Genomic DNA, 144,179 nt, shown 5'->3' on the forward strand with positions numbered 1-144,179 from the left:
CATATTACCTTGTTCCAATGTTTCTTGGAACCAGTTGGTTTTTATTTCTATTTCTATATTAATTTAGATGAAAACATTCATTAAGCTTTCTTTTAAAGTAAGTAAATGTGATCCTTTAAAAAATTTAATGAGTGGTTAGTTCCCAAAAAGAATTCTTGGTAAATTCCTGTGATATATACTTTTTCTTTAATAGAGGGAAATTTAAACAAATTTAGAACAAAGTCGTAGGAGAGCTAATAGCAATGACAGTTTCTGACATTTTGTGCTCTTTGTAGTCTCAAAATAGACTTTTTTGAGGCCTGCGTGGTGGCATAGTGGTTAAGTTCACGCACTCCGCTTCGGCGACCCAGGGTTCGTGGGTTTGGATCCCCAGTGCAGACCTATGCACAGCTTATCAAGCCATGCTGTGGCAGGCGTCCCACATATAAAGTAGAGGAAGATGGGCATGGATGTTAGCCCAGGGCCAATCTTCCTCAGCAAAAAGAGGAGGATTGGCAACAGATGTTAGCTCAGGGCTCATCTTCCTCATACACACAAAAAATAGACTTTTTCTCCTTGTTGGAACTTTGCGGTGTGTGACTACCCTTAATATGATGAGAGACTGTATGTAGAAAAATAACATTACCTGGTACAAAATATAGTTACAGAGCATGTCATGACTGGGGAGCCAATATTTTGTAAGGATGCTTTATAGACACTTTCAGGCAATGTTTATAAACAGCCTAAGAAACTTGACCATGAGTTGGCAAAATTGGTCAATGAGTGTTTGAATTAGGCAGCCAGCCCAGCCGCTGCACTGGGGCTCTGACCCAGCAGCCAGGCTGCAGGGGCAACACTGACTGGTTTTGCCACACTGTTATTTATTTGGTTTGTACATAGAAGATACGGTCTTCATGTCTTTATAGATGAGCCAGACTTCTTTTATGTAAAATATCTTAGCCAATAATATGTAAATAAATTTCCTGATTAAAATGGATGTTTACATAGGGACTGCACACATTATTATTTCAGAGTTATTGAGAATATGGGGTGGTAGCCAATATTCTTAACAACCAGTAAGGCAAGATTGCCAACCAATCAGAACACAAAAAGAGGCAACCACCATAGTTTGGACAAGAACTCGAATTTTCCCTTGCTGTTCCCAAACGTACTGCAACTTCCTGGATCATCTACTTCTTCCTTTTATGAGCCCCATATCAACCCAGAAGCATGATCACCATCACAACCTCCCAGCTCTAAACTGGAAAGGAAGTAGAGCAGATATTTTAAAATGTTGTCCTAGGATGCTATGGGCCCACCTACAGGTCACAATGTATTTAGCTTCTAGAACAAAAGACCAAAAGGAAAAAAAGGAGGGAGGCAACGGACTAATGGTGCGATCCCTTCCTCACACTTCTACTCCACTCTCCTCACTGAAACTTTCTCTGTAACATCAGGAAGAGGGAAGGAAGTTGCCGAAAACATTATGGGCTTGTACAAATGTTTCTCAGCTTCTAGATTTTTAAAGAAGGTTTCCATCAATTTGGATGGATGCCATCAGCAAACCCTAAATCTGTAACTGCTCTGGAGTCTGCGACAGCTCTCCATCCCTATGACTAGCTGACTTGGCAGGAGCTCTGGTGGAGCTGGCCAGGATGCCATGCCAGAGGCACAGTGGGGGTCAGGCCTGAGTTTGGCGGCATCCTGAGTCCCAGGCTTTTGTTTTCAGTTCTGTCTGATCACACAACCCCAAAAACACAAATGAAGCCCGTGTCATTTCATCATAAACACTTCAGATTTATTGTGCCATTTACTGAATACATTTTCTCTTCTGTTGAGAAAACTTGTCTGAAAGACTTTAAGAAGTCTTTTAGTGAATTCAAATGGGAAAAAGGGCATAGAGCCACTGGTGTTGAGCAGGGCTCTGGGAAATAAACAACTCTGTTTTGCTTAGAAAAATCCATTAGATCCAGAGAAAGATAGGTTTTCAAGATCCTACATGGTGTATTGTACTATATGTTTTACTCTGGGGGAAGAAAAAAAGCATTTACAGCCCACTATTTTAAACTAAAAATAACTGCTTTTTCTTATTCTATAGCTTGCTTTTTTGTAAAGTACAGTGCCCAAGCACAGACAATAAAGACCAAAATGCTGACTTCAAATGAGATTTTTGTTTGCAATTTTTAATTAAGCAATCCGTGCAAACATTTTTTTCTCTTCAACATTAGGAGGAAAGAAAATGACCACACTTGGGTGCCTGGTGGAAAAACAGAAAATGCTTTCTCATTGCAACCAGATTTCAAAGCAGTGGAGCGCAGAGAGGCTGTGCCCAGGCCCTTAGTATTCCTCAGGATTGCTTGAGTGCACGTCTCGCAAATATGAATCAATTATGTTAGGAGGCACGCCTTGCAAGAGGAGCCTGCAGAAGGAAAGGCCACCTAGAGAGGACACAAAGGAAAAGGCAAAGTCAAGAACATCTACGTGAAAAATCGTTGAAATAATATTTCCTGACTAGCTGCCTGGAAATGTGACTAATTGTGTTCCGGTTAGTTACAAAGATTCATTCAGTCCCTACTTGGAAATCTCTTGAGTTTAGTACATTTAGAATTTAAAGCACTTGGCATCCAGAAGGAAAAGCAAGTTCCCCGCAGACCCATAGCAGTTTTTTGTTCCCTATGATTATTCAATCTTAGTTTAAATTCCTAACTGGTTGGAAAGTATTTATTGCTCTTTGAGCAATACTTTGAGGTTTTGGGATTCCTCTATAGAAGATTCAAGTGTTCTGAGTGAATGGCAGAATAAATGCATACCATGTTATGAATCAGCGGGAAGAACTGTTTCCAGTTCATTAACGTTCTTTTTAATTAAGCACAAAGCGTTCCAATTCAAGCACATTGGAGAAGAAAAAAGGACTACTCCTTTAACTTTGGCTATTTATACACTGTCAAAAAGTGCAAAAATTGGAAATATTTTGTTAAAAATAGTAAAACCTGTCCAATACCTTCTAAAGGTGAGAGAAACACCTACAATTATTTCATACTTACCTTCTGTGTTTCTGAATTACATTTAAAAAGTACAAGTACCCTTCACAAGAGAACCCATGAAACTATAAAAATTCATGGTCCTTTAGAGAAGTGTTTCACTACTTGCTAATAAATTCACGTCCAGACAAAAACAGCATGCCATTTGAACATTCTTAAAACTTCTTTAATGCAAATTTGGGAAAGTCATTCTCCTTTTTTTAAAAAAAAAATTCAAGTCACATATTGGTAGAAATGATGCCATTTATGTACATGTCCATTCCTTGATGCAAAGAGTTCAGAATGCTTGAGTATCACTCATTTTCATCTACATTAAATGCTTAATTCATGCTCTACTGCATTCAACAACTTGCTTCATGTCAACAGGAGATTGTGATGAATAAGTACTAGCTGTTAATTTCAAGATACTGAAATACAAATTAAAACTACAAAGTTAGAGATTTTAAATAGTCTATTTTCATTGGATTACATAATGAAAATCATGCCATACACCACAGGCTTTGTATGGCTTATGACAGTCATAAGCTTCATATGCCAAAACCATATGAAAGCTTACCTTAGATGATAATATACATTCAAAAATCCTTACTGTGCTACGACTAAGGAAAAGAGAGAGAAAGAGAGAGAGAAGTTGTAAGCATTAATAAAGTGCTAAAACCAAAGTTGAGTATTTGTTGGATGAAATTATGGTCACGATTATAATGAGGTGATTTCATTAATCCTTAGTCATGTGAAAGACGTAGGAAAATAGAAGCACATGGAATGAAGGGCAGGGATCCAGTCACTGCAAAAGGATCATTAATATGTAAAACATTTATTAATACGCACAACCACTTTGCCTGAATAGGTGGCAAAGCAAATTTGATGGTACAGTGAATATTTATGGTAAGAGCTTCCAAACCATTAGCTTAAGAAAAAAAAAAACCCTACAACATATATATATAGTGTTTTTCAACAAAAGAAAAACATAGGCAATAGACAAAGCATTAGTGTACATATATATATGTTGAAATTCTAAAAGGCAAAATTATCAAGTAGATATAAACATTAGACTAGTGTATTCTATAATATTGTATTCTTAACTGATTACATATGACTGATCTAAATAAACGCAAGGCTTAAACAAACTTAGGCTAGAAACTGTAATTTACAAAACTTTAAAGAAAGAGCCCTAATTCTTTCCTTTTTTGAAAGCGGACATTATCTCTGGGAATTCAGAGAGCAAATATTGTAAACTCAGGCATAAATCTACGTCATTAAAGTTTACAACTAGTCGCTAACCCAGCCCCAAAGAATTTGTTAATTCACTCTTCCAAATGGGGGTGAATCATATGTATACAATAGGACTCATTTATCACTTAGTCTGTTTAGTAATGGGGCCTAGAATTTTCTTTCCTTTTAAATTCATGAATATATGAAATAATTTTGGTCCCATGAAAATATTTAAAATGTCCAGCAGATAGATGGATTATAGATAGTCTACTGGAGAATTTTTCACTGAAAATATGAAATATAAAAATTTGCAAATATTGGATCTATTTTTATTTATGTCCTCTCCCCACCAAAATGCCTAGAACACTTTTGCTACAACTTAGCAATTAAAAATGTTCAGTTTTCTGAATTTCAACATGAATCTAAGGAACCTACACTGGAAACTATCTTCAAGGAAGAACAACATATCTCTCTACATTTGAAAATGAAAATATTAAAGAAATATCACTGATTCCCAACTTTTGATAATCTTATGTCAAAAATGAGGTTATCTTCAAATGTAAGCTTTCTGGCTTTCTTCATGGGGACCTGCGGTACGGTACTTAGTTTTCTGAGAAAACTTAGTTCCTACATTACTTAATATCCTTGAATAATTTGGCCTTCCTTGTTCATGGCATAAACATTGTATGCCATGAGCTGCTAAGAAATACATTTAAAAGCAAATGAGAAAGTCAAGCTTTACATGCAAAGTGCTATTTCATGTAAGAGGAATGGAACGGAAAGAAGAAATATCGTGGGATATCAACTTTAAAAAACCTGTTGCTGCCCCTCCAGGAAGACTGGTTGTCCAGGGGTATTTACTCCTTGATAAATCACTGCAGAATTAGAATATTTGTACCAGTATTTATTTATTCTCGGTTGACATTCTTACCTTTATTTTTTTTCACAGCTTAACTTGATTCAAGTCACCTATTATCAGATAACAATCTGATGATAAACAATCTTGGCTTTACTTTTAGGACCAAAAGCTTTTACCAATATATCACAATTGACACCTTATTAGGAACTTATGTACTAGAAAACACAATTTATATTACTTAACTCAATTACTATACAATTTACTATACAATTACTATAAAGAACATATCATCTATATGCAAAACATTATTTCTTTGTATGGAGGATCGCAAATGCTGAACCATCTATGAAATCATCATTAGCAACATCTAATTATTTTCAAAGCACGCAGAAGTGGTACTGGGTTTTTTTGTTTGTTTTCTGGATGTTGAAACATAAGTACCAACAATATCTTGGAACTAATAAGGCTAGGAGTTTAGAAACCACATATGTTTGGAATTGTGACCTTAATCTGCATTTGAAGCTAAGAAACAGCTAAAATAATAATATTTAAATTACAAGCATTATCTCAATAGTAAGGTTTGAACTTTTCTAAGAATATTATATGCTTTACATTTGAGAGGAAAAAATTTTAAAAAGTTTTTCCTGCCATTCATGAATCTGCTTTGCTGTATTACCTGAGGAGGAACAGAAGTCATAAGAGAAAGAATGCTGGTTTTTAAAAGTGATAAAAGGAAAAATTTTTTTTTCAAGAAGTGTCTCTACTATATTTATTCTAAATTTAGGACTAAAAAACTCTTTTTTTTTTTACATAAATACCCTAAGCACTTACTATGTTTTTTATAAAACAGATATTCATAAAGTTATCCTTTTCACTTTTAGATCATAATTTCCTCATTATAGAGAGGTAGGAAAAATAAAGACTTCAGTTATCACAGAATGGCAACACAACACAATAAGATAACAAGAGAAAAGATGTTAGGATCATGTCACTTATTATTTCATAATGATGACTGACAGCTTAGGAGTTTTAATGGTGTCCCAAAGTAGGTTTTGATTGTCAAGAAAAAACTTCAGTATAAAAATTATACCCAATTAATATTAAAATTGATTAAGATGACAGGTTATGCTGAGACTTTTCTACCACATAAATCCTTATATGTTTTCTTGGTTTACATTAGTTGCAACACTTCTAAAAACTAGTATAAATAACATGCATACTTATAAATGGAAATTCTCTAGTGAGATTTTAAACGCAACTGGTTATAATATGTGTATACTATAGTCTATATGTGTAATATTAAACACTAAATTAGCAAACTTACCCACATATATATTGGAAGTTTCACAAAATAGTAAACTCATTAAAAATAGTGTAAATTTCTTAATTGCAGTTTCATTAGATGAGTTTTTGCACTAGGCTTCTATTTATAGATGCACTATAGCACCAAAGCAATAACCCCTTGACTTTATTCATTCTTGCCATGCTGTGCACAAACTAGCATTCCACTGAAATTAAATATTCCTTTAGTTAAGAAGAATTGCAAGAGATAAAAATGTCCACTTAAATAATAAAGTAGCCGTCAACGAATCAGAGTGAACGCAGAATGTAAAAATGTCCTCTCTCCCAGAATTTTCTCCCCACTTCCTTCCCCACCCCAGAATATTTTGGCAAGCAGTTTGGATTTTGCATTAAGGACAATAACTAAATGATTTTCTTTCATTTTAGTCTATACACAAGATCTTGGATGTCATACCTTTCACCTCCAGTTTGCATTCGATCTCCACTGTCCCAAGGTCATTGACTGCTTTGCAGCTGTAAGTGCCTCCGTCATAGGGGCTGGGCTTTCTAATCTCCAGAGTACAGACCCCTTGGTTGCTGAACATCCTGTATCTTGGGTCATCCACAATAACAACTTTGTTTTTCATCCAGGTTATTTTGGGCTGAAGTTAAGGTTGAAGTAAATTAGGTCAAAACATATCTGGTACTTAGCATAGTAATTGACCATCAAAGCCAGTGACAGAATTTTAAAGCATGGCTTAGAAAGAAAGTACATCTAAGAAGAATTCACACCTACTGAAGCACTGTTTCTTTCAAATTAAAATTCTACTTAATGCTTAGCAAGAAAGCCAATGAGCAGTTCTGAAGAAGCAAGCCAGATTTGCTCAGAGGACAGCTCTGGGGTAATCTTCCCAAACAGATTCAGTTACATTTAAATTTGATCTACAGGTCCATTAGCTTAACTCATCCTAGACAGTGTGTATTGCTGGGCATTTTTCAGAGAATCCCCATAAGGTGTCATAACCATCTGATTTTCTCTACTTCCTTTTCCTGATATTCTTTTCTAACCCATGATGGGCTGCTTATGTCACCTCACCATTTAATCTCTCTTCTGACATCTGTATGTGTTATCAGGTGCCAATGGATCTACTCCAACCACATAATTCAAGAACAGTAGTGACCCTATTGCCCAGGAAGGTGACTCCATTCTGCTTGACCTCTGAACTACATTTGACATTGTCGACCCTCCACTCTTTTCTCATATTGTCTTCTCATTCCTTAGGTAAAAACACACCCTCCACATTCTCACTTCCACCTCTTATATGACTTTGCGTTGCTCAGACCCTGTCTCTTTCATACTGTCATCTTCTTCCTTCTGCCTTTCAAATGAGAGCATTCACTGAGGCTCATACTTTGGTCCTTGGCTTTTCGCACACTACTCTCCTTCCTCGATGATATTCCTTCCTAGAGCTTCGGCTGTAAGGGGTGGAATGTAGCCCCCCCGTGCCTGGGGACTCCTAAACTGAGAGTCCCAGCCCTGGCCTTTCTCCTAAGCTCCAGTGAACCTCTCCTCTGCCCACTGGTCATTCCCATCTGGATGTACCAGCATCACTTCTAACTAAACAGGAATTCAGCATCTTCCTCCCATCCTCAGTTTGGCTTCTCTCTTTTCTTCCTTATTTCTGTTCATAGTATATGTAGGAAAAATACTACTGTTTGCAATTTTTCCAAATTCTAGGGCACTTTCCCTCAGTGCCACCCAGAAATAGATATCTCAATGGGCAACATTCATTAATTTGTTGTTCTTTTCAAAAGCTTGTATTTTAAAAAAACCTTTCTAAATCTCTTCAATCAAATGTGATTTTTCCCTTCCTGGTACTCTGCACCCTTATCACAGCGCATTTTGAATTTTTCCTTGCATTATATCATCATTATTTGCTTTAATCTAGTTCAGAAAACTTGATGAATCAATATTATCACCTAATTTTTCAGGTGAAACAATATTATTTCCATCTCCTTACCTCTTAGTTTTTGTAAAAATGGGTGGTTTGGTTTTACCTTAGAAACTATCTCTTAGTAAAGAAATATAAGCATTTTTTATTACTACATTTAGATAGTGTACTTAATTATCCATCAGCACCACACTGAACCCCTTTCTATCCCAGAAAAAGACACAAATAGCAGCTAGAAGATTAGTTTATATTATTACTTATAATTACAACATGGCAAATATAAAAGACGGAGTGTGAGATTAACTCAAATTTAATGTGATAAAAAAAAACCATGGTACCTTAGGATTTCCTCTCACACTGCAGTTCAGGGTGGCATTGTAACCCGCTACAGCATAAGTGTTAACCAAAGGCTGGGTAAACATGGGCGCCTCTGTGAAATCGAAGTCTTCATACACTGGATTTTTGTAGATTTTACCTTAAAAACAAGCATTAGAAATATACAAATTGGCCTGAAAATATATTTTCCTTGGCATCATTTACTCATGATTAAAACTCCCCTGCAACATGTGAAAACGTGAGTGAAAGCCACACGGCATTCATTCCGAAGGGTACAAACCTACAGCCAATCACACAGGGGGCAGAAAGCCAGAGTGGTCATCTGAAACTGAACAAATCTTGAGAAGAGTTCGGTGTCTGAGTATTTTGATCAGCAATGTGCTCTAATGTGAAAACAATGAGGAAGAGCTTTAAGGACAGCGGTTAATGAGGACATGAAATGATAGGGGCGGGATTCAGCTTTCCCTTTCCTTGCAGAGTGGGGCTCATGTGTAGCTCCATGGAAGATGTCCGAGAATAAGTAACCCAGGCTCAAGAAGCAAATGTCTACTTTTTCCTATTCCTGTCATTTTAGCCATTTACAGACCCACTGCCCAGAATTAAAGTTTGTATTTTTAAAAATGCAATAATAATATAATTTTTCTTAAAAATTTTACTTGTAAAATTAAAATTTCACTTGGACATTTTTACCATAATTTAAAAATGTGAATTTATCATTTTCTTTTTCCCTTTCATTACATTTCTTCTTCTCTTAGTCTTCTCTGTCTAGTCATTGAAAACCAAGGTTTCCAAATGTCCAGTCTGCTTCCTACTCACCGTCCTTGGCAATCACGGCGCTCTCTTTAGTCATCGTTGCATCCTCACTGAGGCCGCACATGTTTTCAGCAAAGACCCGGAAGTAATATTCGTTTCCGATGACCAGTTCAGAAATGGTGGCACTGGTTCGGTGATAATGCTCAATGACAGTGAACCATTCCTGAAAGAAAAAAATAATAATTTGAGGAAAATCATCTAAAACTACACAACTGTTCCACTGGTTTAGAATAAATAATATGGATGTTTCATTAACTAAAAGAAAAATAGCACTAATTTTTGTACTGAGAGTAATAACAATGTACATTTAATTTGTTTAGTACTTTATAATTGATTTTCACTTGATTATGTAATTTAATCTTCATTTACACATTAGATTCATATACCCTAGACGTCAATTACTACCTTTATATGTCTTCATAACTGTACAGTGTCTATCATCTGTCTACCTACCTGTCTATCTTTTGTACAACAAAGTATAATTATAAAATTGTAGTGCCAACTTATCTATTCTGAGGAAGAGATGAAACTAAATCACTAGAGAAAAATTAATCTTGTCCAATAAGTTTGCCTAATATTATTAACTTAGGTTTTTTTCAGGTCTTTGCTCAGGTAGCACCTCCTTCCTAACTGTCCACCCTCCAACGACTCCATCCCCACCACGTTGGTCACCTTACCCTGGTTAACTTTTCTTCACAGCATTTGCTACCTTAAATTATATATTTACTATTTTCTATGTTTACTCTCTACCTCCCGCACTGGAAAGGACACACCATGATGGTAAAAATGGACTTTTTACCTCACTCTTGTATCCCCTGTGCTTATTGCTGCACCTGGCACAGGGTAGGTACTGCACACAAAATAACTGTTTATTGAACACTTGAATAAATGAATGAATGAGAAGCTAAAGCTATATTAACTTTTTTCAATTTTTTCCTCACCATACCAAGAAATACATGGTTTCAAAGTTTATCTTGCAACCAGTAGAAAACCACACGTATGACATATTTTATACCACTAATTGAGAAAATACATTTGCTGGCAATAAGTTTATAAAGGAAAAGGATTTTCCTTGCAAGTTTTAGGGGTCATCATAATCTCTATATTTTGGATATTGTTAAGACACCAGACAAAGGTAGTTATGCCCTCCTTTATTCCCAAAGCACCTTATGCAAACCTTTATTCCAACAATTATTATATTGTTTTATCATTTGGTTTTACATCTTTCTTCTACAGCACTAGGCTGTAGTGGTCCAAGAGCAGGAGCCGTCTTGTTTTTTTTTTTTTTTTTTTTAATCCAGCAGCTAGAACAGTGCTCAACACATAGTAAATGAATGAATAAACGAACATGTTGGCACATGTAATGAAAACAATGTTTATGGAAGATATGAATGGGTATAGGAATTCAAGTGAAGAAAAGCATCTGTAGCTACAATGAGACAATGGCCTGGTGATCTCTTGGGAAGTGCACTGGGCAGAGTGAGTACCTTCTGTTCTATTGGTCTGCCCCTGCTGAAATGCAACAGAAATACAGGGGTGCAGGGATTGGGGATTATTCCCCCGTCAGGCAGACCTCAGTCACATGAAGCAGCAGGAAAGTCCTGGGTCACCTGGACTTGACTGGATATCTAAGAAGACAAATGTTGGGCAAGTATGCTGGGGGTGGAAGAATGGGGTTGCCGCCTGAGGGGCTCTCTATAGGAACCATGGTACCCTGGATTCATTGCCAGTATCTGGGCCAAGCTCCAAAGAAGAGCTCTCATTGCTAAGGAAATCCAAGATGTTCAGATACTTTTCTTGCAAAGTCATGCATTGATCTACCTCTTGAGCTGTCCAGGTTTAGCTGAAAAATGTTGCTTTAAATGCCAAATCTTATTTTGTCATATAACACCCATCCAGGGAAAAAAAAAAAAACACATGCTAGAAACAGTTTATGGAAAGGAGAGGTTTGAAATCCATTCCTATTAGTTAGACTGCCCTTTCCAACACTCTCCCCTTCTTCTATTAATCCGACGTAACTTCATAACCTAAGTTCTTACTGAGATCTACTAGGGTAAATGCCTAGAGACTTTCTATCAATATCATTCAGTATGATGTTTCACTCTTCCTATGAGAATGAAAAATGACTCCATGCCATTGTGTGTCCAAAGACTCCTTTATTCATTCATTCACTTCCAGTTAGGGCAGCAGTAGGGTATAGTGGATGGATTCTAACTCAGAAAGACCTAGACTTTTAGATTTAAAATCTGGTTATCTCCAGCAAGTCATTTATCGTTTCTGAGCCTCAGTTTCTTCATCTATACAATACAGGTAATAATAATTCATACTCTAACCGGGTTGCTTCTTGAACACCGTGAGCTCTTTCCCTCCAGGACCCTTGCACATGCTGTTCCCTTTAGAATCTTTCTTTTATAATTGGCTCTTTTTGTCCACGCTATCCAACATTCATTTTACAAAGATAAAGAGTTGCATGGGTGTAAATCTGAGTCAGAATTCAGAGTGAGTAAATATTTGTTGAAGAAGTGAATTTTTTGAATTCCATTGAGCATTGCACCAGCTGCTTTATATAGTTTTAGCTTCACGATAAGCAAAGTAAGTATTTGTCTCCCTATATTAAAGATAAGGAAAATGGAGATCAAAGAGGTTAAGTGACTGCGCATGTACATGTGGTCTTAAGTGGCAATGCTGGGATTCCAGTTCAACTCTCTGTGGCTCCAAAGGCCTTACCCTTTTCGCTACACCCCATCACGTCTCCACAGCCCCCCATGGGGGCCTCACCAGAGAGGACCTCATGCCTTCCCCTTTACCTCTGAATAAATGTGATTTTGCTGCTGCTGGACTGAGAAAGCCACACCTTACCATGCTCTTCTTGTCAGCCTTCTGGATCGTGTACCCTGTAATGGCAGCATTTCCATCATCCTTTGGTGGTGCCCATGATAAAGCAACATTCTCTCCCCAGACGTCTTCAATCTTCACCACTTGGGGCGGACCCGGACGGTCTGTAGGATGAATTCATGGCATCACTGTGAGGTCACTTTCCCTCCCACCCTATACCTTGGTACAGGAGGATATTTAAAAATGCTCTTCCCTCCCTGCATTTCTACCCACATTTCTTTTACCATTCTTAAAATTCAGAGAATTGGAATGCAGTCCAGCTAAGCTTATCTGGAATCTCTTGACTTTCACCTTTGTGGAAAGAAAAGGATTTTGAAAAGAAAATTTAAACAAAACTTCAAACCTCATTAACCCTGCCTCCAGGGACAGTCTATGGCAATGATTCACCAGGCTACCCTGCCTAATGGGAATTGTAAGCTGACACTGGACTTGAAATCTTAGAGCCCACCTGGGCTGAGAGCTCCTGCTTTTGGTGAGAGGCACTGAGGCCCACAGCTGGTGAGTGGGTTCCTCTGTTGTACCCAAAAGGCACCTTTAATGGGAGTGAGGAAAACTGTTTTTTACCACTCTGCCAACTCTCCCTCCAAGATTTATTTGTGTTTATCAAGTGTTTCCACTTTATGTAAGTAAAATACATTAATGAGGAAATAAAGTCTTTCCTCACTTTACTTTCTGCACCACATGAATTTTTGTGAACTCTGACCTTCCAGTAAATTGCAGTAACGTTCAGGAAGGCCAAAGAGTCAAGAAAACTAAGTCTTGATCGGGAGCCCCCCCCAAAAAATCATGCAGAGAGGTGCAAGGAAGGACAAAATCATATTATATATTTGCACAGTATTTCTTAATTTTTTCAGAGAAATTTCACATCTACTATACTTCTCACTGTAATCATCCCTCTTTCTGCCCTGAAATATTTTTCAGGTGTTAAAATGCAATTATAATTATTTCTATAGGAAATGTCAGACTGAAAAAAGCAAACTCCAGTGTGCTTTCTGGTAATGTTGTTCTCTCTTTCAAAGGAGATTTAACCAGCAGTCTTCATGGACTCAGTGGGGGAAACCACTGTGATAATCCTCCCTTTCTTTCCACAATTACCAACAGTGAGTGTCTATAAGCACAGTTTTCTAGCTCCTGTTTTCACCACTGCCTGTCTTTCCTCAGTTCAACTTCCCAGGTGCACCCCAAATCCACTTTGTCTTCAAAGTTCATGTTGACTTTTCAAACACTTGCTCCCTAACAGTAAATGGCATTGCTAGATTTTTACAGTCATGGCAGATACATAAACTTGGGACTAATAAAATAACAAAATAATAATTGTCACTATTTATTGAGCACTCTGGGTGTGCAAGTGATGCGCTAGGCACTTATAACTACCTGATAAAGTAATTACATGGCAAAGTAGGAAAAAAAAAATGTCCCTCCCTGTGTTACGGGAGTCAGTGCTTTTCCAGACCTTACCACCGGGGGTTCCATTGAATGGAGCCAGCCAGATCCAAGCGCACAGAGTGGCCTTGACACTCCCCTCAATTTAACAAAAATCAAGAAGATTTAGCCAATTCGAAAAGAGTGCTTAAAGGACATGAACTTTCACCCAAGTGAAGGCTTGCCACAGGAAGTCGCTCCTTCCGTTAGAGAACCTCTAGTTTTAGCAAATTTGCTGAAATATAGTAATAAAAATGATTGGAGACAAGACTTCTAGCTCTGCTCTTAAATTTATTTCTTGACATTGCGAAAGTTATAGAACAGCTCAAGTGAATGAAGTCCATCTGTAAGAGAGCCTCCCTCTATTCCACTAACTCCAGACAGAAGTAAGAACTAACCTTATTTGAGCAGGCAAGTATCTAACTAGCCCTGCAGGATCAACCAATTCAGTGTTTAATTGTTTAGCTTTGTGTAGGTACATCTTCCTTATATATAATAAAAATTTTTCTTTCTCCACTAAAACTTTATTATTAGAAAATTTTAGGTGTAGTAAGAAATATCTTAAATTATATTGAGACTCTATAATATTTTTTATGCAAGAATTCAATATAGGAATAGTTTTATCATCAAAGAGTTGAGAAACAGAGTAAGAGAGAACTGGATTGTAAAGCAGTACAGATGGTTTTCACTAAAAAGTACACACATTAATTTTTTTTAATATATATGCCCTAAGTCTTCCATGATGACTTCTTTTAGTCAGTGAAAAATTATTTTGAAATGCTAACAAATCTTACTAATTTATCTATTTAAAAAAAAATTCTAAAAAAAAGAATTTTGTGTAGAGCCTGCCTAACAAAAATTCTTACTCTTGCCTTAGTGACAAGGACAATTAGTCCAAATACTGCTTTGAAAGAACATTCTAGTTCCTTCTTCCAAACCTACCAATGATCTGGATATCGATTGATGCGGTTTCCATGAATTTTTCCACTTTGACTTGCAGATCGTATTTTCCAGAGTGGCTTCTCTCCGCTTTTCTGATAAATATGATGGTATCAGTCTCAGAGTTGCGAATGTTTATTTGATTCTTATCAATTTCTGCACCATCCTTCTTCCAAGTTAATTCTGGTTTTGGTTTTCCCTAAAAAAGACAGACAGAAAAAGCAGAGGGGGAGGGAAATCAGATTGTGTGAAGATTTTTTTTCAGCATTACAAAAAATGACAGTGGTTTACCCCATTCTAGGCAAGGCTGGAAACAGTCTGTGGTGGGTGACCACATTTCTCATTTCAAATGAGAGAATGTCTATGAGAACTCTAGAAGTTACACAAATATACCAACACGACACTCTAGTCTCATCACCACTTCCTGGCGGCTGAGCAGCCCCTGGGATGCCACATCTATGAGGTCCCTGTTCTCACGCTCTTTCCTCTCCAGACTCAGTGACAGAAGCTGAATACACAGAGCCCCAAGATCGGGGCACTGGGACTAGCCCTGGTGGTAGACATGAGGCGGAAACTGCAGGGCTGATTCAGTAGCCCCAGTCCAGGGCTGAGGCTGGGTCCTGAGTGCCTGCCTTGTCCCAACTCCTGGTTTTATTTGAGACTGTGAGAGGAGAGAAGTTGGAGGAACTTTAGCAAGCCATTTCCTTCCTCCTCTGCTGTGTTCACATTGGCGTCCTCCTTGGATTTCATTCTGATTTCACACACTGTATATGCAGAAGATAACTGCTTCTTCTAAGGCTTGGGCCCAGAGTGCAATGAGGATGGCCTGAATTGGTTGTCTCTTTAGCTTGGATTTCATGGGACCCTGGGTTTGAATGCACTATATGTGTGTGTGTGTGTGTGTGTGTGTGTTCAAATGTGTGCAGGGACCTAAATTCTAATTCTAAGGCCATGCTGTATAGTATAACAGCCACAAGCTACATGTGGCTATTTAAACTAAAATTAATTAAAATTAAGGAAAATTAAAATCTCATTTCCTCAGTCACACTAGTTCCTAGTTGCACATTTCAAGTACTCAGTAGCCACAGTTGGCTCATGGCTACCACATTGGACAGCGCATATATAGAACATTTCCATCATTGCAGACAGTTCAATTGAACAGCGCTGTCTAGAGGCATAAGAGAAGTCAGATGAGTGAGTGGTGGTGCAGTGTGTGTGTGTGTGTGTGTGTGTGTGTGTGTGTATGAGAGCAAAACTAATTAACGTAGGTGAAACCTGGTTAATCTTGGGAATAATACATTCCTTTTACTAGAGCAATGATTTAACCATGTTCACATATTTCAGTTAGTGGCATCAAGATTACAAATTTCAGCTATCCCTCTTATTGGAATTTAGTTTGGTTTGGGTAATTGTGGGAAGCACATGTTATTTTCCTGAATGTTACACGGAGAACTTCAGTTAAAATGAAGATCAGTTTTACAGATTTATAAGACGAGAAAGAATCTTAAAGCATTTCTTGTTTTGGTATCTCCTCGATGTTTCCTCTCTGCCCCACCATAATCCCTGAGCTTCAAACAAGACTAGATCTCATTTGCTTCATGCAGAAGAAAAATCTGTTACACTTTCATAGATTTCTCTACTTCTATAGCAGCAGATTGTTTAATCAGTCCCCAGATCTATTCCATTATTTACCTATTCTCCCTCGGAGGAAATCCTGAATCATGATGAACTTAAATACTAGCGTACCTCCCTCTACTTCTCAAACACCCCAGTGCCGGAAAGAGAAAATGAGCAACCCCTGAATGATTACCTGGAAAGGTATAACCAGATTGACAGCTTCTCCAACTCTGCGGATATAGGTTTGCTTCAGGTGCCTTGGGATGCGAATCTTTGGAGGCTCTGAGTGAGAGTAGAACAGCATAATTTGCAATCAGTATGGCACACTGGAAACAGCCTTACATAAGCACCTTGGTATGATGCTCAATGGGGTATCCTTGTGCTCATGTCTCTGCAGTAAAATCTTAGATGTGCCTCTAACAGATTATATACAGTAACTTTGGTTCCAAATGTTTTCAAGTAGAGATGTTTTAATGGTCTACCTCAAAATTTATCCTTGATCTTCTTGATTTTACTGTAACTTCTTATTTTTATTGTCATTATAAACCTAAAGCAACTTTCTAGAAAAACACACCAAATTTTCTCTTAGGACCTAATACATATTTTTCATAGTTTCTAACAGAGAGTATATTCTCCAATGAACATTCCATAAAAGATCTACAGGCATCACATTAGCTGTAGGACTGCTCATTCTTTCTTAAGCAAAAAATTTTGAGCACCTAGCACTTGCTATTTATGTAATTCTGTTGGAATTCGATAGTAACTTTCTCCCTGTGTGGCTATGGTAAAGTACGTAACAGGCAGTTCTAGCCCACTGTATATTAATGTTCATTAATCAAACACCACAAAGATACTAGAACGTGTTGTTGCAAACTCATCAGGAACAGAGAGTCAAAGTCTCATGGCTCACAGGGATGAAGCAGATCTCATCATCTGAGTGTGTAGCATGTGACAGACACTGGGCTAAAATGCTTTTCATGAAGGGATTAATTTAAACCTCACAGCCACCTTATAGGATAGGTACTCTTTTTATTTTATGATAAAGAAACTGAAGCATAGGAGGTTAAGTAACTTGCCCAAGGTGGCACAACCAGAATTAGAACCTGGACTCAGCCTCGGTGCCTATGCTCTGCTTAGAAGCATGGACTTCAGAGTCAGAGAGATCTAGGTTTTAGTCCTAGATCAGACAGTTGATCTGGTCTCAGTCTCCTATAAAATCAGGATGATAAGAGCATCTAATTTACAGGATTGTTGTGAAGACTAAATACAGTCATCCATGTAAAGCATTTAGCATAATGGCTGAAAATAGCTAAGTGCTCAAGAAACTTTAGGAGGTGGTGATGATGATGATGATGATGATGACCGAAAGGTGGGGTTGGAAGAGAATTTGGAGATCCTCTAACTCCCTAACTTTACGTATGAGGAAAAGAAGACTTAGCAAGTTTCCAACAAACTAAACCATCATCATAATAAAAGCTAATGTATATTGAGGGTTTATTATGTGGCAAGCACTCTATAAAGCAAGCAACATGGATTAATTTAATCAATTCTCACCGATGTGGTAAGTACTATTATTATCTTGATTTTGCAGATAAAGAGATTAAAGGCTTAGAAAGATCAAGTCTCTTGCCTGAGGCCACATAGCTAATAAATGATGGAAACAGAATTCAACTTACATAGCCTGTCTTCAGAACCTACTAAGAAAATGTGCATGCTTCGTGCTTTCTTACATCTATCCATCCCCTAACTCACTCCCAAAAGGTTTCAGGCAGCCACACCATGAGTCTGTGGCAGAAAGTGGTCCAGAACCCAGATATCCAGCTTCCCAGTCCAATGTTCTTTCCCCCGGAGCAGCGATTATCAAACTTTTTGGTCTCAGTATACCATTACACTCTTACAAATTATCAAAGGCCCCCAAAAGCGTTTGTTTATATGGGCTGTATCTATCAATATTTACCATGTTAGAAATTAAAACTGAGGATTTTTGAAATATTTATTTGCTTATTTATTGGAAAAATAAAAACATAACATATTAGTGAAAACAACCATATTTTACATTAACAAAATATTAGCGATATGAATGGCATTTTATATTTCGGCAAATCCCTTTAATGTCTGACTTCATAGAGGATAGCTGGAATCTCATATTTGTTTCTCCCTTTAATCTGTTGCAATATGTTATATTGGTTGAAGTATGTGAAGAAAATCTGGCTTCACAGAGACAGGAGGAATATTTTAATAAACTGTTCAGACAATTGTGGTTATTCCTCTTTGATTCTACATTGAAACATGATAAACTGTAGTTTCTGAAAGATTAGCTGCAATGTGGAATCTGAAACCATTTCAATGAACTTTTTAATCTCTGTTCCGTTAACATCCTTTGGTCTATCTTGCATTTTGAATGTACAATTTACCCAGGCATGACTTTTTAACATGCATTGGTCGTTTAGAAAATATTGCTTCACTGAATTATGCAGATCTTCCAAATGTTGACACATTCCATTATCCTATATCAAAAAATTACATTCGTTAAAACACCAACTATTTCATCAGAAAAGTTTCTAAGTGTTGAGAGCTGTCAAGTCCATGGTGGTGGATACAAGTTTTCCAGAATTCTTAATTTTGTTTGAAAGCTCAATTTTTTTCATTGACAAATTGATAACTAATATCGTAAGCTGTTTTCCCTGAAGTGACAGGCTCACTCCATTCATTTCCTAAAAAATATCCGCCAAATATCAAGCCGCTTTTTCAAGTAAAAATGGAACTTCATGAAAAAAAGTCACTAGTTCAGCCTCTGAGTCAGGTGGACAAGTACTATTCCTAGAGACAAGCATTGTACTACAGCCTGCAGCATGAGAGCTTTATATACGCTCTGCATTTCACTGTCACACAGAGTAGAGGAAAAACATCTACTTGGGGACCAAGGTTTAATAAAATTAATAATTGTTATGCTTCATCAAGAACATTCCAAGGCAAAACTGGCCCTGTTATTTTTTTTTTTTTTTGGTGAGGAAGTTTGGCCCTGAGCTAACATCTGTTGCCAACCCTCCTCTTTTTGCTGAGGAAGATTGGCCCCGGGCTAACATCCACGCCTATCTTCCTCTACTTTCTATGTGGGATGCATAGGCTTAATAAACGGGTGCATGTGTCTGCACCTGGGATCCGAACCTGCAAACCCCGGGCCGTGGAAGTGGAGCGCGCAAACTCACCCACTACACCACCAGGCCTGCCCCTGGCCCTGTTATTTTAACTTCGAGGGCATGGTGGTGAGGAAGAGAAGAAATAGCATAGTTTGGTGGTACTGACTTGATCTGTGCTAAGGCACCAGCCGTTTTACTCACCATCACTTTTCCATCATCAGTGCAGATGTCAGACGTTGGGAAGGGCAAATAACGTGTTCATCTTGTCGTGAAAGACAACAGACCCCTTTGAGCCGGGCTGCTGCTATAGGGATTGTTTGCACTACTGCCTCCACACACCCGCTCTCTCTCCAAAGTGAATAGCAGCCCAGCCAGAGCTGACTCACGGAACCTGGTGAGGTTAATTAACTGGTCCTCATACCAAGCTATAAACCCTGAGCTGACCTCTCACACTGCCCGAAAAGAACTATTTTGTTCACTTCTAACTCCCAAGAGGAATTAATAAAATATCAAAAGAGCATCAGTGAAATAGGAGGTTTTGAGGGAAAAAAGGAGTTAAAAAAATAAAAGCAAATAATGTGAAATTGAGACAAAATTTTGGAAGCCTTGCCACCTACCTATGATTTGCTTCACGAGAATGGGCTGAGAATAGTACTTGGGCTCGCTGGCACCGGCTTTGTTCATGGCCTTCACACGCACAAAGATCCTCGCATCTGTTGGCAGATCTGTGATGGTGAACTTGGTCTTGTCGATCAGCTCTTTGTTTGCTTTTATCCAGTTGTCACCTAAAATCCATGAAAGAAAAAAAAAAGGAGGAGGAATGGTGTTTAGTGAAAGAAATCATCCTAACTGGTACAGTCGACCCCAAATTAGTATTTTACTTATAATTAAATTATTTGAGAGAATATGTCTTTGATCTGAATTCAGACTATATGGGTGGGCATTTTTCATATTTAAATGAAAAATGGCCGAGAATGGCTAACATAAAGAACAGGAAGAAGGATAATCGGATTCTGCTATTTCTAAAAAACCTCAGGATACTGGAGTATCTTGAATAATAATAACTGTCTCCAAAAATTTTGCAACAGTTTTATTCCAATTCAGTTTTATGGATGATGGATGTAATGAAGATATTCAGCCGTCTATGTACATTAAAGTTCAAAAAAACGGGAAAATGTTATTCTTATGAATGAGAGATATAATCTCTTTGTTTTATTTTGGCTGGCTTATTATTATGAGACACTAATATGAGCATAGGGAATCTCATCACGCTCTGATTTATGAAGAAAAGAAACTTACATCCATGGCAAAGAGGAGAGACAGCTCAGGAGCCAAGACCTTGTAAGGAAGTGGCACAATTCTTTCACCTCAATAAAAATTTCTGATTTTTTTAAGGTTTTTTTTTTGGCAGCTTTGTCTACAACATCAAGGTAATTTAAACCCAGCATCCAGGGCTTACAAATATTTCAGCTTCTAAAAGTTTGTATGCATTATGCCCATAGGAAAAAAATGAACGCTTGGCTCGCACATTCGTAACTCACGGTCCACCTTCCCTTTCCATCCCAAAGGGCTTTTTTGTGAGTGGGTAGTGGGTGTACTTCATGCTTGGTCATGGAACATCCCCAGAAACTTTATCATAGTGTAAGAAAGTTCGAGATCTTTCATAGAATACTTTACCTGGCAGATCATATGCAGCCTCCCCATTTTCATCAGACTGTTTTGCTGATGTACCTTTGAGAATCCGTCATTAAAATTAATTAAAGACACCCACTTTCACACCAGAAGAATATCATATCAGTAGTCAGCATTCTCTGTTAGTAAAGTATGCAAAGTATGCAAAGATATTTGTCTTCAGAACAGTGACGGAAGAGACGAAACATGTTAGGGGGGTGGGGGAGTGGTTCCTCAGGAGAGGCACAGCCTGCTCTGTTCGGACTGTGGCTTTTGTCCTGAGGCACCTGCCACAGAGAAGAGGAGGAGAAGGGAGGCTGCGGCACCTCCAGCTGTGGGAACAAGAGGTAGAGAAGAACAAAGCAAGACCCCGAAGAGCAAGGAGGAGCAGGTCCTGGACTTCACAGGGGAGCAGCACACAGTGGAACAGTCTACCCTTCCTCCTGTGTCTCCCCAGCCTGGGAGGGTCCTCTAGGGTCTAGGGAGCACAGTGCTCCCACTATGGGGCTCACGAGTCTGAGTCTGGGAGCAAGGGCACTCGTGATAAAGCCAGCCCTGGCTCACCAGGGCTCAAGTTCTCAATGGAAATGGAAACTGATCCAGCACCTCTGGAGGCAGCCCCTGGTTGCCATGACAATGAGCTCTGGGTCAAGAAAACTAATTGAGCCTGCCTGGGTTCCTGCATTCCACATGGGTGGAGGGAACATGGCTGGCTCACAGGGTGGTCGTGGGCATACCCCACTGGTTTGGGATGATGACTTTATAGGTATCAGGAGAGGAGCAGGGCAGTGAGGACTGGATTGGCCTCCTCTCGGAAACTTCTCTCATTCCAACCCTTCTAGCAGTATCAGGGAGAAGGAGCAGAATATCCTGGTGGCTGGGAGGGCATGTGGATGATAAAAATTACTGAGGACTTTGAAAAGAGATACATCTTTAAGCCAATGGTTGGTTTGGGAGCTACTGAGTCGGTATTTTCATAGTCAAGAGACAACTGATGAGAAAGTGAAAATAGGAGACTGGGAAATTTGCATGAAAGAGTGAAGACTAGTAAAGGAGAAAATTTCAAGAGAAAACAGGACGAAACAAGATGAGAGGGGAACAAAAATCATCCCTTCACATTTGAACCACTTTGAGGGAAACAGAAAGAAAGAGAACAGTGACTGGGGGATGGGGAAGGAATATGAAAGTTATTTAATACATGAGGAGAATGTTTAAGAAAGAAAAGAAGGAACTAGAGTGAAGAAAGAAAACAAAGAGTAAAATGCTGCAGGCAATAAAAAAAAAAAACCCAAAACAAGAGAAAGGCAAAGTCAAAACCAACACACGATCTTATAAAAGAAAGAATTCTCTTACAGAATAAAACCTGACATATCTAAAAGCATTAACACTACAGAAAATTAGTCTGAAGGACAACAGCCATTAAAAGAGAATGAAGACTAGGGCAGACACATAAAGAATGGAAGAAAAGACTGCAAGAAGAAAGATATACACGTTATGAAAGAACTTCCATAGAAAGCTATTTCCAAAACGTTATGTGGCAAAATATATACATAATAATGACTGTGTACATATACATATGTATATATAAATATACATATGTATCTACACAGACCACACACAAAATCATGTAAAATACACTTCGTTGTATTTTATCTAAGGTGGGTAACATCAAAATGACAGCCATCTATCATTTTGCTGTATCTTCTTACTTTTTAAACCTATCAGAAAGAAAAAGAGTAAAGAATTTGCTCCGTTTCATACATACACAAAAGGTTCGTGGTCAGAGCCACATCACATCTAAGATTGGGAAAATCTGGGCAATATGAAAAACAAAGCAGAGTGCTCATAATTTTTTGAAATGGGAGGGAGGGGAAAGGAATGGGAATAAACCATATTCTGAAGCACTCAAGAATTTACCTGTTGCATTAGTAACACTGTCCCCCTCCCATGCTGGGATAACTCTGGGAACTTTCTTATATTGTTCCCATTGGTTTGGTTAGTGGCTTACTAAGCCCTGGAAAAATTAAGCATAGTGCTCTGCGAGTGGAGCGCATGTAAATGGAACTGAGTGTTACCAGGATGCTTCACTCCCCCCTCCTCTTCTTCCCTCCCAACCAAAGATGGTCATTTCCAGGGGTGCCCCAATCCAGGGGCCTGGGATTTCTTTTTCAGCAGTTTTCTCTTCATAAGAAGTTTCTTCTCCATCGAGGTTTTCCTCCTGGAAAGGTGCATTTGTGTTCACATTCTCGATTTTCCAAATGTGCTCTGCAGTCTCCCTTTCCTTCATGTAAGATCCATGTCAACGTTTGGGGTCCAAAGAGTTTTCTTAGAAGCTAAGTCTTGCCCTATTATGTGTGGACGAACAAGCTTTCCTGGTGGATTGTTTACCACCATTATCTAGAATGGAGCCTGAGTCCAGAGCTGGGGCGGTTTTATTCACGCATTTTCAAATCACAACCAGTAGGAAATCAAAAACACAAGAGGCTCTCAGTGTATTTCACATCTTTTTTGTTTTTACGTACACTCTAGCCCATACTTTCTTGTGTCATTTTCTCTTTTTCTATTATTTCTATCGGTGATTTTTTTCCCCTGTATCTCTTTCCCTCCTAAATTTAAGCGATTAAATTTTTATATACCCGAGCCCTGAGACAAGTTACTGCCACACGTTGAACCTATTTATTATACCACATGGGTGTTAATGCTGCTTCCTTTAAACACTGAAAGTTATCCTTAATTCTTCTTTTTTTCACTTTAAGAAGGCAGGAGATGATCACCGGATAACCAAATACAGGTCATGTGTCGCTTAATGAAAGAGATATGTTCTGAGAATGCATCGTTAGGCGATTCATCGTTGTGCAAACATCATAGTGTGTACTTACACAAAGCTAGATGGTATAGCCTACTACACTCCCAGGCTGTATGGTACTCATCTTACGGAACCACCGTCATATATGCAGTCTGTCATTGACTGAAATGTCATTATGTGGCGCATGACTGTAAGCAGTCTCTCATTCTTACCCAGAAACAGGCAGCTCTTTTGATAGCTGACCTCTGCTCAGTATAGAGTATAGAATTTCCAACTCGCTTCATCCTAACTAGACTTTTATTTTGCCTTGGTACAATTTAATTCCACCAATTCAAGAAGTGAAAGTCCCTGAAGGCACAGCCCCTTCCTCCTATGTCTTAAATCAATCATGTTGCCCGATCTGGCAGCCTAGCCAGGATATTTTTGAGATCTCAATTTATAGCATCAAGTACCAAAGAAGGGCTAAATTTTTATACATTTTAGAAGGATGACCTTTGGCTTGTTGTGATTTTCAGTAGGCTGGAGATGGGTACCCAAGAAAGAGAAACAAAAGAAAGGGGAGCATGTCTCACCTATTGATGATGGTATTCATTTTAACTATGAGTTGTACTTACTTCCTTCATAGCAATACTCTAGCACATAGCCATCTAAACCTGCAGCACCAATCTGGTCAGGGGGCCGCCACTTCATTGTGACAGTGGTGTCAGTTACGGAGTCAACAGCCAGGAGAGTTGGAGGGCTGGTTACAGCTTCAAAGATAAAAGAGACAGAAAAAGAAGAAATTAGTAACTACAGAGTTATGGCACAGGAGCTGTGATAAAAGGAACCGTGATACAAATAAAAACATACACAAAAGCTCCATGTCTTAATAAAATTCAGTGAAGACTCCTTGAGCCTATGCTGTGTGTAAGGCAAAGATCTGCTAGACATAGAAAATTTTAGAAATGCTGCCACCCTTTCTCTCCAATTTGGAAGATTGGTGTGGGAGGCTGGCAGGCCCAAAGCAGTTGAAAAAAGTCAAAATTTGGGATTTAATGATCTAAGTAAATTTCTCATAACTCTAATTTTAAAGGACAAACTCTTGTACTAAATCTTCTTTTTACTGAAAAAAAAAACTTCACTGCTATAAAATAGTGGAGATATCTTATCTTCTGCTTCTTTGCCTTTATTGAAATGGCTTTTTGGTTCAGGAGATAACATTTAAGGCGTGATTGTAAAGCAAAGAGACTAGTTTTCAACTGTGCTTTGTTGAAGGATCTCAATTTGTTTTAGTTACGGTGTTGACACCAAGGTCCTGAGTGATACCTTCCGGACAAATGGAGAGTGGTCATTTGTCAATGGGCTCAGCTACATGTTTTCAGGGGGAGCAGCACCCAGAGCCACCCACAGCTGTCACTGGAATTCTGGTAATGAATTCCGGGGCCTACATTATGAAGACATTCAACTCTACCAAAGTTGTTTTTTAATTTCTTAGACAGAAAATTGCCCCTAACCAACTCCAACCTCCTGTTCACCCACCACTCTAAGCCTCCAGGTCTGCTCCAGTTAGAAGTCAGAAGGAAGCAGTCACAGCCTGGGGCAATGATTCCCATGACAAAGACATAGCTCTCTTGACTCACCCAAAGGAACAAAAGGCCTGGAGGGCATACTGGGCTTGGAGATGCCAATGGCATTGACCGCAAAGATGCGGACCTCATAGGCCACGCCTTCAATCATCTTTTTGGGCTCGAAAGTCGTTTCTTTGCAGAGATCAAAATTCAGCCTCATCCACCTGGAGCTTTGTTTCTTTTTCCTTTCAATAAAGTATCCTGCAGGTGACACAAAATGGAAACTGAGGTTTTCCCTTGGTCTCCAAAATTAAACTTTGTCAGATATTAGAAGATCTTAAAATTTCCCATATTCTCAGGCCTCTAAGTGAACAAGTCATGTATGTATGTATTTTTAACCCACCTTATTCCATCAGTTGTTTGAGAGACATTATAGAGAATACAAATATTAACATCATAGTATATAGATAAAAATAACAGGACTAGAAAAAATTAAAATTGTACTAGGAAGAAAAGAGAGAAAAACAGATGACAGATATGTAGGCCATAGCAACACAGTTGCTATAGTTGAGCAACAGATTTGGCTCTGAGTCCCAGCAGTGTAGGTAAGAAGGGGGAGATGACCGGTTTTGTGAGTTTCATTATTAGTCAGTAGAAAAAATTCTTGTTCCATAGGGGAAGTAAATTCTTCTAAGTATTTAACTCTAAAAGAAATTTCTTCATAGACATAATTCTATGGAACTAGACATTTACTAACTAGAACAGTTTGAAGTTAGACTTACAGTTGTCAAAATTAGATATTAAATATAAATATCAAACAAAAAAGAGAACAGGCAGTCAGATGAGATTCATCAGAGCTATTTAAATCTCAAGTACTTACAGAGCATCCCCAAATATATTTCAATTTGAATGGATATTTAAAGTCACGTATAGGGCCGGCCCCGTGGCTTAGTGGTTAAGTGCGTGCGCTCTGCTGCTGGCAGCCCGGGTTCAGATCCTGGGCGCGCACTGACACACCGCTTCTCCGGCCACGCTGAGGCCGCGTCCCACATACAGCAACTAGAAGAATGTGCAGCTATGACATACAACTATCTACTGGGGATTTGGGGGGGAAAAATAAATAAAATCTTTAAAAAAAAAAAAAGTCACGTATAAAAGGTTTTCTTTTAAATGCAATATTTTTAAAATGTACTGTGTACTAATGTGCATAAAGAGGACACCAATTCCACTGGCAGTTCCACAGACTGACCAACATGCAGTTACCTAAAATTGGGGACCCTCCATCGTAGGCAGGAGGGTCCCAGTTCATGATGCACCAATCATCTCCCACATCTGTCACAGACGGTGCCACTGGAGGATCAGGGATGTCTGTAGCAAACAAAAAATAGAATGAAGTAAAATAAAATAAGACAGAGAGAGAATGCAAAGAAAAATGTTAATTGGAACATATATTTTTTGGTGATAATCACAGAAATGGTCTTGTTTCTGAGTACTTTTGCATGTTTACTGAAATGCACTTAGTAACTAATTTGGGCAAAAAGTTATGCTCCATATGAGATAAGGGAAGGTGAGCCTAATAAAAATAAAAATCAAATTCCTTTAAACTAGTGTCATAACATTAGAGAACAGGCCCCACATGGAACCTAAGACTCTTGTTCTTTAGCTTGAAAATGGTAACTGAGAAATTATTGCCTGAATGTCGGATATGATTTTTTTTTTAACTACAAAGTGAACTTTCAGCGGAACTGAATCAAGGACTGATTATTGTAAATTTTGCATCAGTTGGAAGATTCAAGATGTTGACTGGTAGAAATCCAAGTCAAAAATGGCAAGTTACCACATCTTGTAAATACAGTTCAGTGCCTGATAAAGTGACCTTAGTTTTTGGTCAATTTGAAACATGATTCTTAAGGGAAAACTAAAGTGAGATGAAGAGACCGTGAGACCTTGGACCACCAATAATCTGCTAGATTCATTTCCCTTAGTTTCAGGCTTAGGCAAAATGCACTTGGATGGTCATCTACGGACCAAAGTGGATCTTACTTTTCTACAATGATTGCGATGTGGGAAATTATTTAGCAATTGTGTGTCAGTGACTTTAGAGGGCACTGAAAGGGCGTATGAATGTGAAGAGCTAATGACCAGAAACCCAAAATGGCTCACCTTTGCCACTCATTCTTGAAATAAGTCCTCTAGGCAAGAAAAAAGAAGAGAAAGAAAATGGAAGGGAAGAAACGAGAAGGAAAGGAAAGAAAAGAAGTGGCAAAGGTAGAAAAGGAGAGACGTGATTCATAAAATCCAGCTACTCTGTGTTTCTCTTTGCTGCTACCCAGAATAGCTGAGAGAACCAAGAGCTGGCAAAGTCTGGATCTAGACATGTCAACTTGATTCTAGAAGTTTGTTGACCCAGGAGACTTACCCACAACTTTAATCTTGATGGCTGCGTGTGCTTCTCCAGCCTCATTCTTCAGATTTATGTGGTAAACACCAGAGTCGTCTTTTTCTGCTACGTCAATAACCAGAGTGCTGCTGTCAGGATAAGATTCTGCCCTTATCCGGCCACCCTCCATAATAGCCTAAGGAGGAAAGAAACAAAACGTGGCATGACCTATACAGCAACAAGGACAATTCCAAACCGCCTTATAATTTAAGCTGGACGTGGTGCTAACGCCTAAAATAAATGTTCTTAGTTTAATCCTCCATTAACTCTAAAGACAAAGGTAACGTAGTCTCCCCTTATCTGCGGGGGATATGTTCCAAGACCCCCAGTGGATGCCTGAAACCGCAGATAGTACCAAGCCCTGTGTATACTATGTTTTTTCCTATACATACATATTTGAGGTGTGACAGCAAAATCAGCATGAATTTCTTTTTCCTTCTTCACAATTTCATGGATAGAATATCTGTTCTTACCAAGGATCTGAGCAACCTCTGCATACAATTGCTTTTCTTTTCCTTATTAAGTCTAGACTTTCACCTTTTCACTTAAAGGAAGCACTTTATGTCTTCTCTTTGGCGTATCCGAATTGCCGGCATCACTACCCTTGCACCTTGGGGCCAATATTAAGTAATATAAGGGTTACTTGAACACCAGCACTGCGATACTGCAATGGTCGATCTGATAACCAAGGCAGCTAAGTGACCACCTGGCAGGTAGCATATACAGCATGGATCCGCTGGACAAAGGGATGATTCACATCCCAGGCAGGACAGAGTAGGACAGTGCGAGATTTCATCACGCTACTCAGAATGGCACACAATTTAAAATTTGTGAATTGTTTATTTCTGGAATTTTCCATTTAATATTTTCAGACCACAGTTGACCACGGCTAACTGAAACCATGGAAAGTGAAGCCGTGGATAAGGGGGGACTACTATATCATCACGCCTCTTACATATGAGAAAACTGTGGCCCAAGGCCACATGGCTAAGAAGTGGTAGAATTGAGATTTGACTCCAAAGCCCACTAACCATTAATTCACCAAAGAAAAAGTTGGAGGACTAAAAACATGAGTGCAGACACATCATTCTAGGAGAGGAGTCTCTTTGTATATGAAATCAGAAATACTTAAACTCGTATCAGACACTAAATCATGAATTGTTCATTTCTTTAGAAGTCTTGAAAACTTAAAAATATTGAAAAGGTTTGAGGAAGGCTGTGATGCCAATTTTCCATACAGGTTGTTGAGTATTGATTTTTCCCTTCCAATAGGACGTGGAAGAATGAACATCTAATTCCCAAAGCAAAGACAGAATGAGGTAATGAGGTTGAGCCTTCTATTATATTTTCCTTCTTTTATTTTCTCAGCCTCCTCCTTCCCCTTTCCTCTTCCTCCTCTTCCATCATCATCTTCTTTTCCTTTACTTCTTTCTTAAACCAGAAATTTCAAGCAGCATTACATTTTTCTGATTCCCAAGTCATATCTTCTATAGGATTAGGACACATATGTCTTCAATAACATAAGATTGTGACAATGGTAATAATATCTGAAATAGTTTTCATAATTCCTCTATTTTATAACAGAATAAAATTTCCTCATATTTGCCAACTTTTAGTCTTAAGATTATAAAAGATGTTCTGCTTTTTTTTCACTGTGAAAAGAAAAATATTTACTTAGGGTGGTGCTACACTATCTTCTTTAGTTTCCTATATTTTATTTTGTTTGTTGTGCTATAATTTACACAGAGTAAAATTCACACTTTTTAGATATACAGTTCTGTGAATTTTGACAAATTTATATGATTGTGTACCCCCCACCACAATTAAGATACAGACCATTTCCATTACCTCCAATGGTGTCCAGATGTTCCTTGACAGTAAACTCACTCACCCCACACCCTGATCCCTGGTAACCACTGGTCTCTTATCTGTTCCTATAGTTTTCCCTTTTACAGAATGTCATATAAATGGAGTCTAACAGTATGTAACCTTTTGAATTTTTCTTTTAGTTAACATGATGCTTTTTGGATTCATCCATGTTGTTATGTGTATTACTAGTACATTCCTTTTTATTGCTGAGTAGTATTCCATGGTATAGTCCATGTGCAGACGGTTTACGTATGTACAAACTGCACGTATGTACAATTGGACTTGTGTGTTATTTCCAAGTTTCGACAATTATAAATAAAGCTGCTATAAACATTCAGGTTTTTGTGTCATCATTTCTTTTGGGTGAATACCTAGGATTAGCATTGTAGAGTTGTATGGTAAGTGCATGGTTAATTTTATAAAAAACTACCAAACTGTTTTTCAAAGTGGATATACCATTTTGCATTGCCACCAGTGCTGTATGAGACTTTAATTGTTCCATATCGTTGCCAGCATTTGGTATTGTCAGGTTTTCTTTTTAATGGATTTAAAAAAATACTCTTTTTTTTTGTTCTTTCACTCATCATAATTATTTTGAGATTCATCCGAGTTGTTGCATATATTAGTAATTCATTCCTTTTTATTGCTGAGTAGTATTCCATTGTGTGAATATCCTACAATCTATTTATCCATTCACCTGTTGGTGGGCCTTTGTGTTGTTTTCAGCTTTTGGTTATTACAAATAACGCTACTGTGACCATTTGTTCTAGTAGATTTTTTTGTAGATTACAATGGATTTTCTACATTGATGATTATGTCATCTGCAAATAAAGACAATTCTACTTCTTCCTTTCCAATATGGATGTCTTTAATTTCTTTTTCTTGTCTGATTGTCTGGGCTAGAACCTTCAGTATAATGTTAAATAAAAACGGTGAGAGTGGACATTTTCTCTCTTTTGTTCCCGATCTTAGGGGGAAAACGTTTAGTCTTTCACTTCCTAGTTTGCTGAGAGATTTTTTATTAGCAATGGATGTTGAATTTCGTCAAACATTTTTCTGTGTCTATTGAGATGATGGTATTTTTTCCCCTAGTTTTTTAATATGGTGAATTATATTAATTGATTTTCAAATGTTAACCAGGCTTTGCATTCCTGGGATAAAACCCATTTGCTCATAATGTATTATTTCCTTTATAAATTGTTGGATTTGATTTGCTAAATTTTGTTTACAACTTTTTCATCTATGTTCATGAGTAACATTGGTTTGTAGTTTTCTCTTCTTGTAATGTCTTTTTATAGTTTTGAATACTGGCCTTCAAAAATGAGTTGGAAAATACACCTATTCTCTTTTCTTTGATTTTATGGATGAGTTTGTGTAGGACTGGCATTATTTTTTTCTTAAATGTTTGGTAGAACTCTCCAATAAAGCCATCTAGACCTGGAATTTTCTTTAGGAAAGGTTTCTTTTTTTTGTGAGGAAGATCAGCCCTGAGCTAACATCCATGCCAATCCTCCTCTTTTTGCTGAGGAAGACTGGCCCTGGGCTAACATCTGTGCCCATCTTCCTCCACTTTATATGGGACGCTGCCACAGCATGGACTGACAAGTGGTGCCTCAGTGCGCACCTGGGATCTGAACCCGGGCCACCAGCAGCTGAGCGCGCACACTTAACCGCTATGCCATGGGGCCAGCCCCCTGTGAAAGGTTTTTAACTACAAATTCCATTTCTTTAATAGATATATGACCATTTAGTACTGATTTAGTGGCATTTTGTAAATTCTGATATGTGATGTGTTCATAAATATTTCCTAATTTCTCTGTGATTACTTCTTTGATCCATGAGTTATTTAGAAAAATGTTACTTGGAAATTTTCCAGATATCGTTCTGTTATTGATTTCTAATTAATTCCCTTGTGATCAGAGAACATACTTTGCATGACTTGAATCTTTTTATATTTATTGAGACTTATTAATGGTCTATCTTGGTAAGTTTCCCGTGGGCATTTTAAAACAATGCCCATTCTGCTTTATTCAAAGGAATGTTCTACAAATGTCAACTAGATCAAGATGGTTGACAGTATTGTTCAAATCTTCTATATCCTTACTGCTTGTCTGTCTTCTTGTTCTATAAACTATTGAGAGAAGAGCACTGAAATCTATAATTTATCTATTTCTCTTTGCAATTCTATCATCTTGCTATTTGTTTTCTACTTGTCCCATCTTTTCTTTGTGCCTCTTTTTCTGCCTTCTTTTGGATAAATTAAATATCTTTTGTGATTCCATTTTATGTCCTTTGTTGGCTTATTAGCTACAACTCTGTTTTATTATTTTAATAGTTCCTTTGGAGTATATAGTATACATCCTTAACTTTTTACAGTCTATCTTCATGTGATCTTATAATAATTCATGTATAGCAAAAGAAACTTACAATAGCATACTTTCATTTCACCCCTCCCAGTCCTTACTTCCATTTCTTTCCTCTTGACCTTATGTTTTTATTGTCAAAAATTTTACTTACATTTATGTTATAAACCCCACAGTGCATTGTTATTCTTTTTGTTTAAACAATTATCTTTTTAAGAGATTTAAATAATAAGAAAAAACTCTTATATGTTTATCCATGTAGTTACCATTTCTGATGCTCTTTCTTCTTTTGTTAAAATGTTTCCATCTGGCATCATTTTTCTTCTAACTTAAGGACTTCTCTTAGCATTTCTTTCTTTCTTTTTTTTTTTTTGTGAAAGATTGGCCCTAAGCTAACATCTATTGCCCATCTTGCTCCTTTTTTCCTTTTTTCTCCCCAAAGCCCCAGTAGATAGTTGTATGTCATAGTTGTACATCCTTTTACTTGCTCTATGTGGGACGCTGCCTCAACATGGCTTGATGAGAGGTGAGAAGGTCTGCACCCAGGATCCAAACTGGCGAACCCCGGGCTGCCAAAGCGGAGTGCACAAACTTAACTGCTATGCCACAGGGCTGGCCCCTCTCTTAGCATTTCTTATAATGCAGGTCTGCTGGTGATGATTTCTTTCAGCTTTGTATATTTGAAAATAATTTTATTTTGCCTTCATTTCTGAAAATTATTTCTACTGAATATAGAATTCTAGGTTGACAGGTTTTTTCTTTTTCTTTTTTTTTTCTTTCTTTTTATTATTGCGGTAAAATCCATGTAACAAAATTTACCATCTTCACCATTTTTAAGTGTGCAGGTCTGTGGTATTAAATACATTCACATTGTTCTTCAGTCATCACCAGTATCTATCTCCATAACTCATATTACCTTGTAAAACTTAAATAAAACTATTAAACTCTAACTCCCCATCCTCCCCTCCCCCAGCCCCTGGCAACCACCATTACACTTTCTGTCTCTATGATTTTGACTAAGTACCTCATACAAGTGGAATCATACAGTATTTGTCTTTTTGTGATGGGATTATTTCACTTAGCCTCATGTCCTCAAGGTTAATCCACATTGTAGCATATGGCAGAATTTCTTTCCTTTTTAAGGCTGAATAATATTCCATTGTTTGGATCTACCATCTTCCGCTTAACCGTTCATCCACCAATGGACACTTGGGTTGCTTTTATGTTTTAGCTGTTGTGAGTAATGCTGCTATGAACATGGGTTTACAAACATCTCTTTGAGTTTCTGCTTTCAAATCTTTTTGGTATATATACCCAGAAGTGGAATTACTGGATCATATTGTATTTCTATGTTTAATTTTTTGAGGAATCATTATACGGTTTTCCAAAGGAGCTGTACCATTTTACATTCCCACCAACAGGACATAAGTGTTCCAATTTCTCCACATTCCTGCCAACACTTCTTATTTTCTGTTTTGTTGAAAGTAGCCATCCTATTGGGTGTGAGGTGGCATCTCACTGTAGTTTTTTTTTTTTTTATAATTTTATTTATTTATTATTTTTCCCCCAAAGCCCCAGTAGATAGTTGTCTGTCAAAGCTGCACATCCTTCTAGTTGCTGTATGTGGGACACGGCCTCAGCATGGCCAGAGAAGCGGTATGTTGGTGCGCGCCCGGGATCTGAACCCGGGCCGCCAGCAGCGGAGCGCGAGCACTTAACCGCTAAGCCATGGGGCCGGCCCTCACTGTAGTTTTGACTTGCATTTCCCTAAGAGACATGATTTCTCACCACAGTTTCTGAACTTCACACATAGCCCTGTGCCGTGTCCTCATCTGGACACACCTGCCCTGGGCGTGTTGAACTGACCTTCCCTCTCCCTGGGAGTCTTTGCAGTTTGTGTCTTGCTAACGCCCAGCATCACCATCTGTCAGTGGTCTGAGTGACCAGCCTTGCAGGGGTGCCCTTGCAGATACACATGGGTGGGGGTGCAGGGTGGTGATGGATCTGAAGTCACAGAGGAAGGAGCCCCTGCAGGGGTCAAGAGGAATGTGAGGGGCAAAGGGTGTGAGAAGAACCACCACCCAGTGGGGTCACCTCTCCTGAGCTGACCTGGAAATATGCGGCCTGCACTGCTCTGGCTCTGTAGCCTCCTCATTCAAAACAAAGCATGTAAACACCAACTTCTATAGCAACAATAAGAAGCCCTGTCACTGCAGACAAAAACAGAGGGAACCGGTCCTGAAGGTCCTTTTGCTTTCTTGGAGCCACTGTCAGATAGTCCTTGACAGGTTTTTTCTTTAAAGATGTTGCTCCACTGTCTTCTCATTTTCCTTGCTTCCAGAGAAATCTGCTGTCATCCTTTCCTTTGTTCTCGTCTATTTAATGTGATCTTTTCCTCTGTCTACTTTTAAGATTTTTTTTAATCACTGGTTTTGAGCAATTTGATTATGATGGGTCTTGGTGTAGTTTTCTTTTTTTTTTTATAAATATTTATTTATTTATGTTTTGTGAGGAAGATCAGCCCTGAGCTAACATCCATGCTAATCCTCCTCTTTCTGCTGAGGAAGACCAGCTCTGAGCTAACATCTATTGCTAATCCTCCTCCTTTTTTTTTCCCCCCAAAGCCCCAGTAGATAGTTGTATGTCATAGTTGCACATCCTTCTAGTTGCTGTATGTGGGATGCGGCCTCAGCATGGCCGGAGAAGCAGTGCGTTGGTGCGCGCCCAGGATCCGAACCCGGGCCGCCAGTAGCGAAGCGCGAGCACTTAACCGCTAAGCCACAGGGCCGGCCCTGGTGTAGTTTTCTTAATGCTCCTTGTGCTTGGGTTTTATCGAGCTTCTTGTGTCTGCAATTTGATAGTTTTTATCAAATTTGAAAGATTTTTGGCCATTCTTTCTTTTTTTTTTTTTTAATTTTTATTTATTTATTTTTTTCCCCCAAAGCCCCAGTAGATAGTTGTTATGTCATAGTTGCACAGCCTTCTAGTTGCTGTATGTGGGACGTGGCCTCAGCATGGCCAGAGAAGCGGTGCGTCGGTGCGCGTCCGGGACCCGAACCCGGGCCGCCAGCAGCGGGGTGCGCGCACTTAACCGATAAGCCATGGGGCCGGCCCTGGCCATTATTTCTTTAAATATTTTTCTATTCCCCTCTTTGGAGACTCCAATTACACATATATTTGACCGCTTAAAGTCTTCCCGTAGCTCAATGATGCTCTTTTTTTTTTCACTCCAGAAAATAGAAAAGGAGGAAACACTCTCCAATTATTTTTTTATTAATAAATTATTTTTTAGAGCAGACCTAGGTTCATTGCAGAATTTAATTGAAAGTACAGAGAGTTCTCCTATAATCTCTATCCCCACACATGCACAACCTTCCCCACTACTGACATCCTCATCAGAGCAGTACTTTTGTTACAATTGAGGAACCTACATTGACACATCATTATCACCCAAAGTCCATAGCTTGCGTTAGAGTTCCCTCTTGGTGTTGTACATTCTATGAGTTTTGACAAATCTATAATGACATGTATCTATAATTATAACATGGAATAGTTTTACTGCCCATTAAACAGTTTATATAGGAAGCCACAGAGTCACACTTGAGCTGGCACTACTCTACCACTCCAACCTTATTTATTATTCTCCTCCTCACTCACTCTGCGCCAGCCACACTGGCTTTGTTTCTATTCCTCCAACACATCAAGCTCATTCTCTCCCCCTTGTTCTTTGCACTTGCATTGCCTTTACCCGGAAATCTCTTTCCTTTGGTCTTAACATGATGAGTTCCTCGTTGTCATTTATAGAGGCTGTTTTCATTCACCACACTGTCACTTGCTAATCATATTACCCTGGTTTGTTTTTTTTAATCTTCATAGCACTTATTACTATCCACAGTGATTTTGTTTATTTACTTATTTAATAATTCATTGTCTGTTCCTCTCTTACCCCATTCTCTGACACCCATTAGAATGAAAGATGAGATCTTGTTCACTGCACATAAAAACATGCCTGCTCCCATAGTAGTCAGAAATATGGAAAGTTAATGAACGATTATTAGATTTGCCTGAAAATCAGTTATCTTTCTTTCTCAAAGGAATTATATCTGTACGTCCCCCTGTAAACTTATTTGCCTTCTTCTTTCATCTGACTAGTGGAAGGCAGGGAACGGGATGAGCAGTGTGTGCACGTGTGTGTGTGTGTGTGTGTGTGTGTGTGTGTGTGTAGAACAAACCTTATCTGCTCGGCTCCAAAGGGCTTTAGGAGGTGGTTCTCCAGAGATAGGAATCTCAAGACGAAGCTTGTTTCCTGCTATTACTGTCACTGTATTGTCAGCATCAAGACCATCCAGGTTGATCTTAGGAGGATCTGGAATATTAAACATGGCCTTTGTTATCAGACAGTCATTTCTGTGTCAATATCTGGGCTAGTACTTGGCTAGTGCTAAACACTGGTGGTAACCAATATGTTATCTGGCCAAAAAGAAAATAAGAGGGGTCAAAGTAATCAGTGCCTGGCACCTTGCAAAACTACTTCATTTTAAAACTTCTTAAGGATAAACTATTATGATTAGTGGTTAGTACCAATTCATGTATTTTTTCTTTAAATATCACATAGTTTTGAATATGGTATATTTCCAAGGTAAGCAAAACAAACAAGAACACAACTCTGCAATGATTTCTTTTATCTACTCACCGATAACATGAACTTTGGCAGGCAGAGTGATAGAGTAGGCATCTGGTGCAAACACATAATCACCTTCATCTTCAACGAGAGAATTGGCTATCACTAACTTGTGGATTCTAAGGAAACAAGAAAAACATGTTTCTGAGAGTTTGCAAAGATTTAGATTTTACACAATCAAGCTGAAGAGACACCTGGCCTTTATCTGATTAACTTATTTCGTGCAGGCTGGAGAGAGAGAGAGAGAGAGAATATGAATGTGAAGACTTAATTATCCTATTTATTGATCCACATTAAATATTCATTTTGGAGTATATGAAATTATCTCTGCAAATACAGCCTGCTTATTATATATGCGAGAGTCTATTATTCCTTTTTTCATCTCATAGGTTAAAAAAGGCTAAGACATAACATCTCACTAATACCATACTTTAAGATTCAAGAAATTATCAAGAATAATCTTGACTTTGGCTTTATACGTCAAACCAAGAGCAATAGTTCTTAACTTTATTGGGGTTATGAACCAGGGAATATCTGATGGGGGCTATGGATCCTTTCTCTGGAGAAAAGCATGTATTTTTGTACACACAGAATTTGCTTACAATTTCAGGGGACTTATGGAGCCCCTTGAAGTTCATTCATGATCTCCTAAGGATCCATGATTCAAGCTTAAGATCCCTTGCCTTAGATGCTTGCTAGATTGTAGGACATTATGCCCTCCCCCAAAATTGTGGAAAGGTCATGTGACACTTATTGGTTAGGGACAGTTAGTCCATTTCAACCAGTTCCTCAACTAGAATTCAGTATCATTCCTCTAACTTCAAGTTTAGATGGAAAGAATCAGTCAATGGGTTTTGAACAGACAGAGCACCAGCTGTGAGGAGCAGATTCAGGATCACAGGTAGGACACGATGTTCAACAGAGAAATCACATGTTCTTGCTATTTGGAAGCAAAGAACCAGAAATAGATCCTCTCCCTATGACTACTCTCCAAATATCTTCACCAAATATGTAATTCAGGAAGTGGGAAAAGTGGAGATGAGGACCAGTCCTCGCTTATGGGTTGCCTCGCTTGTTTACCTTCCTTTGTGAACAATCTTTAGACGGTCACTCTCCTGAACGGGTAGGCCATTTTTAGTCCATTTTCCTGGTATGTTTTCAGAGATTTCACACTTCAAGCAGATTTCATTTCCAAGTTTTACAGTCTGATCGGTCAAGGGTGTCAATACCTTCAGGGGTTTCACTACAGAAATTATAGACAGTTGTAAATGCCAAATCCAAACTCCAGACAGGCCAAGATGGTGTCATTTAACAATGATACAGTCAGTTTTGCTACACCACTTGTTTTAAAAGTGAGAATTTTTTCCAATTGATATGTTAGGGAACAACTGAAACATAACACAAATTTCATGTTTGATTATGCACGATTGCATTTATGAGAGAACTAGGTGAATCCAGAAAACCACACCCTGCTGAGGTGACCCAGGTAGGACTGCACAAAACACATACACACCTCAAACATCTACCAGCTACCAGTTCATCCATGTGATATGAGCCACACCCACGCACATCTGAGATTACCACCATCCGTCCAATTTCAAATAACCTCCTTCCACCACTTCACAATAGCTCACAAGCTGCAACACTTCTGACACCACTTCCACAAGCAAATTTCAGGTCTTTTTTCAAGGTAAAATATCATATTTATTGTAGCATTTATTAACCATTTAACATGTGCAACTGTGCTATTGCTTTTCATTAGGTTCTTATAATTTTTTTTTACTGTTTTGCTGATAAAATTTTTGAGTATTGTGCACATAACTCCACTTTCCCTATTAGCCCTTTGGTTTTTATTGCATGACTTTGGATAGCATAGTGATTTTTAGAAACACATATGTTGCATCATAGCAGAACTGACTGTAATTGCTTTAAATGGATACAAATATCAGATAAGGATCTGCCTATGGTTGAAAAACTTTTTTTGATATTAAACTAAAATGGCCACTATTCCATGAAAAATAGGGAATATATTGGGTTACTTCTGAATAATTCAATGACCATATGAATCGCAACCAGACTAACAAAGAGGTAAGGAAGCGGGATTTCTGCTCTGCATGTATTACCAATCTTCCTGAGGGATTTGCTATTTAAATTTCATGGCTAACTGGAAGGGACAGATTCTGCCATTGAGAACTGACTACTATCAGGAGGCATTTGGGGAAGTACATGAATTCTCTCATGCCTCTGAATCCTGTTAGCAAATGAGTTCTTACAATATTCTGATTGAGCCCCATTAGTTTGAGTAACTTGTCACCCCAAATGTAGTTTCAGAATGTTGAATGTTTATTTAATGAATCTATGGATTAAATAAACTATCAGGATTTGATATCATATCTAAGTATTTATCATCCATTTATATAGCTTTGGGATTCAAATATTTCTTAACCATTTGGGTAAATTCTCTGGCAGGTGATTTTTATACTTTCTTCCTAATATTGATGCTCTATTATCAAACTGGGTAATTGGTTCCTTTCTCAGAGTCTCTAATTGATATGACATAGACATTCAGCTAGAATGGATTCCAACTTTACATATTTAAAATTGCCACAAGTAGAAATCAAATAGATTGACTTTCTTAAAACTGAATTAACAAATGTAACACCATCAGTAAGCCAACGTGGAAGACATCCAAGGAAGTCTGACTTACAGCCAACGCTAAGTTTAGCAGATGATTGTCCTCCTGTGGTCATTACAGAATATTCTGCAGCATCGGCCTTTGTTGCTCCTTCTATGATCAAAATGTGTTTTTTGCCCTCAACTTTAATTCGGTATCTTGATTTTGGACCAGGGACGATCTCCTCACCATTCTTAAACCTGAGTTAAAATAGATTATACAAAAGTTTCATAAAAGACCCTTCAGGAGACAGACTTTGTTGGTCTTGTTTTTTGCTTTATCCCACTGTAGATACCAGACACTCAAGAGTTGGCTTAAAGTATGTAGGAATCAATCTAACAATGGATTAATATTGTAACAAGTATTGTCTGAAAATTACATTAAAAGAATATAAACCCCCTCTTTTCATTCAAGATCAATCAGACGAAGATGCTAAGAATGGATATTACCCATGTTTGGGCTCTTGATACAAACTAGTAAGAATAATGTTTTAATACATTTTAAAGATAGCTATAATTCCTGATTAGAATGAACAATTAACTGTACCAATTACTACACATTCCTGCTATGTAATTTAGTATACTTCTCAACAAAGCATTTCATTTTAAGGTTTTGAATCTTCTAAGCTTTAATTTTGAGGTTTCTCACAGAGAACTTGAGGAAACACTTCCCAACTGACAAAAAAAAAACGTTTTATTTTACAAAGTAATTGATGATTCTCAGTTCCAAATATTTTTCTGAGCTACTATAACAATAAAGTGACTAGGAATAAAATGAAAACAAAAGGTATATTTTTCATGTAAGTTGCCAGTATGGCATAGTGAGAGTAAGCATGGTGTAGAGGTTAACAGCATCTAGGGACTTTGGAGTCAAACAGACCTGGGTAATCCTGAGCCATCCATTTATTAGTAAGTACCTACTTCCCTACGTCCTCACCAATATAGATTTCTGAGTCGTTTTTCAATTTCATAGGTGAAAAAATCTCTGGTATCTTAGTATAGTTTTAGTTACAATTTCTACTAACACGAACGAGGTTGAGATTCTTTTCATATGTGTAAAAGCCATTTTCTGTTCTCCAAACTATGAAGGCACGTTTTTTTTTTTTTGTCTACTAAAAATGCACAGACCTCAGAAAAGCTATTTACCATTTTACATTGGCATCATCTTCAGACACCTCACATTCTAATTCCACTCTCTCCCCACAGTAAGCATTCAGATCTTCCAGCTGTTTGGTCACCAAAACTGGAGGCTCTAGAGTGAAAAAAGGGAGAATCAGAATCATTAAATGTCCAAAACCTGCCTTATGACCCTTGTTCACAGGTGAAAAACCAACTGTAAGAAAGTATCATCCATCATAGAGCTACAGTTAGATGTTGGTAGATAGTAGGTGAGGTTTTTATGATTTTTCTTGGCAAAATAAATAGCTGGCAACCCTGGGTGAGTTTTCTCAATTTTCTCAGAACTCTTCAAATTAAATAAATCATTGTTCTAAAGAGTAGACAAAATGTATCAAATATCCCTCTTTTGGCAAATAGGATATTTTGGCAAACAGACATTTCTGATGAAGGAGAACCTAGAACACTAACATTCTTTGATTCTGGTTCTAGATGGATGATAGAAATTGCCGAGTTGTTTTAATCAGAGGGCCTTGTAAAGAAAATAAGTGATTCATGGCTTCATTGGCACCCTCCAGCTCTTTTCACAATGTCTTAGTAAATGATGGTCTTCAGCATTCTCAGTGCCAACCACTGATGCCCTTTTACTAATAAAGCTGGTTTCAAGAGAAATCTATTTGTGATCAGCTGAATGTGTGAAATGAGGGTTACCCAATAGACTTTGTTGGGTTGCAGAAGCTGTCACTAGATAACTATATTGCAAAATATTGCTTGCTTCAGTCAAAACCACAAGGCATTTTTACTCAGTAATTTTTTTCTCCCCTTGGCTTTTCTAGTCTTCAACAAACCTGAAGATTAATTACGATACACAATAATTGCAAGTGTAGAGAAGCTTCAAGGCAGAGCCAATCTAACATCCAAGCTAAACCATTTCTGGAGGTACTCCTAGCTGCGTTCTGGAGCTCAAGAGGTCACCTCATCACTTTCATTTTGATTATTACCCCCAAGAGAAGGAGAGCCATTGGCTCTTGATGAAAACAGTAAGAGATTTCACTTTACCTCTCACAAAGAGCTCAGTGGAACATTTCTCATCACCAGCTGTCACATAATACTCCGAATCATCTGTTAGCAAACAGTTATTGATAAACATGATTCTTTCGCATCCTTTATGCTCAAAGATGTATCTGTTTTAAACAGGAGAAAGATAAACAGACTCCATGAACTTGATTTTATTCTTTTCTTTATTGCCAGCAAATTTGGCTTGTAATTTGGTAATATTTGAAAGTCAGGGATATCATTTTGATCTGCCATTATGTAGCATATATTACATAGTTTAATAAACATTAAACATGAAATCAATTTTTATCTTTATAGTACATAATGTAATACATATGCATATTTACACATAATATTCAATTTTTGTTATTATTTTCTTTTATGTCAGGTTTTTTATTTCAAATATAAATCAGTACTCACATTGCTATTTAAATTTTTTTAACCCATTGTTGGAAAATAGGGCTGAGGTTGTCAGAGAGATTTTTAATTTCGTACATTTTTAAAAATTCATTTACCTTACCAATTACTTTATAGAGGGGCAGAGACTTGATCTTATTCATTGATTCATTGATTCTACTACTTGCCTAGCCCAGTGACACAGATTTTGTTGGGTGAATAAATGATTATACAATTTAAGCAATAGTATGAACACAATCACTAACAATATACTAATGTAGTAATGTAGTAATACAATGTGATATTCTCTTAAATGAGCTTAAGAACTAGTCTTATCATATCACAATTAGTATCTACCAAGAAAGAACTTGAGTATTTGAAAACAAAAATAGCAAAGAAGATGGTCAAATTTAATCATCTGTGACCTGGATTATAGATGGGTATATTAGGGCATTATAACAGACTAAAGAAAAAGTTCTCATTTGGAAAATTCTCAAATTGAACACTTCAAGAACAAAATACTAAACAACATTGTCTGGATAAAGATAATCAAGTAAAACTATGTTTTTGGTAAATTCAGGCCGCCTTTTTTACCAGATATAAACATTATCATCACAGTCACTCTGTAGGCATGACCACATCAAGAATTTGGAAACCACCTAATTGTACTACAGAAGTGACAGATTTTCAGGATTAAAGTCTTTTATAAATATGCACATGGCTCCTGTTAACTTAAAAAAATATATTGGAGTTGAAAATCTCTCAGGCTAAGAAGACTCTCCGTAAAGCAGTTTCATAATAGACTAGCGATACCATCAGACATCAGGGATTAGTCTGTCTCCTTCATTTGGGAGAGGGCCAAGAAATAATAAAACACAGTCTTTAGATGCTATTCTGGAAAAACAAAAGTTATATAATTATAAAGTGTGATTCCCAGCTGGTATATCAAATACATATTTCAAAATTTTTCAGAATTTTATTTTAAAAATTGGGAGAAGCTTGGCAATGCTCTGAAATAATCACATATAACCTATAGCAACACAAAACCATAACTGGGAATCATCTGAAATAGTTTGTATAAAGTTAAAACATAAAACAAGGTTTAGGGGGCCAGCCTGGTGGTGTAGCGGTTAAGTTCACGAGTTCTGCTTTGGTGGCCCGGGGTTCACTGGCTCGGATCCTGGGTGCGGACCTACTCACCACTCATGAAGCCATGCTGAGGCAGTGTCCCACACAGAAGAACTAGAAGGCCCTACAGCTAGGATATACAACTACATACTGGGGGCTTTGGGAAGCAAAAAGAAGAAAAGAGGAAGATTGGCAACAGATGTTAGCTCAGGGCCAATCTTCCTCAAAAAAAAATTGATTAGGGTTGCCAGATAAAATACAGAATGACTAGTTATAGAAGAAAAAACAAAAAACCCCCAAGGTTTAATTTATATAACACTATAATTTTAATGGTTCCAAAATACATGAAAAGTTTTTACTCTCTCTCCATATGATTTTGCATTATAAACTAAAAACTGCTTTCATTCACAGAAAATTAAGTCAAACTACTGTTTGATTTATATAGTTATCACTGATTATTTGCAAAGCCCACTTACTTTGTACTGGGTCGAATTTCTTGACCATTTTTATACCATTTCACTTCCAACTTTGGATCTGCCAGTTCCACAACAAACCTTACTCTGCCTCCTTTATCAACCTGATATGCAGGATCAAGAATTCTTGCAAAAGCTGATAGAGAGAAGAAGCAAAAATTATGTTAATGTGTGTATGTATATATATATATATATATATATATATATATATATATATATATATATATATATATATGCTATGAATTTAAATAGTCAATATATGTGTGCAAACCTAAAACTAAATGAAAAATTGAGACTCGGAGAAGAAAAAAATTAGGAACCATCCAAACTATCCTTTATATTTTAGAATTCTGTGTCAATTTATATACAATAAAATAGTTTAAAAATTTAAAGAGAAGCCACATGTTTTGGAAGAAACGTAAGAAAAGAATTATTGAGGAAGCTTTAAAAATGATTGTCCTAATTCTTCAGGGGATGTATAATATAAATCATCCAAATGAAATCCAACTTGAAGAACATGCTTATTCTCCTAGCATGATTACTATCAGGATCCTTGGTATTATCTTCGTACTTCTTCTATGCTGCAGATAGTTTTTTATCATAAAATTTATGAGATAAATTCAATGACTCATAAGATTAAACTGAATGCCTTTGACTAATTGAAATAGTAGGCTTATCAAAATTTTTGTACTATGGAAACTTGTGCAAATAGTGGCATGTTTAAAACACGCCTTACATATATAGTTAGGAACTCAGGATTTCAAAATATTTTAAATAACATAAAACACAGTAGTTTTTAAAAATGTTGTCGTTGGAAGGTCCTAAAGAGAGATAGTTAACTTCTTTTTTTTAAATTTCATAATTTTTTTCTGATTTTAAAGATCATAATTGTCATTTAGACAGTTTGGAAAATACATATAAGTGTGGAATAGCTAGTGAAGTAGTCATGCTTGTATTTCCATCAGTCCAACTTGATTATACTATTGCTTAAACAAGCTCACTTCCTCATATTTTAACAAGATAAAATAAACACTAGCTTTAAAACAAGTTATCTGTATACCTGAAGACATCAATTCAGAGCCAAGTGACAAAAATAAGAAAGAGCAGTGTAGGGGAAAAGAGGTCAGGGGGCTCTACTCCTTAGCATCCACATGTGTGACTATACAGTCTCAGACACCTCTCAGAAATAAAACTCCAGGAGTTCTGAGATGGTGAGAAAGGCTGAGTTATGTCAACAAAGCAAAATTAACATTTTTATTATTTCTCTGAAGCCATCTCTCAACCACTTTACAGAGAGGTTAGAAATAAGGGCAGATTTTTAAAAAGATGTGGTAAGATTCTTTAAATTCTACTTGGACATTAACAATAAACAATAGGATTGATATAGTAACCTGATGTGTCATAAAACCGATAACTGACAATGACCAAGTATAGGAAATTTGAAGAGCTAATGGTCCATTTAAAATGTATTTCTCTTTTTTAAATTTTATTTTAAATTTCAACATCTCAAAGTATTTTTTTTAAAAAAAGATATTTAAAACCACAACAAACTGCATCCATTTCAGATCCCCAGGGAGCAGCACAGCTGTTTTACAAAACACTGTGAGAATCTTGTTGGGCGCGAGAAGTGAATTTCCCACAGCCCATCAAATGGTTGGAAGAATATGATGGTAAAACAAAGAGACATGGAATCTACTCTGCCTAAATAAGAATCAAGAATTTGAGAGGGAGGGAAATGCGGAGGCTGGAGAAACGGGCCACTGGGAAATTCCCAGTGACAGCGGGAATATTCAATACTCCATTTTACGTTGTATGTGGTACCCTAACGTAATTCTTCTGTTGCCTTAAACCTTCAGTAGCTGTCTGTCCGCTACCCGCATAGCCAGCGATGTGCGGGGCAGTGGGCTGCTTCACCTGAAGGCAAAGGTAACCAAGAGAAACGTAACCCCTGCAAATCTTACCCCACCTACTCCCACCCCAAACCCAGCGGGAGATAAGAGGGATGACGGGATGCGGTTCACGGTCACGTCTTTCGCGTGCACAGGAAACAGTCCCCGCCGCCAGGCCACCAACCCACCTGCGCTCTTCTTCTCCACTCTGCGCATGCGCTTGAGCCGCTTGAGCATGCCGCGCAGGTCGGTGATGCCGTACTGGAAGGCGATCTTCTCGTACTCGCTGGGTTTTGCATTTTTCAGCAGCTCCCACACGTCTACCTCGGGTACTTCCTCCTGCTGCTTCACCTCCCTAACCGGGGAGAACCAGTGTGTAGTTTAGTAGCTGCCCACTGGCCCTTACAGACGAGGAAAGTCGCAGTGTGGTACCGATTTTTCGGTTCGGTGTTAAAAGCTTTGTTTAAAGCCTGATTAATTAAAGCCGAGAAGAAAGTCTACTTGCTGTGCTTGAAGGCTCAGGGAAATTTGCAGATTAGTTAAGATCAGAAAAAGTGCGCTTATGTTGACACTCTCGTTTTCCTAGTTAAAAACACAATATTAGGAGGAGAGGAGGATATGAGGAAATATCCTGAAGATATTTTTCACTTATTTTCAACTGAAAAGTCTAAATAGAAGGTGAGATTTTGAGGGACTTATCATCAGTTTTCATCTAGGACATGGGTATTGAAATAATTTTGAAAAGCAGATTAAGAACTAGAAGATTTAAATATTGGTCTGTGAAAGAAAAATGCTCTCTTTCTACCTTCATTGCTATACTCACTTCAGCTATATATGGCGACAGTAGAAATATAGTATTCCAAATCTTAGGATTTTGCAAATGACATTTTTCGACCATATTAGTAAACGTGTACACTAACCATTTTTTGCTGTTTTTTATACAAAAAATATTTGAAACTGCCAGGAAGAGTTTTTTGTTTGTTTTTCATATGATTTTTGTGGATACAGATGCTTTTTAAAAGAATTTTTTTTCCCCTAAATTGTCAAGGGAAAGGGTGAATGAGGCCAAAAATTCTCTCATATTTCATCTTAAAGTACTGTCTTCAACTTTTTTGGAAGCAGGTTGGGTATGAATCTTAAAAATATAATAAATGTTAAACTGTAAAGCAAATGGTTAAGGGTTCCATAAACAAGGGGAAAATAAATACTTAGGGTAATTATCAAAATTATGACCCCAAATTTTGATCACTGACTAAAGAACACAGAGAACATATGAAGAACATATATAACTAAAAAAACATAAGATATAAAGTATACTTGTCTGCCTTTATTTTAAAACCTAAAAATGAAACCAAAACTCAGGAATAAACACTCTTTAGGGAAAGAGCCTTAGTGTAAATGCAAAATATAACTTAAATTGATTTCCTTCACTGGCTAAATAGTCCTGATTTTGTTAAAGCTTAGTTGACTGTTTTTATCAAGTTAATTTGCAAATGTTATAGTGACTACTTACTGTGAATAATGTTGGTTTGGATATGATTTTCCAGGAAAACCGTCAACACATCTTAAACATCAGTGTGAAAAGAGATTCATGCTATCATGTTAGCAAATGATGGGTTACATATATTTGCATTGTCACATTAATTACACCTGTTTTAGAGTTTCTTGAGGAAATACTGGATTGTAATCATGGTGAAGGGGAGGAGACTATAAATATTAACATAGAGTTTAGGGTGGCATTAGGCAAGGATGACTTCTGAATATCTAACTTCCATTGTAATGTAAGTCTTTTTGCCCAGTGGAGGAGGATGCTGAGGCAAATCTGAAAAATGGAAGGAAGTGAGAGGTCATTGGTCCATCAGTAACCTTTGTGGGAAGGACTAGACCACACTAATAGGAAAATGTGCCTCTTAAAAACTCAAGACACAAGTATTATCTTCATCTCGCTGAAATGATAACTATACCCTCTATTAACAGAGGGAACTTGAAAAGCTTAAGAAAGTTGTCCTGGAGTTGCAATATTGGTAATAATTTGCCAGATCTAACAAATCTACTGCCGGAAAGCAGTCTAAATTTCAAATATATCTTTTAAATATTTTGTAGTAAGTCTTGGAGAATTGCAATTAAAATGTGTATGTATGTACATATGTATATATTCTCTGTGGATGTTTCCTCAATCTACTTTATTAATGCTCTATTTTTGTCACATTCCAACCTACATATAGTCTTCAAAATACCATATGCCATACTACATTGTGTTAAATTTGTATTTTGGCCAAGAAGAATGACACACCTACACATTTCAAGTATCCTCCTGACACTGGTGAAGGGATTTAAAGATACCAAACTAGATTAAAATAGCTAAAAAGAGGCACAAATCAAAAACTGAGACATACCTAGATCCACGAGGTGAATATTTATATGACGGAAGCCAGTAATAAAGATCATAATTTTCAGTGTGATTTCCTAAGTTTTGTTGGTAGATTCGTAAAACTGATCATCTCACCATTGTTTTCATTAGAACACCAAAATACACCCCACGCTACCACACTCTTGTCAAATTTTGTATATAAACACCAATAACCTCTTGCCTACTCCTTTCTTTTCTCCCCATAACTTAATTGAATTCCAAATTGCAAGATGAGACTATTATCATTTTGTGCTGGAATGTGAGGTCAAGGCTCCCACCTGTAGCATTTCCTTAACTCATCCAGAATGTGTCTTTATTTACCCTGGTGGCTGCCCATGGTACTATCTACATGGCTATTTTAACTACAGTAGGGAGAAAAGTCCAAATTTCTTTAGGCACCTTTGATTCATTTCCAAGTGTTGGGATAGACCTATATAACATTCACAGTACTTTCATCTACATCAAAATTTCAATAACTTGACGATCCTAGTGAAGAACAAAGCAGTTATAGAAATTTTATGTAGAATAAAACTTTCAAGTATTTATATAGGTCAAATCCCATAACAAGATGCTGCCCAAAAGATTTACTCTGATTTTGCTAATGCCTATTTGAAATACACTGGCTCTGTCCAGGGAAGGGAGATCTTTTGCTGTATAGAGATGTTGGTTGTAACGGTATTTGTTCTGATAGGGGTTTTGCCACACACTCTTGGAGGAGTAGAAATGGTAACCACATGTCATTACCACAATGAAAACACATGCAATTCACAATTAGTAGGAAAACACAACCATTTCTAAAGTTATACTGGTGGATTAGAACGGTATGTTAAATCAATAGAGTCTTATGTTAACAAGAATCTAATTATGAGTCAAAATCATAATTAGGGGATGTAAAGAAAATGAGAACCAGAGACATGTTTGCTGCCCATTTTCTCTAGTAATTTTTTTCTTTAGTCATTATGACCATTAATTAGATCATTTCTTTTACTCTGCAAACTGCTGGTACGACTAGTCTGTTCTTTTTTTCTTTCTTTTTCCTTTTTAATCAGAGCATAGTGTTTAATAATCTACTGTAACACATTTGTATTGACTGATGTGTGTCTGTGTGTGTGTGAGTGTGTGTATTTTGTCTCTTTACAAATATATGCTCTTCAAGAGAAAATGTCACATTTTTGGTGGAAGTGAATATTTATTTGACACCTACTATCAGCCAGCTCTTTACATTTATTTAATTCTCACAATAATTCTATTAAGTAGTTTTTATTCTCTACATTTACAGATGTGGAAACCAAATCTCAGAAAGGATATATAATTTGACCAAAGTCATGTAATTAGTAAACGGGAGAGTTGAGACTCAAATCCATGTTTTCACCACTACCTTTTCCCTCCCACAAATATGTATTCATCCCATTCTGGATAGCAGGCACTGGAGGGCACTGGATTTCTTTTCCTCCCATCACCTGGCATTATATTCTACACAAAGAAAGCATTTAGTGTTTTCCTGGCTAAGTCAATGATTGTAGGGAAAAAAAGCTCTCTTGTCTTCCTAAAGCGTCAATTTCTGTTACAAACTGTAGCACTGACTTTCGAGGCATATTCAGAATGATATTTCATATATGGAGTCACAGGACGTGAACTGACTCAGAAAGGGGAAATTTGGATTTAAGTCCCTGCCCTGCCTCTAATTAGCTGTGTGACTTGGGATAAGTCTCTCAACGTCTCTGGTCCTTGGTTTCTCATTTGTAGAATAAGGAAGAGTGAAGCTCACTTAAGGTCACTTCATATTCTATTGCTTTAAATAAATTTGGGGAATTAATAAATATTATTGAGAATAATGATTATTTGAAGTATCCAAAGGAGGAAAGGTGTATTTGATACTGCCAAAGTCTGTTGATTGGCTAACATCCATCAGCAATCAATAAATTTCACCTGTTAATATTTCTATTCTCAACCTAAATGTTTAGAGTAGAGGTGAATTTTTCATTCATAGGGACTTGAATAAAGCCATCCAACTAAACTGAGAATAAACACAAACTCAGTTTATTACTATTTGTAATTTGTTGTGAAGTATGTTTATACTTATGTTGCTTTAATAATTATAGAAAGTACTGAAAGTAATAAAAAGTGAATCTGAAAACCTAAATGAAAACTGGTATCAACATTATATATAGTCATGTGTCACTTAACGACAGGAATACATTCTGAGAAATGTGTCGTTAGGTGATTTCGTTGTGCGAACATCATAGAGTGTACTTACACAAACCTAGATGGTATAGCCTACTATACACCTGGGCTATATGGTACTCATCTTATGGGACCACCGTCGTATATGCGGTGCATCATAGACTGAAATGTCATTATGCGGCTCATGGCTGTATTGTTAATTTAGAATTGTAGCTTTACTCCATTCACAAATTTGCTAGATAAACACAATCCCAGAAAAATCAATTTCTCTTTGTTGCTTCTGCACTATAGTAAATAGATAGGTATAACTTTATATAAAACATAATTTAGTATATGATTATATATATGCATATATATGGACAGAAATCCTATAAAATGTTTATGTACTAAATATCTATAGTGAAATTCTATAAATTTTATTGTGAGAGAACAATGTTAAGGGAGTGTGAGTCATAATACTAAACATTTATTTCCATTTTGTTACCATATTTTATCACTTCTAAAATGTACTTTCTTTGGGCATTTTAAACATCTTTGAAATAATGATGTGTCTTATAATCAATAGTGTGTCATAATCCACTATTTGGAGCAATTTTTTCATTGCTTAGTGATTTGTAAAATACAGGTATATCTTAAAATGAATGGTGTCTTAGATTTGATGAAATGCAGTAAATCATAAATATTATATTAAAGTAGGTCTGCCTTTTTAAAAATATACACACTTGCAGAGACTTCTACCAAAATTGTGAAATTGATTTTTTGGTCAAATATCAAAGGCAGGAGAATGGAGGCTTTATTTATTCAATCATGACAGGGAATCATGTTTGAAATAAGAGAAATCAGAGGTTTGTAGGTATTTAAGTCCTCTGTCTCAGTTTCAAATCTCCTCATCCCCAACTAAGAAAATATGTGAAGACTCATGAAACATTTAAAAGGAAAGTTTAAAAGCATTAGCTAAAATCTTTATCAGATTAGTATGCAGTTGTTTCTTCCTCTTTCTTAGTCAACTTTGTTATATTCTATAAGCAAAACACATTTTAAGAAATGAGAAATTCTTTGAAAAACATCCACTTTAAACTTGACTTCTCTGAGTGGGTATCTAAAAGATTTCCAGGCCACAGCGCCTCACTCCATCACTTGGTTCTCACCTACGTTTCAGGAGACCACTAAAGTCAAGTTCTCCTGCATCGTCTTGACCTTCTCCACTGTCATTAACAAAAGAAAAGCAAATCTGGGTTTAATGCTGAGAAACATACACAACAGTTTCCCCCAAACACTCTACATATGACGTATATGCAATTTTGCACCAGCACACAAGTCATGGGACTAAATCAACACAAAAGATTTCTTTTCACACAAGTAACATTTTACATTTTTGGAATATGTACTTGTGGAAAAGCAGACTTGAGGAGCTTGTGTTACTCTACGATTTCAGAAGACACATTTTGGTAGATTGCATATATAAAACTGCTTGGATTTGTGTTAAAACGGAGTAACACAAATGCTCTTAAGCCAAGCAACACAAAGTACTTTGTTTTTGCAAGTTGGGGGGCTTTAGAAATGTACTTGTGTAAAAAGCAAAGAACTTTTGCTGATCTCTGTTGTTCATGAAAGACAGAGATTGGCTCAGAAGACGAAGTGTACCAATGTCAAATACATAAGTACAAAGCTTATATTCCAAGGTGACCTCTTTGTGTCCGAGATGAACCAGATAACGTGATACCAACATAACATAAAAATGGAGCTAGTGCAGAGCTTTTCAAAAGATGCATTCCTTTCTGTTTTAAAGGGAAATAGGTATACGCTTTTCATGTTCTTGGTAATATTTATACCTTTTAAAATGTATTTTTCAAAAATTTGTCTTTGAATTGTTGAGGACCCTTTTACTAGGAGCTTTTAAAAGTGCTTTCCTGTAGAGAAATGCATCCTAAATTACGCATGCAGCCACCTCTGTGATTTCATATAAACTCTAAATAGAAGCTATGGAGCTGACATTTAAATGGCTACGTATTTACTTACACGTTTAATTTTTTAGTGAAGATTTTGTTTCCTGCTCTTTACAAATGTTAGTTATGGTTTCTAAGAAAAAGAGTCTGTGGGCTTAAAAACAGTGTATATAACATGTAAGTCATAAGAACTGAACTCAAATAATGTGTTTTCAAAACTTCTTTAATAGCAGGTATTTCTAGAAGACTTTTTGAGGTAAACACATGTCTATTCTTTTAAAGCACAAGATTTGGTAGATTTTATCTCCCTCTCCTAAAATATACTTGTACCTAGGATGAACATAGTTTTAGAGCTCTGCATTTGCTGAACCTAGGGTGAAGGGAAGGTGGAGGGAAAGTAATAGGATTTAAAAGTTATGACAAAAAAAAATACCAATTGACTGACCAGGTAATATTAAATATCTTTTTAAAGTAATTAAAATTTTTATTTATTTATAATTTAGGAGGGAAATAAGCCTTTTATTAATGGACTGAATCATTGCTTTATACTAGTTTAGGATACTTTCCTTATTCAACAAAACTGTATGTGGATTCAGTCATAGCAAGAACAAAATATTTGCTCTCGTCAATAAATTTATATTATGGAAGAATTAAGACGGAGAGTAAAATAATGGTGGGATGGGGCTAGTTACATTTCTCATAGACTAGAAAAATTTTTTCACTTTTCTTCCTTGACCCCCTGACTTTTCAGCCTCAGCAGCTGCAAAATAAATCAAATAGATTGTCCACATTTTGCCTTCCTACAGTGTTCTTTATTCTAGCAGACTCAGTAGTCTTTCATTTAGGAGAATCCAATATTTAAATAGTGCAAACTTCAATAGGTAGCTACTGAGTTGTGGTTTTCTGGGCACCTGGTTTAACAGCTCCATAAGTGATTTCTAGATGAAAAGCAATATAGGTTTTCTGACATTACTTAACTAATGCTATATAAGATGTGTATCCTTATATATCTATCTTTTTTTGGACATTTGGTGGGAAATAATGCCATTAAGGAAGAAGCCACATATGAATAGGTTGAAAGTGTGTCTTTATAAGGCAACTGTGAAATCTTTAAAAATGGACACTTCACTATAACAAGAATATTCTTAAGAATGATCAGTATATACTTGATTGGGCTTTAAACCATGGCTTTTATAGAACACTAACTTTTGAATATACGGTACGTTTGACTACAGTGAAAAGAATTGTTCTCACTTGTAATATAGAGTGTGGAGGAAGAGGGAAAGCATGTTTTGAAAATCCTCCACTTTCATGTTACACAAAAGCTACCTAGATTCCCCTGTTGAAGTTACCTTCTCTTGAAAGCAGATCTGATGTCAATGTTGGGAGTAGTTCCAGTAGATTCTTTGAAAGGAAAGAAAACAACAAAATAAATACCCATTAAGAAGGCAGTTTGTGTTCAGTCCCTTTCCAGGCTGGGGGGATTCCTCAGATGAAAGGAATGCCGGGTGAAGGGGCTTGGCTCTCCTCCTGGATGGCTGAGCTGCCGAGACATCATACCTCATGCTCCCTCACACAAAATCAATGAAAGGACTTCAGGAGTTCCCTTATCCAGTTGTCATTCCACCTGCCTGCCCATTAGAATCACCTGAGGAACTTAAAAAATATCAGCTTCTTGATCTCCCTGCTGGAGATTTTGATTCACCAGATCAAGGATGGGCACCCAGAGATCAACAATCTTAAAAAGCCATCCAGGTTATTCTCAGAGATGCCTGGCCAGATTGAAGAAGCACTGCTAAGGACCAGAGTCCCAACTAATACAGAAATCTCGACAGCACCTCCACCCATGATCATCTAGCTTCTGCTTGACATCTCTCGGAATGGGAATCTCACAACCTTCTGTTGTGTCCACATAACTTTAATGAAAGAGGTCATGCTAATGTTAAGACAAAATTCACCTCCTCATAATTTCCACCTTTTGATTCTAATCTGCCTAAACGCTTCTTGAGTACATGGAAAATGGTCTTTTCCTTCTTCTGTCTGGCAGCCCTTCCCCTATTTACATTGAGTCATATATGTCTGACCTCCTTCCCTCACACATTCAAACTGAATAGGGCATAGTTTCTGGATTCTTCCTCCCGCTAGTTACTCTACTCCAGAAGGGATCCCAGTAGAGGTATGGTGCCCATGGCCAAACACCTTACTCCAAATGTGGAACAAGTAGCATGTTGCAGAGAGTAGTATTATTTCCTAAACCTAGATCCTGTACCACTTAGAATGGCCCAGTTTTAAATTACACCAGCTTTGTCTTTTGTAGCTATATCTCACTTTGGATTTGTCTTAAGTTTATGATCTTTGCTGCTAAGTCACCTTTCCCTTTGTATACTTATAGAAGTGGGTTTCTTTTTTCCCCAATCAATAGGTACACCTTTACATTTATCCTTATTAAATTCACTCTGGGAAGTACACAGAATATACGGATGGAGAACTTCCATATCTGACATTAGTCCTTATAAGAGAAATCCTCCCTTCCACCTGGGTATCCTGACATCCTCATACCATATTAACTTATCTCCAAACTTGAGTGGAAATAGTGGACCCAATGAAACAGGTATATTCAGTAGCAGCAAAAAATGGCATCGGCCCTTATCTGGGAGAATGAAGGAATATAGATAGCATGGGCAAGTGATACTTAGCAATAAAATCCCCCAATTTCTATTTTTAAATTGTCTCATAGTTTAATTCAGCAGGCTTGCTGAGACTACCACAATCAGAAACACACACAGTTTTAAAGGAAACTTTATTTTTAAAATCTCATAGTATTGAATGACCTTCTTCTCCTCTATCCCCTCATACCCCATAAAGAAAAAAATCACATTTATCTGGACAAGAAAGCTCTCTTACCAAGTACTTCAAGATCAAATGAAGAGCTGTCAAACTTATCCTTATAGGTGACCTCACATCTGTAGTTTCCTGCAAAGTTCTCTTTGGCTTTGATGATCTGCATCTCAAACGTGTACACCTGCAATAAAATGTATCAGGACATATTTCAGACCTACCTTGCCAACAGAAAAAGGCCATCACATTTCACTTATTTTCCAAATTTCTCAGCATTGGCTTAAAGATGTGTCTGCATCTGGGGAATCCAGTACAATGCTCTCAATACAGGAGGGATCAATGTGCTCCTTAGCCCCTGGGTACAGCAGGGCAACCATGCTAGAGTATAGACACTAGGAATGGTAACTCCAGAGAATTTTCTGGGACTGAAATATCTCAAAGCTAAACCCGAAAATGACCTATTACTGACACGGAAGGAATGAGCTAGCTGAGCCTCTGTGCCAGGAGTTCAGGGCCATACCCGACTATGCCTTTCGAAGGTTTCCTTCAGCTGGAGGTGCTTCCCAGCTTTGCTGGCCAGGTCCATCCATTTCCCTTTGAACCATTTGATAGTGGGTTTTCTAAGAAGATCTTCAGCCTGGACTTTGGCTATAAAGGTGATATTTTCACCTAGAAAAAGGACAAGTGATTCAGACTATGGTTTAAAAATTGTCATTTGTTTTGCCCTCAACTGGAAGGAATTACACAAGACTGCACTGCATATACTCTGATGTGACTGGTGCCCATGGCATTGTGCAATGAAATGGAGCCAATTTTTTTGTGAGTACCCTAGAAGTTCTTAGGATACTCCAACTTGTTCTGCTCTTGAGGTTTATGGAGCAGAAAAGGAGCAATGGGTTAATCAGTGGAAATAATTTTTGTTTAGTTTTATATTATATATGTGAAATAAAAATGGAAAAATGGACAACCTAGAAGAAATGGATAAATTCCTAGAAACATATAACCTACCAGGACTGAATCATGATGAAATAAAAAAATCCAAACAGAACAATTACTAGTAAGGAGATTGAATCAGTAATCAAAAACCTCCCAACTAACAAAAATCCAGGACCAGATGGCTTCACTGGTGAATTCTACCAAAAATTCAAAGAACAATTAATACCAATCCTTCTCAAACTCTTCCAAAAAATAGAAGAGAAAGGAACTCTTCCAAACTCGTTTTATGAGGCCAGCATTACTCTGATACCAGAACAGGATAAGAATATCACAAGAAAAGAAAATTACAAGCCAGTATCCCTATAAACATAGATGCAAAAATCCTCAACAAGGTATTAACAAACCAAATTCAATCATATATTAAAAGGATCATACACCATGACCAAGTGGGATTTATTCTAGGGATGCAAGGATGGTTCAATATCCGTAAATCAGTCCATGTGATACACCACATTAAGAAAATGAATGATAAAAATCGTATGATCATCTAATAGGTGCAGAAAAAGCATTTGACAAAATTCAACATCAATTTATGATAAAAACTCTCATATAGAGGTTTTTAGAGGCAAAACCTCTAGGTATAGAGGTTATAGAGGGTATAGAGGCAACATACTTCAACATGAAAAAGGCCATATATGACAAGCCCACAGCTAACATCACGCTCAACAATGAAAAACTAAAAGCCTTTCCTCTAAGATCAGGAACAAGACAAGAATACCCACTCTCACCACTTTTATTCAACATAGTGTTGGAAGTTATAGCCAGAGCAATTAGGCAAGAAAAAGAAATAAAAGACAACCAAATTGGAAAAGAAAAAGTAAAACTGTCACTATTTTGCAGATGATATGATATTATAGATAGAAGATTCTAAAGACTCCATCAAAAAACTGTTAGAACTAATAAAGGAATTCAGTAAAGTTGTAGGATACAAAATCAATACACAAAAGTCTGTTGTGTTTCTATACACTAATAACAAGCTATCAGAAAGAGAAATACAGAAAACAATCCCATTTACAACTGCATCAAAAAGAATAAAATACCTAGGAATAAATTTGACCACGGAAGTGAAAGACTTGTATATTGAAAACTATGAGACATGAATGAAAAAAATTGAAGAAGACACAAATAAATGAAAAGATATTCCACGCTCATGTTTTGGAAGAATCAATATTGTTAAAATGTCCATACTACCCAAAGCAATCTACAGATTCAATGCAATCCCTATCAAAATCCCAATGGCATTTTTCAAAGAAATAGAACAAGTAATCCTAAAATTTGTATGAAACTGCAAAAAAACCCCAAATAGCCAAAGCAATCTTGAGAAAGAAAAGCAAAGATGGAGGCATCACGATCCCTGATTTCAAACTACAGTAGTCCCCCTTTAACCACAGTTTAAGTTACCTGTGGTCAATTGAGGTCTGAAAATATTAAATGGAAAATTCCAGAAATAAACAACTCATAAGTTTTAAACTGTGTGCCATTCTAAGTAGTGTGATGAAATCTCTCAAGGTCCTGCTCGGTCCCGCCCAGGACATGAATCATCCCTTTGTTCAGAGTGTCCACACTGTATATGCTACCCAGTCTTTAGTCACTTACTAGCCATCTCGGTTATCAAATTGACTGTTGTGGTATCACAGTGCTTGTGTCCAAGAATCTCTTAATAATGGCTCCAAAGCCAACTTTATTATCAGTTATTGTTGTTAATCTCTTACTGTGCCTAATTCATAAATTAAACTTTATCATAGGAATATATATATAGGAAAAAACATAGTATATATAGGGCTTGGTACTATCTGTCATTTCAGGCATCCACTGGGGTTCTTGGAACATATCTCCCATGGATAAGGGGGAACTACTGTATATTACAAAGCTGTAGCAATTAAAACAGTATGATGTTGGCATAAAAACAGACAAATAGATCAGTGCAACAGAATAGAAAGCCCAGAAATATGCCCATGTGTATATGGTCAATTAATTTATGACAAAAGAGCCAAGAATATACAATGAGGAAAGGATAGTTTCTTCAATGAATGGTGTTGGGAAAACTGGACAGCCACATATAAAAGAATGAAACTAGACCACTATCTTATACTATTTACAAAAATTAACTCAAAATGGATTAAAAACTTGAACATAAGACCTGAAACCATAAAACTCTTTGAAGAATACATAGTTGGTAAGCTTCTTGACATAGGTCTTGGTGATGATTTTTGAATCTGACACCAAAAGCAAAAGCAACAAAAGCAAAAATAAGTAAATGGGACTACATCATACTAAAAAACTTCTGCACAGCAAAGGAAACCGTCAGCAAAATGAAAAGCCAACCCACTGAATGGGAGAAAATATTTGTAAATCATATATCTGATAAGGGGCTAATATCCAAAATATAGAAATAACTCATACAACTCAATAGCAAAAACCAAACAATGTCATCAAAAAATGGGCAGAAGATCTGAATAGACATTTTTCCGAAGAAGATATACAGATGGCCAATAGGTATATGAAAAGATGCCCAAAATCATTAATCATCAGGGAAATGCAAATCAAAACCACGATGAGATATCACTTCATACCTGTTAGAATGGCTATTATCAAAAAGACAAGAAATCACAAGTGTTAGTGAGGATATGGAGATAAGGAAACACTTGTGCCCTGTTGGTGGGGATGCAAATTGGTGCAGCCGCTGTGGAAAACAGTTTGGAAGTTCCTCAAAAAGTTAAAAATAGAACTACCATATGATCCAGAAATTCCACATCTGGATGTTCTTCTGAAGAAAATGAAAACACTAATTTGAAAAGATAAAAGATTTACAACGGCATTATCTACAATAGCCAAGATACGGAAACAAGCTAAGTGTCTGCTGATGGATGAATGGATAAAGAAATTGTGGTGCATATACACAATGGACTATTTATTATTCAGCCATAAAAAAGAATGATATCTTGACATTTGTGACAACATGAATGGACCTCGAGGCATTGTGCTAAGTAAAATAAGTCGTACAGAGAAAGACAAATACTGTATGATCTCTATTATATGTGGAATATAAAAAAACAAAACAAAACAAACTCATAGATAGAGAACATTGGTGGTTGCCAGAGGCGGGGGGGGTGGTGGTGGTGGTGAGAGAAATAGGTGAAGGGGATCAAAAGGTAAAGAAAAAAAAAAAAGAAAAAAAAATGAAGTTGCCTTCCTGATAAAAAATAAATAAAATTAAAATAAAATCACTTTACAAATTTACTGTGTTGGCAAGTAGTGATGTTTAAAAGGTACCTCATTTGTAGTTTTCTGAGCACTTTCCAATGTATTAATTATTAGAGCAAAAAAAGAGGAAAAAACCTCAAATATATGGATTTTTTCCATCCTTTTTATTAGGCAACACAATGGGAAGTCTGGAATTATAGGAACATGACTAAATGAAACTGATCTTTTTGAATTAAACCTGCCTATCTGTTTGTATTGACCGATTAGACCCTGAGGACAGCCAAACCCTAGACCAGCAGCCAGCTCAGCATTTTGGTGTCTTCCAGAAACATGAGGGGAGCCAACATTTCCATTCTCATGCAGTGTGCTGCTACATTCTAGACCTAAAAGAAGTAATTTTAAAATATAGTCAGCCACGTGCTCATTTGCATAATATGTGGTAAGTGTCAAAGGCTAGTTCTGATCACAATATATTCCTTATAAAATTTTATTTAGTTAAAATTCCTGGATCTGCAAGTCCTTCTCTAACTTACCACCCTGTTTGTTTCTTTCATGGCACTTGGCTTTTGTGATTATCTGTTTATTTGTTTAATTTCTTGTTGTGTGCTCCTCCCATAAAGACTGTCAGTTTTTTTTTTTTCTTGTGAGGAAGATCAACCCTGAGCCAACATCCGTGCCAATCCTGCTCTCTTTGCTGAGGAAGACTGGCCCTGGGCCAACATCCGTGCCCATCTTCCTCCACTTCATATGGGACACCGCCTCAGCATGGCCTGACAAGCAGTGCGTCAGTGCACGCCCGGGATGCGAACCCGGGCTGCCAGCAGCGGAGCGCGCGCACTTAACCACTACGCCACGGGGCCGGCCCAGACTGTCAGTTCTGAGTGCTCACGTGTTACACTCAGTGTTCAGCACAGTGCCTAAAACAAGAGGTATAATCAATATTTTTTGAATGACTATCTCCAAAATTGAACCATCTGTCTAACTAGCTTCCTCTGAGATGCTACACATTATGATCTAGCAGGTGTGCAGATTTGTAATCATCTTATGGAATGGGGCACACCATAAGGACAGCAAACACGGGCTCAGAACTTTAAGATATGCCAGGCACTGTTCAAAGTACTTCACAGGTAGTATTACCCCTATTTTACAGATGAGGAAACTGATTTGAACCCAACCTGGCTCCAGGGTCCAGGCACTCAACTACTACATGCTAAAAGTTACTCAAATGATAGCTGTTTCTCACCTTTTCAGGTTGTAAAAAGCAGGATTTAGTATATACATCCAATGGAGTATTATTCAGCCATAAAAAGGAAAGGAAGTATTGATTCATGCTACAACTTGGATGAACCTCGAAAACACGCTAAGTGAAAGAAGCCAGACACAAAAGGTCATGTATTGTGAGGTGTCACTTATATGAAATATCTAAAATAGGGAAATCCATAGAGACAAAGCAGATTCGTGGTTGCCAGGTGCTGCGGGGAGGGAGAATGGAGGGTGACTGCTTAATGGAGTACATGGTTTCTGTTTAGGTGATGACAATGTTTTGGAACTAGATAGAGGTGGTGGTTGCACGACATTGAGTGTACTAATAGCCACTGACTGTTCACTTTAAAATGGTTAATTTTATGTTATGTGCATTTCATTTCCATTTTTTAAAAAATGCAGGATTTAATACTCACCAACTTTCACTGTTCCTGATTGAGGCTTTTCCACCAACAGGGTGGAGAGCTGAGAATTGGCAGTCTGTTTATCTTGATCTTCTGTGGCAGGTGATTCGCCAAGAGACCATTCTAATGAGCAGAAAGGAGGAAAAGCATCATTTCAGGGCCAGGTCCTTCTTAGGCAGACTTACCTGGGTTTGTTGGTCTCATCAACATGAAGCTTTTCTTTGTCTAATAAACCTGGATAAATATAACATCATCCTTTCCATCTATCTCTCCCAGCCATCAGTAGAGGGTGACAGCCCATTCTTACAGGGATATCTCTTCCATGATGGAATAAAGGAACATTTGCTAATTCCTAGAAATAGTAAAACTTTTCAGGTTAAGTTGTTACTCTGTCCTTGTTGGCAGCGTGGTTCCTTTGGTTCCTCAACCTGCCTGTCCTCTAACAGACAAATAATGGTGGGAAATATATTAAAGCAGTACTCTTAGTATTTTTCCAGGTGACTGACTATAAGGCCATATCTATACAACAACAGAATTGGATGGGTCAGTTTGTAGGTCAACTGGGAAGAGTCAGACAGCCAAGCTTGGCCTGGTATTTCTAGATTCCTACTGTTGTGTCATTAGACAATTCTATTAGGGTTGTATAGATCTGGCCATGGTTTGACAATTAAGTAACAGACCATGACCTACAGGTTAAAATTTCAAGGATACTAGGAGTGTCCTGAAAAAAGAAAAAAACCGAAAAAACAGAAAGTAAAATATACTCTTTGAGGCTTTCCCATGAAGAGAGACATGCTGGAAGTGAAGTTTGTTTTGCATTTTCTAGTTTGTACTCCAGGTGCTTATCTGGTATTAATCAGCAGTCAACTCCAATGAGAAGGGTAGGGGAGAGAACTATAGATGTTCCCTCTGTCTCCAAGAGCTGAAGGCAGAGAAGTTCAGTTTCAGCCACTTAATAACTGGAAAAAAAAATGCATGGGTTGCCAACTCTCTACCTGTTAATGTTTCTTGAAAAAAAGGAAATGTATATTTAGTTATTTTAGTTTTCATGTATCAATCACGCTTAGTATTTGTATCCATAGGAGACCATCATTTTCACAACGAAGTTATGTAATGTAGTCACATGGTTACACAATCTTTTTTAATACCCAAGTTGATGTTAAAATTTTATGTTGTGTGTGTCTGTGATCTTAATAGCAATAATGAATAGTGGCCATTCACATTTGCAACATGATGGCAGGAATTTTTATTGTTTTGTTCATTTCTATATCTGCAAGTGCCTGCAAAAGTGTCTGGCCCAGAAGAGGCCCATAGGAGGATCATAGTTGGCCCTCAATACAAATTTGTTGAATGAATGAATGACGTCATAGAATTGTAGCACAGCTGACAGGATGCGTTTGTAGGTGTTGTATCAATTTTATGTAAAGTTCTATAAAAATGTGAATTATTATTTAATTCAGCACATCCCAATAACGGAGATTTTAAAAGTTTTTTAATCTCTTTGTATTTGCAAATGTTAAAAATGGTAGTTATAATAAAACCAACAAACCTGTGGTATACGTGGCTAGATTCCTGAATTTGTGTGTGTGTGTGTGTATCATGCAAAATTAATTATTTCTCAATACATTAGTTTTCTTGTGAGAGAGAATGTAACGAAAGATTGCTTAAAAAGCTACAAACGGAATAAAACAAAGATTAGAATCAATACAGCTTCAAGAAATGAGGTCAGTAGTGATTATATTAGGATGGGGCCGAGACCCTTGCTCCAGGCGTGTGCTCACCTGAATCTTTTCTTTCCAGGGCCCGACTACCCAAACCTGAAAGGAAAGCGTGATTTGGGTGATACAAGGGGAAGGGGGTGGAAATGGAGGGCTGACTTCAACCTTCTTGGATTCCCCCAAACCCTGTCTCTTGTGATGATGGGGAGAGAAAGCTAGAAGTTGGCTTGGATGGAAAAATCACGAGAGCTTCAACTATGAAAGCATCTATAACAAGTATGTGTCTTGTTTAAAAAATGTTGATAAAATAAAAAAATCCAAATATCTAAAGAACGTGGAAAAAGAGTATATAGCTGGACATAGAAGACAAACATTTTTGCCCCTAAAATTTATACCCAAGATTTACTAGTCATTTATTTCACAAAGAAAGCCTCTTTTAAAAAATTTTCTCATGGAAAGCAAAAATTGCTGCTAAAGCCAACGTTTTCCCTCTTGGTACTGGTGCTGGCAAAACCTGGTGGTCCTGCTCTGCGCATGTTCTCACCAAGGGGCTCTGCCTTTTCTTTTCTTTTACTGTCAATTAATAATAAACTACAAAGTGGGAGGAAGGGTTGGAATCATCCTAACCTGGAGGTAGGGCACTAGGCAGGAAGACTTCCTCTTCATCTGAAACAAGAAATAGGAATAAAACGTCAAGGAGAAAAGGACTTCGTCTCGAGTATCCTGAGAAAAGAGAAATCTGAAAAAGAAGAGGAGAAACTACACAAAACACTTTCAACTGATGAGTAAGCCTTAGAAGACTTGGTACCTGAAAGATTAAACTTGAGTACTTCGGGCCAAAGAGAAAAATAAATAAAAAGATGAGAGAGTAGGTTAATCCAATGGAAGTGTAGACTGAAATATGGAACTCTATGTAAGTGTTTTACGTGATCGTAGGTTAGGGAAAAAATTAATGCTAAAAATCTAACCTCGATGAAATCAACAATGGAAGTGGTTGTCGAGTTCTTGTTTTATAACTAAAGTCAATTACAGACATAATTCGTATGCCACGATCATTTGGACACAGACATAAAAGCAAACATGTGTCGTTTGAGAACTCTTTATCCACCACCCTGAAAACCTTGTGATTAATTCCCCTTCTGTATTTAGGAAACAAAAGTCAACAGTAACTAATATAAATCAGTTGGTGATACTTACCGAGTTCACCAATAATTATTTTAGGAACTTTATAAGCATTTTCCCAAGATTATATTGGTGTTGGCCAATGTATAATTTTTAAAATATTTACCCATGCACATCTGTGAAATTTAAAATATGCCTTGTAGTGTTTATGCACAGAGGCACTGAATACTCCTCTTTTCTAAAACGTCTGAATTTCAAAGTGTCTTTACATTTTAGACGCTTAAATAGGCATTTGGTGTTATCTGAACCTCTGCCCCTCCCCTCCCAGAGCATGACGACTAGTGTTAGCGTCAATAATAATAATCTTTGTAGTTAAAATACTGGAATAATTTTGGATTTCAAAATACAAACTTATATGATTATATAAAATAGAATACAGAAAACACATGCATGTGATGGAAAAAATTCCTGGAAAGAAGAGGTAAAATAGCACATTTTGGTATGACATGATAGAATATTGACAACAAATATTATTTACTAGTCTGAAATTTCTTTTCTAAAAGTCAACTGGAGATACATTTTATTACTTTTTAACAAAATAACCAATGTAATATATAGAGAACATAAATGTTAAATCTTCAGAACCCAAGAGGAGATTCACTGGATACTGTGAGATTCGGAATTCTTCAGAGGAAGCTTTCTGTGGTCGAAGAAGCTTGGAAAACGCTAGGCTAAATAAAGTTAAATGCTTGTATTTTATTGTATTGTGTGTGCACGTTTGCTGAGGGATATCTCAAAGCCTTCAGCTTTGTGCTGATATGTGCTGGCTCTGGGGGTGGAGACAAGAAATGATATAGCAGGGCCGGCCCCGTGGCTTGGTGGTTAAGTGCGCGCGCTCAGATGCTGGTGGCCTGGGTTCGGATCCCGGGTGCGCACCGAGGCACCGCTTCTCCGTCCATCCTGAGGCCGAGTCCCGCATACAGCAACTAGAAGGATGTGCAGCTATGACATACAACTATCTACTGGAGCTTTAGGGGCAAAAAATAAATAAATAAAATCTTTAAAAAAAAAAAAAGAAAGAAATGATATAGCAGTTAGCAGTTTAGCAAACTTAGTTCACTTTTGAATCCTTTTCTCTGGGAATATCCATTAACATGCCTCAAAACCGTGCATTTGAGGAAGTGTACATATTTCTGAGCTGTCAGGGGAATTCTGTATTTCAGAAGACTGTTAGATAATTAAAATTTCACATAACCAAAAATAAAATACCTTGCAATTGTTCTATATTATTTGCCATTAATTTAATTCGATGTTAGTATTTTATTCTTGTAACCTATTTGAAGACTTCTATTTACTGAAATATGTAAAGAATGTTGATATAAAGTCCTGTAAAAATTCTTGAAAATGAAGTTTTAAATCTCAACCAAATCTTAGAAAGGAGCTTCGTTTATTATATATAAACTAGAAACTAGAACAATTTTGAGTCAAATCGACACTTCATTTTATACAGGTTTTGTGGCTGTTTTTTTGTTTGTTTGCTTTGTGTACAGTGTGTAATGAATCCTTGAGTTAATTGTTTAGAATGCTAAATGATTGAAAAAAGAGTATTCACATACTTTCATAAAACTAAAATGAAAAGATAATCCATTTTTTAGCAAAAATTTGATGGGTGAGTAGTTTCAATGTCCACTAAATGTTAAGACTATTTGCGGGGATGTGCACAATTATTTTAGACTTTTAAGGCACCACATATTAAAGCAGTAGTTCAAAGTATCGTGAAATGATACTTTAGATGATCCAATGTTACTTCCAAACAGCAATTACTTCTCAATTGGCACTATTTGATTCATTGTACGTAAATTTTCAAATTTACTGAAGTGCTAGAAAATATAATTGACAAGGGCAAAATTTACTCTTTCTCTTTTTTTTAAAAGTAGCTTTGGTCCTGGCATCCCTTTAGATTGAGAAATGTAGTTAAGATGTTGGGATCCTGACCTGAAATTCTTGAAAAGTCACCTGGTTGAATTTGGTTGAATTGGATGAGAATGAAAGGTTTAATTGTTCTTATTTACCATGGAAAAGCAAGTTCTATTGCTAGAAGGGAAATTGAATATCCAAGTCTTTTGCATTGTGCCTAATTCAACAACACATATACGAAAGGCATGGCATCATACAAAGAACATTTTCAAACAAAACAAAACAAAAAACACAATATGTAAGTCATAGTTTTTTTTTTTTCTATTTAGAAGTGACTACAATGACGATGAAAATGTACACATCTGGTTTTGGCTTTTTAAAAAACAGTGTACATGAAGACCACAGACCGCAGAGCAGCAGAGCTGTCTCCCCCAGCTACACAGAAGGGAGATTTACCAAAGCAGAATTTTATTTGTCTTTAAATCGTGGGAAAATAGCATTTGTAAAACTGTAAAAATGATTCTTTAAATGACTGAAGTTCCCAGATAAGAATGCCTGGAAAGTCGAGAAAGAACTCAGTCTCATATTACAAGCCTGGGATTTTGGGGGGTACACGTGAAATCTGGAATGCGAGGGAGGGAACTCCAGCAGTGGTAGAATGTGTACATTCTTGAAATTCTCCACACTCTCTTGGGCATAAAATAACTTCTACTTATGGTTGATTTAAATTGCCTTTTTAAATTAATTTTTTAAGTAAAACAAACTTGGGACAATTGTTGAGATTTTAGAGTAAAGACCAAAGAGCATATAAAATTAAAATATAAGTGACTGTAAATAAGCCTCATTAAATACCTTGTTTGATTTAGACAATTTATGAGTTCCTCAAGCAGGGTAATCAGCTGCGGTAATTATTGGCGTATGTGACCAAAATTAACAATGGCAACAAGAACAACCAGAGATGGAAGACAATAACATCGACAGGTAACATTAATTCATCATGTTTTGAGGCATTTGATTAATTTATCATATTTTCTTAATGAGAAGACATATGCCTTCACACTTTGATGCTTTTGAGATCAGGATTCATCTTACAATATATAAGTTTAGTTAATGAGTTTTTCCCCCAAAATCTATTAAACCAATGTTGCATTTTATGATGGTTCTGTCTTAGAATTGAAAAGTATGGTGATGTAAATTTTTAACCAAATTCATTACAAAGAAATAATGTAATTAGAATATATAGATAAAGTACAAAGACTTTTTAGTAGATGGTTGATTGTCTGATACCTAAAGGCAAAATTGTACAAAAATATTTTAGCATGCAGTAAGAAGCACCAGGATAATGTTATTGCAGATGTAAAGGACCTAAGTGAAAAAATGATAATCATTCTTTTAATTTAAAAAATCATAATTTAGGAGAAATTTACTGGAACTTCTGCTGATTTCCTTCCTCATCTGCCAACCACATTTACACCAAAAGAAAGACTCTTCATCTCAAGTTATGTGAGATATTTAAAACACAGGGTTCATTCACAGTAGTTTATGTGGTAATGTTAATGTTAATGCCTGGAAAAAGAAAGTAAGTTTTTACTTCCTTTGCAGCAATTACCAAAGGCAATTATTTTTCTGAAAGAAAAATAAAAGAGACAGTAACTATTCCAATTGGGCTTACCAAAAAATATACAGACTAGAAACGAATAAATGCAAAAATAAATATTAAAAAAAAATCAGAACTTAGTCATTGCAATGAAGACCACTGATCTTCAAAGTGGTCCCCGATTCTAATGCTGCTGGCACATTTGGAACCACCCACAGGACCAGTTTGGAAACTTCCCACAGGGCCAATTGTTAAGGCACCGAAGAGACTCAGTCTCATTACCCTATGTTCACACTTACAATGTTGGTTGACCAAGATAAAGTAGGATCCCATTTGAGAACCCACATTATTTTCTACAGATGGCCCTCCATGACAATTGTCTGCTTCCAAACTTGAAATCCACTGTCTTCTGCTGGTGGTTGTTCTCCCCTGTAAGCTCCCTAAAGTCGGCTCCTGGAGGGCAGGACCCAGTGTCCAGACCTGCACCTAGCACATAGCTAACACTCAGTAAATACCTGCTGAATACGTGAACATTAGAACAAAAGGCAGATCTTTGGCCCTACTGAGGATATAGAAAAGAATCTATATTTTGCATTCCATTGATTTGCCACCTGTCATTTTTCTGGAAGAATTCTAAGCCACGGCAGCATTATTTTTATAAGGATATTGCCTCCCAGTATGGACACTCTGCAAGGGATTTGTACATCTAAATTCTGGTCTTGCTGTTTGGTTAAACACATTTCTTTACTCTCATCCCTATTGTTTCAATTCTAGGACAAAGTGGGCAGTGTTAGGGAGCAGGATAGCTGGATGGACAAGTCCAGAAGCAAACAAGCAAATAATAAAACCCCTTCCTGGAAAATCAGCTGTTTCCCGGGCAGAAACTCTTAATAAATGTGAGAAAGTTGACAAATCTAACTACAAACACTACTTATAAGATTGATATCAGAACCAAACAACATTCTGTGGCTAGAAAAATTTTTTTAGGACATTTCCAAGCCTTTGCAGAATGATTCAGGCAATCTAGGAAAGATAATAAGGCTGCATTACTATGAATAATGTTCTTAATAGTGACAGTCTTAGAGCTATCACTTGAATATACTTCAACTAATTAGATAGAGGACTAATCAAAGTGCTGAAAATGTGCTAACATCCAGGTATGACCATTTTCAATAGCTTTGAGTTGGTTTTACATCATACATCTCTTCTGAGGATGAGCATTCTTAATGCACAGTGCTGGTATCTCATTCTGACCTCACTAACTAAAAGTATGCATGGGATGCTCAACCTCTTGCCCAGCCAACATGTTAAATGGAATACAAATCTATCCAGATTACTATCATCTGCATGATCTGCAGGTAAGGCAGCATAGAAATTCAATTGTTCATTCATTCGACAAGTATTTATTAGGAGATTGCCACATGCAGCTCTCTGCCAGACACTGGAAGAAATAAGATGAAAGGCCCAAAGCGGTGTTAAGACATGGTGCCTGACTGTCAAAAAGTTTACAACCTGTTAGGAAAAGGAGTGAACCATTAATATGTGATTAAGTGGAGAAAAGAGTGATTTAACGACAGAGGCAATAGGTCCAAGAGAAATCAGGAGGAGAAAGTGGAAACGAGAGAGAGCTAGGATGGTCAAGGAAAAGCTGACAAAGGAGTGAAACCTGAGTTGAATGGTTGAAAAACAATTAGAGGCACTGAGGGTGGGGGTAGGGTGAAGGACAGGGAAGGACATTCTAGCCAATGCTGGAGAAAAGGTCTGTTGCACCTGTCAATCTTGTTTATGCTCATGCAAGGCTGCTATCTCAACCAGGGGTATACACAGCACTGATTATTGTGTCTACTTTTTGCTTAAGTATTTTCTTTGAAATTTCTCTGTCCTTGATGAAAGTGAGTAATAGTTGAAGAGGACTGTATATTTAGAAATAACTTTCCACTTACCTTCTTTATTTAGGGATGTCACTTTCTATCCTAAATTGATTTGCTTCCTAGCCACGTGAAGCAAATACACACATGGCAGTTTTATGCATCTGAGCCAGGGCCTTGCTTAACTTCTGCAAATGTCAGAAGAAAATGCTACTAGTTCAGCTGCCCTAGTCATCTGGCCTTGCTCTTTCATTGTATTGTGTTCTGCATAAAGAAAAAAATTTTTGTTGGTTGGTTGACTAGTTGGTTGGTTGGTTGATTTTAATTTACAGAAAGGCATTTTCTCATTTAAGCATACAAATATAATTTGATGACTTTTCAGATGAATGGTCAGGCACAAGCTTTGTTTAAACTTTGACAGCTTGCCCTCTGGGATTACATCATCTGCTCTATTGGTTGAGCCTTACAGCCTGGTTCAAGCACCTTTCCAAATTTGGAAACAGAGGTGTATGCCATCGGCTTTATAGAGAATAATGTTACAGTAACTTCAGCCAGGATGTCCCAACATCCTTGAACCCATCTCATGGAAGGAGCTCCAGGAGTCTGCACTGTCTGCATTCCATAAGCAAGTAACCTTCAGACTGTGGCCCACGTGGCCAGGATTAGTACTCAGGTTGCTATCCATGGAAGCCACTGAAGGTCAAGTACATAAGTGTACTAACATTATGTGTTCATTTATGAGAGCATAAGTTCAAGTTAGCTGAAGAAAAGTGGTTCAACGTACTGAAAGAAAGCAAAAAAGTGTTTTACTAATGTATAGGAGAAAATAATGTCATAGCAATTAGGTAATGAAATATGACACAGTGAGAACAAAGAGATACTTAAGATGCTCTTGAGTGGTGTCCAGAAAAAAGAGAAAGGTCTTATCGTAGTCAGGAAATAAGTGGTTATTCCAAAATTTAGACTATGTTATTCATTACACAAGTAAAAGATGAACTTTTAAAAATGATGATACAAACATGTAAAGCAGAATTGTTAAATCTACCTCTGTGAAAACTTTCTTCTATAGAAGACTAATGCCCCTTAGCTTAAGGCAGATGGTCAGTACTGACAATAACTTCCTCCATGAGGAGACAAAAGAATTAGTATTTCATGGATCCACAGCAGGACCTGATAAAGATTATTCATTTTCTAAAGCTGGACTATCTCCATATAAAGTAAAAATAGAATAATATTACAGAAATAAATGAGTTTCCAATTTAAAAAGGAGCAACGTGATGTTTGCTTAAGGTTGTATTGTCCATCTATATAAATCCTTACATAAATCTACATGAATACATAGTCAGTGTTACAAAATGAGATACTCGTCTTCAAAATTACTAGTGAAACCTAGAATAGTTCACACAGTAACATGAAAAAATTCCAATAAAAAACAATCTAGGTAATCCAGATAATTTGCCATATTGGTATAATCCCAAGAAGACCAGACAACTCTCTTCCTTCACATGCATGTCAGGACTCGGAAACTACCAGTAAATTTGCTGGCATCTCAACAAGTGCTTGTGATATTTTTATCAGTGTTGTTTTTTCTTTTAGAAAAGTCTATAATGAAAACTGATCAAAGCATCATTCATCATTAGGCTGATGGGTCATGCAGACAGGAGGCAAACAAAGAACTCTAAACCACACCGATGCAAGACAATGCAGAGAAATTCTATGGGGCCACCATGGCAATCATCACTGACCTCTTTCTGCTTCTAATTTTGTGAATTCAGCCTCACTCTCCCTCCCACCAACTCACCTTTTGCTGGTGTAGTTCCGGCTTCCTTCTCTTTTTTTGGTTCTGTGTGGAAAGTACAAGCACAATTTTAAAAGTATCTTAAAGAAAGCATTTTATTGTGTGATGATCAATGGGGTAGAGGAGAGGAGAGAAGAAATTAATGACAATAGAATGGATAAATGATGCTATCTACTTATTTATTATCCTATACTATGTGAATTATGAATTTGGGAATTATACTATAGAATCGCATTAAACTTTTACTAAAAGCAGTTAGTAAATCTGATGACTTTTGAAAAAGTATATATAGAAACATGCAATACAGATTTTGTTAGAACATACTTAACTATGATGGGACCGTGTTATAACATGCTGGCATGGAAGTGAGTATAAAATGTGGGTCACTTCATTTTAGACCCCAACAAGGGACTGACTTTTTAAGGAAGTTTGATCCATGTAATGGTTCCAATAGTTTGGACTTCTAGATGATACCATAGTAAGGAGCTAGGGTGTAAAATCGGTAACTGTAACTCTTTGAATAGTTTCAAAGAGAATATTTTGGTACACATGTTAATCTGGGTTGAGTTGAGTGGCAATAAATGCAATACAAGAGCAGTAACATCAGATTTTATCAGTTGAGACCATCTAGTTTGCACTTCTCTCTGTCAAGAATCATATTAGTTTAGATACTTGGAAATAGTGTCTGACCTGTATATGTAAGAAAAGAATTGTTTCAAGCATGAATTCTCTCTTTTTTTTGACTAATGACTAATGAAAGCTGATCAAAGCACCGTTCATCATTAGGCTGATGGGTCGTGCAGACAGGAGGCAAACAAAGAACTCTAAACCACACCGATGCAAGACAATGCAGAGAAATTCTGTGGGGCCACCATGGCAATCATCACTGACCTCTTTCTGCTTCTAATTTTGTGAATTCAGCCTCATTCTCCCTCCCTCCAACTCACCTTTTGCTGGTGTAGTTCCAGCTTCCTTCTCTTTTTTTGGTTCTGTGTGGAAAGTACAAGCACAATTTTAAAAGTATCTTAAAGAAAGCATTTTATTGTGTGATGATCAATGGGGTGGAGGAGAGGAGAGAAGAAATTAATGACAACAGGACAGATCATAAATGATGCTATCTACTTATTTATTATCCTATACTACGTGAATTATGAATTTGGGAATTAGACTGTAGAGTCATATTAAACTTTTAATAAAAGCAATTAGTAAATCTGGTCACTTTTGAAAAAAGTATAGATAGAAACATGCAATACAGATTTTGTTAGAATATACTTAACTATGCCAGGACCATGTTAAAACATGCTGGCGTGGAATTGAGTATAAAATGCAGGTCACTTCATTTTATTTTTATCTTTATTTTTTTTAACATATCCTATTTATTTATTTATCTATTTATCTATTTATTTATTTATATATTGTGAGAAAGATTGGCCCTGGGCTAACATCTGTGCCCATCTTCCTCTACTTTATATATGAGACACCTGCCACAGTGTGGCTTGATGGGCGGTGCATAGGTTTGCATCTGGGATCCGAACCTGTGAACCCCAGGCCGCCAAAGCAGAGCGCTGGAACTTAACCACTATGCCATCGTGCCGGCCCTTTTTAGACCCCAACAAGGGACTGACTTTTTAAGGAAGTTTGATCCATGTAATGGGTCCAAGAGTTTGGACTTCTAGATGATATCATAGTAAGTAGCCAGGGTATAAAATCGGTAATTGTACAACGGTTTCAAAGATAATGTTTTGGTACACATGTTAATCTGGGTTGAGTTGAGTGGCAATAAATGCAATATAAGAGCAGTAACATCAGATTTTATCAGTTGAGACCATCTAGTTTACACTTCTCTCTGTCAAGAATCGTATTAGTTTAAATACTTGCAAATAGTGTCTGACCTGTATATGTAAGAAAAGAATTGTTTCAAGCATGAATTCTTTCTTTTTTTTTGACTGAAGACTAATGAAAACTGATCAAAGCATCATTCATCATTAGGCTGATGGGTCGTGCAGACAGGAGGCAAACAAAGAACTCTAAACCACACCGATGCAAGACAATGCAGAGAAATTCTGTGGGGCCACCATGGCAATCATCACTGACCTCTTTCTGCTTCTAATTTCGTGAATTTAGCCTCATTCTTTCTCCCTCCAACTCACCTTTTACTGGTGTAGTTCCGGCTTCCTTCTCTTTATTTGGTTCTGTGTGGAAAGTACAAGAACAATTTTAAAAGTATCTTAAAGAAAGTATTGTATTGTGTGATGAGCAATGGGGTGGAGGAGAAGAGAGAAGAAATTAATGACAATAGAACAGATAAATGATGCTATCTACTCATTTATTATCCTATACTACGTGAATTATGAATTTGGGAATTAGACTGTAGAGTCATAGTAAACTTTTAAAAGCAGTTAGTAAATCTGGTCACTTTCGAAAAAAGTATACGTGGAAACATGCAATACAGATTTTGTTAGAATATACTTAACTATGCCAGGACCATGTTAAAACATGCTGGCGTGGAAGTGAGTATAAAATGTAGGTCACTTCATTTTATTTTAATCTTTATTTTTTTTTAACATATCCTATTTATTTATTTGTTTATTTTTGTGAAGAAGATTGTCCCTGAGCTAACATCCATTGTCAGTCCTCCTCTTTTTGCTGAGAAAGACTGGCCCTGGGCTAACATCTGTGCCCATCTTCCTCTACTTTATATGTGGGACACCTGCCAAAGTGTGGCTTGATAAGTGGTGCATAGGTCCACTCCTGGGATCCGAACCTGTGAACCCCGGGCCGCTGAAGGGGAACACGAACTTAACCACTATGCCACTGGGCCAGCCCATTTTAGACCCAACGAGGGACTGACTTTTTAAGGAAGTTTGATCCGTGTTATGGTTCCAATAGTTTGGACTTCTAGATAATAGTATAGAAAGGAGCCAGGGCATAAAATCGGTAATTACACAATAGTTTCAAAGAATATATTTTGGCACACATGTTAATCTTCTGGGTTAAGTGGCAATAAATGCAATACAAGAGCAGTAACATCAGATTTTATCGGTTGAGACCATCTAGTTTACACTTCTCTCCGTCAAGAATCATATTAGTTTTGATACTTGGAAATAGTGCCTGACCTGTACATGTAAGAAAAGAATTGTTTCAAGCATGAATTCTCTCTTTTTTTTGACTGATGACTAATGAAAACTGATCAAAGCACCATTCATCATTAGGCTGATGGGTCGTGCAGACAGGAGGCAAACAAAGAACTCTAAACCACACCGATGCAAGACAATGCAGAGAAATTCTGTGGGGCCACCATGGCAATCATCACTGACCTCTTTCTGCTTCTAATTTTGTGAATTCAGCCTCATTCTCCCTCCCTCCAACTCACCTTTTGCTGGTGTAGTTCCGGCTTCCTTCTCTTTTTTTGGTTCTGTGTGGAAAGTACAAGCACAATTTTAAAAGTATCTTAAAGAAAGCATTTTATCGTGTGATGATCAATGGGGTGGAGGAGAGGAGAGAAGAAATTAATGACAACAGGACAGATCATAAATGATGCTATCTACTCATTTATTATCCTATACTATGTGAATTATGAATTGGGAATTATAATGTAGAGTCACATTAAACCTTTAATAAAAGCAATTAGGAGATCTCGTCATTTCCGAAAAAAGTATACATAGAAACATGCAATACAGATTTTGTTAGAATATACTTAACTATGCTGGGACCATGTTATAACATGCTGGCGTGGAAGTGAGTAAAAAATATGGATCACTTCATTTTAGACCCCAAGTGAGTGGCTTTTTCAGGAATTTTGATCCATGTTATGGTTCCAATAGTTTGAACTTCTAGATAATATCATAGTAAGTAGCCAGGGTATAAAATCGGTAACTGTACAATATTTCAAAGTGTACATGTTAATCTTCTGGGTTAAGTGGCAATAAATGCAATGCAAGAGCAGTAACATCAGATTTTATCAGTTGAGACCATCTAGTTTGCACTTCTCTCTGTCAAGAATCATATTAGTTTAGATACTGGCAAATAGTGTCTGACCTGTATATGTAAGAAAAGAATTGTTTCAAGCATGAATTCTGTCCCTCTTTTTTTTTGACTGATGAATAGAGATCTGAGTCTTATTTAACTAACAAAGACAATTTTAGCAAAGTTGGGAGGAGGCTTGTTTTAGCAACAAGAGGTCAATATTGTGCAATGACTATGAAATATGGCGTAATAAAAGGGACTCTGTAGAGGCCCCGTGACAGCCACTGATCTGAAGAGGAGAAGGGAAAGGGTATGTCTGTAAAGGCCTGTAGGTCCTCAGTGTACTCAGTGTTGGCAAAAACAAATCTGTATGTACAAGGAGAAAACCTACGAAGGAAGAAGATTCTAAGAAGAATGTCACACGTCTACTCTGCGTAAAAGATAACTAACCTGAGCTGGCTCCTCTGTGAGTTCATATGGCACTGAGCCCGTTGCATTCATTTCAACACATAGCTATTTCCATACTATTTAAGGGTTTTAAGTGTGTGCATCTAGTATTCTTAGCGGAACAAAGGGGCTTCTGTGAACAGATTTCTCAGACTGCCCCACTGGAAAATGATCTGCAGGGTTGAAGAGCGTCATCATCTCCTTGTAGATTACTATGCAAAAAGATCATCAGAAACTGAGGCCTTATTCAACTCCTGCTTTCGTCTAGGCTGGACTGGTCTCCAGTGATCTCCTAGCCCCTGGCTTCACACCACGTTGTCAATTCAAGTAACCTGCATGAAATCACGTACCACCTTGTGAGGTTCTTATGGTATTGCCTGACTTTCAACGTAGTGGTTACATTTTATTTAACGTACAGTTCTCCCCACTGTATTTTATTTTCTACTTGGCTGTAAACAAACTGAATATAGGAAAATGTGTTCTATTTAGAGCTCCCCATCTGGTACAGCATGTCTGCACCTAGTCATTCATGAGTATTTGGTCAATAGCACATGGTAAATACCCTGTGAATAATTCTTAAATGAATGCCAGTATCTCATCTTATTGAGGAGGAAAAGTGATTAGAGAGGGCACTTTGGTATCTTCATGGGAAAATGCACATAATTTTGGTTGCCTCCATCTTGGGTGCCATTTGCCTGGGCAGACAAATGATTTTGAAGATCCATGTTGGGAGTTTAACATCACACTTGGGCTTGTCATTCTTCCAATCCTGTTCTCTTCCTTAGGTCTATGTGGATGTAAAAGCAGGCTTTACCTATGGTGCATCGCTGGGCACTGCCTCTACCTGCTAAGGAGTTCACTGGAACTCTTCATTCCTTGTTTTCTTTTGTTGCCACCTGGTGGACAACAGGGTGCTAAGAACTAGAGAAGCTGTTCCTGATGTTGAGCCTCAGAGGCCACCAAACTTTCCTGGAAACTTCCCAAGGAGTTTCTGGAGGTGCTTGATGGTGACATAGTTCATGTCAGGAAGGGGCTGCTGATCTTCCAGTACTGAGGATCCACTCCCCACTCTCACAAGAAAGATGTAGGCTTCGTGTGCCCTCCCCTCTTTGTGAAACAGCCCTGCAAATCCTTCAGCTCCCTGGAGGCTCAGCCTCCACAACGCTAAGACATGGGCATGACAACAACTTTGGTATAACTCGAAGGGTTCTATAAGTATATGACGTGCCAACCAAATCAGTTAACGTGAGAGGGTTATATAAACACAATGTATTACTGTTATTATAAACCTATCACAGGTGGGGTCATCCAGCTTCTCCATAGGAGTTAAGTTAAAGCTCACAGCTTCAACAGAGGCCAAATCATGCTGGGATGGACGTTCTGGATTTGCAGTCCAAACATGTGAGGCAGTGTTTTTACTCACCTTCTGGGGGTGGGGCTGGGGCTGGGGCTGGGGCCGGCACTTCATTTTCTGGAAATGAAAAGAGTAATGGAAGTGTTAGGCTCACTTATGACAGAGAAAAGCTACCAGGCTTTGTTCAACTCTGGGCAGCCATCTCACCTGAGGGATGGAGCAAGAAAAGCATCAACCTATGGTATTGGGGAGGCCCAAGACACACTGCCTTTTAATGTATGGTGTGAGGTGAGGATCTAAGTGGTATTATATAGATTTCCAGGAGTGATGGACAGAGCACAGGTAAAATGTGTCCTTGTCACTTAGGTATTCCCTCAAGCAGCAGGCAGGGCAGTAACGGTGCTGAGCCTGTTTCCCTTATTGGAAAAATGGACATAACGACATTTGTCTTATATGCAGTGCTGCCGGGAGGATGAAATGAGACACAGTGAGTGGCAAGCACATCCTTTAGAGCTGAAAGCGCTCACATCCTGTAGAGCCTAAGCTAAGGTTGGTGCTCAGTAATTGAGACCCCACTTTCCCCACAGAGCAAGGGCACCGCAGCACCTCTGACATCATCCTGCCCTCATGAGATACACTTTCTGAATAATGATGGGACCAAAGTCCTCTGGCTTTGCAGCGTTTCATTTTATTACAAGACAAACCACTGTTCACTGGGAAACATAATCAACTCCTCTCGCAGTTGCTTCTGGAAGTGCATACGCCTGGAGTAGATTACCACCTACGCTCACCCAAAATTTTCAAAGCTGTGGTTTGAGGTTTTAGACCTGGCTGTGGATATTCAGAATTACAGAGCAGTCTGGCGGTGAAGCCTGTTAAAGAATATACCACGTCCAAGTAGCTAAAGGCTTACCCCTTGATGAAAGGGCATAGAATTTTCCCTGCTGAATCCCTATGCATGCCCAGAACTGGGAATTAATCACATATGTGAACCAGCTGCTCCTACTCCAGGGCACAAAGAGGCAATTAATGAAGGTGATCTCTCTTAGAATTATTTTCTGCTTGATAAGTAAATATTAAAGAAAAGTTTTTGTATTATAGGCACATTGTGGGATCCCAGGAGCCTTATCTTTGTCAGGCTCTAGGATTTTCCACAAGTGGCTTTTTCCAAACAAAGAGGACAAGATCTCACAACAAGCAGTTTGGCCCAAGGATCATCACCATGTGCAGGTCAAGTGCCCTCTTTGATCTAGGCAGGTGGAATGAGCACAGAAGAAGGAATGGACTGCACCGTAGCAGAAATCAAGAGAGGAGCTATGCATGGCTGCCAGGATGCAGCAATGTCTTCTCCCATGACTAATTTTTTGTGCCAAGTAGAAACTCCAATTGATCATTTATAAAGAAACAACTACTCTCATTCAGATGACCGTAAGTAAGTATATTACTATTTACTAATGAGGGAGAAAAAAATATAACCAAAGGAGAAAAAGCATATAACCTTACAGATTGGCGGAAGATGTGATGTTGTTGGAAGATACAGTGAAAGCACAAGTGTCCCGTAGATCAACAGAAATGCTTCGGTTTCTTCACCATGTCATGGAAAGGATCATTAGTGCCAACGTCAAGCAGAAGATGAAACCCTTGGTCAAAGCATTTTATTTTCAGAGAACCGAGTACAGAAATGGAAATCTAATATTGACCTCTTGTCTTTGGATGAGTTATTGCAGCACACCGGTGTCAGAATACTGAGAGCGAGAAGCGAATTTCTCAGATACACTATCTTTTGGACTGAGCCGTTGTTGCCCAAAGCCCAAGGAGCTCCTGCTGGCTCTCTCTCCAGACAAGTTTCTCTGCCCTCCAGTCTTTTCCCACAGCTGCAGGGGTTACTTATGCCACAACTATGTTTCCTCCTGTTCTTCTACCCGAGAGGGTCCCTGTTACCTATTCGGTTAGGTCTATACTCTTCAGGTTAGCATTCAAGACCGTTGTCAGCAGATACTTCCTCCCTCTCCTTCCTCTTGTTGCCTCAATTGCCTCCTCCTGTGGTACCTCAGTAGCCCCTCTGTTCTAAAGCTGTTTTCTCTTTTCACCTTCTGACCCTTCTGCCACTGAGAAGAGTGATGATCTTCTCCCCAAGAGACATTTTGTTTTTTCTCTACATGTGGTTGTGTCAGATAGACCCAGGTTTGAATCCTGACTCTACACCCTATTAGTTGTGTCATCTGAGGCAATTCCTTAGTCTCTATCAGCTTTGGTGAAATAAGAATAATAAATGATGTCTTAGTATGCTAATCTTATGTAAAATGCACAGTACAGTTTCTGGCATGTAGATAGAGCTCTGCAAGGTGCAGCAATAACTATTACCATTATTATTATCCTTTGGCAATCTTGGTCTGTCTTCTTGACATTTCTTGTAAGACTCTCAGAGCTAATTATTTCATTCTGTTTCCCTCCCTTATTCTCTTGGCATTCTGGACCACATCATAATACACTCTTTATTCACTAATTATTTTCCAGTTGTCTCAGTATATTTATGTTTCTTTTCCCTCCCAACTAAGCAAGGACAGAGATCTTTCATTCCTTTCCTTTCTCCCTGGTACCTCATTTTATTGCTGAAAACACATTACATGCATAGTGAATCGATAAAAAAGAATTAAGAAAGAGTTCTTTGGTGATTGTGTATGAACGATCAAATTGGCCGAGATTTCTCAGCATCTGTGTAAACAAAGGCCCATTTTGTAAGGGAGGCCATGGTTGCTTAAAATTCTGTTTTGGAAGTAAGGCCAAGGGTGAATGCTAATCAAATAAATAAAAGAGAATCGTCTTGGACACTGAAACACTAAATGTGTCCTGAATGCGAATTCTCCATTTCCATTGTGTCTGTAGCCCCAATGTTCTGTGTAACAGCCCTAAAATCAAACAAAAATGAGAATTTAAAGGGCTTAGTTCAGCTGCCAACAAATCCACAGAATATCAGTCCTTAACAGCCAACTGTTTCAGTTAGTCAGAACTACAGAAACATTATAGAATATTAATGCTGGTGCATGTTTAGGCTGGTTGCAGGACGTGGAAGTAGGAAAATGCATGCCTTCCTGGTAAGTAGGCAGAGCCAGAGCCTTTTCTTCTTAAAATCACAGAAACCCCATTACTTTACAGCCAGTGAAGGAATAAATAAGTAACAACCACTTATTGGTACCCACTGCATGCAGGACTGAGTATATAGTAATTCTTACAATCCTTACAACTCTGTGAAGTCAGTACTATAATTACCCCCATTTTGCAGATGGGAACTGAGGCCCTCCAAGGTCTCACAGCCCATGAAGGGTAGAGCCAGGCTCTGGCCCAGGTCTGCCTGACTCAGAACCTGGGCTCTGCAGCATGGGGCTGTGCTTCCTTCTCAGCTGCTTACACTTGTGGAGGCAAAAGTGGGCTCATGGACTTTCCAGAGATATTACTGCATTTTCCCCACTGAATTGTTTGGTCTTGTCGTCATGGCCACATGGCCTCATATGGATGTTGCCCTATCCACAGGACTAGAATGTGCCTCGATTTCCTCATTTATGCAATGGAAATAATAGCAAAACCTAACTCAAGTGTTCTTCGCAGGAATGAATGAGTTCCTGCAGGGGCAGGGAACATGGTAAGCCCCGTATATGCTTTATCTCTCTTTTCATGGTTATCGTCATTATTACCACAATTTTACTCTGACATGCCTGCGAGAATAACACTCATGTCTTTCCACACATGCCGTCTGCTAGGGATTTGCCTCGTTTCTAGGTCTGTGGGCTATATCATGTTAGAACATGTTTGGAATTGGGGTGGGGGCTGAGGAAATATCTGGGAACTGAACAGAGGAGGTAGGCGCCTCACTCTCCTACTGTAAAACGGTAATAATAATTGATTTTTATGAAATTTACATGCATTATAGAGTTTGCACAGTGTAGATAAATTGGTCAATCAAACAATCAATCCTAGTAGAACAGAAAGGATAAGAAGATGGACTCTCAATAGTTTTCAAAGCATTTGAAACAAAGAATTCCAGCTGTCCTAAACCTGGAGAGATGAGGAACCAGGAGTGGTGAAGGCCAAGCAGCACATGACTTAGACTGAAAATGAACCACTGCAGGTAAGTCTGAGAGCCCCAAGGTATTCCTGTTGCCTTAAAGGAACTACTCACGCCTATCTCTTACTCTAACTCATACAGGTTCTATCATGCCCAGCTTTGCCTAAGCCTCCAAAAATCATTTGTGGGGCCAGCCTGGTGGCGTAGTGGTTAAGTTCGCACTCTCTACTCTGGTGGCCTGGGGTTCACAGGTTCGGATCTCAGGCGGAGACCCACACACCACTCATCAAGCCATGCGGTGGCGGCGTTCCACATACAAAATAGAGGAAGATTGGCACAGATGTTAGCTCAGGGCCAATCTTCCTCACCAAAAAAATAAATAAATAAATACACACATACATAAAAATCATTTGTATGTTCCCCAAATTCATTAGCTGCCTCTATAACAATAATTCGTTCATAACAATTTCCACAGTACCCCCTGAATAGGGACCGTAGGAAGAAGCACCCATGCAGTCGGGATTCACTGAGCTTCCATCACAGATTTAACAAGAGCAGGGGTTTACAAAAGTAGGTAAGATGAGATCCTTTGCTTAACCTCACAGGTAAATCAACTGCCCTTTTCTATCAATTTAGAACCAGGCGGCTTTGCTGTTTCAAAACACTTGAGGCTCACCACCTCCACAGCCCCTCTAGTGCTTCTGAAACTGCTGTGTGCATACGAATAATCCAGGGATTTGGTCAAGTGCAGAGTCTGACCGGGGGTCTGTGGCAGGGTTCAAGACTTGGCATTTCTAACAGGTTCCTAGGTGAGGCTGATGCTGCCAGTCCATGACCCACACTTTGAGTGAGAAGGCTCAGACTACGCCCTAAGTATCACTGAATCCTCTCATTTCAAATGTGATTGTGAATGCTACAGGGCTTACAGTACCTGGGGACTTTTCTTCTCTCTTTGATCACAAGCTTCTTGAGGACAAGGCCTGTCTCCTCCTTTTCAAATTCCGCACAGCAGGTGCTCCATAAATATAGTTAACTGGCAGGGTGTTCGTACCCGCACAAAAGCCCCTTTTCCTCTCTGCCAAGAAATCAAGAACCGTCCCCTGGCACTCCAAGGGCAGCTTTCTTCATCTGCGTTACCCACAGGGAACACTATGTCTCCCATTGGTGACCCTCCTGCTGGCTGAATGCTCCGAGGCATTCGCCCAACCCCATCATTTAGATTTCTTCTTACTGTCAACACACGTCTTCCATTTCTTAACAAGGGCAGGGGAGCAATTAGGGCTACAGTTTTGGCTCTCAGTGCCAATACACCCTTGCCTTTCTAAGGAATCCTCCCTTTCAAAATCTGGACTGCGTTTCTTAGCAAATAACCCTCAGTCAACCACGCCACCTGCGTTGTCAGCTTCCCCGGGTTGTAACTGTCAGGAGGCACCTGGCCTTGGGAAGCTCTCTAAATCTTTAGATTTAGAGCAAAAGGGGGTTTATTGAGGTGAGATCCTGCTATATTTCTGCTTATTCAAGAACCAAAGGGCAAATCCCATGGAACTTTTCTGCCAAGTGTATAAAGTTGGCTTTTTGTCCCCCTCATCCATCCTTCCCCATCGTCTCAATTAGAAAACGTACCAACAGGATGGACTCAAGAAGCAAGGATATAGAAGTTACTGTTAATTTTTTTTGGATAAAAGAAAGAAACCAAGATACTGTGAAAAATTAAGGCCAAGGAAATATTTTCGTGAACAACATAAAAATTAGCTGGATTCTGAACCAGCAACTAAAGCTAGCTCCTTCCTCCTTTGGCAAGGGTGGCCGTTCTTTGATCCTTTCTAATTCACAGATATAGACTTTCTCTCCCTCTGCAACATTGAAATGCTTTCAAAGGGCTTGATCTATTTATGGTGGATTTTTCCTATGACCACCTACTGTAAAAAGCACAGGTATGCCACCAATGGCAGGCCTGCACGGTGAGTGCCAGGGCATTCTAACTGACGGACACTGGTGGCAGCTATTAAATAGACAGCCCATATGTGGCCTTTGTGCTCTGCCAAAAGACTAGGAACCCAGTAACTCCATAAAAGGTTTGACTCTCTCCAACACAGTCCATGTCTATTTTCGATGATCGAGAGTTCCGTGGTCAGTAAATTAAAGGGGAAAAAAATCCTAACTCTTAAAAGGTATTAACCTGCCTTTCTATATGTATGTGTCTCTACACAAAATGATATAAACAACCCAGTTGTCTCCTTCCCGTGGGCTCACTGGCTCAAATAATACATTGTTTGACCTACTTAAAAATATTTTATGGGCCCTCATGTGCAATGTAATTTAGTTTTTTAATAGCATGGAGAGCATAATTACATCATATGAATATGTTATATAGGCATAGAAAAGACAGGAGGAACACATAATAACAGTTGTTATCATTGACTGACAGGATTATAGGTCTTTTTGTGTGTGTGTGGCTTTCTTTTTCTTACTTTTTTTTAGGTAAAATAAATGTGCTAAAACCATCCTTTGAAATTTGGAGTGCAGGAGAAAATTGTATATTATTCCTGATTATTTCTTATTCTCAAAGTCAAATTCTCAGTTTGAAATAAAATATGTGAACGTTTTATGTATTGTAAACATTATGGTGAATAAGGCTCTATCTGGCCAACTCCTGTTTTGTCTTTTTTGGTAGCAGAGCAAATTATCTTCCTTTTTAGATGAAATATGCAATACATGCTGTCAGGTGTATCTCCTATTGAGGGTGAGCTCTGGCACTGCGTACATGTTGCATCCTGGATGTCATATGCCTAGACAATGGCATAATGGAAACTACTTTAATATAAAATGTTCTTTGCATGAGGACATTCGTAACTCTTAGAGAAGTTTTGATTGTATGAATCATAAGTGTCACCAAAAAAATCAGCAAACACAAATGACAGTGCATTTGTACTGGCCATATTGCTTAGGCATCAGAGATATAGATTTTGGATATGAATTAATCTTTAATTCATATGAACGTTAATGTTTTCAGAGTTATATGCTATTTTGTTCCCTGTTCTATTCATTATAGGCTATAGGTCTGGATATTTTGTACCTTGGGGTTTAAGGGAATTAAACATTTCTTAGAGGCAATTCTATATTGATTTATAACAGTGATTCTCAAAGTATAGTCTGGGATCCCCAAGAGCCCCTGAGACCCCTCTGGGGAGTCTACAAGGTCAAAGCTGTTTTCATTATAATGCTAAGACATTATTTGCCTTTTTCGCTCACATTGTCTCACAAACATGCACTGGAGTTTTCCAGGGGATGTATAATGTGTGATGACGTCAGTGCTCTGACAGCTAATGGAACGTGTGCTGTGCATTCTTCTGTTTGAAAATTTATCAATTGTAATTATTAATACAGTAAGTATTGATAGATATAATGCACATAAACAAACGCTTTTTAGTTTTCTCAATAATTATTGAGTGCCAAAAGATCTGAGACCAAAAAGTTTGAGAACCATTTAGAATTTATGGTAAATCTTAAAAAATTATTTTGTGCATGTGCACTTTTTTTTTGATAACCTCATGTCATATGCCTTATTTAGGAAACATCTGTAGCCTTGATTGATAAAACAAATGAGGCAGTCAAAATAAAAGCCATAAATTGATTCTGGGGGCAATAACTTATTGTCCTATGTGCATAATGATAGAGACCAAGGGGCATTATTGTCTAGTACCACCTCCACTATTCAGAATTCAGCTATCTAGCAACCTCACTTATCCAGATAACAGCTGCTGACCAGCAAATGATAAGGGCCTCCGAAGAGAACAATGAATTGTCTCAAACTCCTCCAGCTCAGCGCACTCAGAGCCCCAGTGCTTTACCCACAACCCGCCCCCAGGCCCTCAGTCAGCTCCAGAACCGGGACAGAGCGAGGCAGGCCAGGTGCCTGCGGAGCAACGTTTAAGGAGGCACTTGCTAGCAGGTGCAGACCCCGCACATGCACAACCCTGAGAGTGAGTGTCTCCTTAAATGTGGTGCCATAGGCACCCTGCTGGCCACTCCACCTTGTAGCCCTACTCAGCCAGATTATTGACCTGATTCTGGCGGGGGGTTCTTTGCAAACAGCAAAGGGAAGAGAGGGGGCAGCTTCACACATTGCCTGACGAGAGTAATAAAAGAAGACAGCAACCTTCAAGCAAGAGATTGTTAACACAAACAGAAACCAGGCTTGAAAACTCCCTGAGCAGACAAAACCAGTTAATCATACAAGCAAAGCTTAATTTAGCTTATTTTGCAAGACAAGGGAGGTTAACTTGACCTGGGTCACTTCTTGCTTATGCCTTTAAAAATCATAAGCAAAACTTAAAAGTTTCCCCCAAATTGGTATGAGGTAACCATTAACCAATTCCGTTTCATTTAAGGAAAATTCTAATATTGTAACCAATCCCTGTGAAGAATGAATACTCACTGCCTTTACACTGTATAAGAGCTTTATAACAATATACCTCTGACCCTCATTCCGTGTTTTGGTTTGAGTGCTTCCAGTTTGCAAACTGTCTTTTCGGTGTGTGCACAATAAATTTTACTGATTACTACCTAAGTGATTCATTGGTTTTACATCTGTTTTTTATGAAACAGGAAAGCTATGAAATATCAGACACAAATTCAAAATACAAATCAATATGAGCGCATTTAACAAAAAGGCAAATAATTTGGGCTCTTAGGATATCACGTGATACAATAAATCATACTGATAATTTATGACAAAGTTAAATTATATCCACTGTACTTTGTTTTTAAAAGCAAGGAGTAATATATTATATTTTAGGCATGTTTATATCCAAATTGGTTGAAATAATAAGGTTCAAGAACAAAATCAACTCTTTGCTATCCAGAGAATCCAGCCATTCAGAATTTGATTCAATCAATTTATCCTATACTTATTTACTGTGGCCCAATATCAGCAAAGATTGTATTCTAAGCTTCCGAATAGATGAAGTCTAATTGTGCAGCAAGTATGTAAATTTTCAGTGACTCATTATTTAGCTCGATGGAATTTCCCTGAATCCACAGGGTTTTTTCCCTTTCCTAGTCAATTTGTTCTTACGTCCTCGTAATCACACGTGTTTTCAACTTAAGATGTCATTCCTCACAGGAAGAGGATTAAAATCTGGTTATTGTTACATAGCAACAAATAGCTTCTCCCAGTTAACATGGGACTGGATGATAACAAGATCTTTTGCTAAGATCTGATAACTTGTCTCTTTATCATTATTCTTACCATGTTTTAGAGTAAGAATCAAATGGGATTAGAGTGGCATCGATGGGGGTGGTGGTACAGGAAAAGCTTTACTCAAATTGAAGAAGTTTAAAAATGTAGCACAGGTCAAAAGGAAATTATTGCAAATGTGATTTGAATTGTTAACAATTTCTGCCTTTAGTCCCTTATTATGCCTTTCCTGGGGGTCTGCTCCTGGGCAGACCAACACTGCAATGATATTACTCTTATGCAGTTATAGGGGTATCAAATAAATCCCTTACAGGCCTTGCCCCAAGCCATTGCTGGGCCTCACATTGGATGACTTTTTAAAAATAGAGGAAGGACAGGCCTGATGCCAGGTGGGGTCATAAAAATAAAATTCCACAGCAGTAAACATAGCCACTCAATCAATCACCCACCACATCCATATGTGGTCATAGAGAGTTCTTTACATGGTTCTCTCAGAAATAGTCAGACCCAAGGAAGACCCCACCTGCCAAGAGCACCCCTGGTGGGAAGAGAAATCTTAATGTCCCACAAACCAAAGCCTTATAACCCTTGGTGATGGATATAGTTACATGTTCAACTGTGCAGAGTGACTCTTTCATCTAAGTGGGAAAGGCCATGCCCCTACAACGGAACAGTGAAGAAACAACTGGTTATCATCGTCTGGCTAACAACTGGAGACTCTCAGCTGGACATAACACATTTTAGTGGGAACACAACAGAGGCCGTGGCCTCTTATTTGATCTGAGCTTCCATGAGTGAAAGCTAAGATGTTTCACTACAAGTGAAAAAAGGAAATACTCATGGTGGTGGCAATGATGGTTATGATGATAACAGCAGCTGTTTTAGAATGTATTATAAATATTAACACAAGATAAAGAGGTGAGCAGTGGTTGCTATGTATCTTACAGTGGTTGTTATGTGTTGGCAGAAATGCCCTCAAAGTTTATATTAAATGTGAGGCATTTAATACTTTATGCTGGTCAAGATTTCTGAGTTTCCTGCTTTAGAGGGAAAATACTTGAGTTCTTATTATGTGCTACGTCCTGTTCTGAGCTTTTTACCTGATTTATCTCATTTAATTCTTACAAAGACCCAATGAGTTAGGTACTATTATTATTCACATTTTACAGATGAGGAAACTGAGGCATATGAAGAGTAAGTGACTCAGGACATGGTGCAGCTGGAATTTGAACTGTCTAGAATGTTCTACGAATAGTAGACTTTGTGTATGTCACTATGTTTAATAATGAATATTACTTAATATGCATAAGAAAAAAGCCAAAATACATTCTATGTACAGAACAATTCTGAAGACATCTAACTGAAAAAATGAAAAATTAAATTGTAGAATTACACAAATAGGAGAATTCTTAGTTATAAGCAGAGCATTCTGTTCCAAGACATATAAAATTTTTATAGAAGGCAAAAACTATTACCTGATACAAGCAAAGAATTCCTGAGGAATTTAAAAAGAGTTTTGTGGAGGGAGGGTTAAAGGGGCAAAGGGGCATATGTATATGGTGACGGATGGCAACTAGACTTTTGGTGGTGAACACTATGAAGTCTATATGGAAGTTGAAATATAATGATGTACACCTGAACTTTATATAATGTTGTAAACCAACGTGACCTCAATAATAAATAAATAAGTAAAAAGAGATTTGATGCTATTTAGAGGAAGAATTGGACGATTTTGGAGAAAAAGAAAAATTTTTAGCCCCAGCTTCTTGTAAACATCTAAAGTACAAGTCAAAAAATGAATAAAACAGGGGATGGCCCAGTGGCATAGTGGTTAAGTTCATGCACTCTGCTTCTGCGGCCTGGGGTTGACAGGTTCAAATCCTGGCTGTAGACCTACACACTACTCATCAAGCCATGCTGTGATGGTGTCCCACATACAAAAATAGAGGAAGATTGGCACAGATGTTAGCTCAGGGACAATCTTCCTCAAGCAAAAAGAGGAAGATTGGCATTAGACTTTAGCACCAATCTTCCTCACACACAAAAAAGAATAAAACAAAATTATAAGATCTAACACCTGACATATTATTAAACATAATTTTAGGAATTGTACTGATTTGCCATATCATCCCATAAAAAGATTCCTAAGGGAGTATAAGAAGGCAAAAGACTTATCAAAGTGAATTTCAAACTTGAAAGGCATAATGAAAGTCGGATTACAGTTAGTTTTTTGTGAACTCATTTTAGAGAGAGAAATAAGCAAGTGATTAAATGATCCTGGTCTTTCTCTTTGCCAAATCCACCACTTCATGTCCCAGTCTGATGGAATCTCAAACTTTACTCTGGAAATGCATAAACAATACATCGCCCATAATATAAGAACCGAAAGCCCATGAATAATCTGCCCCATGAATGGGAATATCCTAAAATTTGGCTTGTTGTCTCTCTGTGTGATTGTCCAAAACAAATGTACCCTTTGTACGTAAAAATTGGGCTTATCCACCAGGAGCAGAGCAGACAATATTGTAACTTTGATATTTGCTGGCTGTCTTTATAAAAAGCTGTGGACACAGAAGCCCTGTTCTTTCTGGTTATGAGACAATTTGCATATATGCAGGAAATTAAATAATAAAATCTCTTCTTTTTCACAGTTTCATATTCCTTAATCTCTATGCTTTCAAATTTTAGAAAACTACTCTTGAGTAAACAATAGCTACTTTATAATTACCCTAACTCAGAACACAATAATTCAGTAACTACCTTTCTGTGTATTTATTGAGTTTCTCCAGGGTGCAATACTCTGAACCAATCAAAGAACCAATCAAAGAAAGGACATCTGTTCCCATCAAAAACTCACATGGAATAAAAGCAAAGAAAGAAGACACGGCCATATCCCGTCAGGTACACACAGGAAATTAAAATTTCTCTGATTATTTTTGATTACTAGAGCTTTAACCCGTCCTTTATTATCTAACACACTCAAGTGTGTCTAGAGATGAGGTCTAGAATTACCACAGAAGTCACTGGCTGCCAACAGTATTCTGTGTCTCTTAATATAGGTTTCACGGACTAATTAAGGAGGAGCACAGATAAAAATAGTAATCATTAACAATGATAAAAATTCTTCTCTGTGTGTCCATAAGGGGCTTACCAACAAATTTTAGGTAAAACAATCGTAAGAAATGTGAGCAAACGTAACAAAAATGCTTTCTAGGGCTATAGAAACAACAGCACTTATTTCCTTTCACAACAGCCTCTTCCCACAACTTTCTAAAATAAAAAAAAAGGATCTATTTGTTTACAAAAGTATTGCAAAAGCACTGTTTCATATTTGCTCAAGTTTTTAAAAAGATCGCCTGTTTCTTTATTTTTGCGCACCAGCATTTCTTAAAAGTGACTTCAGCCTTCAGTTTATTCCAACATGCATGTTGGATTCAGGGATACTTTGAAATTGCTATAAATAAGGATACTGTGAATTGTGTGTCCATAGGGGCCGAAAATAAAATGTTTCAAGGCCACGTCTCAAGGCTAAAATAAAGTGAGCCATTGAGACAACAAAGGATTGTAAGGGCTTTGCATTTCCCTTTCTCTTGGGTGCCTCAGACCCACCAGACTACCTAACCTCTATGTCTGTTCATTTGAGGAACTAACTTCCTTACCCTGACTTCCCTGCTCTTTGAAAGGCCTGGGGGAGACTTCTTCAGACTTATTGGACAAGAAGCAAGGATACAACTTGTTTTTCCAACGTTTTTTTAAAGCGATATATTTAGGGCGCTTGAGAGGAAAGAATTGGCCAGGCCTTTATTTATCTTCCTAACAGGTGCAGTTCGGACAGTCACAGAAGCAGGCTACTGAAAAAGAATGATTTTGCCAACTATTAAGCCCCTCTAGCGTGCATTTGCCGCAGAGTATTCCTTCTTACGACAGAGAGCTCAAATCTACACCATACTTCTCCAGTACGGCATGGCAAAGTTTTTTCAGGGGGAAAAAACAGCTCTTGTGGCATTCATTCGTACACCTTCTTTATTCCTCGTTCAAATCTTCAACTTGGCCTAAATGAACCATTTGAAGTTAGGAGGAAAATAGTTGCCCTTGTGAAAATATCTCCTTCCCCTTCTCCCGTTCTTTCTCTTACCTCCAACAAATTAACTTTTCCCCAATTTGAAGGAAAGGTACTATTCTATATAAAAGATGACTTTTCCAAGGACAAATTTATTTTGGTGTTTGAAATAGGCCATCAGTCTCATGCAGGTGGAAAATGAAGGTCAAGGAGTAAATATGAGAAGGAGGTTTCCCATCACTAGGGCTCCTTTTCTGATGATGACTAAGCCTTGAGTGATGCTGAGAAATAGGCAAGAGGTGATGAATGCTGGTCTACATTCAGATAGGTTTGGGGCTTAGCAGAACTTGAAAATGTGATGAAATCTGTAGGGACCAAGAAAGCAAGATATAGCAAAGTAAAGACTGGACTGAAAAAAGTTATTCTCCATTACCATGTTCCTACTTATTTCTACTGAAAAAGGCCAAGATAGGGGCCAGCCCAGTGGCACAGTGGTTAAGTTCAAGTACTCCGCTTTGGTGGCCCAGGGTTCGTGGGTTTGGATCCCTGGCGTGGACCTATGCACAGCTTATCAAGCCATGCTGTAGCAGGCGTCCGACATGTCAAGTAAAGGAAGATGGGCACGGATGTTAGCCCAAGGTGAATCTTCCTCAGCAAAAAGAGAAGAATTGGCAACAGATGTTAGCTCAGGGCTACTCTTCTTCACCAAAAACAAAAAAAAAAAGGCCAAGATAGATTCGATAGGTGGATATTGTATGTTGATACAGCAGAAGAATCTGTAGCAACAATGCCATGCGTTAGATTCCTGGAGTTATCAGCATGGCCTCTTAAAATTATGGTCATAAATGGAGTTATGTTTTGCCATATGTTTGAGTTTTCATGAAGAGATCTTACATGGAAGATGAGAAAACTACAGTGTCTTTCCCAATGTTTTCTGAACGGCACACAAGCACCAAGGAGGAACTTTTGCCCTTTTCCCACAAGTTGAGTACATAAAATATAAAAGGACCTGATATACTACATAACAAAAGGTGAAATTCTTGTTAAGGCCTCAACTTGGTGTTCTGGAAGAGAATTTTTCTAGTTTCTGTAGAAGCTGACTGTTAACAATTGTCTAAGGATATTAAAGAACCAGGCTTTATGGTTTTAATTATCATATACTGCACTGATAAAATTCTGAGGAAATAATGTTTATGGGTTTAAGAGCCATTCATAGTATTTTTAAACTATTGGAGATTCTACTACAGAAGAAAGGCTATTGCAGTTTTCTAATCTCGTGCTGATAAAATTGCTTTTTGACAGAAAAGAAAAATTTCCAGTGAAAGGTGATTTTTTAACACAATATGACCCCGAGGCAATTAACTGTGAGGGTTTTTAGAAACCGTGTTGTGTGTATCTCTGAAATCCCAGCAACTAGCTCATGTTAAGTGCTCGATTGATTAATGATTGATACGTAAATGAATGTGTCAGCAAGGCATCTGGGAGATTCCCACAAATCTCAAATTTCCTTCTATATCCTCTCTCATTATTTGAATAGAATAACTTAATTTTACTGGGCCTCAGGTTCTGCATGAATCTAAAGTGTAAGATAGGCTTTTTATCTGGAACTGACAGCATAAATAATATAATCCTCCGAAGAATAAATACACAACTGATCAAGATGGAGAGGAGGGCAATGGGAAGTGGTTGCTCGTTAGAAATAATGCTTTTTTTCTCCAAAAGGGATTCCCAAATCATCCAGAATATTTTCAAGGGTCTAAACAAGGAGTGTTGACTAATCACTTCCATTAGAGTTCCTCCTTGAGGTCCAAAGTTATACCTGTCCTTCCTCCTCCTCCTTGGAAGGACCAGCTCTCTCAAGACCCAACATGAAGCTCCCAGGATTAGGCGACTGTAGGTTGGGAGATAGTTGAGAGAGACATTTTTTTGCTTCCTAAATTGCTGAAAACAGCCTCTTTTGAAGAGTTGCCAGGTCCTCCTGAATCCTAGGGGGGCCAAACCGGCCCATATTATCTTATCACGATTCACAGCGGGTGGTCACATCCTTCTTTGCATAGTCCTCCCAGTTGGGGAAGATATGTAAGAGGAACTGTAGGGGCTGGAGGAACCTGTCCCTGGGGAGTGTTTCTGCAGATAGTTTGAAATGACTTTGATGAATTGGTTTTGTGGCCTGTTTTATTCTGGAGGCTATCTTTCAGAGGGATGCTTGTATGGAACAAAACCAACCCCATTGAAAATGCAATTGGTTAGGAGAAGATGCAAGGACCAGATTAGTTCCTGAATTTCCATTATCCTCACTCTTCTGATGTAAACAATATTAAAATATAATGATTTCACCAGGAAAACTCTTCAAGGTGCGGTTCCTTTAAGAATCAGTTCTGCTGGTAAGGAAACAAAAAAATCCTTGTACTTCCTCTAAGGATTTTAAATATATCAGTAACTCTCTTTTTATCCCCACTCCCACCATCCAAATTTAAACTAACCAAAGAATCTATGAGTATAAAATTACCGTCTTGGGTGGGGGGACTCCTACACAGAATATCAACACACTTCTTCTTTTATGGCAAAAGAAGATCATGAGGTATTTGGTATGTGTGTTAATTTATTCAAAAAGATAAAAAATATATATTTTGGGGGGGATGGGACCCTGAGGTTAAAGATACATTTTCCTCTTTGTAGTTCTAAAATTTCATTGTCTCTAAAAGTAGAATGGATCAGAGTGAGTTGTCAGACAAAAAGTAAAACTTTATCACATCTGGCAATCAGAATAATTTAACTAGCTTTATAGGCTTTACAGTCTGTCATCTTTTTTTTATTAGTTTTTCAGCTTTCTTGCCATTTTCAGTTAGGCTTTAAAATAACACATGCAAACATATCCACTAAATGCAGGATAATTAAAACAATATTCAGTCCTCAGTCAGAAAACATAGAATGCATTTCATCCAAATAAGCCTTGAAGAGGCTAGTCAAGTGACAGATCAAATAAAAAGGACACTTAATACACATGTAAATCATTTGCATTACAAATAAGACACTTTAGAGGGGGTTGGCTTCACTGCCTGATAGTCAGGATTAGGTTCCCATATTAATGCATGCATTTGGTGTGGTTATTTTGGGTGGAAGACTTCATCCATCAATGCCCTCCACCACTAAGGAAAGCCAACCTGTAAACTGATCACCACAGCCTGTCAACACTGGTTACTTAATTACATAAAGAAAATATATTTCAAAGACTTTTGAATGCTTGGTTAGTATTTCAACCTTGGGTTCAATGTCTAGCTTCTTTTTCAAGGTTTTTCAAAATAATGGTTAAAAACAGTTTTAAGAATTAAAAATGAAAAAGCTAAATACTGTTTTTATGCTCCCTGCAAATCTTTCTTTTTGCTTTTGTTTGCAGAAGTGAAAAATAAAGATTCAGTAAGCACTAATCGAGACTGATATGAATGAAACAATATTTTAAAAAGAGATTTCCATTAAAAATTAAACTCAATGTACATGTGCTGTTAATTTGTGGTTTTCGTTAGTCATTTTAGTAATTCTAATTCCAAGTTATGTTATTAATTAGTAGTTTTAAAATATTCCTTTTTTTAATAGAAAGGAGAAACTGTTCATTGGAGGAAACTTTTCTTCTAATGAATAATATTTTTATATTTTCGGTTTAATTATTTTTAAAGGCTACATATTATGAAATTATCTAAAATAAAACTCATTAAAGAAAACAATCAATCAGTGATAATCAAAGATATTCTCTTTTACTCAGGTAAAATCTGTATATTTTAAACGTCTTTCCACAAAAAATGTAGCAAATCTGTAAAAGTCATAAATTCTTTTTTGAAATCTTGACCAAATTTATTAACCATTTAAGACATCATTCCAAGGCCCTCCCACCCCCCACAAATTGCAAATATATGGTGAAAAATTTGTGATTGAACCTAAGAAAATATACTTGAAAATGCAATCTGCTCATCATGATCATTTAACTTCCTCAAATTACACTTTAAGGATCCCTTGCAACTGAATAATAAACTTATATTTGATCATTTTATATATATTCCTTCATAAACTATCATTATCAGATATTTTTCAATTGGTTATAACTCTTCCTATATTTTTCCTCTGGTCTGTTTACTCTAAAGCATCTTTTCCTTAAATCACAGTGATTCTATTATTTTATAGTCTCTTTAAGAAATTGGACATTTGTTTGAAAATACCAAAATAAACACACTTTCTTAAAAAGATCTATGGATTAGTCTTACCTTCTTTCTTAGTGGGTTCTGGCATGGCCACAATAAAATGTTATTCTCCAAAGAGTTTGTTCTCTTCCAGGACTAGTTGATAGAAACCCCACAAGCAGTTGAGAGATGGTGCAGGTCAGCGTGACAAGCAGCTGGGGAGAAGTCCAGTGCTTTTAAACTCCCTCTGGACATCAATCATGCTGGCACCGCCTCTTCTTCAGCACAAGGATGCTGGAACTTGACAGCTATGAGGACCTTTCTCACATCTGTTGTCTGCACTCTGCTCTCTCGCCTACTGGAAGGAATCTCCTATCCATCTCATGTGGCTATGAGAACACCTCTAACTTTCTAAATTCAGCTGCAGCCTCGTGCTCCTTCTTGCTCTTCTCTTTCTGTCTGACAGAGGCATGCATCAACCCAGGAGTGCAAGAAGTTTGCTGTATGATAAAAAATTAAATTAAAATAAAAATTGTAATATGCGAATGCAACATATACCTTAATTTTCACTAAGCTGATAAAGAAAAATCTCTGTATTCAGATGACAATTTTCTGCTCCCATTAGCTTTTCATTTTCACCAGTTCTTAATGATTGGGTTTAAAATTTTTCTTTTTTATTAATATGTTAATATTAATTTGTCAAGTCAAATTTCTATGTTGAATATCTTGTCTCATTTTCTCCTCTAAGAATAGCAAAAGTTTCTATTAAGAAATAGTTAGCATTTACTTTTTTTCAAGAAACATTCTTTAAAAAAATTACAGGGCATATAAAAGAATGAAATCATGATACGTGCTGCAACATGGATGAAGCTTGAGAACATTATGCTAGGCAAAAGAAGCCAGACACAACAGAACACATATTGTAGAATTCCATTTATATGAAATGTCCAGGATAAGCGAATCCACAGAGTCCGAAAGTCTATTAGAGGTTGCCAGGGGCTGAGGGCAGGTGGAATTGGGGGTGACTGCTAATGGATATGGCATTTCTTTGGGGGATGGTGAAGAAGAAGTTCTGGAATTAGGTACCGATGTTGTACAATTTTGTAAATATATTAAAAACCACTGAATTGTACACTTAAAAATATATGGGCCATGGGCAAAGAAAGTCAGACCAGTAGCCATTGTTTTGTTTCAAAATGGCAAGCAGACACACAAATCCAACTTAAGATATTGGTGGACTATATCAGATTTGAACACTTTCTCCCAAAACTCTCATGGAACTGATGGAGAAATATGAACTACCAAGTGGTCAAACTAAAAAGGACACCTTACTTTCTTTGTCCACATGCATGGCCCCTCAGAGACCAGGACTAAAATTAATTTATATGAAAAGACAACTACTCGCTTGCCTTCATTAGTGTGCGTTTTCAAGATCATTTTCAAAAGACCCTGATTGATTTATACTGAACCAGCCACACTGTCTCATTTAATTTCCCTTGTGGCTGAGAGCGCAGCTGGTCAGACTTAGCTCTACGAAACACTGTGCCAAGCTAACTTTTCATATAAGGGTGGAAACTCAACTTAGAACTCAACAGCATCATGATTTAGCTATGTGGGGGGAGAGGGAGGAAAGCCAGTCAAGAAAGTCAATGAGCATCTTCTACAAAGAAAGCTTTTTCTCAACCACATAGTGCTACTGCACACATTGTTTTGCTTTTTAAAATATTTCCTTGCAATTAGATGCTAAAAAGCGAAATATCAGCCAGAAAACAGGATATTCTGTAATATAAAGTTAGATGTGCCTTGAAAGAAAAAAAAACAAATTTTTCCTGAGTCTACCATGAAAGTATCAATTAATACATGAAACAAATTAAAGAACCTAGAATCTGAAGTCAGACCCTTGGGTTCTATTTCTGGACCTATCATTAACCAGCTGAGTTACTCTAAGAAGGTCAGGTGGCCTTTCTGGGCCTCAGTTTCCTTTTGTGTAAAATGAGGGGCTTAAAAAAATGACCTCCGAAGCCCCTTCTAGATTTAACATTGTGATTCTATACGGGTAGTCCATAAAAAAGAATCATTTTTTCAACATTCCCAGCACACTGAACACCACATAAGAAATGGACATAAGGACAAAGTGTCATATTGCAGAAGAATGTTTATAATGCTGAGCAGATTTCACACATGCCACAAAAGAGGTGCCCTGCCATTGTTGGCTTCTGCAGAAACTTCATTGGGTTTTTAATGCACTGATCGTTTTACTGATGTGAACAAGTACCAGGAAATATTGCAACCCATGGGGAAAATATTTTATGACCTGGGGAAATTTTGGTAATAAAGGACTTGATTATAAAAACACAAAACCCTATTGGAGGCATTGGAAATATGGACAAATTCTAGGGTAAATGGTTGTAGTGTGTATTAGATGGCTAAAGTAAGGTTTTAAATTAGAATAATAAGTATATGTTTAATTTTCCCAGGACTGTGCTGTTTTAGGAACACCTAACTCCTAATTTTTTTGTGTGTGTGAGGAAGATCAGCCCTGAGCTAACATCCATGCCAATCCTCCTCTTTTTGCTGAGGAAGACTGGCCCTGGGCTAACATCTGTGCCCATCTTCCTGCACTTTATATGGGATGCTGCCACAGCATGGCCTGACAAGTGGTGCATTGGCCCAGGATCCGAACCCGGGCCGCCAGCAGCGGAGCATGTGCACTTAACCGCTACACCACGGGGCTGGCCCTTAACTCCTAAGTCAGATCTTATACATCCATCTAGAAGGTTTCAAACTCTTTATCTCCAACATCACTCTCAGAAAGCGGGGAAAATGGTCAACAGGGCTCTTTTTTTTGTTGTTGTTAAATGCTTTATTGGGTTTTCCCCTTTTTATCATTTAAGATTAGATTTGGCTGAATATAGCACAAACCCACAAAATAACCACAGTTAAATCAAGATAGAAGTATTTCTCACTCACATAAAGCAAGTCCAAAAGTAACTAGTTTAGAGTCATTATAGTGGTGCCACAGCATCATCAAGAATCTAGGCTCCTTCTTCCTGCCCTACTGTCTTCCATGTAACTTCATGGTCTCAAATGGCTGCTAGTGCTCTTGCCATTACATCCACATTCCAAGCAGCAGAAAAAAAGTAAAAATGACTCATTTTCTTCATTTTAAGGAGCCTTATTTGAAGTCTAACACAAAACGTCTAATACATCCCACTGGCCAAAACTTGATTACATGGCCGTATTTGGCTACAAAAAAGCTGGAAAATGTAGTCTTTCATTCTCAGTGGCGATGGGCTTCTGTTACTAAAGAGAATGAAGAGAATGGATGTTGGGTAGGCAAATATCACTCTCTGCCACATCTTTCAAAATAAAAGCAATAATGTTCGCTGTACCAACCAACGAGTGCAGAAAAATATAAATAATAAGCCTCACCCTCTGCCCAACCTTGTCCTCATGCCAAGGTGTGAATTAGGGTCTAAATTTCCTCTGTGCTCACATAGACACATAAAACTTATATATTCATATGTAGGGAGTTCTTCATCTATGTTTAATTTACATTACTCTTTAATTTGCTTTTTCCATTTAACCTCTCATAAACATCCCTCCACATTAATATTTATATAGACCTAACTCAGTCTCTTTAATAGCTGAATAATCGTTCATGGTATGGATGCACCATAGTGCGCCATATTTTCTCAATTATTTTTCTTTTGATGGACATTCAGGTTGTTTTCAGTGTTTCACCACCACAATTAATACTGCAAGACTATAACCTTATATACAGATACTTTTAAATTAGCAGGATAGATTCCTAAAGGTGAGCTTGCTGGTGCAGATGCATAGTTTAAATCTTATAGATTTCTGCTAGATCACTCTCCCAAAAGGTTGCCTATTCAACAGGTCAATCAGCAACAACATATAAGATTGCCTATTTTCTCATACCCTGGCTGTTATCATTTATTAAAAAATTGTCAACTTAATGGGAGAAATGATTACTTGTAATTTGAGTTTCCATTTTTCCAGAAGCTTAAGTAATATTTCATCTTTATTAGTGATTTCTGTTTCTTTTTCTGTGAATTGCTTTTTCAAATCCTTTATATTTTCGTTAGTGATATTAACTCTGTCTATAATATGTATTTCAAATAACTTTTCTCTTTTTCTTTGCCTTTTGATTTTATGATGTCCTTTGCTATAAAAGAATTTTTAGATTTTATTTATTCATATCTGTCACCTTTTCCTCTATGGCTTCTAAATTTTTTGTCTTATTTTAAAGTCTCTCCACCTAGGGTTATTCAAATACCTCATAAATTTTCTTCAGATGTATTTATTTATTTTTTCTTTGATTTCTTTTTTTTAGCTTTTATTTTTTATTTATTTATTTTTAATTTTTTGTTTATTGCAATAACATTGGTTTATAACATTGTATAAATTTCTCTTCAAATGTATTTAAATAACTAAATATTTTTATTGTGTGAATTAGGGATCTAAACTTATTTATTTTACCCTCTTGGCTTAACAGGGAGTTATGCCAGCACCATTTCACTGTTATTTTACCACTGACTTGAAATGTTAATTAGAGTTTAAGTTCCATATAAACTTGAATCTATTTATAGACACAGTGTTTATTTTTCACTTATTAACGTGTTGCCATTATTACACTATTTGGATTAGGTTAGTTGTATGTTAAGTTTTAATATCTAGCAGGGCAAATTCCCCTCTCTGGTCTAATTTTTCAAAATTTTCTTTGCAATTCTCCATTTATGTTCTTCTCTATAAACTTTAAATTCATTTTGTCAATTGCTGTCACTTTCTTCCAACACAAAGGTTGTTCTAATTAAAATTATATAAATTATTATATATTAATTCATGAATGATTGTCATCTGATAATATTAAACCTTTTCATATAGAAATATGGCATATCTTCCAAGTCAGACATTGTTTTATAGTTATTAATAAAACTTTATAATTTTTCCTATAAAAATCCTATACCATTCGTGTTAAATTTGTGTCTATGCATTTTATAGTTTTTGTTACTATTTCCAATGAAGTTTCTTTTCTCTATTTCTAACTGGTTACTGAGAGTATGAAGAAAAGCTATGAAGTTATTTGTATAATTATTTTGCATCCAGTCACCTAATCAAAAATTTTTTAAGTCAAAATAGAATTTTTAGGAAAGTCATTTGGATTTATTTACTATATAATTATATAATATGCAAAAATGAAATTTTATTTTTTAAATTTCTAATATTTATTGAATTTATTTTATTTACTTATTACATTAGCTAGAAACCCAAATATAATGTTATAATAGTGTGGAAGGTGGGACCTCCTCTCTTGTTCTTGAGTTTAATAGAAATGAATCTAGCATTTAAGTTTAATGTGATATTTGTTATTAATTTGCAGTAAATAGTCTATCATTTTTAGATGGTTTGCTTTTATTCCTACTTACTTAACTGTTTATTAGTAATGTAATGACTATTGAATTTTATCAAATGTGTTTTTTGTATATATTGTTGCAATTATGTGTTTTTTTTCTTTAATTTGTTTATATAATGAATTACAGTATTTTTAAAAATTGCCAAATGTTGGACAATCATTGCCTTCCTGGTAATAATCTTATTCTATTATGGTGTATTATTTTATTAATATAGTTTTGGATTCATTTGCTAATATTTAATTTTAGATATTTTTGCATTTATGTCTGTTGGTGAAATTACTCCATAAATTCTTTTAGCATATAAGTTATGTTAGCATCATAGAATTGATTATAGATACTTGCGTCTTTTTATAATATTTGAAATAGTTTGAATAACATAGGCAAACGTGTTCTTTGAAAACAGATGACACTTGGTTGTAAACCCATCTGGTCTGATCCATTTTTAACAATATTTCCAATTTCTTCTCTAGACCTTGAGGTGTTCAGGATTTCTACTTTTTAAATTAACTTTTTTGTTTTAGAAAATTATTCATTTCTTTTAGATTTAGTAAGACTATTGTGATATGCCATGTTTTATTTTAATTTGTAATATTTGCTGTGTCTGAGATTTTTATGCCCCTTTTTCATTCCGAATAAATATTTTTATTTTTTCTCTTTCCTTTAATACATTTTTCCATGGTATAACTATTTTTATTGGTGTTTTGAAAGAAACAGTTTGTGGTTTTATTATCTTTTCTTCTCCTAACTTCTTTTGGTCAAATTTGTTGTTGTCGTTTTCTTTTCTATGCTGAGGATTTAATTTAGACTTTATTTTCAGCCTAGGACTAGACCTGTTTTGACTTAATGTACTTACTTTTTCATTAATTTCAGAATAATCTTCAGTTTGGGTTTTATTTTCCTCATTGATCCAAGAGTTATTTAAGAGAGATTTCTTAATTTCAAAGGATTAAGATTTTTTTGTCAGTGTATTTTTTAAATTAATTTTTTAGTGAGATGAAATTCACGTTACATAGAATTAAGCATTTTAAAGTGAACAATTCAATGGCATTTAGAACATTCAGAATCTGATATAACCACTACCTCTATCTAGTTCCAAAACATTTTCATAACCCTAAAAGGAAACCTGGCGCCATTAAGTAGTTACTCCCCATTCACACCTCTGCCCAGGCCCTTGCAACCAGCAATTTGTTTTCTGTTTCTGTGGATTCACCTATTCTGGATATTTCATATAAATGGAATCACACAGTAAGCGACCTTTTGTGACAGGAATGTTGTGTCTGATATTGATACTGAACTCTGTTCCTTTCGAACAATAAATAATACTCAATCATGAATAAACTAATTAGGAGAAAATCATTTTCCAACCACCAGATGCATTTCCAATAAGATATCATTTTGAGCTTAATAATTATTTGTCAGTTAGTAATATCTTTTATGTTGCTGTAATCAATGTGTACAAAAAATACTTATAACAATAACTTAATTCCAAATACATTTTTTAATACTATAAAGACTTGTGGTCACAGAAAAAATGTTATTTAAAATTTCGATTTATATATCTTTTGAGGCAGAGAAGTATAAGATGAAAAATAAAGAAAAAAAACTTTTAAGGCAAGAAATTATACTAAATGGGAATAGAATCCTGTCAGGTAAGTAGAATGAAAATATTTACTCAGGGGGAAAGGGAATAATGTTAAATTTCCAGTAGTTAAAGATCTTATTTATATGTCTTTAATATATTATGGTGGGTATCATATCACTATGACATTTTTATTCTGTGGGAGATATTTCAAATAGGGAGGTTACTGGGCCGGCCAGGTGGTGCAAGCGGTTAAGTGTGCGTGCTCTGCTGCGGCGGCCCGGGGTTTGCAAGTTCGGATCCCGGGCGCGCACAGACACACCGCTTGGCAAGCCATGCTGTGGCGGCATCGCATATAAAGTGGAGGAAGATGGGCACGGATGTTAGCCCAGGGCCAGTCTTCCTCAGCAGGGAAAAGAGGAGGGTTGGCAGATAATAGCACAGGGATGATCTCCTCACACAAAAATAAAATAAAATAGGGAGGTTACAGTTTTATTTTTAACGTTGACTATTACAGAAAGCTGAAAATTACATTCTTTGCAACTATTTAAACTTATGATAGGAAACTTAAAATATCAATTTGAGAATGTGTAAAGATTATCCAAAAAATTTTTTGAAGGTGCGTCAGTCAGCTTGGGCTGCCATAACAAGATACCATAGACTGGGTGTCTTAAACAACAGAAATTTATTTCTCACAGTTCTAGAGGCTGGAAGTCTGAGATCAGAGTGCAGGCGTGGTTAGGGTTCTGGGGAGAGCTCTCTTCCTGGTTTGTAGACAGCTGCTTTCTCACTGTGTCCTCGCAGGGCAGAGAGAAACAAAGAGCATGCTCTCTGGTACCTCTTCTTAGAAGGGCCCTAACCTCATCAAGAGGATCCAACCCTCATGCCCTCATCTGAATCTAATGACCTCCCAAAGGCCCCATCTCCAAATACTATCACCTTGGGGGTCAGGGGGTCATAATACAGTCTATAGCAAAAGGCATGAGAACAAGATAGCTTAAGGGCTCTGTTTAGATGACTGTTAGTGATCAGGAGGAAGGGGCTCAGGGATCTAAGTGGCAGTAGACAGACTCTGCCTCTCCCCCAGCTTTCCCTCTTTTCCTCTGCCTGGGTCCTTGCGGGGTTGGGGGGTGAGGTCCCCAGGATTCTACTCCTGGCCCTCTGCTCTCTACGTACATTCTCTCCTTTGGCGAGCTAATCCCCTCTCACATTCTCAGCTATTACTGTGTGAATGACTCCCGTCTCTGACCTTGATCCTGAATTCCATTTTTGAACCTACAATGTATATCGAATATTAAAAATTTAACCACTTAGAGATAATAAAAATAGCTAAAATTGTTATATTTCCTTCCAGTTTTCTTCAATGTGTATTTTGTGGAGATTTTTGAGTTTTCACTAAGTTGTGAAGAGCAGAGGTCTAGGATCCAAAATGAAATTAGTCAAAATACAAAAGAAATCAGGTTATCAAGTGATTTAAAATTTGAAGCCTGACTCCACAGAATTATTACTGACATTCTTAGGTCTACCAGTTCTCTGGCCATAAACTGCCTCAGTGTACTTGAAACCAGAAGGAACACATGGAAAAGGTGGTGAAGGTTTGGTGAATTTGTAGAATTTCAGCAGAGTTTTACTAAGTGAATTATGTTTCACTTAGTAAATTACGTTTTCTGGCTCTCTCGAGTTTATTCTATGTGTACTTGCAGCTACAAAGACAGTCATGATTCTACCCACAACATTATAAATTGATGTCACGAATAACTGATCTTTAAATTTAGCACTGCAGTGAACTGTTGGTGATAAAATTTAAGATGCTCCCCCAAATACTCTATGGAAATCCATTCCATTTTTAAAGACTTTCTTGCACAAAATGTTCCTGGACTCATCATTCTTGAAATGAAAAAGAAAGGAACCCGCCTTCTTGACATTCCTTAGTGTGACTTTGAATTTTATCTTACACCAAATACAAGTTCATACTGGAAGCCTTGCAGGCTATCAATAGAACTCTGCTCACCCGCCTTATTTTAAAACTGAAGCATGTTAAGCTCTCTAAGCCTCTCCTCCTAAGACATACCCTTCATCTCCCAAATTAGTCCTGGTGGCTTTGCTGGATCCCTTCCAAGCCTAGGATATTCTTTTAAGCTTCATGTCCTACCACACACCATGCAGTAGGCTACAAGAAGTGAGAGTTCCTTTGCCTTAAAAATCTTCTTCAATTTATGGACTCTCAACAATTTTCAGCCTCCATATCTTCTACTCTATGCTGATAATGCTGATGGGAAAAACACAAAAGTGTTCCTAATTCTGATGACTATAGATTACAGGTACAATACATTTATTTTCAGCAAGAAACTAAAAAACAAAACAAAAAACAAAGTACAGTGTAACTGGGAGGTCCCCGAACTTGACCCATGATTTCCCATCTGCAGGTCCTGGCTTCTCCTGTAACCTGCAGCTGAAGCTGCGCTCCTTCCTATCACGGTGGTTCCAAAGCTGGTGCATTTTGAAGGGATAAACTCAAAGGTGACTTCCTCTATAATGTCTTCTTTATTGCTCCAGCTGGAAATTATCTCTGACTTCTCTGATTGCTTTATATATACTCCTTGTATGGTAATTACAGTCTTGTCTGCCTCGTATGGTCCTTATCTATGTGTTTTATTGTTTAAAGCAGAGATCTCAACCTGGTAGCCTGTGAGTGAAATCCAGTTTGCAAATGAATTTTGCTGGGCCCGCACATTTGTTAAAAAATATAAAAATCAGGGGCGGGCCCGGTGGCGCAAGCGGTTAAGTGCATGCGCTCCGCTGTGGTGGCCCGGGATTCGCCGGTTCGGATCCCGGGCGCGCACCAACGCACCGCTTGTCAGGCCATGCTGTGGCGGCGTCCCATATAAAGTAGAGGAAGATGGGCACGGATGTTAGCCCAGGGCCAGTCTTCCTCAGCAAAAAAAAAAGGGGGGGGTGGGGAGGATTGGCAGATGGTAGCTCAAGGCCGATCTTCCTCACACACACAAAAATAAAACAAAAAAAAATAAAAATCACATAAAATCTAAATTTCTGGCTTCTCTTGGAAATACTGGGTCCAGGTAGAAAGAATAAGCTAGAGCTCAATAGGGGCCACTCTCATTTGCTTCTTGGGCCACTTCCATCATTTGTGTTAACTGCCTAGCCCAGGTGGGCATTTGAATTTGCAATACTTGGTCTAGACTACAGTATTCTTGAAGCAGTGTCTTGTCTTGATCTTTATATCTTGCAGCAAGCACTTAGCGAATGTAGCTGAAAAATTAAATGTATATGGATTGAGAGGTAAGTCTTTTTTTTTTAAGTGACTTTGAGGTTATGTCATGGGATCTGACCAATTCCTCCCATTCCCCTACTCCATCACAACAATGTTCGGAATCTATCAGTAAGTATCTATTCATCTCCTGCTATGTGTTGAAAGCTTGGAGATACAAAACAATGAGGTGTGGCACCCGGTCCCTCCTTGGAGGGGACTATTTGAGGTAACAAGAAATAACCACACGAAATAATTTGTGAGCAAGATATCATTATAATTTTGAGGCAGCACAGCAAAGTATTTAACAGATGAGACACTGGAGTCAGACAGATTTGGGTTTATATCTTGGCTGTGTACTTAGAATCTTGTAATGTTGGGTAGACTATTTAACCTTCTGAGCCTTAGTTTCCTTGTCTTTTGCTGGCCCCCTTTCAAGATCTAGACTGGGACAATAATCATATTTGCCCCATAGCTATGTGGGAGGATTAAATGAGCTAACACATGTAAAGTCCTTGACACAGTGTCTGGACATGGTAAGTGCTCTACAGATGGAAGGAGTTACTATTGGCAGCTAAATGATCCAGAATCATCTATAGTACATACGAGAATATCTAATTCACGAAGTATACAAAATTCACCAAGCCCTGTTTCCCACATAGTCTGTATTATCAGTTAGTCTGCTGTACTCTACTAAAAATGGCTGCTTTATATTCCAAGTTTACTCCTGTGTGTGATTGCTGGCTCTGTGTGGGTGTGACGGAACAGATCAGTTTGTCACCATGAGTCTTTTCACACCGTGGACATGTAAAGGCCAGCCCTTGGTCTGCAGCTGCAGCTGCTATTTGCAGTCCTGGGGCCTCTGAGATGGGATTCTGGGGTTTGGATTTATTTTCTGCCCTATGCCTTTGTTTAAAAAGGCTCTGGTCCTGCTCAGCTGCCCTGACCGTTGCTGCTGTCCCCCAGTGCCCTCGTTTTGCCTCCCGAGTTGAAGGTGTGCTTCTTCCCTCAGCTGTCTCCCAGAAAATTCAGGAATGTCACCATCATCATTCAGTAAACATTTGCAGTGTCCTGGGCATCCTGCTAAGCATTTTACATGTATTATCTCATTTAATATTCATAAAACGCTGCGATAACTGTTGTTATCCAGTGTTGAGATGAGGAAGCTGAGGTACAAGGAGGTTAAATAATTTTCCAAAGCTCACAGTTAGTAAGAGGTGGAGCTAGTATTTGAAAGCAGGTATGTTTCCCAGAATCCACGGTCTTAACCATTAAACTATACTTCTTCAAATAAATTTAGCTGAATATCTTTCCTTTGAAAACACATTTCTTCCAATCCTGAGATGTTTGTTGCTCCCTTAGCATGACAGAGAAGGTTGACAAAGAGATTTCCTCTCTAGGCTCAATTCATAGATCTCCGTAGTGTCACCTGCAAAATTACTTTAAGGACTCTGAGTAGCATCTGGACTGAGTGAGGAAAATGCAGTGATCAATTAGTGAAGTCTGCACAGGACTTTCAGAATGTCTGTCTACTGATTATGAAGTGGAAAGGTCCACAAATAAGAGTCTTAGTATCGTCATCTTGAGGGATGTAGCAATAGAATGAGTTCTTAAGTTAGGACCACAAGTCGGACAAAGTTATAAGCTTAATATTCCTGAAAAGTATACTGTCCTGAGTTTCCATCAAGCAAAATAGAAAACATTTTCATATCTTAGGATTTTGTCAAGTTCAAAGTCTTTGAACTTAAGTGGAAAAAACGTTTATGTATCTTCAAATCCTGTTAAGTCCAAAAGTCTTTAGATATCAATGAGAAACCTACGCGCATGTCTTAAGAGCTGAAGAAACAAAATGAAAGCAGGTGATCCGCCTGGCTTGGAGTTGGTCCTGAGTTGTAGACCCTTGACAACAGACAGAGAATTGGGTAATGCAAGTTAGAGGGACAACCTCCTTTCAAGTTGCAAAACCCAAAATACAGTGACTATAATAAGAAGGAGGTCAGGATGACCGTAGACTGGGGAGAAGAATCGCTAAGTATCTCTGGAGCTCTAGGTCTCAAGTCTGGACAAAATCTCTAGTCCTAAATGACCACCGTTAACTGGAATGGTGTTTATTGTGAAAAGGCAGCCTCAGTTAACTAGCATAGTAATCATCTTCATTAAGTGAGTATGCATTCTTTTTTTACACTCTGGGAAGATTTAAAACTAAGTGTAGAAAAGTTGCAGAGAATCAAAACCATAATATTAATATTTTCATATTAATATTTGTCATACGTACCATGCTATGTAGGAGACAGTCTCATAATTCCAATTTAAAATGTGTAATTGAGTAATTGACTTAAATTGAAATATTTATTTTATGGTTTTAAGTTGAAATCTCATAGAGTTTATGGGCAATATTAGCATATCTCAGAGAATTTTTATTTTACACACACACGAGTTAAGTATTTAAAGTTTTATTTAATTAATAAAAGTAAAATATTTAAAAAGAAAACCTAATATAATAGATTTATAAAATCTGGCCTATTAGAGTGATGTGCTATTTAGAAAGATAATGTAGCTAACTGGATATATAAATGGAACAGTCTTATTATACTATCTCCTAAAAATGACGGCTAAATTTTGCCAGGAGTAAAATATAATTATTAGATTTCTAATCTCAATTTAAAAGCTGAAAAAAAACTAGGCTTATGAATGTGTGATTATAATAAATTTAATACCAATTGTGTATTTAAAAGTAAACTTAAGAATAATCTTTTCTGCATACAACACCCTCCAGCACACCCTAAATCTTCCTTGCACAGGAACCCTCTCTTACCTGTCTTTTGGTTCAATTATATAGTCTCCTGAGATAAACAAGACTCCTATGACCAATCCTTATAAGAGACCTCAGTTCAATTCAGCTCAGTGCCCATTTATGGAGCATATTCTCTGGGCCTAGCACAGTTTTAGCACTGGGTATTCAACAATGAAAAGACCCAGTGTCTGTCCTCACAGAACCTCTAGTTCACGGGAGAGACAGACACCAACAGTTCACCTCATGGCAGTTCTCCACATTATCACCCTCATGGTGGTGGGATGGGTTGAAACCTCACCTCTTTAATACCAGCTTGTGAACTAGAGCTCACTGTTGGTGATGCCATCTTGCCATTTTTGACTTAGTATGACTTGTTGGTGATACCACGAAACTCTTTAAGAAGCCAAATATGATTTCTTTCATTGGTTGAAGAAGAGTGTGTCCCCAACAACATAAAAAGACTTCTTGGAGACTAAGTTGCATCAGCCACACAGCATGACTGTTGCTTCTCCCACACTCCTTCTCAGGGGTCATATCTTCACCGTCAACTCAGTTGTCCAAGCCAGAAAATTTGACTCCTCGTTGACCCTACCATCTTTCAAGTTCTAGTAAGTCTATTTCCATCATAACACCATGGTCATTTCCCCTCTCAGGGACAAAGGGAGATTATCATAATTGCACATATAGATCAAGTCTCCTGTTGCGTTCATATATTTTTACTTGTGTATAACTTGCCTCCTGGGACATATTCCTAAGTGGAAGATCTACAGAGTCACATCTTGAACTTATTTTAAATAAATGACCTAAACTTCCAATAGCATTTTTAAAATCCCGTAGTTTGCATGTCATCCTGGGCCCTCCACACTGGACCTTGGCCATCTCCCATGCAGTTTGGGTCTGTTCTGTAATCCCAATTAGGGAAGTTAAAATTTTCTCCAGAAAGGGCCTAAAGAGAGAGGAGGTTCAGACATGGTGTCCAAGAGCCTCTTAGAGCTTCCTTTCTAGGGATTAAGAACTTTCCCACACGGTGATCCTCAGGGCTACACAGATGTGCTCTCTGAACTTCTCAGTCTAACACCACAAAGCCAATTTTTTTTTCCAAAGGAAGTTAATTTATTGATTTTGTTTTTTTCATGCAGGGAAAGATTCTCCCTGAGCTAACATCTGTTGCCAATCTTCCTCCTTTTTTTTTTTCCTCCCCAAAGCGTGAGTGCATGGTTGTATATTCTAGTTGTAAGTCGTTCTAGTTCTTCTATGTGAGCCACCACCACAGCATGGTAACTGACAGATGGGTGGTGTGGTTCTGCAACTGGGAAGTGAACTCAGGCCGCTGAAGTGGTGCCAAACTTTAATCACTAAGCTATCAGGGCTGGCTCACAAAGCAAATATTTTAAAATTGAAACTAGGACAGTCAACTTGGAGAAATGCTTGGCAGCATTTATAAAAATTGAATGTGACCCAGTAATCCCACTCCTAGGTATATACCCAACAGAAATGCATTCTTATGTACATAAGAAGATAAAAACATTATTCATAATATCAAAACACTGGAATTAATCCAATTGTTCATCAACACTATAATGGATAAATCATGGTATATTCACACAAGGGAATATTAGATAGTAATGAGAATAAATGATATGGATGAATCTCACAAACCTTATGCTAAACAAATCTGCTAGACACAGAGAGAACATACTATACCCTTCCATCTTATGAAGAACAAAATAGGCAAAGCTAACCTAGGCAGTTAAAAGTCATAATATTCTGCTTCTCAATCTAGATGCTGCTTACACCAATGTATTGTGTTTGTGAAAATTAATTGAACAAGTACACTTATAAGTACTTTTCCATATGCATATTATACTTCAATAACATTTTCTAATTGGAAACAATAAAACAAAGTATTTTAGCCATAAAAAAATCAACTTTCAGAATAGAGGATTTGCTTCAAAATAATACAGGAAGCAATGACCTTGGTAGACTATAAATCAAACAAGATTGGATATGAGTTAGTTGATAGTTGTTGGAGTTGGATGATGGATCATTATACCTATAGAATGAAGGTTCATTATAATATTCTTATGCTTAAGATTTTTGGTAATAAAAATACAAAAACAGGAGAAAAAACCTTATCCATCTCATGCTAATTACAACTGGAAAGTGGCTGCCCTGAGAAAACAAAATCACCTTTCCCCCCTTTTTCCCAATGTGAAAGCTTTGGAAAATAATATTTTAATAAAAGTCTCTTTATCCAACATGATAAGATGGTAGGTTAATCAAAAAGATCTGATAATTTTTTAAAAATGGTATGTACCAACATTTTAAATGTGTACTCTGGGGGCCGGCCCCGTGGCTTAGCGCTTAAGTGCATGCACTCCGCTACTGGCAGCCTGGGTTCGGATCCCAGGCGCGCACGAACGCACCACTTGTCTGTCCACGCTGAGGCGGCGTCCCACATACAGCAACTAGAAGGATGTGCAACTATGACATACAACTATCTACTGGGGCTTTGGGGAGTAAAAGGAGGAGGATTGGCAATAGATGTTAGCTCAGGGCTGGTCTTCCTCAGCAAAAAGAGGAGGATTGGCATGGATGTTAGCTCAGGGCTGATCTTCCTCACACACACAAAAAAAAGTGTACCCTGTAAGTGTATATCCAGTCATCAATCTTTTGATGTAAGACCAAGTCTTTTTTAAATATGCTGATTAGAGATTCTTGTTATTATTACATGAATGACATCCATATGATTTCTAATATTGGTTTCTCAAAAGCAGAGCCAAAACTTGAAGTCATTTTAAAATCAATCTGTGCCCAAAATTCTTCTAGATTATTACCATTTTCTAAGTCTGTTACAATTAGTTGTTTCACCGCATCTACTTTGATTTTTTTTTGCAATTTGAGTTGATTTATGCATTCAACCTAGTTTTTAGAGAAACAATTCTCCACATTCATATTTCATCTGTTTACTTAATATTTAATTAAATTCCAATTACAAGTATAACTGGCATAAACAGGTTTGGGAGCAAATAATACTCTTGATAAGGTTATAACTCAACTGGTAGGAGAAATAAGCCTGTGTACTTAAGGGTATTCTAGGGGAATCAGTCAGTATGTTTTTTTTAGAGGGAGTAAAGAGAGGTGGTTAATTTTGCAAGTTAGCTAAGTGGCAGTGGATAAAGAGAGTTAAGATAGTAGCATCTAGGGGCCGGCCCGGTGGCGCAAGCGGTTAGGTGCACACGCTCTGCTGTGGCGGCCCAGGGGTTGCTGGTTCGGATCCCAGGCGTGCACCGACGCACCGCTTGTCAAGCCATGCTGTGGCGGCATCTCATATAAAGTGGAGGAAGATGGGCATGGATGTTAGACCAGGGCCAGTCTTCCTCGGCAAAAAAGAGGAGGATTGGCAGATATTCGCTCAGGGCCAATCCTTCCTCACAAACAAACAAAAAAAATAGTAGTATCTATTATTTCTTGACTACTAACTCTGAGTCAAGCACCATGTTGAGCATTTTGCATACCTTACTTCATTTAATCCTTACATTCTGCGTTCATTATTCCATTTAATTTTTGCGATATCCCTGAAAATTATCATCACCATTTCACAGATAAGAAAAACAAGTTTCAGAGAAATTGAATAATTTGTCCGAATATATAAATATTTAGGAAGTAGAGGAGTCAGAATTGAACCTGGGTGGTCTGTCTCCGATGCCCACCCTTAACTCCTATGATGCACTGTTTCTCATGCTCAATCAGCCATGAAAAGCTGGCAAGAAATGAGAAGACTCTTTCCCATTATCTAAACTAGGAGGAGTCCATTTGACTCCATTACCTAAACTAGGAGGACTCCATTGACCAGAAAGTTTCACAGGCTCAAATCATCATTAGGGCTCACTAAGAGGGGGATAGGAAAAGACACCAGAGGAAGCCCAGCGGCCAGCTTCATCCTGTCTTAGGAAACTGGATCTGAAAGGAGAAAAAGATCTTGGCAAGTATAGCATCATAAATAGTAACTGTGAGGCACCCTCAGCAAGAAAAGTTTACCTTTCTTTAAATAATTTTGGTGGGTATCTTTGGACCTTTACATAAGTCAGATTCTCTTCTCTCCCCAACTGTCTTGGTTATATCATTAGCACAGTCCAGTTGCCCCCTTCTGAGGAAGGGAGGAAAAAAACCTCATATTCTAACCAGATGCTTGTAAGCTGCTCAGGGAATTTGAAATGGAAATTTTCTTTTAGATTTAAACAGATGGTTTGCAACCCTGCTACACATCAGAATCTCCTGGGGAACTTTGAAAAAATACCCATACCGGGGCTTTCACCGCCTTGCCCAAGCCCACATTCAGATTTAACTGGGGTGGGTGGATGGGGCTCCACCATCAATATTGTTTTTAATTATTGTTTTCCCAGATGATTAAAATGTGCAGCTAAGGTTGTAAACACGGGTCTCAACAGTCAGACTTTCAAGAACCGAGCAGTGTAGCTGATTGGCCCACAATCCACATCCACAAGGATGCCTACAGGCATAGCTAACTTTATGCAATGGAAGTATTTCTGAAAGGCCACTGTTACTAGGACACCACCTCACTCACTAGCTTTATAATTTCAAAAGCCCTATTCTTTCATTGGCAGCTCCTTATCAACACTTGCACTTCTTTGCCAAGTAGCTAATGATCTGATAACCATCGCTCAATGCACCAAGAAAGCTGATATAAAGAATCATGTAGTGAACAGTTTTGTGATCATTTTTAAAAAGCCTAATACTGAACTGAATATAAAGGATCATATTCTGTTCATAAGTCACATAAAACAAACCAGTTTTCTTCCACATTTCCTACCAAAGTTATCATCTACCTTTCCTTTAAAATCTCAAGTGAGGCTGAGATGGAATTTTGATGCTGTGTCAGACTTATGCTGGACGAGAAGATTTAAAAACGCAATGTTGTAGCCAAAAAAGAAGAAAATGTGTTTACATAAACGTGGGAGCAAATTATTTTACATTGTATAAATTAAGTTGAAAATTCACCACTTATTTTTTTCCCCCGATATCAGTATCATGATATTCTGGGGGAGGGGGGTCAACATAATGATGTGTTCCACTAACTTAGAACAAAACAAAGGTATTTTTGTATTTTACTGGTCCCTATCACCTAATTGTTTATGAAATATTCTGTAAGAAAGACCCTAGCTTTACATTCTCTATCTGGATTTGAGAGGGAGGGGGAGAAGAGGAGGAAGAAGGTCTGGTTATTTTTCAAGGACTATACTTTTGCAGGCAATGGTGATGATAAGCAAACTCTGTGTGTCATGGTATAAAACTGTCCCCAAAGGGCCAGAAGTGGAATTTTCACGGTTCTACATTGGTGCAACTGGCCAAATGTATCATAAATTGGTTTTTTTCCTTTCTTACCAAATCCAAAATCTCATCTTTCTTATCTATTCTGAGAAAACCTCATGTGCTTGCACAGTTCTTTAAGAGTGACAAGAACTCTGTCTGGACATTTCCATATTTATAGAAAAGGCAATCTGGAATTTCCAGTTCTCTCTTACATTTCTCTTGAAGGTTTATTCAAGGTGATACTAATGTAATGTTTTCTGTAGGAAGAGATTTACATTCACTTTGACCAAAATGTTTTTTTCTTATAAAATAAACAGTCACACTGAGCTTTTCTGATATATTTATTGTAAAGAAAACTGACACCTACACAAAACAAAATGATGTGTCATCACATTTTAAAAGATTATAGTTTGCTGTTCCTTCCTTCCTCTCTGGCCATTTGAAACATGTATATTTATAGGTTTGATGAAATGGATACTTTGTATATATTTATCCCTTCAACTCCAAATACTTAAGATTTATAGGGTGATCTTCCTATGCATAATTGACTGAAATCACTCTCAACATGACCCCTCAACATACCTGCACCTCTGTGTTCCCCTCTATAAACTGAATAAATCTGACCAACACGAGTCTGATATTTTCTGAAAGAAGCAATTCTGAGGATTTTGAAAAAGTTTCCCCTCCAGAACTTCCCAGTTTCTAAAGACAGAGAAACAGAGACACTGGGGGAGAGGCCCTCCTATGGGGGAAGATTCTTCATCCCAAAATAAACTCTTCCTGCTCAAGTTAGAGCCTTGGGCTTAAAGTCTCAGCGTCCTGGAGCCAGAACAATACAAACACGGGATAAGCGGAATGAGACAGGGGCATTTGTACGCGATGTGATCATCGCTTTGTTAGTGCAGGCTGGGTGACATGCTGGGAATGCGTTGAAGTTAGGGGGGATTTTAGTCAATATAAGGGGAGACTAGGTGCCATCTACTGGTGAAGAAACTGACAAGTTTCCGTTTTTCCAACAAAACTTAGTGTCTTTTCAGACAATGCCATCGGCAGGTGCTGGCTGTGGGATACACACTTCATCCTCCTGTGGTCGTCCTACACTGGAAAGGCTGTCCAACCCAATTGCCAGCCTGATTTGGAAACTTACATTTCCCTTTCTAAAAATTTACCCTGCAAAACTCATGCACAATATGGTAAAGAGTCCATAAAAGGATGTTCACTATGGCACTGTTTGCAATTACTAAGAAAATGAACCCTGTGTGGTGATGAGATTCTGATTAAATATATGTATCTGCTGCACAGTAAAATGGCACATACAAAGGAGCTTACAGGCATCAAAAATAAAGAAGTCGAGTTATACATATTGACTAGGAGCAGTATGTTCGAGATATATCTGGGGAAATACATAAGTTGCAGAACTGTATTATAATATGATTCTGTTTTGTAAATAATAATAATATGTAAAAAATAATTATTATTAATATGAATTAATAATCCCTTAAAGTAGTAACAATTTTCATTGTTTATACCATAGACTGTTTGCAACAAAGATAAGAGAAAACCAGCACAATTTTTTAAAGGAAAATGAAAAATTGGCAAAGATTTAGCTATATAATATTTTATTATTTAAGTTTTATACATTTCTAAAATAAAAATGGTTTACTTCCTTTAATAAAAACTTTGTTTTATATATACACTTCCTTTTGTAGGAATTTATTGTACAAAAAACGCTTGCACGAGACAGCAAAGATTATGTAAAATCATGTAGATTTAGAGAAGATATAGAAAAAGCTACAGAAATAAAGAGGAAAAAAAAATCCCACACGATATTAAAAAAAAAAATTGCCTGAAATTTTATCACCCAAGCAAGAATTCAATGTTGCTGGCTTATCTCCTTCCTTTCTGTGTCAACTTCACACTGTTCCATACATACATATTTAATGTGCTGCTGTTCTATGTCGTATTACCATAACTCTAGAAACTTCCCAGCTTAAACTTTTTCATTTCCCATGCTGCATCTTGAGGTAATTTAAAACAAAATGTTTGCAGTTTTACCTTCCCATCTCAACCCCTTCTCTTTGTAAACCTAGTTTAAATATTGTTTTCATGTTGTCACCAAGAATAAAACACCAGCATCTTCCAAAATAGAGACCAAAGAAACGATCAAATTTCTTTAATGCTCAACTCAGCACAATCACTTGGGTGATGGAATAAATACATGCTGCACAGTGGCACACATGGCCTCGTGAATAAAGGGCTGGTTGAAAATATCACAATTCTTGCAAAATCTGACAAATTAAGAAAATAAAACCCTTTGGTGAAATGAAAGCAACTGGGAAGATTGGCTTAATCTGATTCGAATCCGAGTGAAGAACAGTGTAAGCCACTAGGCAAACTTATTTAGGAGAGAAGTGCTTGATAAGTCCAGCTTATGTACTTTTCTCTTTAACTGACAGGGGGACTCCCAGTGGATTTGGAAAAGCAAAAAGAAGGGGTTTATGCAACTCTGAGTGTTGACGGAAAATTTTATTCAAGTGCCTGGCTTGCCTAAGAAGGAAGGAAAAAACGATTGGGGTGACAATGATGACAGGTCGAAGGCTTGTGGGTTTAGTTACGTGAGGCCCTACTGTATTACACTCAGAGTTATTTTGGGATGGTCACAAGAGTACTTGAACCCTGAACAAAGAACCTCTCCTTGTCTTATCCTATTGCAGATGAGAGTAAAGTGTTTCAAGTGCCCTGAATCTGAAGCAACTGTGAACCCCAACCAAAAGGCTAGTGAATGGGGGTCTTTTCCATTCTTTTGGTCTGCTTTTCTCCTAAAAAACTATAGCATTCCTGAACCCACACTTAACTTGGTTTTCCCATAGCATCTGTAATAGTCTGCTTAAGGGAACATTTGATAGGACTGATGAAACACAGAGAGGGCATGTGATATAGCTGGTGACAGGTACAGTAAGGAAATCTCAATAACTCTAGTTACGCTTGTTTTTAGCCAACTTTGTCCTCACAGCACTGCTCTGGGTACTGGTGGGAGTTGAATTTGGAAAAGGAAAAATAGCACTACCAAACTCATTTTCCCTTGCTGATAAGCAATTCAGGGAATATTCAAGCCTTCAAGCCTTTCCTATGACAGATACAGGAGAATAAGTTTTAAATAATAATACAGAGAAAAATACTTAAAAAAAAAAAAAAAAGAATAGACAAGCCACACTATGGTTAGTTGGATAATATTAACTTCTCTTCAAGTTCAACGTTACTTAGTATCCGCTCTGGAAAACATCTCTGTGACAAGTTAAGACATCGATCCCAAGCCATGTCTTAGATTAGTGCCAGCTAACTGCAGTCTTTCTCCCCTTCCTTCCTTTGGCCTGAACTTGACTAAGATCCCAAATGAATAAGGATCTTTCATCTCAGCAACAGACTTCCAGGGCAGTTGTAAATATAGGCTCAAACTGCCTTGTTCAGGGGATCAGGCGTTAACTTCTGATATACGAAGTGCTAATGGTTTCAGTGAATACCTAGCCAAAAATCTGCAGTGCCCTCATTGCCTGTAATATATTATGATTGTATTAGCCACGCTGATAACAACTCAGTCAAATGAAAATTTCTGCCGGTGCTTTGCTTTCTTTCCTCATCCCATTCAGATTTAATTATAATGCTCAAGTTCTATTTCATCAAATGGTTTAATATAAGGAGAAGACCATTCTCAACTCTCCATCTCAAGAGGGCTAATGTAATATTACTGGTTACTATTTATCAGGTACAACAATCCTATGTAGTAGGTAGTATTATTATCCTCATTTTACAGATGATGAAACTCAGGAATAAAAGTCTCCGTATTTTGCCCAAAGTTACACAGCTGGTAAGTGGTGGAGATGAGATCTGACTCTAGATTGTCGGGCTCCAAGCCCATATTCTGAACCTTGGAGAAAATATAAGCTAGCTAAATCTCTCAGTCTCTCATTTTATCTCCCCCACTCAACAATAAGCTTGTTTATGTGTTTTGAACACAATCTAGTGATGTGTTTGTTCCTGATTTGATTCTTCAATAATTCACTTTCACACATGGCACTTAAAAATTTAAGCAATAACATCATCTCCAAAGATATCAGATTACCTTATAACCATGGATAGAATTCATTCATCAACTATGCAAATTCTACCACACTAGTAACATCCAATGGTCATATCAATAGAGTAGAAAAGATATTTTAAGTTACAATCAGGTGGTTGGGTCACCCTTTCCTCCTCTCCCTCCTGGCAAACCCACATGCTGTTTACTCTTTTCACATGCTTTTCCACTCTTAACCTGGTTCTCCTCTTACATTTGACTCTGACACGTTCTTTCCTGCAGGTTGCCAAACATCCTTGTGATGGGACAAAAAAAAAAGTCATGTAAGAGTATCCACAACTTTTTTTTCCTCCCTGTCCAAAGAGAATTCTCCCTCTTCCCAAAGCCCTAAAGAGGAAGGATTTTTGCTTGACAGAAGAAAAGCTAGGTCAATTCCAAGATGAGGAAGCTGTGGGTCAGGGAGGTTGTTTTCCCCAAGGTTCATTCTACTGTTAAGTGAGGGCGCCAAGATTCTAAATCTAAATATTGCAGGAATTACATCTTATTAATGCTTGTATCCCCATAGCATGGTTCTAAGCAAATACGAAGTGCTTGGTCAAAATTTATTGTATGAATGAAATGGATAGGAAGGAAAAGGAGGGAAGGATAGAAAGGAAATTGACATCAAGTGGAGTAGATTACTATGTTTGAGCTCATGGAAGGCAGAGAGCAAATTAGGTGAAATTATTATCATAGTTCTTTTTGTGCTTCTTGTGACTAAACCTTTTGGGGTGACATCTGAACATGACCTAGGTTTAGACTTAATTCTGTGTTAGAGTTGCTTGTGTATTAGTGAGGTGCTGAATTAAATTGGATGTCACTGAATAAGCAATTCTCTTTCTGTGTGTTTCATTCCCCATGTATTTTGCCAACCAACAGGGTTGGATGCCTGCTATTTACTAGTGACTGTGCAGGGAGAAAGAGAAACAAAAAATGGGTAGAGAAGAGTCTAGCTGGGGGTGTCCCATTATAGAACCAAATAGTTACAGTACAAGATGGTAAGTGCTCTGGGAGAGAATTGTACCCAACGCTGTGCGCAGTAGACAGTGATTCCATCTTCTATAGAAAGAAGAGAAGATAATGATGAGGGCAGATTTTCCAGGGGAACCTTGGAGAGTGTGAAGGACATTCCCGACAGAAAAAGCAGCCTGGGCAGGGGCATGGAGGCATGCACATCATGCCATGTTCAGCGATGGGCAGCAAGGCTGGTGGGGCTGGTGCAAGGGCGCGCAGTGGGGCCTGCGCAGTGCCGGGAGTGGAGACTTAACAACGAGGCTGAGCCAGATTCTGAGGCGCCTTATCTACCCTGCTAAGGAACTTGTGCTTCCTCTTTTTTTTTTTTTTTATCAACTAGGCTTGTCTATTGCATAGATACACAGTATCTGTGTGTTCCTTGCTTTTCGAACTCCGTCTGAGTGAACCTGCTCCAAATGCCTCCGCCAGCCTGGACCTCGGTCCTTCTGGCAAGACATCCTAGAAGACTCTGTATTTTGGTAAGACTGTAGCTGCCAGCCACAAGCTTGATGAGCAGCCTGGGGACTATGGGGTTATTCTGGGAGAAGCGTGTGTGTGTGTGTGTGTGTGTGGGTGTGTGGGTGGGTGTGAAGGGCGTGGGGAGAGACATAGTAAATATTTGTCGCAATCACACCACAAAACATTATTTTTATTGTCCAAGAGTAGACCCCTAAGCAATTTTGTTTCTTGGCTTTGCTTTCAATACTATATATGCATTTAAGCTATTACACAATTAACTAACTTTAAAGTAAAATATCAATAAAATTAGAGGCAAATATTAGCATTTATAAAAGTTTTTGACCTTTTCATTTTAATCATTGTATAAATAATTTTTACATAATTAATATAAAGCCCCCATGTCCTGTTCTACTTTTTCCCTTAGCAGTAGCTCACATAGAGTTCTGCATTCATCTAATCATTCACTCGTTCATTTTATATGTTATAAAGTAGTAGTAGTAATCATAATAATATGCAGATCTCATCTAATCCTCAGAGCAAATCTATGAGTTTGATACTATTGTTATCCTCATTTCAAGATGAAGAAACTAAAGCTCAAATGTGTTGAGTGACTTGCTTAAAGTCACACAACAGCAAGTAATAGAGCCCAACACAGACCCAAAGATGCCTAGTTCTGGCCTTTACTACTCAATTGCAAGGTATTTAGTATATTATGATGTGCTCAACTACTCAGTTTTTGGACATGTGGGTTTTCTATAGCACTGCAGAAAAAAATTTGTACCATTTTTTTAAAAGAAGGGAGGTCCAGAGAGGGGAGAGGTAGCTATTTCTTCAGAAAATATTCCCAAAGTGAGGATCATCCCCTTGTTTAAGCTGCTCTGATTCTTTCCACAACCATTCCACTGATTCTCAAGGCCCCCAATTATCTGTCAACGTCTGCTTCTCAACAGTCCTGCCGGCACTGAGGGGTTGTTTATTTCATGCTTTATTTGATTTTCTTTTCAAACCTCAAAAGAACTACCTGCTTTTTGCCACAAGGCAAACAATACAATGAAAAAACAAACATTTCGCCTGCAGTACCCCTCTGCCACAAATCTCACCATGCCCCAACGTCAAGGTAACTAACGGCAACAGTTGAAGTACATCTTTCCATACCTTTCTCTATCTCACACAAATATATTTGTACATACGTAAGGTTTTGACGTTTTCCTTTTTTCACTTGAATGGATTGAACTATACACATTATAGAGCAACTTGTTAATTTCTCTCATTGTATCATGAATATTCCTCAAAAGTTAATACATACCGCACTAATTCATTTATTTTCCATGTTAATGGAATTAACCTTTTTGCCCAAATAATGCAGCAATAAACATGCCTGTATAAATATCCTTATATTCCAGTGACTTTATTTATTCAGGAGAGACTACTGAAAGAACAACAGAGTGTGTGTGTTTATAATTTTAATGTAAACTGCTACATTTCTTTCCCCAAAAGTTGTAGTAACTCCAATTCCTAACAGTAATGTATGGCAATGTCTATTCCCCCATATCCTTGTCAACACTGGATATTATTAATCTTTTTAATATTTCCCAAAACACTCTCTCCCCAAAATGGTATCTCGTCGTTTTACCATGCGTTTCTCTGATTACCAATGAGGTGGAATGTCATTTCACATATTTATTATCTTTACTAGCCCTTTAGGGAATTTTCTCTTCTTTGAATCTATTTTTATTTATAAATACTTTATAGCATGTTGTTCTATTTGGAAATCCTTGCATGAGAAACAACAACTTTTATAAACTGGTAAATGTTGAAGTGCTTATTTTAGATGGAGAGAGGATTGTATAGAGGGGTTGATTGTGAGGTATTTCTATTTATTATTTAAAAATTTTTGTTAATAGATCTCATTACACACACACACACACCTACACTGAGTTGTTCCTATCTCCTCCTCTTCATTTTTGCTCTTCACTCTGTTTTTCTTTTTCTCTGTAGCAGACCCTGTTGATGCCCTACCCATGCCCCCTGGGCACTAACCATTCCAGTACATGCCTGCAGGAGTCATCTCCATCTAAGTGCCTTTTCTTGGCCCCCCAGAGGCGGGCCTAGTGGTTGGGAATTGGAGGATAAATACCTTATCTTCCTTCCCTCTGGGGGAGGGAGACAATTTTGCGATGATTGTGATCTGGTCTCCCAGAGTTTCCCAATAGGATTGTCTCAGGTGCTCAATAACACACTTTCATTGGCCTCCTTCCCTTCCCTGTCTCTCTTCTCCATCTCTCTATTAGTGCTTCCTCTGGGAATATGCACTTTTAGCCAGGCACTTTGTGAACTGCTGTATACACTCTGATGAATAAGATGTTCAAGTTTCCTCTCCGTGGGCGCTTAGTCTTATGGTTTTCAATTTCTTTGCTTCTGAATTTGTTAAAGAGCATTAGCAAGAGCAGGTTGCAGAAAACAAAAGCTACAGAGCCCAACATCATTCGTAAGGAGGTCTAATACCCGGACAATGTTGGAATGAACTCAGAAAGGCAGAAAATGTGGAATCTGTTCCTTTTCCCGTTCTTTGTTAGGAATCTGACATGAACGTCTCTAAGCTGACATGTGTTTCTATAATCTATCCCAAGTGTTTACATTCCCTACACCAGCCCTACCTCATTCCCATCTCCCAGTTAGGAACCCAGCCCAACTGATATGTAAATTCTGAGTCACAAGAGATCTCAGAGCACAATGTTGATCAAAAATCAGCTCTCATTTCTTCCCAGTTAATACCTATTTATCTTTAATCTCATCCTAAGCATCACTTCCTTGGTGAAGCCTTTCCTGGTCTCCTTGACTAATCAACCCCCCTTGTTATGGACTGAATGTTTGTGTCCCCCCACCCCCCAAATTCATATCTTGAAGACCTAACCTCCAATATGATGGTATTTGAAGATGGGTCCTTTGGGAGATAACTAGGTTTAGATAAGGTCATGCAGATGGGGACCCTATGATAGGATTAGTGCCTTTATAAGAAGAGGAAGAGAGACTAGCGCTTTCTCTCTTTGCCATGTGAGGACACAGAGAGAAGAAGGCCTTCTGCAAGCTAGGAAGAGAGCACTTACCAGAACCTAATCCTGCTGGCATCCTGATCTTGGACTTCCAGCCTCCAGAACTGTGACAAAATAAACGTCTGTTGTTTAAGCCAGCCAGTCTATGGTATTTTGTTATGGCGGTCTGAGCCGACTAGGACACCCCCTCTTACAGGCACTCATAGCACCATGCTCCTGTCCTTCACAGCCTTGGTCAGAGTCACAATTTTAGATTAATAGGTATGATTAATGAATTTCTCCCCAGAAATTCATTTCCATGAGCACAAAGTCTCTTGTCTCCTGAGGCTTACCATGAGGACTGGCTTGAGGTAGTGCAGTTGCACCGGGCCCAAGCTCAGAGGGCCCCATGCTTGGTTTAATGCTCTGCTGTCACCATCTTGAAATTCTTAATAAATTTTGAACAAGAGCCTTGCATCTTCCTTTTGCACCAGCCCCACAAATTATGTCGCCAGTCCTGATTATCATTATATCCCAAGTACCTAGCACAGTGTCTGGCACATAGTAGATCCTCAATAAAGATTAGTTGAGTGAGTGAGTGAATGGGTAAATGACTGACTGGCTGACTATAAAGTGCCCAGAGCTGAGAGTTGTGGCTGGGTCTACTTGATCCCAAAGCCCATGCATTTTCCCCCTCTCCATAGACAACTAACTGAACTCAGGTGGGGTTTGGTTTGACTAAATCTGCCCAGGGACCTTCCTCACTCACTCATTGCTCCAAATTATTTTCTCCTGGGGCATCTCTGGGGTAGTGTTGCAGTGGCAGCATTCTCTGGCACAAACATCCCTCTGAGTCATAGAGCAATGCCATCGCAAGGGGCCCGGACAGCTGCAGCTGTCAGGCATCTGTGAGTTACTTTGAGATGGCATGAAAAATATCTCCCGATTGGTTAAATCTCCCTTATGTCCTGCCCCCAGATCTGTAGGATTGATATTTGTACAGAATACTTTTATATATATATGAAAATACAACACCAGCTGCTGAAAGGAATGGATCTCCTCAAATTCAGTTGAGATAATCCTTTCCTTCAAAATTAATTTGAATTGTATCTGAAGCTCTTTGATCCTTCTCTAGTCACAGTTAATTTACAGGAGTAACATAAAAGGATTACACTTGGAATCAGGAACTTGGGGCAGTCATGGAGAATTGATTTAGTTTCAGTAAAGGGACTTTGGGAATTGGCTTGCCTTCCCAAAGCCGAGAAGTCTGGTTAAGCGTGCAGCAAGATAGATTTGCAAAATCCTACCTTGAAGCAACCATCAAAGCTAAAAAGCTGGGGCCGCCTTTGTTGCAGTGCCTACTGGGCAAATATTTAGCTCTTTCAGCATTCCAGGGATGAGCTCTGTGCCCATAAACCATCTTCAAATGCAAGCTGGGGAGAGATTTAGACTCAAAGAGAATTAGCTGGTGTGTTTTCAGCCATGTATAAATCTCACCCTGGATGAGGGGCGGGGTTGCCGTGCAGATGGATCTGCCCTAGGAATAGCATGGCCTAACATTCTTTACATCAAAAGCTGAGCAGGGCCTGTTTCATGAGATTGTGCTTTGCCACATCAACCATGTCACTTACCCTGTCACAGTCATACCACCTCTGCCTAGTTTGTCCTCTTGGTATTAGGACGCAGGGGTAGATAAAAAATCCTATCTACTTAGGGCTCTATGTAAGGGTGGAGGGTATTATCTTTTGGATCTACTGGTTTAAATGGCAAGTGGTTAGAATCTCAAGGAATCTTCTGTCTGTTTGGTGACTGTATGTACCCTGGAAAAGTCTCAAAGGCAGAGTTTAAGGTCCACATGAGGCTCTGGTGGGTACGGAAAGGACACTGTAACACATTCATCCATCCTGGACAGATCAAGAAACCTCAAATACCAATTCACTCTCTCCTGATAACATCCCAAGAGAACGCTAAGCCAGGAATGTCTCCTACCAGCCACTCAGCTCTCATATAATAATAGTATTGATAATAATAACAAAGTAATACCTAACACTTTTTGAGTAATGACAGTCATAAGTCGCTTAACAATGGGGATACATTCTGAGAAATGCATCATTAGGTGATTTTGTTGTTGTGTGAACATCATAGAATGTACTTACATAAACCTAGATGATATAGCCTACAACACACCTAGGCTATATGGTACTAATCTTATGGGGCCGCCACTGTATATACCATCTCTCATGGACGGAAATGTTATGTGGTGCATGCTCGTACTCTGTACAGAAACTATTCTCCATGTATTGACTGATTTACTCTCCACAACAACCCTCTGAGATAGGTACTATTGTTACTCTCCTTTAACAGATGAGGAAACTGAGGCACAGAAAGTTATGTAGGGTCACTCTACTTGGAGAAGGGACTACATTGGTTATCCTAGCGACATTTTCAGGACTCAGTATTGTAGGAGTTTGCAAAGATTACTTGAAAAATATGTTTTAATAAGCTGAAAATGCTGAGAACTCAGAGGACGGGTGTTTAAATAAAAGAAGGAAATCAATATGGTGTTTAAAAGGGCAGGGAGCATGTACATCTTGAAAAAAAGTCAATTCAAAGCATAGGGCCACTTTGGGAAATCACACTCAGGTAAGTTAACTAGACTTTTCACTAAGCATTATTGGCGCTCTTGGCAGAGATTCTTTTCCATATTAGAGTACAGGTCAACGTAAGCATGTGTCAATGTCAACTCAAGCCTCTCTTTCAAAAAGTATGGACCAAGGCACCATCTAACATTGCCCTTCTTGGAGTCTCACATTGAAATAATAGCTGCAACTTTTACTTTTAAGCCACGAATCACCTTCTTCAAATTCATTTTCTGAGTTTGGTCAATGTGGGCTGCTTTGAAATCATAAACTTTTAGATAGAACTAATATCTCTTTTCCCCTTCCAATGGGATACAATTCAAGCTTCCAGAATAATTAAGAGAAAAACTAATCAAAGATATGCAGAGGTAAGTAGAGGATCTTCAAATTCCCATTTCACACCAATAATGGAGATGGACGGTGGAAGTTGGCAAGGCATCTACAGGCAATGCATTATATAGATTCAGGAAACACAAAAGTCAAAACTGAAATAAAAGCAAATGGCCAGGTCATTTAAATCACATGAAGCTAGTTACTGTTTGGTAAGTAAATCATATCTGGGAAATGAAGAGTGGTCATTCCTCTTGCTAATCTTGCATCCCAAGGATTATCAGCCAATGAAAACTTCTCCTGGAAGCCAGAACCCTGGAAAACTTGCAAGTTAATAGGGGTTACAAATGGCTTTGCTTCAACTGATTTGAAGCTATTTGATGAAAAATAGGAGAGGAAAGATAAGACCTAAATAACAAGAGAAATAGAAATAACAATAGAAAGAAGGAACAGAGAAAATGCAGGGAAGAAAAGCCTCAAAGGAATGATTCAAGAGCATTTACAGGCTGAAGTACTTGAGCTTCCAGATTGAAAACATCCATCAAGCGTCTTGAAGAATGTATGTCTCTAGTCCCAGACCTTAACATCCACTGCATATATCCTCTCTTGGATACCTTAGAGGCATCTCAAATTCCACAAGTTGAAAATTGAACTCAGTCTTTTCCTTCAAATCTTGCTCTCTCTGTGCTCCATATCTTGAGGAAGGGTATGACCATCCACCCAGTTATACAGCTCAAAATTCTAGGAGTTATTCTTGACATCTCCCTCCCTCTTGCTTTCTATATCCAATCTATCTGCAAGTCCACTTGGTTTTACCTTCTGGCTATCTTTCAAATCTATCTACGTGTCTTTACGTTTAACATCACCTCTTGCCTTGATGATAGCAATAGTATTCTTGTCTCCATACATCCTCTCTTAACCTCCTCTCATCCTTTTTTTGTGACTTGTACCTAGTTATTGTTTTAAAAGGCAAATCTGATCATGTCTTTCCTCTTTGCCTCCTACCCAGAATTAAGACTCATTGGTCTGACTCAAAACGTGTAAGAGCTTTATTTCCTTTTCTGCAACAGTTCGTCTCTTCAGGGGTTCCCATCTAAGCTGTAGTCAAAACTCCTCTATTGTCTCCTCTCCCAAACACCAAGGGAGGAACACGAAGACTGAGGCTCAAAATTGTTCAGATAACTGAAGAAGAGCAGCTAAAGGGAGGACCAGAGGCAGGAGCTGGAGTGGCTGTTACTTTGGGTTGCACTTGATGAGGAATAAAAGGCATGTGTAGCCCTTTGCCTAGTGTCTACGTCTTGGGGTCCTGACATTTATATTTCATCACAATTACAAAGAATCAAAGTGAGATTTGATCCAGCAAAAGAAAAGCATCCCCAAGTTTGGAGACCCTGGGACAGCTTCCTAATGTTCCTCTTATAAATATAAAATCCTTAAGGTGCCTGTCAAGAACCTGTGATGTCTGGTCCAACTTATTTCTCCAGCTAACCCTCAGCCTACCTGCCCTCACTGTTTCAGGCCCACAGACCTCCTTCAATCTCTCCCCGTCACCATGCCCCTCCCACCTCAGGGCTTTTGTTCATGCTATTCCTTCTGGCTAGAATGCAGTTCCCTCCTCTCTCTACATAGTTAACTCCTTCTACTCCTCCAGCTCTCAGCCCCATCAACACTTCTCCAGGGAAAACTTCCCTGACCAAATCAAATTCCCTCCTCCAAGGCTCTCAAAGCAACATTTCCTCTCCTTAATAGCAATTATGCCAGTTGGCAATTTTATTTGCATGATTATTTGATTAACGTCTTTCTCTTCCAGTGGACTGTAAGCTCATGGGGGCAGGGACTGTATGTTCTGTTTACCATCGACTCTTCAGTACCTAGCAAAGTTTCTGGCCCATAGTAAGCCCTCAATACATACTTGTTGAGTAAACAGATAGTTGAATGAATGAATGAGTGAATATATAAATAAATGAAAGAATTAGCAATCTGAAAACTTCTAAGGTATATTTTTAAAGGGGCCCAAAACAACTGTAGTAGGATTACTCTGTTGTTTATTTAAATGCTTTCATAAAAGTGCCCAGGTAATAATTTATATATCATGGTGCTTCAGCCCCCAAATAGATCCTGTGATATTAATATGGATTTGCGGCTGTAGGCCGTAGTTTCAAGAAGATGAGTGCTATCTTCTTACGGTAGTGAAGCGTGGTTTCAGTCTCATAAGAGATCATCAAAAGCAAGCTGGGATAGTTTTATAGCTGTGAACCTAATTTTACGTCCAAATAAAAATATGATACTGCTTATTTGGAAAATTCAATAAGAAACTGCAGACTTAATAGTATAAAGAAGTTTGTCAAGTTACAGGTTACCCAGCTTTACAAAAGCACAGCTCAGGACCAAACTCTCTCCGATAACCTGTGTTTGAAGTGATGGAGGAATTCTGAAGTGGCATATGATTTTCATCATTGCAAGATATCAGACATACAGTCCCTATTTAGGAAGCCCAGAGTAGGACCTTACTGAAAGATTGCTTTGATCATTATAAGGATGTAGTTAAATATATATCTGATGACTGTAAGAGCTAACATTTACTGAGTGCCAGGTCTATGTCAGAGAATGTTCTAAGTGCTCATCTAATCTTCATCACAATTCTAAATGAGGTAGGAACTATCATTTCCTCAGCTAATAGATGAGGACACTGAAGCACAGAGGTTATGCAACTTTCCCAGAATTATACCCCTAGGTACTCTGGCTGCAGAGCCCATATCTGCACTGCTGGTACCTGCTAGCCCATGTGGCTGTCGAGCACATGAAGTGTGGCCAGTCAGAACTGAGATGTGCTGTAAGTAGAAAATGCACACTAGATTTTGAAGACTTAGTATGAAATATATAAAATACGTCATTAACATTTTTTCTATTGATTATATGTTGAAATGATATTTTGGGTACACAGAGTTCAATAAGAGATGATTAAAATTAGTTTCATCTATTTCTTTTCTTTTTTAGTAGGGCTATGAGAAAATTTTCAATGACATTCATGGCTTTCCATCTATTTCTATCGCACAGTACTGGTCCACACTCTTATACTACATTATACCGTCTCTTCATCCGGCAGCAAAGCCTTTCAGTGCTAATGGTTGCATTTTGCATAGAACTATCAGCAACATGAATGGACTGTCAGCATGAATGATGCGGTGAAGACTGTGGAAAGGAACAAAAGAAGAGAAGCAGAGATGTCATCTGAAATTATCAGCAGCAAAATCCTGAAGCAGCGCAAAATGTTGGCTATTGTTTTCAACACGTAGAGCTCTGTGGTGCCATTCATTGTTTAGACTCCTCATTTCTAGACTCTGTTCTGGCTCAAGCCTTTGATGAGCAGACAACAGCAACCAATCGACATCTTCCTTGTTCCTCTCTAGACAAAAGATGAAAAACAATCTTTCTGGATGATTTACACTGAGGCCCATCAACATGACACTTCCCTCTGTGCAACAATTTCATTTATTCATGGATTTGTTCTTTTATTCCCAAGTCAGCCCTTGTTGGTTTGAGGAAATACGAGCTTTCTCTTGCTTTTTGCAGACTCAAAGGGGCAAAGGACATTGGGCCGTGGGAGACAGGAGGAATGGGAAGAAACAGGAAGAGAGGGAAGCTTTGTGAAAAGGAAGGTTGTCATGGCCCAGGGCGCAGAAGAGGACAAACTGTTCTTGCTCTCTCTGTCTAGCAGCTACAGCCCCCGATCCCAGTCTGAGCTTTGCTCCCCACCCATGCTCCTCATTCCTCTGACTTAGAAGGCTCTTCCAGGATTTAAGTTTTAGTTGTTCTCATCTAAACCTGCAAAAGGGCAGAGTAATTAGCCACGTTAATCATACTGGAATAGAAGAGCGTGGGCCACAAACAATATGGATCCTGACGACTCCAGAAAACTTTCTTTTTAAGACCTAAAGAAATGTTTCAGTCACAAGACGAAACGGCGATGCCTGAAGACTCAGTCAAATCTGAACATTGAGACCTGGACTTGGGATTCTCTGGCTCTGAACGAGATACTCCAAGGGACAGAGTATTGGGCAGTCCAACTGATCCCCTAAGAACATCATGCCGCAGGCTGAAGTTCTTGAGGACATGACTTAAGTATTTATTTTTCCTTTTACCTCAACAAGCCCTGTGTGTTGCCTCAGCAGGCAATGAACGTAAGGACAGATCTACTTTTAAAAAAACAAAAATTAGAAAACACTCCCAACATAATGGAAAGGAGAAAAAACGATAAACAGCCTATAGAAGAGTATAACAACATTAGCCTGATTTTGTTTTTAAATTCGTATATATGTTTTTTTTTCCTCCCAAAGCCCGAGTAGATAGTTGTATGTCATAGCTGCACAACCTTCTAGTTGCTGTATGTGGGACGCGGCCTCAGCATGGCCGGAGAAGTGGTGCGTCGATGCGCCCCCGGGATCCGAACCCGGGCCGCTAGCAGCGGAGCGCATGTGCACTTAACTGCTAAGCCACAGGGCCGGCCCAAAATTCGTATATATGTTTTACCGAGTCTTCAAATATCATCCACTAGAATGTAAGCTCCACCTAGGACAGCACCTAGAAAAGTGCCTGCCCATAGCAGATACTCAAAAGATATTTGTTGAATGAATGAATAAATAAATGAATGAATATGCACCCATACTCATAAATTTGAAAAGAAATGCCTCAAAATATTAATGAAGGTTATCTCTAGTTGGAGAGATTGTGGATGAATTATATTTTTTCTTTATAATAGTCTGCATTTTCCAATTTTTAAAACAACTATGAATTATTTACAATTGGGACAAAATAAACATTACTTTAAAAAGAGTTTTGGACAATAACTTTTTAAAGGCATATTGGTGTGTTGAAAATAATACGGATATTTCCTTCTTCTTACTACACGTCCTAGAGCACTGATATATGTGGGCCAAATTAGAAGACATTCTGCATGGAGGCTGCATTTTAACTCAGGGCCTACTACGTGTCAGGCCCTGTGGACACAAAAGGCTGAGGATGATGAGCCATTGCCCTTAAAGCAGGTCATAAGGAAGAAAACTGTGGGAATGATATAAAGCTTTACAGAAATCCTTGTAATTGTATTGTGTTTATGATTTTACATTATCACTTTAAGACACATAGAGAATTTCTGAGGAATCAGGGCATGTGTTATTATCCCCATTTTACAGATGAGTTTGTGTTGCTGAGAAATTGAGCTACTTGCTTAAGGTCAAGCTGTTAGAAAGTGGTAGATCCACACACACCCAGGTCTTTACATTCACCTGGGCTGTCAGCTTTTCACAGAGCTGCCGCAAGGAGCTGCCGCAAGGAGGCTCTGCCCAGGGGCCGGCCTGGTGGCGCAAGCGGTTAAGTGCACGTGCTCCGCTGCAGTGGCCCAGAGTTCACCGGCCCAGATCCCGGGCGCGCACCAACATGCCGCTTGGCAAGCCATGCTGTGGCGGTGTCCCATATAAAGTGGAAGAAGATGGGCAGGGATGTTAGCCCTGGGCCAGTCTTCCTCAGCAAAAAAAGAAGAGGATTAGCAGATGTTAGCTCAGGGCTGATCTTCCTCACAAAAAATAAATAAATAAATACTTAAAAAAAGGAGGCTCTGCCCAGGTCTTGGGGAGGAATTCTAACTAGATATTTGTGCTTTTCTAGCCACATGTGTTTATTTAAATTTAAATAAATTAAAATCAATTGACATCAAACATTCAGCTCTTCAATTGTGCTAGCCACATTTCAAGTGCTCAATAGCCACATATCGCTAGTAGCCAGCAAATTGGACAGCATAGAATAAGACATTTCATAATTCCAGAAAGTTCTATTGGATAGCACTGTTATAAATTCATTTAAATTGGTTTTTATTAACAACTAACAATTAATGTGTATTGAACAATTATGATATGTGAGGCCTCATTTAAACCTCACAACAACCTCTAGAGGAAGGCTCAATTATTATTATTATTTTTTTAAATAATTTTATTTATTTTTTTTCCCCCAAAGCCCCAGTAGATAGGTGTATGTCATAGCTGCACATCCTTCTAGTTGCTGTATGTGGGACACGGCCTGAGCATGGCTGGAAAAGCAGTGCATCGATGCGCGCCCGGGATCCAAACCCCAGGCCGCCAGCAGCAGAGGGCATGCGCACTTAGCCGCTAAGCCACAGGGCCGGCCCTGGAAGGCTCAATTATTATCTCTGCTTTCAGATGAGGCAACGAAGGCCAGAGGGATAAAGCACCTCACTCCAGATCATGTACATAGTGAGGAGGTTTAGTTGGGACTTGAACCAGCCAGTCTGGCACCAGAGTTGGTGTACTTTAACCCTTGTCGATCATTCTCAGAGTGTGGTCCCCTAATCAGCAGCGTCAGCATTATCTGGAAACTCATTAGAAGTGCAAATTCTCAGGCCCTACCAGACTTACTGAATCAGAAACTCATGGAGGGGCCCAGCCCTCTGTGTTTTAACCAGCCTTCCATCTGAATCTGATGCACACTCGAGTTTGTGAACCACTGCACTCTGCTATGTTGCATTCTCACCTTTTAAGCATCTCTGACATAGCCAGTACTTGCTAGGCCTTGGCTATTGGTATCTTTTAAACTGGCAATGGTATATCTGAAGAAATCTTTTTAGCAGAATAAAAAGAATAATTGTTATTTAATATGTACTGAGTGCTTACTCTGTAGCAGACTTGGGGGTCCATTTCTCACTCAAATGCACTCGGAGCTATCATCTAACTTGCCCATGGTCATACAGCTAGTAAGCAGTGGGGCAGGGACATGAATCCAGGCTCCTAGCTCCAAAGCCCATCCTCTTTACCATGAAGCCTTACTTAGGGGACAGTGGAGAAGCAACTCATTCTGTCCCCAAATACAAATTAGTTTTTAAATTTTCTGCTGCTGGAGTGTCCTCTTCACTGCTCGTCTCCTGGAGGAGACTGACTCCCTTCTCCTCTCCAGGTTGCATTCTATCAATTTTTTTTTAATTTAGCCCAACATAAAAATAACTTTTCACATCAAAAGACATGTACCTAGAACGTGCCAACCTGAGGTTGAGAATTCTTTTCCTGGAGGTTTTCAAATAATAGAAATTTATTCATTCATTCTTCCATGTAAAAAATTATTGAGTGCCTACTATGTGGCAGGCACAGTCCTAGGAAATGAAGAGCAAACAATGAATAAGAGACAAGGCTCCTGCCTTCATGGGGCTTATGTTATAGTGGGAGAGATAGACAATAAACAGGTAAGCAAATAAAAAACAATAAAAGGAGATGGTAAAAAACAGTAGGAAGGAAATAAACAAGATGCTGTTAGGGAATAAATTATGGTTTTTAGGGATGACTTCTCTGAGAAAGTGACCTTTACACTGATACATGAAAGATGAGAAGAAGCCTGTCATCCAAAGAGCCTAGGAGATGGCATTCCAGATGGCGGGAACAGCACATGCAAAGACCCTGAGGTAGAAAACCAGCTTGGCTGGTTGTAGGACCTGACAGGCTGTGGAACATAGGGGTAGAGGGAGAGTGATATGGGTGGGCTAAGCTGAGGTTGAAGATGTAGGAAGGGGCCAGGTCATGCAGGGCCACATGGACTAAGGTAAGAAGTTTGCATTTTATTTTAAATGGGATTTTATGCTTTAACAAAGGAAGAGCATGATCAGAGTTACAGTTTTAAAAGACCACTCTGGATGTGAAATGATTTAAAAGAGTCAAGAATAGAGGCAGGGAGAATAGCTACGAAGCATGGCTATGGTCCACAGGATGATGACAATGGAGATGGAGGTAAGCAGACAGATACAAGAAATATTTTGGAGGTAGATGACTGTGTGCTCATTACTTGATCAACAGGCGGTGAATAAATATGTGTTCAATGAATGAATGAGTGGATATTTCTAGATTGCAGCCCTGGACAGCGTCTTATTCAACATATTTCCTCAGTACTTATCACAGTGCCTATTTACCAACTATTTGTTGAATGAATAAATCTGGTGAGAGGACTATAAAATGGATTCTGGTAAGAAGAGCTCTAATTTTTCTTCTGCGAATAATAAAGTAGCAGCTCTAATTTATGGCATGCCTTTTATAAGCCAATTGTGCATTCATCAAATAGGCCTCACAACAGCCCTGTGAACTGGGCTGTTTCAGTTTCCCCATTTTACAACTGGGGAAACTGAAATTCACAGACATACAGTCAACACATTTATTCAATAAGTATTTACTGAGTGTTTATGTGTTGGGTCTCATAAATAGTAAGGGGCAGATCAAGACTGTCTGATTCTGAAGGCCATACTCTTTTACTAAATTATACTACATCTAGTGAAAATTAGAGAGTTGAAAAGTCTAGAACCTCCCTAAACCTGCTCTGTAATTTATAGATAACAGCATGTACAAAATGGGAGCTGGTTAGGCTGGGTTTGGAGCACACCATAAGCCTGTACCCCTGACCTTTCATCTCCAACTCAGAACACTACCATGCATGACACCAGGATCTCTTGCCGTGGGTGGAGACAGGGAGCTGGCCAGCTCCACGAGTCTGCATTCCCACTTGCTGTCCCAAAGGTGCAACTGCCTGCAGCTCCCCGATATCATGCCCTGATCGCTAAGTCTGGTCTGGCACCAGGACAGAGGGACTCTGGGGCAGAGGAGTTGAGAATTCTTGCTGGCCGCTTGGGAGGGCCAGATAACACAAGTGAGATGCTGGCATGCTAAAAAGAGGGAGTGCTATTTTGAGAATCTGTTCAAGTAACGTTTCACAGTGGAAAAACGGTGGCACTCTGTGCAGGATGTGACTTGACAGGAGTTATGGCTCAGACGTCAGTGCCCTGAGTTTCTATTTTTATTGCTAAAACTTGCAGTTTAAACCTAAAAAGTATGCCCTCTAAAAAAGAGGTAAAAACTGGTGTGAAATCTGGAAAACGTCATAGATCAAGATTGGAGGGTCAAAGTATTAAACACATCATGCCATATCTACGTACAGAATACCAAGAAACCATTAAAATGATAACACGAAGCTCTATTTCTTCACAAAGAAATATGTTCATGCTACGTTTTTCTGGGCAAAGAGATGATCACAGAGTGTATACTTATGGCACCATTTTGTAAAATATATGCATGCTTATATGTGTATAGAAAAAGTTTGGGGGCTGGCCCCGCGGCTTAGCAGTTAAGTGCGCGCTCTCCACTACTGGCAGCCCGGGTTCAGTCCCGGGCACACACTGTCGCACCGCTTCTCCGGCCATGCTGAGGCCGCGTCCCACATACAGCAACTAGAAGGATGTGCAACTATGACATGCAACTATCTGCCGGGGCTTTGGGGGGAAAAAAAAGGAGGAGGATTGGCAATAGATGTTAGCTCAGAGCCAGTCTTCCTCAGCAAAAAGAGGAGGATTAGCATGGATGTTAGCTCAGGGCTGATCTTCCTCACAAAAAAAAAAAAGAAAAAGTCTGGAAGGAGATAAAAAAATAAAAGATGATTATTGTGCCTTTATATTTATATTTAATAAACTTTTTACAAGAAGTATGGACTATGTGTGTGCAACCAGAAAGAAAATGAAGCAATCTCCATTTCAAAGAAAAAAGATGTTGATCAGGGGCTGGCGCAGTGGCATAGTTGTTAAGTGCGCGTGTTCCACTTCAGCAGCCCGGGGTTCACAGGTTTGGATCCCAGGCATGGACCTACACACTACTAATCAAGCTATGCTGTGGTGGCGTCCCACATACAAAAAAAATAGAGGAAGATTGACACAGATGTTAGCTCAGGGACAATCTTCCTCAAGCAAAAAGAGGAAGATTGGCAACAGATGCTAGCTCAGGGCCAATCTTCCTCACCCAAAACCAAAAACCAAAAAACAAAAAGATGGTGATCAAAGGGGTTCCTAACCAAGAGATTAAGGGATCCTGTAGGCGAGGATTAGGTAAGAAAGGGCCAAAGGTCTTACCTCATGCTTTGTTTCTAATATTCTCATGCATGAGAGTGTTCTATTTCTAAAATTATCCCCAAATTGCTTATATTATGTTGATTAGATATGAGATGAAGATTAGATGTGTAGATTTGGGATCAAAGAACATCTAAAAAGTCAATGAAGGAAAAAAAGAAGAAATAAAAAGTAATCAGCCATCATTTCCACAAGTTTACGGTCAGTTCATAGGAACTAATTAACATTGAAAGCTTTGGCTGGGGCCAGGACAGCTATTTATATAGGGGTAACAGAAGTCTACTAAAGGCAGAGAGCCCGGGGAGCGGAGAAAATGAAGTCTGCCAGGTAGGAGATCAAAGAGCTTCAGGCACCTTGACCATGACCGTTAATATGAAAGACACATTGCAGAGGAGAAATAGAAATCTTACCTCACCGTGTGCCAGTGTCAAATTCATCTGCCAGGTTCAGTTTTCCTACCTCTTCAATTTAAAGGGAAGATTTTTTCCCCCTCAATTTTTTCCTTGACTGGATATTCTGCCAAAATGTTGATTCCATTTAAACTGCATTTTGAGTACATATTTAACCTGAAAGAGGTTGTCTTTTTCATTAATGCTTTGGAAGATGTAAGAATATACTAAATATTATGCAATTATGATATGTAGCACAAAGTTCTATGTGGGTGTGTTATGGGTTGAATCGTTTCTCCCCAAAAATCATATGTTGAAGTCCTAAACCCCAGTACCTCGGAAGGTGACCTTAGTTGGAAAAGGAGTCTATGCAGATGTATTAGTTAAGAGGAGGTCATGCTGGAATAGGGTAGGATCTTAATCCAATATGATTGGGGACCTTATAAAAAGAGGAAATTTGGGGGCCGGCCCGGTGGCGCAAGCTGTTAAGTGCGCGCGCTCCGCTGCGGTGGCCCGGGGTTCGCTGGTTCGGATCCCGGGCGCGCACCGACGCACTGCTTGGCAGGCCATGCTGTGGCGGCGTCCCATATAAAGTGGAAGAAGAGGGCCGGCCCTGTGGCTTGGTGGTTAAGTGCGCGCGCTGCAATGCTGGTGGCCCGGGTTCGGATCCCGGGTGCACATCGAGGCACCACTTCTCCCTCCATCCTGAGGCCGAGTCCCACATACAGCAACTAGAAGGATGTGCAGCTATGACATACAACTATCTACTGGGGCTTTGGGGGGAAAAAATAAAATAAATAAAATCTTTAAAGTGGAGGAAGATGGGCACAGATGTTAGCCCAGGGCCGTCTTCCTCAGCAAAAAAAGAGGAGGATTGGCGGATGTTAGCACAGGGCTGATCTCCTCACAAAAAAAAAAAAAAAAAAAGAGGAAATTTGGACACAGAGAGATGCATAGAGGGAAGATGATGTGAAGAGACACAAGAGAAGACAGCCATCTACAAGCCAAGGAGAGAGGCCTGGAACAGATCCTTCCCTCACAGCCTTCAGAAAGAACCAACCCGGATGACACTTTGATTTCCAAATTCTAGTCTTCAGAACTGTGAAACAATACATTTCTGTTGCTTAAGTCACCCAATTTGTTGTTCTTTGTTACAGCAGCTTTAGCAAAGTAAAGCAAGGTGCAATATATTCTAAGGATGTGTGTGTTCAATTCTACCAATAGGCATTTGAGTTGGGTCATCATATTTTCCTCCTTTACAGGGGACGTCACCAAAGCTCATAAGTGAAGAGCTTGCCAGGTCAGTCAGAGCCAGAAGTCATCTCCATGTTTTCTTCCTGGATCTGAGTTCCCCCAGAAATTTTTCTCAGTCCAGTCCTTGAAAGGACATCACAAATGGTAAAGCCAATTATCCAGACCAAACCAATCCTTTGAGAACATGTGGCCTTTTCTACCCATTAGTAGCAGACAAAGTGCTGAATCAATTATTTAAAGTACCACGAAAAATTTGAGGAAGAATTTGCACTTGCTGCGTTTTCTCCAGGGGAACAAAAACATTATCTAAAATGAAACAACTTAAGCATCCATGTGCAGTGACAGACATAAGTGGATTGATCCCCACGGGTGGCATGCGGGGAGAAGGGAGAATGACAAAAGAGACAAAATAAATAACCAGGTTGGGGATGTATATAACGGACCTCAGCGTTGAGATCACGTCACTCCCCTTCTTAAAATCCTTCAACAGCTTGTATTTGCCCTCAGGAAAAAATCACAGTCTTGGCCATGGTTTCCAAGTCCTTTTTTTCTAGTCTCATCTCATCTCGTTCTTTCTCTCAATGCATCACCCCCTTTCTGTTCCCTGACACCACCAAACTCTTTCTCATCTGCACATTGCCCCAACTCTTCACGTGACTGGCTTGACTTTCAAGTCTCAACACAGAGGTCATCTCTTCAGAGAGGCCTTCTTCGGCCACTGGATGTAAAACAGAGCCCCTCTCAGCCATCTTCCTTTCATGTCCCTAGTTTTAATTCTCTGCAGGACATCTATAACTTTTTTGTTTATTATTTGTTTATTATCTGTCTCTCCCTTCTAGAAAGTGAGTTCATGAATGCTGGGACCTCATCTCTCCTGTGCCCCACTGTATTCTCAGTGTCTGGAATGGTGCCTGGAACACAGCAGGCCTCAATAAATGTTTTTTGAATAAAAAAATGGACAGTTTGAATATAAATTAATAAATGTTTGGCAGTTTATGGCATGTTGCAGTCAAATTTCATTGATGCCTATTCTTAATACTAGTGTAGGGATGGTGAGATCTTGAACAAAATTGGGCACACCATACACTCTATGAGAGGCTGAGTGGTTTCTTTCTTGACACTGGTGTAGGAGAGTATGATTGCAACATTGTTCTGTGTAGATGTAGAAGAATCTTAGTATATGATGATGCATTGTGGGCTTGGAAACCTGGCACAGTCAACATAAAGGAAATGCTGCACACAAGACTAGTAAATTAAATTTCCAAGCTCATTCCCAGGCCTACTGAATTCTTAGATTTTCTCAGCACAGTACGGTTGTTAAGATCAGGGTCTCAGTAGTCGGATAACCAAGGCTTGAATCCCAGCTCTGCCTCTTCCTAGCTGTGTGACTGTGGGCAAATTATCTAATCTTTCAGGGCCTCAGTTTCCTCATCTGTGTACTGTGGATGATAATTATTGCATACTCGTTCCATAATTTCTATATAGAAAGGGCTTAGGAGAAGCAGTATGATTGGAAGATATGAAGAGATTTGTTTAGGAGCTGGTTTTGCAGAGCAAGCCCAGTATTTACTTAGTTCACTTATTTTGAGGTCCTGATGGAGATTTGGTGGCCACCAAAGAACTCCGAAGATGGCCGTTGTTACCACCCCTGGGTTGTTGTGTGGATTTAGTAAGATAAAGTTTAAAATCCCTTAGCAGGTGCCTGGTGCATAATAAGGGCTCAACAAATGTTCCCTGGTGTTGTTCTTGTTATTACATCAGTGCCATGTAGGTGCTCATAAGAGTAACATAAGCCCCTCTGCTAAACAAATAATCAAAATGGGTTTCCAAAGTGGGCATAGGGAAGATGGTGTCTTAGTCAGTTCAGGCTGTTCTGTAATAAACCATCACAGACTGGGTGACTTATAAATAACAGAAATTTCTTTCTCAGAGTTCTGGAAGCTGGAAGACCCAGATCAGCGTGTCAGCATGGTCAGGTTCTAGTGAGAGCCCTCTTCCAGGTTGCAGACTGCCATCTTCTTGTTGTATCCTCACATGGCAGAAAGAAAGCAAGAGAGATCACTGGAGTCTCTTTTATAAAGGGACTAATCCCATTCATGAAGCCTCCACTATCATGAGCTAGTTACATCTCAGAGGCCCCACCGCCTAACATCATCACACTGGGGTTTAGGATTTCAACATATGAATTTAGAGGGACACAAACGTTCAGTCCATTGCAGATGGTATCTCAACAAGTCCCTGGAGAGCTAAGTACTAATGTCCAGTGAAGGGACAATGTTCAACTAATAGATATTTAAGGATTGCAAAAGGGGTTTCAATATATTTTCCCTCAGAAAAGAGTCTCCTTATTTTGAATCCTTACAAAGCCTTATTTTCTGGAGTACTTTCACAATTATTTTATTTTGCACAACAAAATCTTGTTTGGGGAAGAAACATTACCGAAACCACCTCAGTCAATGTTAGTCTGAGAAGCTTACAAAATCAGTTGAAAAAGGAGGCAAAGAAATCTAACACAGATTTAGTCATTTCTGAGGACGTGACTTCACAATTGTGAGTGATGGGTCTTGGCATAAGCCGTTCTGAACACTTGCTTTAAAAAGCAATGGAAGTGGTTACTAGAGATTAGGGATACAAATCTCTAGGACTTAAAATGTCTTGATGTTTGCAAATGGCACTTGGCCTCAGGATAAAATGTCTTGTGATGGAATCATAACTGATTTAAGGAGTGCTGTAGAGCAAACAATTCGAGAGGCAGGGAAAAATTGGGTTGATGGCTCAAAAGATGGCCGTAGAGACCTGGATGCCAAAGACCCATGTAAAAGTGTGAATAAAAATGTTTCATAGAACAAGAATACTTTAAAAAACAGTTTTTCTAAGTTAATATTAGTTATGGACTGTAGGTATGTGTACCACCCCCCCCCAAATTCATATGCTGAAGCCCTAACCCCCAGAGTAGCTGTATTTAGAGTAAGGAAATAATTAATTAATTGAGGTCACAAGGGTGAGACTCTAATCTGATGGGATTAGTGTCCTTATAAGAAGAGACACCAGAGAGTTTTCTCTCTCTCCACCGTTTGAAGACACAGTGAGAAGGAGGCTGTAAGCCAGGAAGAGAATACTCACCAGGACCCAAATGGGCTGCCACTTTGATCTTGGACTTCCCAGCCTCCAGAATTGTCAGAAATAAATTTCTGTTGTTTAAGCCACCCACCTGTGGTAGTTTGTTACAGCAGCCTGTATTACTCAGGGTTCTCCAAAGAAACATATATACATGTATATATAATAAGGAATTAGTTCATACAATTATGGAGGATGAGAAGTCCCAAGATCTGTAGTCCCCAAGCTGGAAACCCAGGAGAGTCAATGTATAGTTTCAGTCCAAGTCTAAAGGCTTGAGAACCAGGAGAGTCTATGGTGTAAGTTCTGGTCCAAAAGCTGGCAGGTTTGAGACCCAAATGTTTCAGTGCAAGTCCAAAGGCTGGAAAAGACTAACATCTCAGCTCAAACAGTCAGGCAGAAGGAGTTCCCTCTTACTCAGCCTTTTTTTCTATTCATTTCTTCAACTGAAGGTAAGGCCTACCCACATTAGAAGGAGGACAATTTGCTTCACTCAGTCTACTGATTCAAATGTTAGTCTCATCCAGAAACACTCTCACAGACACATCAAGAATCTTTGGCCAAATGTCTGGGCACCTTGTGGCCCAGTCAAGTTGACTCATAAAATTAACCATCACAAGTCTACCCCTTATCAACTTGGCATCCATACACATGAAGTTTACATTTTCAAGTGACTTAAAACTTATTTTTTAGAACTTCCTATTGAGAAAATGAAGGATTAAGTTATATTGGGGGTCACTTTTAATTGGGGTGAACATGGTTTTTATGTGAGGCAGGCATGTCATTTAGCCCTCAGGACAGACTTGAGAGAGAGTAATATCCACATTATAATGATGAATAAATGTGTCTCAAGGAATTTGTCACTGTTCAAACTGAAGATTTAAACTCAGGCTTTTCTGCTCTAAGTCTGATGTACATTCACAGAGTAAAATTAACAATTCTCAACCACACACATTTTTTTTTTTTTTTTTTGGTGAGGAGGACCAGCCCTGAGCTAACATCCAATGCCAGTCCTCCTCTTTTTTTTTGCCGAGGAAGACTGGCCCTGGGCTAAGATCCGTGCCCATCTTCCTCTACTTTATATGGGATGCCTCCACAGCATGGCTTAACAAGCAGTGTGTTGGTGTGCGCCTGGGATCCGAACCGGCGAACCCTGGGCCGCTGCAGTGGAGTGCACACACTTAACTGCTTGCGCCACCAGGCCAGCCCTCAACCACACACATTTTTAAAAAGCGTAACATTCCTATATTTATGTCAGTCATGCCGTAAGCCTCACTGTAATGGTCTTTCATATATTTAATTTACTTATGATTTCTTTTCTCCTACAAATTACTCCCCTGGTAGTCACAATCCCTTCATCAGAAGCCATATGCAATCTAAGAAATAATTTTTAAAGTTCTCTGATTTATCCCAACCAAAATGACTCTTTTGTATTCCACAGAGTAAGATGAGCTGAATAAGTTATTCAGTATGGAGGTAATAAGATAGCAAAAATATTTTTATGAGTTGAAATGATATACTCATTCTGCCACTCAGGGGACATGATAAGATATTCTTGCTCTACAAAAATGTTTTTACGTCATCGTGATATCATGTAGCCCCTACATATAAATGTTTCTAAAAATATCCATAATAAATGTTGGGTTGTTTTTGCCGCTGAAAAAATTTCATAGGGAAACCTAAAAGAAATACTAGTTCCCTGTGACCAAATGCATAAAACTGATGATTTTCCTTGTATTTTAAAGTGCCTTACATATTTTAAAGTATAGCAATATAACAATTCCTTTTAAATAGTCTAAGAAACTATTATTGTCTATGCTGGTTATCTAACCTCCTTGTTGTATTAGGTTAGGTCGATTTCCCAGTGATGTTAATAAAAGTGCCACACGAAATTAATAAATCACATCACTGTCTTTGAAAAAAGTAAGCTTACAAAAAAGGCAATCAATAAACTAATCAATGCAATAGATATATATAGATAGATCGATAGATAGATATAGTTTATGCTCCTATCTACTTCCCAAAAAGGCTATAAAGCAGCAGACAATAAATACACTTAAAAGCATATTTGATAAATAAAGATAAGAAAAAAACCAGAAAACAAATATAGATAAAAGAGAGATAATAAAATCAAAAATCATGAATGAAAGTGCTTAAATAAATGGATAAATAAATTAGTGGAATTGGTTATTACTGAATGTCTGTGATGCGATGTTCTGAATTTCCTAGCCATTGGAACAATAAGGAAAGAAGAAGCAGCAGATTAGATGCAATCAGTGCTCCTCAAGCTTCTCCCTCATGTTCAAAGTGAATGACTAATAGGGTGCATAGACTGAAACAGTCCACTAGAAGTGGAAAATCATTTTATGATGTAGCATAAGAATTCATGGAAATACCGCATTCTACTATTAATACATTTAAGTTTGTTTTAATGAAAAAATAATGATTTTTATTGTCCCTATCCATGAGTAAAATTTATTCTCCAGAATGAAGTAGTATGTTAATCCTATAGCTTAACACTATATTCCCACAATGTGGTACATTTCCTCTTACCCCTGGAAGTAAATATGTGCACTTTGAAAAGTCTACATTTACAAAGTTCTCCTTATCTGATTTATTTTTTTAAATCATACAACACACTTTTTTAAAGTGAAAATTTTAAATTTAACTCTAACATACATGCAGGACTATACCCTAGGAGGTAGTGTAAAAAGGAAATAGCTTCTACCTTATAAAGACTGAAACGCAGTATTAAATTAGCACAGTCTCTGACTGGATTATAGTGATCTGCTCCTACTCTATCTTCTAACCAAAGCTAAAATAAATCCTTCTGGTGGAAATAATATCATCCAGAGTCTCTATAAGTTTTCATATTCAATGTCTGGTATTTAATTTAAAATTACCTGAGAGATCAAGAGGAAAAACAGATAATAGAAACAGACCCACAGATGATCCATGGAGGGGTAGTAACTGCCTTGGCCAAGAAGAGAAAAATATAACCCACGTGTATACAGAAGAAGAAACTTATGAACCAAGCTGATTTGCTGATTTCTCTGCTTGAGAAGTTCAGAATTTGGAGGCACCAGGAATCATGAAAAGCAGAGGGCAATATAGGGTTGAAATTAGGGTGATTAGCTGAAAGTCTTTAAATGCAGCAATTGCATCCCCAGGTCTTCTATCCAGAAAGGTAACTATTCCATCTAATAGGATATCACAAGTTTATTATGCAGAGAAATTGGATCAGAATGGCTCCAAATTGTGTTGGAGGGTAGGGTGAAGTGTGAAGCTGAAAACACTAATATCAAGTGAACATCAACTCACTGAAGGGTGGGATCCCAGAACCTTATTCAACCTGCTCTGAGAACCCAAGAATCAGGCATTTGCTTCTCCAGTCTCCCTCCAGGAGTGTTGTTCTCAGGAAGATTCTTCTGCAGGTGATGATGTTTGGGGTCCCAAAGAAATAGCCAGCTTCCAACCACACCATCTTAAAATGAAGCCCATAGTCAGCAAGTTCTATCCGTAAATGCTTTTTAGTGCCTTACACATTAGTGGAGAGAAAAGAATCACCAGACATATGAAGAAAGTCACAGACGTGAAAGAGAAGGAAAGGCAAATAGGAAAAAATAAAGTGGGGGAGGGGGCTTGGAAAGAAAGGAGACTCTACTGGAAATGGAAGAAAACTTAAGGCGACATATGTATGCAATAACCTTAGAGAGATAGTAGAGGATAATGCATCCATAGAATAAAAACAAGATATAATGAAAATGAAACAGTCAGAAAACAAGATAAAACATTTGGGTATTTACAATATGATAGCTAAAATAAAATTTAATTGAGGAGTTGGAATATGAAGTTAACGAAATCTTCCAGAAAGTGGAACAAAAAGAGATGAAAAGAGAATAGAAATGATAAGACTTAACAGGATCAATTCCTGGGGTCTAAAAGATCCAAAATGAGAGACAGAGAAAATAGTAGGGGGGAAATTGTCAAAGAAATAACAGGAAAAATATCCTAGAACTGAAAAGCATGGATCTCCAACTTTAAACCGTCCACTAAGTGCTCAGCACAATATATTAAAAAATACCCATGCCAAGGCACAAATCAAGAAATATTAGAACACCCAGGATAAGAAGAAGGGCGAAAAGCTTTCAGAGAGCAAGAGAAAAGGAGTCACTATCTAAGGGCATCCGATGTCTCTAAAAATGGTGACTGTGAGGAGGCAATGGTGAAATGCGTTCCAAATTCAGAAGGAAACTGGTTTTTAACTTTGAATTTTCTACTCAAACTATAAATCAAATATGAGGATAAAATGAAGATAGTTTTGCACATACATGGACTAAAAATTACATGCTATGAAGTTGTGTTAAGAAGCTCTTTGAAGACACGCCTTAGCAACATGAGAAGAAACCTGATATCTTATAAGTGGGGGCCCAGCGCAGGAGAGTGACAGACCGATAATGTCAATTGATAATATCTAAAGTTGAGAAACTAAGAAATAGCACTAGCATTTATTTAGACATGTGTCATAAATACATACGAAATAGCTAAAAGACTTTTTTTTTGTGTGAGGAAGTTCAACCCTGAGCTAACAACCAATGCCAATCCTCCTCTTTTTCGCTGAGGAAGACTGGCCCTGGGCTAACATCTGTGCCCATCTTCCTCTACTTTTTTATATGGGACACCACCACAGCATGGCTTGACAAGCGGTGTGTCCGTGCGTGTCCCGGATCGGAACCAGCGAACCCCTGGCCGCGGTAGCCAAGTGCGCACTTAACCGCTGTGCCACCGGGCCGGGTCGCTCAAAGACTTTGAAGTGGTTGCCTCTGGAGAGCAAAACTGGAAGAGGAGAGAGTTGGAGCAGGGTTCCGTTGTTTTTCATTATAAGTCTTTTAGAACTAGTTAAAGTTTAAATTCCATACATGAGTTCCTTGATAAAAGTAAAATATATATTAATGTTAATTATGGATTTAAAACTTTGATCAGTGTTGTCACGTCTTCCTCTTTTTTTTTAATTGAATTTATTTATTATTTTATAATTTTTATTTATTTATTTTTTTCCCCCAAAGCCCCAGTAGATAGTTGTATGTCATAGCTGCACATCCTTCTAGTTGCTGTATGTGGGACACGGCCTCAGTATGGCCAGAGAAGCAGTGTGTTGGTGCACGCCCAGGATCCTGCCAGAGAAGCGGTGCGTCGGTGCACGCCTGGGATCCGAGCCCGGGCCGCCAGCAGTGGAGTGCACGCACTTAACCGCTAAGCCACAGGGCCGGCCCTGTCATGTCGTCCTCTAAAGGTTGTACTAATGTACATTCCCACCAACAGTGATGGAGAGTAGGTGGTTATTTTATATATGATTTTTA

General features: G+C 38.2%; 1 protein-coding gene across 9 annotated transcripts; it reads right to left on the bottom strand.

The window, feature by feature from the left end:
• Positions 1-2,141: 2,141 nt before the first annotated feature.
• MYBPC1 (myosin binding protein C1) lies at positions 2,142-94,344 on the bottom strand. 9 transcript variants are annotated; one of them, XM_087449032.1, is made up of 33 exons: positions 94,206-94,344; positions 76,696-76,743; positions 74,233-74,274; positions 73,010-73,051; positions 71,807-71,848; positions 70,863-70,904; positions 63,185-63,223; positions 62,621-62,656; positions 60,852-60,962; positions 55,493-55,641; positions 55,039-55,156; positions 53,487-53,538; positions 51,337-51,393; positions 45,783-45,949; positions 43,709-43,841; positions 41,712-41,836; positions 40,683-40,788; positions 39,571-39,737; positions 37,944-38,106; positions 36,876-36,982; positions 36,415-36,548; positions 27,930-28,086; positions 26,774-26,878; positions 25,583-25,771; positions 24,578-24,712; positions 20,104-20,271; positions 16,540-16,628; positions 14,733-14,928; positions 12,333-12,472; positions 9,477-9,636; positions 8,663-8,799; positions 6,848-7,034; positions 2,142-2,417 (listed from the first exon to the last, which is right to left on the bottom strand). In XM_087449032.1, exons 1-33 carry the CDS (start codon positions 94,228-94,230, stop codon positions 2,317-2,319), a joined length of 3,669 nt encoding a protein of 1,222 aa, XP_087305158.1. In that variant the 5' UTR covers positions 94,231-94,344; the 3' UTR covers positions 2,142-2,316. The 9 variants fall into 9 exon arrangements, with proteins under 9 accessions (XP_087305158.1, XP_087305160.1, XP_087305161.1 ...); XM_087449034.1 differs by lacking the exon at positions 71,807-71,848; XM_087449035.1 differs by lacking the exon at positions 70,863-70,904.
• Positions 94,345-144,179: the final 49,835 nt, after the last annotated feature.

This window comes from Ceratotherium simum, chromosome 25 (genome assembly GCF_057802395.1).
Source record: "Ceratotherium simum simum isolate JZ-2026a chromosome 25, ASM5780239v1, whole genome shotgun sequence".
Taxonomy (NCBI): Eukaryota; Metazoa; Chordata; class Mammalia; order Perissodactyla; family Rhinocerotidae; genus Ceratotherium; species Ceratotherium simum.

Coding starts and splice junctions, on each gene's coding strand:
- MYBPC1 (XM_087449032.1), bottom strand. CDS start 94,230: ATGCCAGAACCCACTAAGAAAGAAG. Junction 45,950..51,336: donor AGTGGTCTCCTGAAACGTAG/GTGAGAACCAAG, acceptor CTCCCCGGTTAG/GGAGGTGAAGCAGCAGGAGG. Junction 26,879..27,929: donor CATCAAGATTAAAGTTGTGG/GTAAGTCTCCTG, acceptor TGTTTGCTACAG/ACATCCCTGATCCTCCAGTG.